General features: G+C 40.3%; 1 protein-coding gene across 1 annotated transcript; it reads left to right on the plus strand.

Moving 5' to 3' along the window:
- Window positions 1–6,644: 6,644 nt before the first annotated feature.
- Window positions 6,645–60,869, plus strand: LOC107978894. Its single transcript, XM_035442457.1, has 7 exons — window positions 6,645–6,697; window positions 12,788–12,881; window positions 27,303–27,391; window positions 35,123–35,187; window positions 36,801–37,020; window positions 42,003–42,096; window positions 59,426–60,869. Exons 2-6 carry the CDS (start codon window positions 12,812–12,814, stop codon window positions 42,090–42,092), a joined length of 534 nt encoding a protein of 177 aa, XP_035298348.1. The 5' UTR covers window positions 6,645–6,697; window positions 12,788–12,811; the 3' UTR covers window positions 42,093–42,096; window positions 59,426–60,869.
- Window positions 60,870–144,179: the final 83,310 nt, after the last annotated feature.

Genomic DNA, 144,179 nt, shown 5'->3' on the forward strand with positions numbered 1-144,179 from the left:
GGGCATGATATGCCATTGCCACATCACTTGCCACACATTTAGGACCTGTGTGAGGACTCTGCACATGTGTAGAACCTCAGTGCACATGCACGGTTTTCCCTTTAAAAGTTCCACCTACCCCCACCTTTCTTCTCTTCCCTCTTCCACTCTTCTCCCACTCATGACCTCTTCTCTGTTCTCTTCTCTCTTACTCTCTGCCCTGCTGTGTTCTCCCCAGCCCCCTCTCTCCTGCCCTATAATAAACTATGGTATCATGTCTCATCTTGTGCCTTCTAATTTAAGCAAAAGAATAACACAAATAACTAGTCTTCATAAGATAAGTGGTATTTTTATTTCTTTTTTTGTTTTTTGTTTTTTTTGGTTTTTTTTGTTTGTTTGTTTTTCGAGACAGGGTTTCTCTGTGTAGCTTTGGAGCCTATACTGGCACTCGCTCTGGAGACCAGGCTGGCCTCGAACTCACAGAGATTTGCCTGCCTCTGCCTCCTGAGTGGTGGGATTAAAGGCATGTGCCATCACTGCCCGGTTTTATTTCTAATAGGGGGTAAAAAGCTAGGATCTCAGATAGAAGGATGACTATACATTTATGAAATTTGTGATTTATATTATCTTATTATAATAGTGGTCAGGAACTTCAGATCAGAAAAATAGAAAAGAATGGGAACTAGAAAGGGAATGAATTCCTGACAGAGAGAGGAAGACAAAAGAGGCAAAATCAAGCATGACTAGAGAAAAGCAGTTTTACCAGAAAAAGTAAAGGATCTGTCATCAGTGTAGCTTTATCATAGTCTGCAGAATACTTTCTGGCCTACAGCACTGTAGTTTATGTCTGGACTTATTCTTTTCCTCAGTAAATTCTAACTGTCACCCATCTTTAGTGGTGATTAACTATAGCCTGTGGAGTGCAGGGGCCATGTCCTACTGACAGTGGACAGCTAGCTACCCAGCCAAGTGACTCTACTGCAAGACTGGCAAAATTGGAAATCCACTAGGTTTTCAGACACTAACTTCAATGCCTACTTCCTCCCATTCATCCTTGGTGCTTGGACCCTCTTTAGACTTAAATAGTGGTATAGTGATCTAAATACTTGAATTTTCTGTAGTGTTAAATTCTTGGACAATATTATTAAAGATAAAAATGACAAGTCCTTTTCTAGATACCACCAGCTCTATCTTCCAAAAAATGCAACCCATTCAGATTTAGCCTTCAGATGAGGCTCCACACTGACTGAAGAGTCACCAGGGTTCCTATATTTAGAGTGACATGAACAGTGGCGGCAGCTGAACAACCAATTTACTTGATTTTGTCCCACAAACTTGACTGGTCGTTGGGCTGACCTGACCAGAAAGCCCTGCCAGGCAAACACAAGTCACCTTTTACTAGATGGGGTAAGCTTGCCTTAGAAACCCTTATTAACTCTTTCAGATCATAAAGGAACTTCTACAGCCAAACTGGCAACATGTGTTAAACCATCTTAAGATGAAGAAGAAAGTCAGTTCAGACATAAATCCCTGGGGAGCTTACTGTCTCCACTGCCCCAGTGTTGGGATTATAGATGTCTGTTACACATGTTTCTGAAATGGATACTGGTGTGAGAAACAATGGTTCTTACTTCGTAATAAGAGGACTGGGGACTCGGAGTAGCAAAAGTGAAGCTCTTTATTTTATCAACCTTGTAAAGTCAGGTGTCAGCCTAGACAAAAGGCAAAGGTGGCTGGTACACTGATACAGCACAAAGCAGCAGTTTTATAGTCCATGAATGCAAAATTTCTTCTCACCCAGCCACCTGCTTTGGAAGCCATGACAGGCTGCAGTAAAGACCCAGCAAGATGTAGGCCACTGACTCAGAGGATGTGCTGAGCCCTGTGACCTTGCCTGAACTAGCTTTCAGGTTAGATGCTTCCATACCACTCTGGGGCTGATAGCAGCAATCCATGCTGACTCATTACATTTGATTGAAAATGTTTCCATTTACAACCAGTTAGTTGCTCAACTCAGAAAAAAGGAGCTTAACCCTAAAATACAGGTCATTTACATTTGAGTGTCTCACTCAAAAGAAATGATGTCAATGAGGGAGGAAGAAAAAGTAGAACTGCTGAAAATAATGTTTTGAGAAGTTTTGAAAAAGTGGCCACAGCCTTGTGAGAACACGGTGAACCGCGGTTGAAGTAAAGAAGTGCAGTCATCTGACCTCAGACTCCAATCAGGCTGCCTTTGTTCTGCAGCTTCTATTTTAATGAGCAGTTCCTCTTCCCATACCTGCGCACATCCTTCTATTCATATGTTAATTGTATCAAAGCTGTTATTCTTTCTTCCCCATAATCTGCTTTCAAAGCACTAATGACATTTATGAAGGATTGTCTAGAGAGCTGAGTGTCTTGGACATTGAAAGTCTCTGGAGGTGTACCGAGGCCCAGAGTGGGCATCATGAAGCAGAAGCTTGTGCCTGCCCTTCCCTCAGGGATCTTCTTGAACATTAAGGGGTTATCACAAGAGCTCTTATGGGCTTTATCCATTTCCAGTGATATGACATTCAGATTTCAATGGCAGTTTTATGACTCTCTTTACAGCTGTGACCAGAGGAGAGATGTGTAGATGATCCCATTGCCCCTCAGGAGAAGGGACCTTGTCTCTCAGTCAGAGGGGGCAAGGAACCACACACCTCTATCTATTTTTGCCTCAGCTAGGCACCTGATAGATGGCATAGAGGAAGTCACATAACATTACATGGGCCTCCCTTTTCCCTGCATACAGATTAATTGCCTATGGCAAATGTTGCATGCAAATTTCAAGGGCAATTGAACCCTGGCAATTGAACCCTGTGTGCTTCCATAGTGCACTTCTTATTTTTTCCTTTTCTCCTCTCTCTCTCTCTCCCTCTCGTTCCCTCTCTCTCCCTCCCTCTCTCTCTATCTATCTAAGGCCAAGACTTGTCAATTTTATGTGCAGTTGAGTTATGCATACACCAAGCCTTAAGTGGGACATCTCAACTACCCTTCAAAACCATCAATTATAAATATATCCTTGATCTTGATATCTGATGTCTCTAGGGAGTAGCCAGACTGCTTTGATGGAGTTCTTTTATGTGATTGTGTTTCCTGTTTTTACAAGAGTACTTTGGTTATTATTTTAACCAAACAAGACATTTCATTCCTATATGCCTTATTCTCTCACCATGTTAAAATTTAAGGAAATCAAGCGTGTTTATGATTATGAGTATCTTAAGTTGCTAAGATTAGAGAGAATTTAGATACAATTTCTAACACATAAATATCGAATATCTCCAGTTTCCTTTTATAATGTTCCCCAAGATGTGTTCACCATTTAGAAATGATAGCTTGTAAATATGTTTATTAAAGAAATCAAGTGTTGGGGCCCTCTACTTCCTCCTCATCCCTCTTCCTACCCCTCTCCTGGGTGAACTTTATGTGGAGAGTGTTGCCTATGATCAAGAAATTGCAGTTTTGAATGCCAGCTTCATTACTAAAAACTGTGATTTTGAGAAAAGCTGTTTGCTCAAGCACACTGTACTTCTGATCTCTGCAAACGAGGATAGAATAAATAAATTTATGTTGTGGGATTGAGGATGGTCAAATGAGACAAGATTGTAAAATACAGCCACCAGTATCTCAACAAACATGGAATACTATGTAATATTACTTAGGACCATTTGGAACCATATAGAGTAGATAGATACTAAAAGGTGTTAAAAGGAAGTCTAGGGTTGTCTAAAATATCACACTGGCCAATCAAAGGGGAGAGACAGTATAATTTACATTTTCAACCCATGATTGAGTATGAACAGACTGGGTTTTTGGTTGCCTCTGCCTGGTGGATCCAGACCCTTTGTTAGCTCAGGGTGGATGGGGGAGTTTCTTCTGTTTCCTTGTCTAACCCATCTCATTCCATCCTCAGGGCTTCCCCTTTAGTGTTCCTTCTATGCTATGAATAGTATACAATTTAACAAGTGATGTCTGAAATGATAAAGCCACCAACTGCAATTTCTGTTTGAAAAGATGGTGATACTGTGCCTTGAAAGCACCTAGCAGACTGCAGTTCAGTCTGCTCAGGAGGGCTTTGCCTTCGCATATTTTACTGTCAGATTCTTGACATTTTTGTCAGCTTAGGACTGGAGGGCATAGGTGCTAGCGGCAGGTCTGACCACATTTTTATTCTCCATTCCATTTTCAGAGACTATGAAAAAAAATAAAATAAAACCAGGGCTGAGGAGTCAGGACTGAGGAAGAATGAGAAAGAGAGGTGATGGTGTAGCCGGGCAGCCTTGTGAGGGTCAAGGTTAGGAAAGTCAGACATACCAGCTTTCCTCAGGCTGCTGGGCCCCTGGAAAGAGCTAGAAGCTGCAACCCTTCCACCAACCTGACTCCCAGTTCCTGGGATACAAAGCTTAGAGACTTCATTCTATACATTTCTTCATTAGGTAAGGCAATTAGAAGGCAAACATTTGGATCTGTGGCTTTCAGAAGTAATCTTACCTTTTCAATGCCCATTCACCTCTAAAGAGCAACTCTGCTAACCCTGAAGCCTGCATCTCTGCACCCAATGTTTTCTCAGCAACTGCTCCTCTGGCTCCACTTCCCTGGTTCGATGTCCTTTAAAGATGAGCACTTTTTTTTTTTAAACCGTGGAAAACATGGACAGAAGGACACCTAACCCATCCTTCCAGAAGCACTGATGTTCGATGCTGTTTTTCTTGCCATTTCCCATCATTCACAAACACAGAAAACAAAACCTGGACACAAGACTGTGGGGATCTAGTCAATTTTGGTTGTGACAATGCTGAACTAGCATAACAACAACAGTGAGAAAAATGACTTGTTAGGTCCAAAGTGGCCCCACAAAAGGCAGTGTTGGTGACAATGACCTAAACAGAAGAACTCTGCCTGCATAAACAGAATTGTTGTTGAGTAAATAGAAGTCTAAAGGCCAGTTTAGAGACCCTCCCTTAATTTTCCTTCCAAGGTCAACTGCCCAGTCTATCCGAATAGCCTGTATCAGTTCTAAGACCACACCCTGCTTACTGTTTTGTAAATTCTGCTTGCTCTTCCGCTATTTTGTTTCTCTCAATGCCACCCCTCCCCAAGTTTGAACGCCAGCAAACTTTTCTTTCTAACCATGGTAGTTTGGTGGTTTCACTGTGCCCTAGATTACACAACCAAGAGAGCACAGACCATCTTCCAGGGAAATCTTGAGCTACTGTTTAATTTTTCTAAGACTGGGTTTCCGTTCCTAAAAGGACACAGGGATTTTGTTAGGAAATACATTGTGGTAATATACAAAGAAACCAGGCCTTTTTCATCAGAAGACACTTGAAGGTAGGACAAGGTGTGGCAGGCATGTCAACAGCACACTTTGTGAATCAGTCCCAGCAACCTTTGTATTTCCATACTGTAATGAAAGCAATTTCAAATGTGAATCTTTTCTATCAAATACTATAACACATGTGTTTAGGACAAGAGGCTAAAGTCTTTTTGTCTCCCCCACCTTGTAAAATTGTTATGCAAATGTTTTGATCTTTCCCACCAATTAAAACCTTAGTTTACACAAAAGCCCTCTGTTCTATTCCAGGAATTTGATGGCCTGGAGCAGTGACCCCTTTCTCTTCTGGACATTGACCCTTTTCCCCTGCCTCCTTCATTTCCTATGTACCAGCTATTTTCAGAATAACTAATTGGATAAAATTGCTAGGTCTGACCCCAGCCAATGGGAAAGGACACAGCCACCACCTGAATGAGAATAAAAACCAAAGGTGCCCTCTTGATGAAGAGTAAACTTTGCTATATCCTGACACTGTACTTGGAGTTGGAGGCAAAGGGAGGTCTCTTTCTTTGCTAAGCATACCTCTAACAGGAAGCATATTAGTGATTCTAATTAACAGGTGTTCACTGTTAGAGGACAGGTTTACTGCAATTGGTCACTTGTTTTCTTTGCAAAGGATTAGAAAGGATTTGACTATGTCAGAAAAGGGAAGAATTATTTCCCCAATGCTTCCCAGAATATTTCAGTGTTCTTGTGAGTGGACAGTAGAAGGAATCATCTGGTACAGGGAGGGCAGGGACCCTAAAGCCACAGTTCTGAGAATTCCCTGGCAGGTGGAAGGAAGAGCCAGAAGAGAGTTCTACCTTATGAGTGCCTTTGTCTAAAGGGTATACAAGATCATGACACTGGAACTAAGAGGAGACACCTAGACCTGTGATTGAGCAAGCTGAACTAGCAGGCTCATCTACCTCCACAGACCTCACCCCAGTTTCTACAATAAGTCCTTTAAGGGCCCTAGAAAAACAGATCAATGGCATGCTATTTTCTTGGACATCTCTTGCTATATAGAAAGCCTTCATTCTCTCTTTTTCTATTCTCTCTCTCTCTCTCTCTCTCTCTCTCTCTCTCTCTCTCTTCTCTCTCCTCTCTTTCCCTGTTGATGGGGAATGTACTACTGTGTGTTTATCTTATTGATTGTTAAATAAAATACTGTTTGGCCAATGAGACAGCAAGTTAGATGGGACTGGAAGTCAAAGAGGATTCTGGGAAATGTAGTAGAGAAGTGATGATCCAGGCAGGAAGTGACATGTCAAGGAGACTCATATCTAAGCAATGAAACAGGAAGTATGCCCCTTTTTCTCCTTCCTCCTCCAGCGGCAGGATGTGATCCACCAGCAAGGAGGGACGCCAATAAGGTGTCCGGTAAGATAAGTCTTATAACATATATAGATTTATGATAGTTAAGACTGAGCTAGCAGACAAGGAATCCTAGTCATTGGCCAAGCTGCTTTGAACCTAATACAAGTTTCTGTGTATTCATTTGGGCCTAACTGGGGCGGGCGGCTGGTGTAAAGCTCACACGTGGCGGTGGGGCTCGGGCGGCTTTTGGCGGAAAGATTTATGGTAACAACCTGTGTCTTTGTCTTCCTCCCCCCTCCCCACTTAAGCTTCCATGTATGAATCTTTAATAAACTTCTCTAAAACTCATCTCTGTGGAGTGAGAATTTCATTCTTAAAGTTCAAAGGATGAAAATCAGAATTCATTGGCCTGGGACAGCTTTAGTTGTTAAGTGGAAGTCTACACAGAGGCTTATATTAATTATAAATTGTTTGGCTGATGGCTAAGGCTTCTTATTGGCTAGCTCTCTCTTAATTATTAACCCATTTCTATTAACCTGTATATCTCCACTTTGTCTGGGCTTACCAGTGATGTCTGGCCCTCTTGTATCCCTCTGCAGCCACATGGCTTCTCTCTGGCCTCTCACTCTCTGCATTCGTCTTCCTTGCCTACTTCTAGTCTGGTAGCCCTGCCTATACTTGTTGCCTGTTGTCCATTGGCCAAAGCAGCTTTATTCATCAACCAATATGAGAAACATATTCACAGCATACAGACAGACCTCCCAATAATTTGGTACCATCAAGTTTTCAGGATAATATAGCTCCCCTAGAAAGGATTCAATGTTCTAAGACATCCCTGTTATGATAAATCTTTCCGCCAAAAGCCACCCGAACCCTACTGTCATGTGGCCAGTTTCTGCCTGCTGCCTAAGTTCTGCCCACCATGTGGATGGACAAAATATTACAGAGACTTACATTAGGTACAAATGCTGCCTGGCCAATGACTAGGATTTCTCATCTGCTAGCTCAGTCTTAATTATCATATATATATATATATATATATATTATATATATATATATATATATAAAGACTTATCTTATTGGACACCTTAAATTGGTGTCCTCCCTTGCTGGTGGATCACATAGAGAATCTGGAGGAAGAGCAGAGGGGAAAAAAGGGACCACTTCCTGCTTGTCCTTCCTTAAATATGAGTCTCCCTGCTATGTCACTTCCTGCCTGGATCGCCACTTCTTACTACATTTCCCAGAATCCACTTTGATTCCTAGTCCTGTCTAACTTGCTGCCTCATTGGCCAAACAGTACTTTATTCAACAATCAATAAGATGAACATGCACAGAAGTACATTCCCCATCACATCCCAATATTTCCATATCAATAGCACATGATAATATCAATGGGAACATAAAAAGCCTTTGATAAAATCAACACTTTCCATAATGAACACAGTATTAAGGCTAAATACAAAAATAGAGTAAACTTATAAGTAAAGACTATATACAACTGAGCAGCAACATTATACTAAAGAGTATGACAGTTTCTACTCAAACCAATCTTATTCAATGTGGTTCTGGCATCTTAGTACATCAAGTAAATAAAATGGACACAAATAGGAAAGAAACAATTCAAATTATCCATGTTCGTAGATAATATCATTGTTAGCATCCAGGCATACCTTGGCTCTGCTCTTTGGGGACCTGTAGAGTGCTTCACCCCTGTGCACATGGCAAGCAGTACTCTCATTCTGTATGCAGTCACAAAAGGTCCCTTAAGAGACAAGCTCCACGCACTCAAGTTCTCTCTTTTCCAATGTTCCTCTGAAAAGGCAGGCAGGTCTTTGCCTGTCTCTCTGTCTCTCTTTGTCTCTACCTTCTCTCCCTTTCTTTCCCCTAATTCCTTCCCTTCCCCCAATAAAACTTCTCACCTAAGCTCTGTCTGCATAGCATATTTGTACCTCCCAGGTTCATTTGTACCATATTATAGCAATCATCATAAAATATGTACTTTAACAAAAGACTCTAAGATATGATACACATTTCAACAAAGTATAAAGATGCAAAACCAACATTAAAAATGGTACATTTTCCATATATCAATACTAAACTCACTGAGGAGTTAGGAAAACAATTCCATTCATAATATATGACACTTTTGTAGGCATAATCTTAACCAAAATTGTTGAAAACCTATACAATGAAAACTATATAGACCTAAAGAATATAGACCTGTGGGAAACACTAAAAATCTCTATGTCCATTAATCAGCTGAATTAATATTGTTACGTGAACATATTACTAAAACCAACCCATCATTTAAATGCAATCACTATCAAGATTCCAAAAACATTCCCAACAGAAGTAGAGAAATACATCTAAAATTATATAAAAATAAAATGACCCTGAACAGCCAAAACAAACTTGAACAAAATGAGCTGTGATAGAAATATAATATTTAACTTTATACTATACCCCAGAGCTATAATAACAAAATACCACAGTTACATGCACATACACACACACACACACACACACACACACACACACACACACACACACACACACACAGAGAGAGAGAGAGAGAGAGAGAGAGAGAGAATACACCATAGAATAGAATATTGGACCCAGAAATAAGCATGGACAGATATAGCCATCAAATTTTTGAAGAATGTGTCAAAAAAACACACTGGAGAAAACACATCCTGTTCAACAAAGGTTTCTGGGGAAACAAATTATGTCTATTGAGAAGATGGAAACTAGATCTCTATCTCTCACTGTGTAAAAATTTAATTTAAAATGATTCAAACACCTTAATGTAAGAATTGAAACTTTATAACTGCTGAAGGAACACAAAAGAAAAACATGTCAAGATATAGGCATAAGCAAGAATTTTCTAAAACAGATATGAATCATTCAAGAAACTATGGCAGGAGTTAGTAACTAAGGTTGCATGAAATTGATAATGACTATGCAGCAAAACAAAGTAATAGTCCCCAGAGTGAAGGGAGTTTATGGCAGAAAATCTGTCATATTTAAGCAATACAAGTTCAATAACCCTAGGGTATTTAAGCTGGACATACTATTGTGGTAGCCGTGAAATTTGTTGCAGCCTTCCAGAATTCCTTTCCAAGAAAACCACAAATGAACAAATGAAATATAGTCAATATCTAGATTATCATGAAGAGAAGCATTGAGTAAAAATTTCCCCAATGCCAAAGAGCTTTCTAGAATCTACTGATGTTACCTATAAAGTCATTTTTCTCATCTGTATCTATTCAAAGCAACTAAAATCAAATTTTAATCAAATACTCTATAGGTTATAGAGTACTACATTTAATCTTGCTTACAAATTATACTTCGAGCTGCACAGCATGAGACATGAGAGGCTGTCTAACTGGGAGAATATCTTAGTTCTCTTGAGGAGTTGCCTTGGATGCCCTACGATAATAAATAGTTATTAGCTATTTATTCTAGTGATATGTAGACTTGAATGAGCATCAGGCTCTCTGAGGAAGCATTGTCCTCTCCCTGCTTTTCCTGGAGCAGGCTGGGGACAGAGGAGAACAGAAATCTACTTATTTAAAGGTGCTCTATGTTGTGGAGTTAAAGATGTGTTACAAGCTTTTATACTGTGGAACATTTGCTACTGATGCAAAGATGTGTTGCATTCTTTTATGTTACATTTGTTTAACTCCATGAAGTTATGTTACTTTTCTAGTCTTAAACACCCTGATAGGTCTACTAAAGGGATGAACAGTCAATAGTTAGGCAGGAGAGGAATTTACCTGGCTGCCAGGCAAAAATAATACATAGAAGGAAAAAAGAGAAGAGGGAGGAGTGAGAAAAGGAGGAGAGGAGAGAGCCAGCCACCCAGCAACACAGCCAGGGAGAAAGAAGTAAAGAAAAGTATATAGACTAGAGAAAGATTAAAGCCCAGAGGCAAAGGGCAGAAGGGATAATTTAGCTAAGAAAAGCTGGCTAGAAACAAGTCAAGCTAAGAGCAGGTATTCAAAACTAAGGCTAAGTCTCTATGTGATTATTTGGGAGCTGGGTGGTGTCCCCCAAAAAAGAAAAGAGTAAAAATAAATAAAACAACAATAGCTTTAAGCTTTTCTAAGGATACTGGCAAGCCTTTAACTCCTTTGTTCTTGTATTCTTTTCTCTTAACACTAGGAATTCGGTCCTCAAAGAACTCAATTTTAACATAGTCATAAGTCTACAACCTCTCCTCCAACTTCCCTTTTGAGCTTTATCTTTTGACCTTGCTAAAATATGCTGTAGTTTTGTTTAAAAAAATAAATGGTGAAATAAACATACAATTTATGGATTGTTTAAACAGGTGGGTAAGATGGAGTTTGCTTAGATGCCACTTTTAAACAACACTGTCGTAAGGAACTCACAAAAACAAACAAAACAAACAAAAAACCCAGGGATTAAGAGAACTTAAACAAACATGAACCAATCTGAAACTGCACAACTCACTGAACATCTATACAGGTAAAATGGCCATTCAGATGCCACAGTCCTTTGCTTACAGTTTTACATTTTAGTATCAATGAAATTTTTGCACCTGCCCACCACATATGCACACACATATACACACGAATAGGAAAGAGTGGAAACTAGAAAAACAATTATCTTTGTAGCTTCTTCTGAGACTCAGATGCTTTTGTTTGTTTGTTTGTTTGTTTTTCTAGACAGGGTTTCTCTGTGGCTTTGGAGGCTGTCCTGGAACTAGCTCTTGTAGACCAGGCTGGTCTCAAACTCACAGAGAACAGCCTGCCTATGCTGGGATTAAAGGCGTGAGCCACCAACACCCAGCGAGACTCAGATCCTTTTGCCTGCATTCCATCCTTCTTCATCACTTAATATTACTCTTCTTTTCTTTCTTACTAAGTAGCTTACACATACTCAGATCTGTTTACATATAAATACATATATATTATAGGTAGGATCTGACATAAGAGAGAATAGGCACTTTTTTCCATTCTGAGTTTGTGTGATCTAGGTTAATATTATATATTGTAAGTTCCTTCATTTTCATGCAAATGTCATGATTTAAATTTCTTTGTAACAGAACAGTATTCCCACTCTGTGCTACTTAGTGAAATGCAAAGAAAAACAGCTCTGTGATGGGCTGAAGCTATTCAGGAAATAGAGACTTAGCCAGAGCTGTTAATAAAAAGATCAGTACCCTCCTGGTGTAGGTGACAAGAAGGCTTCCTTTCCAAGAGCAGTGTTATCTGAGAGTAAGCACAGAAGTAGGAAAAATGGATCCACATGTATGTACCTTGAAAAGGATAAATCCTCTTAAAAATATGGGAGAAGGGCAATATTTTAAGACTGAAAATTTCATTTTAGATGAGGAGAAAGAACACACAGCTAAGTTGGGATGCAGTTCAGTATAGAGTGCTTGCTTAATGCAGGGATAAAATGGTCAAGGTAGGGAGGAGAATCATGTGTTTTCTGTGACACAGAAAATGACATAGCTCTATCATGTCTACTCTTGATACTGTGAACATTTGTGTGTGTGTGTGTGTGTGTGTGTGTGTGTGTGTGTGTGTGTGTGTGTTTATTCTAAGCATTGAAAAATTGCATCACATGAACATCTCACTTCTATGGGCTTTCAGAAGCAAGGTAGCAAACCTTTCTGGAAGTAACTTGGCAGAATTATGCCCACAGAGGCTAGTTCTGTTCTCATGATTTCTTTTTTTTTTCCCCTTAATCTGAAAAAAAAAAAAAGCTCTTTTTATTGCATGTTTACAAGGGGGAACAGAGCTGGCTGTAAACACCTCAGTGTAGGACAGTCTAGTCTACAAGAATCATTTCTAAGATTTTATTTGTGTGTGGGGGGTGTGGGAGGTGGGTGGGTGTATGCTTGTATATCTATATGTGTACATATGCTATTGCTTATGGGTGGAGAGCAGAAGACAACTGCTAGGAGTCAGTTCTTTCCTTCCACTGTGTAGGTCCTTTTGATCATCAAACTTGGTAGCAGTTTCCTTTACCTACCAAATCATCTAACAGGCCCTAAAAGACCATTCTTAATCCTAAAAGCCATTGGAGACAGGAGGCAAGATGGAGGTGGTAGAGACACTTTCAGATGCTAAAAGAGAAGGTGAAGGCAACAGGAATGATGTGCACTTTTCTGCCCTGCAGGATCTTCCACTGGGTATCAGATGTATGCTAACGAAGCTGGAAGACCATGATAACACAAACCTTCTACAGCCCATTTGCTGCGAGACTCCTTCAGGCAAGTGTCTTCTGAAGGGTGAAAAGACAGTCAAGCATCAAAGTCAGTCATATATCTTCTTTATGTTGTAGCTGTAATTGAGACATAGTAAGTTTGTGGTGTCCTTCCCTGTCTTCCCTAATGAGGTCAGGGTTCAGTGTTCAAGGATATAAAGCAAAGGGAAACTTGTCTGGAAACTTTAAGCACTGATGATGGCATGGGGTAGGGGAATGGGGAGATGTGAATTGGTTAACCCTTCATGCATTTCCACAATTTTGCTCTATGTATTTTATGCTTATGTATGCAGTCACTAAAAGAGCATAGAAAGCATGAAAAACATGTACCTTTGGGGGACTTTCATATACCATATCCAGAAATATGGTTTGGAAAAAACAATGTATTTGGCTGCTTTTATGCATAATCAATTAAATATGACACTTTTTAAAAGTGACAATGTCTATAATGGTATTTAAATGACATTTATGTGGTGCTGTCCTTGATATATTTGGGGTTCAGGGCAGGAACCCCTTTCTAAGTTGTATAATTTTTTAAAAAGGTAGAACAAAACTATGTTTGAGAAGTTTAATTATTTAGGAATATTTCTAAGTTTTCAAGATTTTTCAAATCTAGAACCTTACACTTTTCTCTAGAATATGCAAACAGGAAAAAGTAACTGGGAGTATTCTCTGGTGTTTGAAACATGGAGAAGCTGAGAGACTCTAAGAGACCATACAGTGCAAATGTTCTCTTATTTCCTCTTTTAGATCAGTGCTGTTCTAGGCAAGATGTGTGCACTATACATGACAGAGGCTCCATGTCAGGTTACAAACAGCATTCTGGAAGCCAAGCAACCTTACAGGAATATAAGGAAGTGGGTGCCAGGTATATGTGCTCCCCACATCTATGGGCTAAGGCTGCTTTGTACAATGAAAAGTATTGTGATCCCATTGTCTAGATTTGTCTGAACCGGAAACCATCCCCCATAACTCCTCTATGGGAGAAATTTTAGCCACTTGTGGACTTCAATAAATGGCAATTATTCTCCTATTGATTCCCCCCCACACACGCTTCACTTGAAAAACCTAAAGCAGGTGCTAGATCAGAGGCAGGCGTGTCTCTGTGAGTTTGAAACCAGCCTGGTCTACAGAGTGAGTGCCAGGATAGGCTCCAAAGCTACACAGAGAAACCCTGTCTCAATAAAACAAACAAACAACAAAAAAAAAGAAAGGCAAGAAAAAAGAAAAACCTAAAGCTTCTATAGTTGTAGCAATCACACTCTCCCGGGAGAAATTTGTTCTGTTCTGTCTCACCCCCTATTTAACCCATAGAAAAGTTCCTAACTGTCTATGAACTTTATGTGTGGTGACAGACTATTTCAGTTATTTTCTATTATCCTGGGTAGTTAGACTTGTTTCTAAATTTACTAGGCCTTCTAAGAATATTGAGGAGAGGAAAATATCAGCAAGTAAAGCTGATGCTGTCCAGCCTTTCTTCTTCCCACATTCTACAGGAGGAGAAGTCTGGACTCTGTGGTTCACAAGCTTCCATCTCGTGTAGTCCACAGACTGCATTGATGTTTTCAGAAATAACTGATAGACTGTAATTAGATTTTTTAAAAGACAAATTGTAATCTCATCCTTACTAAAAATTCTTTATGTCATAATTATCCATTTAGTTTTATATGCAGCATATGTGTGACCTTTTAGATATTTAAATATTATAAATATAAGTATTTGATGACATATGAAAATGATTTAGTATCTTCCCCTGATTTTTATGTGTTGAAAGAGAAGTCCACTATACACTCTGGTATTCCCATACATCTTTGCTGAGTGCATCAAACCATGAGACCTATTATTTTCTCATTTGAGGTTGAGCAATAGCTAATTTGTCATATAACCAATCTTGATCATTAGTGTTGTCAATTTAAAATAATCTAGAATTACCTAGTTGATGGCCTGTGGGAATACCTGTAGGGATTATCTTGATGGTGTTGAGTGGGATTGGAAGGCCAGGCCACTGTGAGTGGCTCCCTTCCCTAGCTGGGATCCTGAATGATTTGAGAAGAGAAAGGAAGCTGAGCAGCATACTGTATCTTTTTCTTGACTATGGGTATGATGAGAACATCTTCTTCATGATCATGTCCCTTTGCCCTTCCCACTAGGATAGACTCTATTCTGGAATTGTGAGCTGAAATGATCCTTTTCTCCCTTAAGTTGTTTTGTCAGAGTTTTTTCTTACAACTGGCAAAGAAACTAAGACAACACTCCTAGTTAACGAAGGCTCATTCTGGAATGACTTACTGAGGACATGAAGCATTTCCTCAAACTATCTCACATCTGGATGTCCATGGAATCTATGAGAAAAAGATGGAGGAGTCAATTGAAGAAATGGGACAAAACTGTGAACAGTCACCTCCCAGAGATGTTATGATGTTTTCACATAACCCAGTTTGGTGATATGAAAAAAACCCTGAATTACTAGTGCCATACCACCACAGGGTCAATCAAAATGTAGGTAGGGCAATCAACATATAGCAGTGTTCACACGGAGTTAGGGTTTACTATTCTGCAATGCTGAGTTCATTGAGGTGAAATGCAGAACACAGAGGTGCCAATGGGCTTGAAGAGTCATCCCTTTTGACACCAGATACCTAGAATTACAAAGGAGGAAGAACAGAACTGGCCATCAAAAAGTACATTGAAATTCAGGGAAAATAAATAATTTTCTATTTATTAATGACATTTTCAGTCAATTTGATGAAAGAATGCTGTGCTGTCCGGAGCAGGCATATGTTGAAATCATTATCATAAAAGGAAAAGAGAAAAAGAATGTAAGAGAAAGAGACTAGCGTTAGAGTTCTAAAGAGCTAAATGAGGTGGTGATAAACAAGGCAGAAAGAAAACTACCTTTCAACAACTGAATTTCCCCCTCTTCCATCAAGACTTTGATTGTTTATGTCACTTACTGATTTTGCTTTTCTGACAGTAATTATGAATAATAAAGACTGCTGACTTTGGTATCTGGCTAACAAATATGTTTATGACAATGTATACAGACCACAGTTTGAAGAGCATAAAATAAAGTCATTTAGAAGCAAACAAACGAGAAACCCAATCACCAAAACAAACAAACAAACAAAAACCCAGGAACTTGTGGACTTCTGGAACTTCTTTCACACACATTTGTAATAGTGGAGTTAAAAGAAATCTTGTTTCCCACAAAGACAGCCACTCTCCTCACGCCCCTTTCCAATTAAGTTAAGAAACTAAACCCTCTTGGGTAAATTGTTGCAATGCTAATGCAATCCAGACAGGCATCTTGAAACATGAAACAGAAAAAACAAAATTATCCAATGGAAATCCTTCATTAACAATCCCTGGTTCAATGGAACTTAGAAAACGTGGAAGAAACATGACCTCAATGTGTCACGGATGATAATGATCTCATGTCTAGGCTGTGCCTTCTACCCACATGTATCCCAAACACTTTTGCAGGTTTCCTTAGGGGTGGGAAACAGGCAGTCGGACATTATTACAAATTAATAAGTTCTGGAAAATCTAACAGCATAGACCAACAGCTAATGTCCATCAGTACCCCCAAGATATTTAGGAAACTGGACAGCAGGGCTCTCCTTATACATCTGACTCACACCTCTAGAGGAATTCAATAGAAACAAAATGTTCTATCAGCAATCTATGTTTACATCAGACTGCTGCTTCTCTTCAGAATAAAAATATAAATAACTAAGAATCACCATCACTTCTAGTAAGAAGAACGTTTGTTTATTGTTTTTAAAACTCTCCCAAAATTCCACTGGCAAGAATTATGTCTCCCCAGAGTAAATCTTGCTGGTTATATCAATCCATGTTTAAATCCTGGCCCAATTCTATTTCTAACTTGCCACTATACACAGGCTCTTTGTCATAGGATTCAGCTCAGCAAAGGGAGTGACAGCACAAGGACTGTTGCAGGTAAGAAGGAAGCCTGGTGACTCTTTGTTTTGTTTGACTCCTCACTCTGCACCAATCCTAACATCTCTTAGAAATAGATCAATTGTCTTCTGGAAAATAGTGTCTCCACTTCTGATGGACATTAAGCTAGTGAAAGAATGTAATCAGGCTCTCCCTAAGCTAGGTCACTGAATAATTTTTCCTTTGAATTTGAACCATGAATTGGACAAAAAGACCAATAATGTTTTAGGGCATTGATTCTAGTAGTAATAGGTGAGGAGTTCTATTATGTTCCCAGGGCTAATGCCATCTACTACTCTATTATCTTGCTCTTTTGCAAGCATGGTCCTTGAGGGTCCTTGAGATTAATAGAAATAGGTAAATAATTAAGGGAGAGATAGACAATAAAAAGCCTGAGCCATCTCCCAAACAGTTTATAATTAATATAAGCCTCTGTGTGTTTATTTGGGACTAAACGGCTGCTGCAGGACTGGATGGGACAGAAACTTCCATCAACACATTACCACTGCCAGACATAGATTTCTTAGTTATCTTCATTCTGCTTCATTGTTTAGTTTCCTACTGATAAAATGCTTTATTGCATTAGATATATTAACTGGGAATCATCAGGACAAAACATTCTTTGTTGTCTGATATGTAACTAAGTAAGAACCATAAACACTTTGAAAGCTTACAATGCCCCAAACTCCAATTTTAGTATTATATCTTATATAAATAATAAGAACATCCGAACTTCACCAGACCATGGTCCATAAAAGTCCTATTATACTTCTCCCTGTCTTTATAAATATCATTCGTAATCTTAAATATGAAGTAGTAAGAAATGGGGTCATAGTGAAAACAACATGAGCTTTGCTGTCAGGTCACCATTCCTATTCTAGGCCTGCTATTAATAGCTGGATTAATAGACTAGCACTCTCCAGATTTTGAATCTGTATGTCCATCTCTAAATGTGATGCTGATATTACAAGAACATGTGATTAATAATGAAAAGAAAAAAGTTAGAAGAATATTATGTGACCCTATAAACACAGAGTTTGTTGCCACAGGAACCTACTATGCTCAGTACTACTCAAAAGCACCAAGTATTGCCCAGCAGTATAGATCAGGAAAGACAGGTATTCTGAAAGCCACTCAGGAGCTCAGGAGAACATGGAGTGAACTATTTTTAGAAGATCAGGAAGTTAGACCGATGTGAAGGCATTGCTAGAGCCTGGACATTGAAAGTCTGTAGAAGGCCAATTGTTAGGGGTGCTTTCCACAGAGTTATAGTATTGAGGGCTGATGGAAGCTTTAAGAGTTTAGGACAAGTATGTGGTTTTAGGTCAGGAAAGAAGGCCCTTGAAGGAGAATGTGGGACTCCTCCTCTATTTTCCACATACAGAGATCCTAAGGCAACTGGTTTTGCCCCACCACATATTCACACTCTGATGGCTATTGTTGCCCCAGATCCAAAACAATAAGGGAATTGGATTGCAGATCGGACATTTGCGAGCAGAAAAATACCCTCATCTTTATGAACTGGTTTTCTCAGTTATTTGTTGCACAACCAGAAAGCAGATTGTAAAGCCCAAAGTCAGGCCTACAAGTTATCAAAGCCCAAATCAAGATGTGTAACCTGAGTTAGAAGACCACTTGCCAGCTGGCTTTAAATAGAAATGATATGGGCTCCATACCCAGCAGAAATAACATACCTTTTTATACTTGACTTAGAAAGCTAGACCCTCAAAACTAAGGAGCTGCCACAGCCACCAACGAACAAAAGGGAAGACTTGTGGTTATAGAACACAGAAGCTCTGGTACTGGAGAGGTGGCTTCGTGGTTAAGAGCACTGACTGCTTGCTCTTCAGGGTACCTGAGTTCAACTCCCAGCACCCACATGAGAGCTAACAACTGTTTGTAACATCAAGAACTGATATCCTCACACAGACATCCATGCAGGCAAAACACTAATGCCCGTAAAATAAAAATAATAAAAAGCAAAGAATACAGACACTGCCAACTTAAAGTGGCATTCTATTTTGATAAATTCACTGTAAGCTGAACAGAATGTAAATTGTAAACCTTGATCACCATAATTTAGAAACAAAGCACTAGTGTGCTGGTTGCTTTCCCTTGTGTCTATGATGCTGATTGGGATCTTGAAGTCTCTTAGCTTCAAGAGAGAATTGCATGCTAGCCCAAGAAATCACCAAATTCCAAATTTTGAATTATTCTTTTTATTACAGTAATATTAACTTCACTACCTCACAAACAGGAAAAACCAGAAAGAGTGACACTTTTAAGTCAGAACCTAGGTGTACTTCTGTAGTTCTTTTGTTACGAATATTGAGAAACTTAGCATAAACTCTATTTATTCTTCTCCAAGTCAACATTCCTATTTTCTTTAAATTTGATCTTATTGTATGATTTTTCAAGGGACTATGTCAGTCACATTGTTCTGGCTATATTGTAATTCATCCACCATCAGTAAGTAAAAAGGCATGAGCATCACATTCATCTGCATTTTTAAAAAAATATACTTGGTGAAAAACAAAGTTGTTTAGATGCAGGGATAATTTGCATCACAAGGTCTGCCTTGTCATCCACACTGGTGTCTAGCTATCTCTTTGTCTTGCATTTATTAATGGGCTGACTATAACTCCCAATGCTGGACTTTTCTCACATAGTCTGGGATATTTTAAAAGATCTTCCAGTAAAATGGGAGAAATTAGCTCATTTAATATTTCTCGTGTAATCCTTACAATCAAGTTGCCAGATTTCTAACTAGGCTCATTAATTTACTTAATTATTAGATTTTAGAAATAATTGAACCCTCAATTTAAAGAGCCTTGGGGCATAACTCAATAAAAACTTGCATTAAAATATCAATGAGCAGCTGCAATAATAACAAAAATAAAATCTATCTGCATAAAACTGCATGCTTGCCCACTACTTTGTCTGGGCAGTACAATTTATAAGAGCAAGTTTAGCCCCTGCCATAAAATTAATTTGTCAGAGCTCCCTTAGGCCCAGCAATGTGTAGGTCATTATAATAGGCAAGTTTTCTCTTGACATAAGCTGCCTCTAAATTTCTACCTTAAAGCAGAAATTGAGTAAGTTCAGGGACTAGTATGGAAGGTACTGAGTTAGACATTGTGTGCCTTGGGGTTAAACCTGGCATCATCCCAAATCTTTGGGTAGGTCATACAAGTTATTGAGGCCATCAATTTCAAACTTCATTAAACTTATTAGAGCATATATTTCTACCTCAGAAACACTTTAAACCTGTAAGCAAAGTCATCAATGAGTTAAGGACATCACCTAGAATGTTGTCAATATTTTGCATCATGTTTATTATTCACCACTGCCAGCCTTTTGACTTGTTTTCCAAACTTTAGAATCATATCACCATTAGTGGTTCATATTCATTTAGAATCCATGGGCCCAGAGTGATTTATGGAAGTTTATAAAACACAGAGAAGATGTGATCTGTGCCCTTGATGTACTTACAGCAGAATTTCTGTTTTGTATACACTCAATTATAATAGCAAACTCCTTTTCCATATGCAGAAATATCTCTCAGAAATAATTAGCTGCAGACACAAAACAATTAGGTGGCTGCAACCTCATAAAATGTGGTTGTTGGTTAATTGGCTCATATTCACATTGTGATGTTTGCATCTACCACTCAACCACCTGCAAAATTTTAGCTTGCAAGAAAAAAAAAATCGAAGAGAGGTTTCAAAAATATGGCCTAGCCAGTGTAATCTAAATAGTCCATGTGACCTGCATTTTCTATGGGCATAGTTAATAGCACTCAAAAATGCTCAAGCATATGGAAATAAAAATTGCTAATCTCAGGACTGCAAACTCTTTGCAGAAAGAATAATGAATGCCAAGGTCTTGGAGCAACAGTCAGGCCTCGTATCAATTTTCTGTCTAAACCTGTTTTCCCCTGTGAGTTCATCTCTTCATTTGGTTATACTTTATTTTTAGATCTTAAATAAATGGAAACTTTCCTTCATTGATGTGGCTAATACACCAGTAAAGCATATTTGCTTTAGGTTGGCTTTTTTCCCCTCATCATGGTTTCCATCGAATTCCTCATTTACTCTCTATAGCTCTCTCCTGAGTCTGCCACTATCAGACTGAGAAGCACAAACATGGTTTTCCTTTTCACTAAGCTGTAGAGCAAAATTCAAAGCCCAGATCCTAACACTTACTTCTATGTGACTACATAAAGGTGATCAGACTCCCCATGTGTGGATAAATGGCAAAGGGCATGGCTTACGACATCCAGACAGCCAAAATGATGTTTTTGGCAAGACTTGGTTGGGATTGGCATCTATCTCAATCATGTCTGGCTTTAGAATTGCTTAACCGTCCCTCTGGAATCTTTCATGAATCATCATAGAAGAGCCTATAGGTGAGCAAAGAGCAAAATCATAACACTATAAATAATTTGAGAGAGTTTTCAGGTCTAGACTCAAAGTTCACCAAAAGTGGACTTTGTGTCTTCTAAGAAATAGGGAGTCCTAACAATGCTTTCCCAGCTCTTCCTCAGACTCTCCACTATGGAAATGGATTGTGGCATGAGCAGCTAAGGGTAGTAGTGTTTCTAAACTTATTTGTTAAACCAATATTGGATTTCTCTCCATCAACCTTCATGATTCTTGGTATCTTTCATGATTTGGTATCTTCCATGATTCTGTGTTGGGCTGAGAACCAAAGTTGCTTATCAAAATGATGGACAGTTTTGGTAAAGTAGGGATACATGAAAACATTCGCTATGAGGAAAGTGAGGGAAAAGGGGAAGTAAGACAAAAAAAGAGTAAAAGAGGAAGTAGAACAGAAAAGGCATGCAAAGTAAGGAGGAAAAAGAAGAAGGTGAAAGAAAGAGAACAGGAAAATAACATGAGAAAGAAAAACCACATTCAAGTGTGACTGTGGTAGTTAACTATTCTTCGGAAACAAGTCCATCAGTTTCCTCTGTAAATGCCTTATTCATATGTCCTCAAAGCAATGTGTTGAGGAAAGGAGAGAGAAAGAAGAAATGAAATCAGTGGTTCTCAGCCTCCCTAATGCTGCGACCCTTTAATTCCTTGTGTTGTGGTGACCGCCAACTATAAAATTATTTTCATTACTACTTTGTAACTATAATTTTGCTATTGTTAGGAATTGTAATATGAATATCTCATATGCAGGATATTTGATCTGCAACCCCTACGAAGTGGTTGTTCTACCCTTCAAAGGGGTTGAAACCCACACATCAAGAGCTACTGTTCTAAATGCTACAATGAGAAATTTCCTCTAGATCACAACCTCTCCCCAGCGGTCCAATTCTCCTACATATTTCCATCTCTTTAGGTATTGATGTCTCTCACATATATAGGTTCACATGTACACTACATAGTTACTATATATCCAGAAAGCATACTTCACTGATACACAGTGACCTACTTTCAGACATTAGCAGGCAAATTTCATATCCCTTTATCAATGGCTAACTAGCTCAAGGTCCTTTAAATACCTTTTGTGTTAGACTTAAGGCATGTAGATATACAGAGCTTGTAATTAAATATCTTGTGCAGGAAATGAGAAAGTGAGCTAACAGATGTGCTTGTATACCTGAGAGAAACCCCGGGTTATCTGCATTGTGCCCACGGGGGCACAGTGGGAACTTACTGCTCTGCTTGTCTCTCACCTCCTTTCCCTGGAGCTGTTTTGTTCCTCACACTGACTATAATTGCAGGATTTCTCTGTTGCCCCTAACTTTGGCTTCCTTCACACCTATTTCTGGACTGGTTCTTGCCAGTTGGCTTCATAATCCTGAAGTCTCCAAAACCATTTCTGCTTACACAAATGGGGGGGAGGGCGCGTGGGGCAGGGAAAAGAACCTCTGAATTTATCATGACCTAAGTTTTGGAGACTTAAGTCTGTTTTTATTACTTGGTCACATGTATTGGGTATTTGGGGAGTCACAATGATTTTGTTAAGTAATGTGTCCCGGGTTGTTGGGTTTCTCCACTGCCGCAGATGCAATAAGCTAAATCAAACCGAATCAATACATTCAGATTTAATAAGCAGGACAATGCAAGGCAGAGCACTCCTGGGTGACCCTCAAGAAGGCAGGGAACAGAGCATGAAGGCACAATTTGCAGATCTATAGGCGGGGTCTTCAATAACTGGTAGGCATGGTCTTAGGCATCTATCGGGGAGGAGCCACCTGTGGAGGGCTTTCTGAGGGGGAGGGGCTGCTGTTTGGTGGGCTTTCTGAGAGGGGCAGGGTCTGGGGAGAGAGAGAGAGCTGGGGCTTCCAGCAGAACAATTATGCCTGTAACCCCGAAGCAGAGTTAAGCTTTAATTTGGAAAGATTTTACATACTGCTTTGATTATTTGACCATTATCACACTTTTTAGCAAATTTATTCTTCTCTCATATATTATATCCCAATCCGTACTTCCCCCTGTCCTTCCCTCCGGGTCTATCCCCACCACCTCCCCTATAGAATTGCATAGAGATAATCACAACTAGGATGCAAATGAGTTCCTTACCTATCATAATGAAATTTCAATATATAAATTTCTAGTTGCTGAATGAATAACTAGGGGTAGTATTTTAAATAATAATTTTGGGGGGCAGAGCTTCTAGAATTATAACAAACACTATTAAAAGAGATCACCTCTGCAGAGAGTAAGGCATACTGAGTAAATTATGAAGGGCATTAAACTCTACTGTAAATCTGAGTGTTAGATGCCTATTGGTAAATTAGTCACTGTTTATCTGTAATAGTTACTTCACTGTCATTGTGATTAAAAAAATCATTACCAAATCAACTTATGGAATAAAGAGTGTATTTGGGCTTGTGGTTCTTCCTGGGTACAACAGACAGGTTCAGCAACAACCAACACACAGGGCGACAGGAGCAAGAAGCTGCAAACATGAAGCAAAGATGTACCGGAAGTAAGGAAGGGCATAAATTCTTAAAGCTCACGTTCAATGATGTAGTTCTCCCAGTTAGGCTGCATCTTCCTGTAACCTCTCCAAACAGTTCCAAGAGCCAGGGACCAAGTGTTCAAATGCTTGAGTCTATAGGAGGCATTCAATATTCAAAACACTATTTTCTCCTCCGTGTACCTCAGGTCCTCATGGCCGCATTGCAGTATAAAATAGATTTAGTCCAACTTCAAAAGTCCTTATAGTCTTTCAAAAATCTCAACAATGTTTATAAGTCCAAAATATTTCTGGAGACGCAAGACAATCTCTCTTTATTTTTAAATTAATTGATTTCTTTCACAGCTTCCCACTGTTTCCTCTCCCTGTGTCCTCCCATTCCATCCCCCCACCTCCACTCTGCCACCCCCCAATCCACACCTCCTCTGCTTCTGTTCAGAAAGGGGCATATCAACAAAGCATAGCATAGCAAGTTGTGGTGAGTCCAAGAACTTCCCCTTGTATTTAGGCTAGGCAAGGCAATCTCGTATGTGGAATAAGTTCCCAGGAGTCAGCCATAGTATTAGGAACAGCTCTTATTTCGTTGTTAGTAGTCCCACAAGAAGACCAAGCTATACAACTGTCACATATATGTAGAGGGCCTAGGTCAGTCCCACGCAGGCTCCCTGGTTGTTAGTTCAAAGTCTGTGAGTTCTTATGAGTTAGGTTAGTTGTGTCTATGAGTTTTCTTGTGGTGTCCTTGATCCCTCTGGCTCCCACAATCCATCTTCTATCTCTTCAGCAGTATTCCCTCAGCTAATGTTAGATTGTGGATCTCTGCATTTGTTTCCATCAGTTACTAGATGAGGGCTCTGATAACAATTAAGGGAGTCATCAATCTGATCACAGGAGATGGCTAGTTCAGGTTACACATCCCCTATTGCTAGCAGTCTTGATTGGGGCTATCTTTCTCAATTTGTGGGAGTTTCCTTTGCCTCATGTTTCTACCTGATCCCCAAATGTCCCCCTTTCTGGGCATCTCCTTCAGTATTCTTCCCCTCCACCCACTCACCAACCCTATCCCTCAAGTTCCCATCACCACTTGCCCCCAGCCCACACAAGAGATTTCTTCTGTTTCCCCTTCCCAGGGAGATCCATGTGTCACCCATTGGGCCCTCTTTGTTACCTCGCCTCTCTGGGTCTGTGGATTGTAGAATGGTCATTCTTTACTTTGCAGTTTATATTCACTTATGAGTGAGTACATACTATGTTTGTCTTTCTGGGACTGGTGGCAGAGAAATACTTAAAGAGATGTTCAACATCCTTAGCCATCAGAGAAATGCAAATCAAAACAACTCTGAGATTCCATCTTAAACCTATCAGAATGGCTAAGATAAAAAAACATAAATGACAGCTTATGCTGGAGAGGATGTGGAGCAAATGGAACACACTTCCATTGCTGGTGGTAATGAAAACATGTGCAGCCACTTTGGAAATCAATATGGTGGGTTCTCAGAAAATTGGGAATCAATCTTTCTTAAGACCCAGCAATACAACTTTTGGGCATATACCCTAAGGATGCTTAATCACACCTCAAGGACACTTGCTCAGCTATATTCATAGGAGCTTTATTTGTAATATCGAGAACCTGGAAATAACTTAAATGAGCCTCAACCAAAGACTGGATAAAGCAAATGTGGTACATTTATAGATGGTGCATTAACTCAGTTGAAAAAAAAAAAAAACAGGAAAATGGATGGAACTAGAAAAAAAAAAACATCCTGAGTGAGATAATCAAGACAATCTCTTAACTGTAAATCCTGTAAGATAAAAATAGTAAATAACCCAGTTTCAGCATACAATGGCACCAAATATACATTGCAAGTCCAAAAGGGTAGAATGGGGCATGGTGAGGAAATACTAGTACAAAGCAAGACTAGAGCACACTAGGACAGACACCAAATCATGTAGCTCTGTGTCTGATGCCATGCCAAAAATATTTCACGGCTTTACCCCTCCAGTTTTTCTGCTTGTAACATATGTATCTCTCTATTGGCCTGGTTCTGCTCTCTCTCTCTCTGCAGCTCTCCTTGGCAGACCTTTTTATGTTTCTGGCATCTCCAACATTGTAGGGTCTCTACTGCACCTTGTGTTTCATTTTCACATTTTCATGCAATGGTCTCTTAATCAATAAGAAAAAAAGGAATGTAGTAGAAAGACAACAAGTGTATAGGAAAGGCACACTAATGGGAATACTGGTCAATGCTATGTGGGAAAATGTGTCCTGGGGAGTTTATTGCGAGGCTCTGTAATCTGGCATTCCTTCTTTTGTTTAGAAGGTCAGAAGAAAGTAGAACAGAAAAGAAACAGGGCCTAGTGTCCTGGGTTACTTCTGCTTCAGTGATCCTTGTTAGTGGCCTCGAAACACAGATACTGATCACCTAACTACACACTGAAATCAGTTGTGCAAACACCCATGCATTCTTTCAAGTGCTAAGTGTGTTGACCAGTGCATCTGGAAGTGATGAGGGACATAGGAGGATATAGACAAAGAAGACCTAGTAGTCAAAAGGGACCTTTGAGAAGGTAATGATGACACAAAGGGAAAACAGCTGGTGAGAATCGCAGCTCCAATTAACTAGTCACTGACCAGGAGGGGGTGGATAGCCTATTTGGTTGTTTCTTCATGTAGGAAATACTTCTTTTGGAGCAAAAGGAAACAAAATTGAATAGAAAAAGAAATAGAGGCAAGAGAAAAAGGAAGTCTTGTGAAAGAGGAGGGTGTAGAGGATAAGAGGGTAGTCATGAGTTTGAGGCTAGCTTGGGTGGAACAGAAGTTCCAGGCCAGCCTGTGCCAAGAGTGGGACACTATCTCAAGGGGGAAAATATTAAAGAAATTGGAAGGAAGTTGTATTAATTATTTTTCTCTTTGTTGTGGAAAAATACGTGACAAAGGCAACCTAAAGGAAGAGGGAGCTTTTTTGGCTTATGATTTGAGGTGATATAGTCCTTTACGGTAGAGAAGGCAGGATGGTAGGCATGGGCAAAAATAATCACATACATCTGCATCCACAGTCAGGAAGCAGAACAATGAACGCTGGTACTCAGCTGCCATCCCCCTTTCCCCTTTTTATTCAGTATAGTCCATGAAATGGTGTTGCCCACAATCAAAGTGGGTCTTCATCCTCAGTTTAGCTTCTCAGAGAACAACCTTGTTCTCACATTCAGAGGTGTGTCTCCTAGGTGTGTTCAAATCCAGTGAAGGAAACACTGAAAATGAAGTATCACATCACCCACATGGATAGAGTGGATGTTCTTTTTGAAGGTGAAGGTCAATTCTTCTCACATCAGAAGAGGGAGAAGCCAAGAAAGGAACACTAATGGACCACTGCCGGTTAGAAGTGCTATACTGTGTCATTTACTTCCATGGTACATTTAACTATTGTCAACACATTTGCTAAGTATTCATTTTTAAAACATAATTTATTGTTATTTTATGATTATGGACATTTTGCCTGATGTGTCTGTGTATCACATGTGTGCAATTCCACAGGAGCCAGAAGAAGGAGTCAGGTCCCCTGGTCTGGGATCCCCAATGGTTGTAAGCTATCATGGGTGCTGGGAACTGAAGTCCAGTCTTTGGTAAGATCAAATGTTCTTAACTCCTGGCCCCCTCTCCAGTCCCAAGAATCCATTTTTATTCTCCTTTTTATATGAATTTATATCCTTAAGCGCTGACTGACTTGCCTAATTTCACATACATTAAGTGAGTTTACAGTCCAAGCCCAATGTCCCATGTGTTCATTCTACTAAACCTTCTAGGAAGGAGGAGCAAGAGCAAGACACAGCTCTTCCTAGATGTCCTAGTATAAGCTGACTCATTGGAGTTCAAGATGGTTTTGGCCAAATAGGTGTGTTTATCTCAACAACACTGAGGCTGTTCCATTGAGAGTGTATTAATATAGTCCATGATTGGGGTGCAGGATTAAAGAATTTGCTATTAATATTTTTGATAAAGACAATCTTTAGGGCTACAGGTCTAGTTAAGTAGTAGAAGGCTCCAAAGCATGACAAAGTCCCAGAACACCACCATTAACACAACAACAAGACAAGCTGAAAAAACAATGTATGTGTTCATGATGCAAGTATTTTTATTAAAAATGACAAATTTTAACTCTCAGGTAAGAGGCTGTGTGTGTGTGTGTGTGTGTGTGTGTGTGTGTGTGTGTGTGTGTGTGTGTGTGTCCTGAAACTATTTTTATCACTCATGCATAATTAAGACAGTGGTGTGGGGAAGACACTATCATTTCCACTAATGTAATATGGTTAGAGAGGTTTTACATCTCCCTATCTATCCAGTTTTTGATCTGTCAACCCCCCTATGGAACAGGAAACAAACATGGACAAAAATCACTTACTATTGTATTTCAACAGCATGTGTTCAATACACAGGGACTGAAATAGAATAGAAAACCAAATTTGTTTTACCTGTGACTGAGTGGGGGAAGAAGCTAAGAAACAAGGGAGGGCGTAAGAAAATAAAGCAATATTGTAAAGGAAGACTGTGTTTTAGTTGCTCTAAATTATTCCAGTCACTGCCGGTGTTTGTGAGAGTCCCTTGACACCTGACCCTGTTTTGTGACAGAGCAGAACAGTAACCAGAGAGCAGCTGAACAGGATTCTCTCCTTTGCCCTCTTAGACTCCATGGCCTTAAGCAAGTGCCTTAACCTAGTGCACTTCCTCTCCCAACTTAAAAAATCTTAATCTAGGGGAAAGCATGCTGGCATCCCTAAACATGGCAGAATGTGGACATCTGAGAAACACCCAAAACAGTTAAAGGCCTGGACAGGCTGGGGGAAACCTTACAAGAGGCCACATGTTTTCTCAGTCTCTGACCTGCAGGCACACACCTGGACTCGGTCAGGTTACACTCGGCTCCTTCCCGCCTTCAGGTCAAGCCCTGGTGGATGGATGATAGACCCAGGACCCTCCTTAATTAAGCATACCAATCACCTAAAGCAACAAGAGGGTATTAGGGAATATTGAATGTCATTCAGTTTCTCCTTAGACTTCCTTCCCCTTTAATTATTTCAAAAGAGAAATGCTGTTATTTTTTTTTAAGGAAAAAAAAAACAAGAAAAAAAAGCAAAGCCTCTTAAAGGAGATGTCTGTGAAGATAAAGCAACACTCCCTGGATTGTGGACTGCCCTGTATTTGCTACTAAGTACGACTGGATGCAAGTACTGGGTTATCTGTTCCCACTCACCAGTTCCTACTGTTTTCTCCTTTGGAGGACCACAATGATCAGTCACCATTGGTTTTTTGAATGCTGTTTTGGCAAATGATTGACACTTTCTTGCTGAGAATTGTCTTGTTTTTATTACTGTTGCTTCCATTTCATGAGCAATGCTTTCTAAATTCAGGGAGGGAATACTTCAGAAATGTCCTTGAATCACAAAAACAAAGGGGAAGGGGAGATGCAGTAAAGGGATCCCAGGTATGTGGCATGGGCTTCCTCCAGCTACAAATGAGACAAATCATTCACAAAGTTAGGATCTTCATCATGTAAAAATGGGTCCAGAAGACTGAAACATACCTGATATTTTCCACCTGCACTCAAATGATAAACTTGTGCAACTTTATTTCTTTCTCTATGTGTGTATTGTACGTGTGTGTGCATGTGTGTTTAGGTATGCGCACACACATCTTGAACATGTGACCCATAGGTCAATGTATGAAGTCTTCCTCTATTTTTCTCTACCTTATTGTTCACAGATAGGGTCTCATACTAAATCAGTGTAGGCTGTCTCACTAGCAAGTCATAGTGGTCCTCTTGACTATTTCCCCAATGGAGTTACACATGTGCCATCATGCCTAGCTTTTTATGTTGATGGGGAAAGATCCAAACTCAAATTCTTATGCTTTCAAGATAAGCCCCTGATCAATGAGCTGTCTCCACCAAAAATAGGATCTCTTTTAAAGGGCATAATTATTCAGTATTTTCTCTACCTCACCAGCTGAAGCACTTGGGAAAATGGGCCCTGCACCTTGCCTGGGCAGCACAGTAGAGCTGGAACTAATGATGTAGGTGTGGGAAAGCCAACCTTCAGGGCATGAAAGTAGAGAAATTGGACCTACCCCTTGCTTATTGATCATAGGATGAACCAGCCAATCCCAAAGAGCTCACCCTGGTCATGAGGATGGGAGAGAGCTGGTGGGCTGACCAATCCTGCAACTACCCAGGCCCAGAACCAGGTTATGAGTTGGTCCATCTCAACATCTACCCCATCTATGATCTGCTACAACATGTGAAGGGGCACATCCTACAGATCCAAAGCTGCAGGAACTCCATGACACAGAGCATCAACAGGATACCCAAGAGGAGTCCCAGTGAGGGTCCAGTATATATGGTATAGCAGAAACCAGAGGCCTCTAACCCAACCAATGACTCTTGCAAGTGAAGATATATGGACAAACAGATATACTGTGTCACACCACAGTTTCTATGCCAAGACTTTTCTTTTTTCAATTTTTCTTGTCTTAAATTTTATTTCATTTTATTTTGGTAGGGAGGCTGCAAGGGCAGAGGGAGGATACAAAGGAACAGAGAGATGTATGGGATAAATAAAAATAAAGGTAAAACAACAACACAGAGTTCAGTGCTTGGTACATAGTGTGCTTTCAAAAGTGATGGCTTTAGTTGGGCATGGGACATACACCTACAATCAAGTGTGAGGCTAGTTCAAGGAGGATAGAACCAAATGTTAGATGGCAGCTTAGGGTACACAGTGAGATGAAGAAGAAGAACAGGAGAAGAGGATGAGGGGAGGAGGGGAAGATGGGAGGAAGTAAGGAGAAACAGCTTATAATCTTGAAAATGTTGATTTCAAGTTTGCCATGTTCTGTGTCCTCTGTGTAGACAATTAGTTTGAATTAAATATTGAGCATAAGGAAACATTAAGTTTGGCAAGGCAGAGGCCACATGTGTTTTCTAGAAGACAGAGTTTTTCTTTAGGGCAAATCATTTCGTAGGCTGGCAGTGGCAATGAGCTAACCCATCTTCAGAAGAGATACAGGGCTTTTTGTCTCAAAAGTGAACACTGCAAATTCAAATTGAGCTCGCAACACATCAAGCAAACTTGACTTTAAACCTTTTGTAACCCGTGTAATAAAAGTTTCAGATTCAGCGAATGGGTTGTGTCTATTAAACACTAAACTTCATTGGCATAATTGAGACTCATTTAGAGCAGAATTACTCTGACATTCAGCAGGGGAAGCAGAAGCTAATTCCTGTTCTTTATTAACTCATCACCTTGTCTGCACTGGGATCTTGAGGCTGATGAAGGAAGCCCCGTGTTCCCTACCTACTGCCTTACAGCACTTTGTGCCACTGTCACAGACTAACTGAGGCTGGCTAAGTTAATTAACACTAGCTTATTTGGTTCATGGTTCTGAAGGCTAGGATAGTATTATTTATTTTATTTGATTACTTCTTATTACTATAATAGGTCAAATGAGCAAGCTAACTTATGAAGCAAATGGGTTTGTTTTGTCTCATCATTCTGGAAGTAGCAGTAGCCTTCCTCTGGAAGAACTCAGGAAAGCACAAGACTTTACTGCAGGAGAAAAAGAGCAGAAGTGTGGGTCCACCTCTCCACTCTCTCTCTCCTTCTTTATGTAGGGCTACCAGGGTTCATGTATCAGGGCTTCACTCATGACCTCATTTGATCCTAATTGCCTCCCAAAGACCCCATGACTAAATACCATAATCTATAAGTTTCTATACTGCTCATATGTTGTAAAGGGGTTTAGATTTTAGTCAACTAAAATCCTATCAAACCCTAGCATAGACATTATCTGATTTTTTCATACTTAAGTCTCAATTTCATTTAATATTGTTAAGATGAGCTCTTACTGGCTGTATATTATCCAACAGCAGAGGAGTATATCACCTAATTAATTGTTACAATGCAATGGTAAGACTCCACAACAATTGAGAAGAGTTGCCTAACTAACAACAGACAATTGATACAGGTTTTAAGACAGGGGATAGAGTTAGGTCCCTTTCTCCTATGACACAATTAAAAATTATGAAAAATTATTCCCTGACGGTGGTGGCACATGACTTTAACCCAACATTCGGGAAGCAGAGGCAGGCAGATCTCTCTGAGTTCAAGACCATCTTGGTCTACAATAGCTAGTTCCATGACAGTCTCCAAAGCCACAGAGAAATCCTGTCTCAAAACAAAACAAACAAACAAAAAAAGGTTCAGTGTAAAGATTAAAATACAAAAGAATTCTAAAAATTTGTGAATCATTAAACAAAATTCAATTGGATTGTTTTCCCAATACCAATATTTAAAAAATAGTCAATATAAATTTGTGACTATGGTTTTCAATTGTTTATGATGTTTTTTTTTTTTTTTTTTTTTTTTTTTTTTTTTTTTTTTTTTTTTTGAGGGGATATTTGATCGTAGGGCTGTCCCGGAACTCAGAATGTAGTCCAGGCTGGTCTTGAACTCACAGAGATCTGCCTGCCTCAGCATGCCAAGTGCTGGAGATAATGGCATGCTCCACCATCCCCAAAATGTTATATGTAAATATAAGTGACATAGAGAAACAATTACATACACACACACGGAGGATTATTGACCTCAATTCTTCATTCTATCAGAAATAATCAGCTTCAGAGGAAGTCAAAGAAATGTCTCTTATGCATGCCACTATGATTTGTTTTTCTTCATGTCTGATCACTACATAAGAATGCACATGTGTGAGTGTGTGCCTGTATTTGCATTTGTGTGTGTATGGGATTGTGGGTGTGTGTATGTGTGTATGTGATTTGTTACACTTGGTTTCAGTAATGCAGTTTGTTTTTATCCAATGCTGAATATTTTAGGCAAACTGGCCCAAGAGCCTTGAGGATTCTGCTGTCCTCAGCTACCGTCTTAACTTAGTAGCACTAGGATTATGGAAATGTCTGACTCTTACAGGGACTGGGGATTTGAACTTAGGTAGTCATGTGCAGCAATGCACAATGTCTCTTGTCCTGGGCTTAGTTATTGCCAAGAAATGGCCTTTCAAGCCTCAGAGATTTATTTCTATGTCTGCTTATTGAAGTATTGCCCATAATAGAGAGAGACTGAGAGTAATCCAGTCTTATTCTGAGATAGCCCTTTCCTTTCTTCCTTCAAGTATGACAATTTAAGTTTGATAATTAAAATTTTTTTTTTAAAGAATTAAAGGATTTTCTTCTTTCCATTGCATCCTTGTTGGCACACAGGGAAGGGTGTGCTTAAGTCAGTAGAGATTAGAAGTTGTTACAGGTAATGTGTTCCTAAGAATTTGATGACCAGGGGATTTATCTCTTTTTTTCTCCTCTTTTTATTCCCAAAAACCCTGAAAAAAAAATCTACTTTTTTAGTGTACAGCACACTTTTTTTAATCATCTCTCCAGAGCTTTTTGCAAATCATGTCATCAATTTAGGACCCAAGAATCTCTGTCCTAGAAGAAAAGTGTGTGGCTTGTTGCTGGTGGTGGCTTGGACCCACCAGTTTAAAAAAACTCCAAAAGAGTGAGGAGAATGGTCATTTGCAACAATGGAAATGAGGAAAAATGGGAAAACACTGGGCTATCACACACACACACACACACACACACACACACACACACACACAGAGAGAGAGAGAGAGAGAGAAGAGAGAGAGAGAGAGAGAGAGAGAGAGAGAGAAGACATTTTGAAATGCTGACATAATAAGTTGTTTCCATTTCTGTTCTACTTCTGGGGAGGTGCATTTACTCTGTTCAGAACCCTGAGAAATGGGAAGTTACCTTTGTCAAGAGATCCTGAAAGGGTACAGGGACAGATCCCAACTATCTATCTGAAGAGCTATAGTGTTGCAAATTTTCTTCCTATTCTAGCTCTTAGTTCAACACTAAATTTAGCTTCTTGTTTAGAGTCCCAAATAAAGTTCTGTATAGAGGGCAATTTATTCACTTATCAAGAGGATATAGTAATCATAGTCTAATACTTTTCTCTAATTAATATCCAAACTGTGAAGTCATGGAACCCCTATTTTATGACAGGCCACTGTTGATAGCTGGGAGGCTATGCCCAAGGCACTGGGAAACTCACATGCTGTATGTTTTATTCTTTTTGTTGTTGATCCATTTATTAATTTGTTTAGCAAATGTTGCAAGAAATATTGGAAAGTGCAACTCTTTTGGTTGCTTGGCATGGCTTAATCATTGTCAGTATATTTCCTACAATCCAATAATATGGAGCAAATATGCAAAAGATTGTAAGCCATCTTAAAGCCAAGGTACATGAATGCTTATGTGTCAAGTTAGAAGTTTGACACTCAGGTAAAATGGGGTTGTCCTTCCAACTCTCACATGGGGGACTTTCGAGGCCCAATCAGAAATCATAAATATCTGGAATTTTCCTTCTGTCTTAAAATATAGCAACCTACCATTTACTCCCGGTAAAAACAAGCTTTGAACAGTGGTTTTGGGACCCTGATTTGAGCAGTATCAGCAAAAACAGTCTCTCTCCTTTATCTCAAATTAACTACAAATTCAATTAGAATAAAAATCTTCGCTCACCCTGCAGAAGAGATTTTACACAAAGCAAAGCAGATGTTCCCACAACATTGAGAGCACTTTGCCCAGCAGTCGATGGAATTTTCCATCTTGCAAGTCCAATCAGTGGTGAAAGATACACAGAGGCAGCCTCTCCAACTCTCAAAACAGCTTCCATTTCCTGTGTGCCTTTAATTAGATTGACTTCTTCAACCAAAATAATATGAGGCTCAAAGAATTAGGGGAGGGGGACTCTGCTTAATATTGGGTTTGCTCTGTAAAGTGCTTGTGGCAAAGCATCATGACCTGAGTTCAAACCCCAGAACAAAGGTTTAAAAAAAATGCAGGATGTACTAGAGTTGTAAGCATTATAGAGGCAGAGGCAGGAGGAGTCCTGAAGTTTGCTTGTTGGTCTGATTGTGGAGTCCAAGGAGAGATACCTTCTCTGAAAAAGCAATATGCACACCGATAGGAACTATACCTGAGGCTGAAGTCTGGCCTTCACAGGCATAAGCACACATGTGTACAGATTCCCCTCACACACAGAGATACAATACTGAGTCAGCAAAACAGGAAAGGTTAAAAAATTTTTCCTGAGGTGCTTTCATTAATGAAGTTTTCTTATTTGTTGAGGGTTTGTTCAGTTGGACAACCGTAATGAAACAAACCACTTGAGAGATCACAGCTTAATTCAATGTTGAGCTTTGGACAAATAATGGAACATGAATGAAAATTAGAAGAGACCTATGATGAACTTATACAGTATTTTCCTTTTTTTGTATACATGAAGAATGGTCTACGAGTCAAGATGCTCAATGAAGAGACAGGAGGCCACAGGTGGAGACAGAGGCAAAAGTATTGAAGGACATATAATTAATAGTCTGTCATGTTTTTGGCTTCTGGAATTTACTTAACTTTGCTTATGTAAAACCTGTTTTCATCCATTAAATCAGAAAGGGAACTTTGATAACAAAAGTGAGATAGTATTTTCTGTTTCACAAAGAATAGAAACGAATTATTGAAACACACCTCTTGGTAGTTGGTCTCCCTTTATTATTGTGCTTATTGCTAAATAAAGCAAAACATACCCACTTGATGCTGTTCCTATTTCTCCCCACAGGATGGTATTGGAATGTGTCACATCTTTGTTCAGATTCTCCCCACCATGTTCAGAAAAGTATTCTTGCAAATCTTTCTATTCCTAGCCCTCATGGGTCTCTTTCAGGCCAGTTTATTGGTCCCAATTCAGCCAGAGTGGCTTTTCTTTGCACGTGTTTGGTGTTTGAGAGCGTCTCTACTTAAGTGGCCAGGGATCATCCTGCATTTTTTAAAACCTTTGTTCAGGTCATGATGCTTTGCCACAAGCACTTACCCCTTGGATCCTGTTTTTCTGAAGTTCTTCCTTTTTCCTAGGCCTTGCTTACTCCTGCTCTCCGTTCTCTGCCTTTGTAGGGGTTAGATGATCCTTCAATTCACATTGTCCTTGTAGTTTATTTTTAAAAGTACACATGCCAGCCAATGTTATAGACCCTGGGTAAAACCACAAACAATATAAGTCAAGTCTTTTCAGCCTTGGCTGGTACAGGGAGATAGATTATAAATACAGTAAGCCAACAACTGCAGGTACAGATTGTAAAGGGGACCAAGAAGAAAGGGTGACAAGTGAGACAAGGTGAAAGAGTGCTGTTTCCATTGGTAAACCAGGTCTACAGAGGTGCCATTGGATTTAACTGAAGCAAGTGACACTGAGAGAATGTCTACCACCTGGGAACCACCTTGGATCACCAGAAATTTAGACTAGACTAGACTGCATTGATTGAGGAATGGATATTGTTTGGTTAGAACAGTTCTTTGGACATCCCATCATAGCAGTTTGCTCATTCATAGCCTTGCCGGCTCCTGCTGTTGACATCCTCTTACAGGTACCCTGATGGGTCCGCCTTTAAGTGATTCCCTTTCTGTCTTCCTGTTATACTCTCCTGTCTTGAATCAAGGACCATGGTCCCATTATTATTGTGCATGAACCATGGTCCCATTATGATGTTTGTCTCTCTGAATGATAAGATTTTATTCCTCTTCCTATGCCTGGGGACTAGTGTACACCATTGGTGTTAGTAACAGTGGGGCTATTGTTGAATAAGTGATGAGATGAATATATGACTAGGCAAATGAATAAGTAAACAAACAAATGCATTTAATAGAAATGGCTCTACTTGGCAGAAAACAGGAAAAAATAAAATATTCTTTTTACTAACAAAATATTTTCTAATTATTCTTTTTACCATTTATGCTAATTTATTATAGTGATGCAGATTCCTCAATCCCTGGGATCTCTTGTTTTCAGGGAAACAGAGGACCTGCAGAGTAGTAACCCACACATTTTGAGGGATGAATGATGGACAGGTAGCACCGGGGCAGGAGCTCTCCAGCTGTCAGGGAGTACTAAGTGAGGAGCAACCTACTTTCAGGGAGGATCATGTGAAGAGCAACCTGTTGTTATTGAGCACCGTGAGAGGAAGATCCAGGAGGTCAGTGCAAGAGTCAATGAGCACTCTACAGAGCACTGCAGCTATCAGTGAGAACTGTGTGAGGAGCCTGGACATCACTGATGCAACATTCAGAGAACACTGCCGCCTGTCGAGCACCCCTGCAGTCAGTGAGCACCCTCTGTGGAGCACAATTCTCTCAGTGAGTACTGTGTGAGGACAATTTCTCCTGGAAAGCACTGTGTGGGGATCACCTGGTTGTCAGTGAGCATAGTGTGGGGTGCACGAATTCTCAGGGAGCACCATGGGAGGAGCATCAGGCCATCAGTGAGCACTGTGTGAGGAGCATCTCACCATCATAAGCACACATAGGGAACATCCTGTGGTCAGTGAGGAGTTTGAGGAACACCCTGTAGTCATAGAACACCTTGTAGGGAGCATCCCACCATCAGTGAGCACCATCTGAGGGAGGCGCTGGCCTTCATCGCCAGGCATAAGTGTGACCCATTTCTGCTGTTGTTCCTGTCCTTCCTGCACGTGCACACGCCACTGACTACACAAGGGCATTTCGTGGGTCACAGCAAGTTCAGGCCATATGGGGACAATGTAGAGGAGCTGGACTGGATGGCGGGGAAGGTGCTTGCGGCCCTGGACCAGGAGCGCCTGACCAATCAGACCCTGGTTTATTTCACATCAGACAATGGTGGCAGCCTGGAGGCCCAGGAGGATGGGGCCCGCGCTGGTGACTGGAATGGGGTCTACCGGGGAGGCAGCGGCAGTGGCAGCTGGGAGGGCGGAGTGCGCGCACCTGGTATCTTCCGGTGGCCCACCGTGCTGGAGGTAGGACTGGTCATCGAGGAGCCCACCAGCCTCGTGGACCTGCTCCCCATCCTAAATTACGTGTGCCGCGGGAACCTCCCCCAGGACAGAGTGACTGATGGCAGGAATCTGATGCGGCTGCTGGAGGGTTGTGCAGCGCTCAGACCATGAGTTCCTGTTCCACTACTGTGGCCTTTTCCTACACAGCGTCCGGTGGCACTAGAAGGATTGAGACACTATTTTCTAATTATTCTAAACTAATAGAATTTTATTTTCTCAATATATTATTTATTAACGTTTCTTCAGCTATAAAATGGTAGAATTATTGAGATATATTTACATGCTATAAATAAGTTACATGTAAATAAACATATGATATATAAATAATAATGTGTCCTTCGCTATGTCAGAGGAACATTCTTTTGCTTTCTTGAGTTTAGAGGTACAATATCATGGAGATACTAGAAGGAAACAGGAAACCAGAGGAATAGAATGTTTCTTTACTGAAAGGTAGGTAACACAGAGGAAGAGCTGCCCATCAGAAAGGCTAGAAGTGGTGGTAGACACTGATGGACACAGATTCTAATTAGTCACTATTGACTTTGAACTTGGAAACCCCATAGTGGTTTTTCATTTGAATATCACATGTGCTACCATTCAGGCATAGGAACCATGGTTATAGGAAACATTTCACATAAATTATGACCAAATAACAAACAAACAAACAAAAAAAAACAATCTACTTAGTTTAGGTTGGAGCCAGGCAAACAGTGTTTACCTGGTTAGTTCTTGATAGTTTCTCTCGTAGCCCTGAAGGAGATATGCTCATTTATAAACATCATTTCATTTTTGAACTCAGCAATGTAGATCTTGTCATGCCCACTCAACTGCCAAGAAAGTAGGCTCAAAACACTGAACATTTGCCCAATATTGCCTAGGATCCAAAAGATAGTCAAGTTTACTTGATTATAATTTCAGAGTGGTAGAACCTTTAGATTTATTAGGTACTAAATTAAATTGTAATTTTGACGTCATTATAGATATGTAGTTGTAGGACTGTTACCTAGTCCTTTACTTGGTTTCTCCCAGTGCTACGTCTTGCAAAATGCATAGTATATCCATTATTGACATCTATAGAGGCACTAGAAGTAATATTTTTTTCTGTAATATACCCACAGGGCCCTTCCCACTGCCCTCTGATGGCCGCAATTCCTTCCTCTTCAATCCTTGTGCATAGCAATCTTCATAATGTTATTGTCTCAATACTGTTAAATAAATGGATCCATGGAACATGGAACATTGTAAAGTTAGCCTCTATCATTTTCCTAACTCTAGAATTCTTCATGCAGGTGGACACAACCCATCTTTGGCTGTTGTTATTGGTATGTGTGTATTTGGTCTTTAGTTCTTAAAAAAATATCAGTGATATGTTTTGATATGGATTTTTTTGAATTTATTCTGTTAAAAGCCACTCTATGCAATCAAGTGATCTATATATTTTGCCAAATTTAGAAAAATTCACCCATCATTTATTAGGGACCATTTTCAAGCCCTTACCCTTATTTCCCAGTGGGACTTTGATAATGCAAATATCAGGTCTTTTTTATATTCAGAGGACCTTGAAGTTCTGTCTATTTTTTTTTTCAGACTGCTTTCTGAAAAAAGTATCTGTACTTTCTACAGATGAGCAGTTCTTGTGACTTCCAGCTCACCAATATTCCTGTGTCTCTTCCACTCTGATATAGATTCCAAGCACTGTGTTTTGATGCTGACTCTTTGCATTTTTCAGCTCAAACATTTTCCAACTGGCTTCTCATTGTATCTATTATTTTTGTTAAGACCAAAATTTCTCATTTCCTATTTCCTTCCTTACTTCTTTCCTGAATTCCTTCCTTCCTTACACTCTCTTTCATATATATTAATTTCATGAGTACTTACATTGTTTATTGAATCATTTATATGATAGCTGCTTTAAAATTTTTGTCAGATAATTCTAGCATTTATGTCATAGATTAAGTACTATATCTGTTGTTTTGAGTTGATTTTATTCTTGTTCTAGAAATGATTAATTGAAATTGCACATTGAGAAGCTAAGGAGTTCTTTAAACCTTCTTTACCTATTTTCCTTTGAGACCACTCTAGTGGGTGGAGGAATATAAGTTAGGGACAGAAGCTCAGGTCCCTCAGTCACTTCTGTTGACAGAGTGGAGAAAAGGAAGAGAAGATACTGTTTGTTGCTATTAATCTGGGGTGAATCTCCAACAACTCTCCCCCATGTAGGAGGGACAGATGTGTCTCATGGCACAGCATGTGCAACCTTCCACAGGCCCAAGGGTGGGGCTCTTTTATGTGCTGTAGAAATGAATATTCCTGCTCCCCACATAAACTGGAGCATCCTCTGGTTAGTTTCATGGATTTGGCTTGGTATAGCAGTTATTGATTAAATGTTTTCTTTCTTCCTCGGTTTCCTAGTTCTTTGACACTTGTAGTAGAGAGGATGGGAAGGTCAAGAAGTGAGGAGAGGCTATCACAAGAGACTCTGGGGCCCTTGACTTGGAGATCTAGCTCTTACAGGAAAATGAAGGAAAAGGAAAACTCAGAGTCCTCCTTACTGTCCTCAGTCTGATTTCTCTTCTTCACATTTCAAACCTTTTGTGTGTTTCATACAAATTCCCAGCATGGTGTCTGTACACGGAAAAAGAAACAGGAAAAAAAAAAAAGCATTCTATTCCACCCTCCACAGGGCTGTTAATAAGAACACTGACAAAATCAGAGCTATAAATCACAATAATATTTCAGCATTTCAAGCGTCTTTTGTCACAGTTTATTCTTATTCTGGGGAAGAGGTGTCTCCTTCTGTAAGGACTGCATGTTGCCTGGGGGTCCTGGTCCTCTGTGAGTTCTACAATTACAGGCTTGTGGCACTGTCACTAGCTTTGTTACCATTTAATTTCAACAGAAAGTGAATTTTCCTTACTGATTTGTATATGTCAACTTAATCAATATATCATTAAAAAAAACACCTAACATCTCAGTTATGGCAACTAGAGATTTCCACTTCAAATCCCCAAATGTAATTTTTTGAGGCCTCCTTGGTTAGCATTGAAATCCTAATCACAGCCATCGCTTCACAAGGTCTCACTGAAGAGAGAACCCTAGCAGCCATTTTTACCCTTTAATTTCCCTCTTTTGATAACTGCACAGCATTCACATGGGAAGCTGTGGTAATCCTTACTTCACAAACCCCATTCTCTTAACCATAAGAAAGATACTTACTTTAACCACTGAAATAATATCAATAAAGAGATAGGTTGTGTACCTGTTTTAGTTTGGGCTTTTATTACTGTGAAGAGACCCCATGACCATAGCAACTCTTATAAAGGAAGACATTTAATTGAGGGTGGCTAGCTTACGGTTTTAGAGGTCCAGTCCATTTATGATCAATGCCAGGGAGCATGTGACATTCAGGCAGATGTGGTGCTATATCTGGACTCAGAGGTAACAGGAAGTTGACCGACTCACTGGACAGTATCCTGAGTGTATGAAACCTCAAACCCCTCCTCCAGAGTGTCACACTTCCTCCAGAAGGTCTGGCCCAGATTAAAGGTGTTTCCTCCAGCCTCAAGATCTGGATTATAGGCATGTGTCATCCAGTCTCTTCCAACAAGGCCACACCTCCTAATAGTGCCATTCCCTATGAGCTTATGGGGGCCAAATAATTCAAACTACCACAGTACCCAAGATGTTCATTCTAACCATACTATCAAACATCTTTGTTTATTCTATAATTTGTGTTCCCAAAGTTTTAAATTGTCTATGTTTACAGCATAGCAAAAAGATCCACTACAGATTAAATGCTGAATGTTGAAAAGAGTGACAAATACTGACAGTGGAATTTTGTCACTCAGTGGGTTGTTATGTCCTCATGGCATGAACAATTTATTTCAATTTTTTTTCCACACTAAGTCTGTAGTTTAGCCACATTAGTGTTAACGTCCACTAATATACTGGTTAAAGTGGAGCCGGTAAGCTAATGCACAGAGTTTAAGTTTAACCTTTGATTTAGAGTTTTGGCTTTATGAACATACTATGATACCATGAACTCAAATAATAATGCATCAGAAATTAGGCGTGAGTGCTGGCTCAATGGATAAAAGAGCTTACTGAACCTCATGAACTGAATTCAATCCCTAGAGCCCACGTGGTAGTTCTCCTTCAACTTATTCATTCCAAGCTCACCTAGGTGGCACTGAGAGAAAGTCCAGGCATCAGGAGAAAGCAACAAAAAGAGGATCAGAAGCAGTATTCCAGACAGGTTGAATAAGGAGTGCCTCAGGTTTTACAGTCTCGATATTTCTTCTGCAGATCCTGCTGACAGGAAGGTATTACAATTTTGCTGGCATCAGTGACCTGGCATCTTGGAATTATCCCCTGCTTCAGTTTACAGAGGAATAAACCGGTAATTAATTATATATCAGAACATGAGAATCGACCCAGCAATAATGTACAGGCTAAGAGCGCTCTATTTACATATGTTGGTTATTTAAAATATGTCTTGTTAAATAAATATTTAAAATATCTCCTTATTTAGATTATAAAGTGTTCGACCAGAGGCTGCAATTTGACTTTGCAGAGTATTCCAAAGTGAGAGACTTGACATAGACGATGATCCCTGCCCAATCATCATCCTCTCTGTCCTTGGATGGCAGGGCACACAGCAAATGTCCTTCATGAAAAGAGCAACATCAATTATTTATTTTCATCAGCAATGACATGTACAATAATGATAGAAAGTTGGTCTGTGGGAATTCATAAACCACCCCTCCCCCCACACACACACACAGAGACACACTAAGGAGTCTAGGCATTAATTATCCACAGTCACGATGTCTGCCTCAGAGGATGACTCAAAAGTGGATAGGAAGTAAGGAAAACAAGTTGTGTCACAATAAAATGTCACCCACGGTGGGGGTAATTTTCCCCTTGTAAATAAATGTCCAGATTTACTTCTAAAGGGAAATAAAACAAAATAGAGAGCTTAAAGATAGTTTTCCATGCTTGTCAAATCATCACGACACTGGTAATAAGAACAGACAGGGCAGGTGGCAAGGTGGGAAGATAAAGTCTCAGTGATGCGCAGGAGGAATTGACGAAGGCAGAGTGCCCCAAGTTAACTTTTCTTTTCTCCAAAGGGTTTACCTATACCTGCACGTTTGGTCCCTGTAGAATGGTTCCGTGAACGTGGAGGCTGCGGATCCACCAGGGGGAGCAGTTCACCAGCACAAAAACGAACCTTCCCGAAGGAAGTCGCTGAAGGCGCCTCTTCCTCTCAATTTACACAGCTGACAGGATCCGATTTTATCAGTTCTCCTAGATGCAGCGCGCACATACCTGGCGCTGATTCCCTCCAGCCAGCCTTATGCTACTGGGATACGTGTAGCAAAAACTCAGGATCACTGGCAGGCTTTCTGTGCAAGGCAGCCCTTGTAATTTTCTGAAATTCCTCGCTTTATTATAGGAAGCAAATTTGGCTCTGCTACCCCATCAGCTTTTAAGGGCAAAATGAATATATCTATCAAACTAGTTGTTTGGTGTGGCATAGGGCTGTGGGAGAGTCTCCCTCAGGTCTTGAAGGCGGGCATGTACTGGAGTTTACTGATAACTTGGTTTCTTTTCAGCAAATCTTTTTTTTTTTTTTTTTTTTTTTCTTCTTCTTCTTCTTCCTTTAACCAAAGCCCTGGGGCTGGGAAAGAAAACAGCTGTCAGAGAAAGGCTGGTGTCGGTGATAAGCCTTTTGTGTGTAAGCTCAAACTTTGAGACCAGCCTGTCCAAACAAAACAGCTGTGGTCTTCAGTGTGGATGGCAGAGTACACCAAGGCTGTTCATGAAGAGGAGTTGGGGGTAGGGAGGAGCATCTAAAAAATATGCTGGTCCCTGAAGCATTCTGCACACTGTTGCACAATCCACTAAGGAATTCCCAAGGGGAGCCAAGTTTTATTTTTAGTAGAGGTCAGTTCTTTGGTCTCCTTATCCTAATCCTCCATTGTGGCACTTTAGAACATTGCTTTTGCAATAGCCCTTGATGCTGGAGGTGGAGAGCCTGGCTCGGCAGCTCTGGCACCAGGAAAGCATAGGAGCCTCGGGGCTCCTTTCTAGACTTCAGAGTCCTTAGTGAAGCTGTTCATAGGGACCCTCGTCTCTGGATCAGTCTCTTTCTATTAGGCAGCGCCTAGGATGTGCCAAGAGTCTCTAAAACAGGATGTAATGGATGCCAAAGTTACTTTGTAGCCTCTTCGGGCGCGCACTCAGCTCTTAAAACAGCAATGTAGTAATCAAACTCACTCTTTGGAGTAACACAGACGGTTTTTGGAACTTACCTGCTTTCTGTTGCCTCGTTTCTTCCTCACAGGCGTCATTAAACTGTGTGGAAAACCAGCCTGGAGATGACCTTCAGAGACCAGTTGATACCTTCTCCGGGCAGCAGTTAATGTCCCCTCTAAGAATATTAATCAGAAACTCACTTAGGAACATTTTCCTTCCACCTTTCTGATGCTCTACATTCTGATAATTTTTAAATTGACTTCTGACTAAACCATAAAGGAAGAAATCATGATTCTCAAATGACCTTAGATATACCGAATGTGTCAACTGCTGTGTTGAGCAGATTTGAAGAGAAAACAGTCAAAATAGCTAAAAATCATCACCGGCAATTTTTTTAATTTTAAAATTCCAAGAGTTATCTTTAACTGATTCATCAAAGGAATTCAGAGAAACGGGCGTGAAAATGATCCCATTAAGAATGTGGACCTAATTAATGTGGGCCAGGCAGAGTGGCATACAATAGCAAGCCCTGCCCTCAGGAGGCAGAGGCAGGACTGAAACCAACTCCGGAGCTAGCTTTGGGACTTGATGCTATCCCAGGCATCTGTGTGGCAAGAAATACCTTCTGAGGCATAAAATAAAGAGAAGATAGTTACTTGTTGCTCCAGACCCACTTCAAAGGTTCTCATATATGGAACAAAATACAAGCAGCTTGGCTTTTCACTCCTTCCTCCTAAGCCAAACTCACTGTTTCATTCAGCCCCCGTCCTTCCATTACCAATCAGTATATTGTGTGTCATTCCATTTCATTTCATCACACTGAACTTCCAGAATGTCTTGCATGTTTTCCCCACTTTTAATTTACATTACACACTTCTGTGGGGATGCTGAATGACCACCAGAATTTCCAATTGGGTAGAGTTTCATCATGAATAGAATGGAAGAACACGGGCATCAAGGCAGAAGGGAACTCCCATCCTAGTGGAAGCACACTGCTGCTGATACCCCAAAGAGTGAGAGACACAGACCAAGTAAGAGGGACAGGTTACACCCAGGCTGACCCAGATTAGTGTCCAGCAGACATCAGTGAAAGTGAGCGCTCAATAAGCAATGTGCTCCTGATGGTTTAAAGGGACAAACTCTGCAGTCTGCAAACGTCCTCTTTTCCCAAGCACACACTTTCCACTCTCTTGGTGTTTCCTCATTTTATAACCAGAATCAAAGAAGAAAAAGTTCTTCCTCTTGTCAAACACTAATACACAAACTGAATAATTAGCATGAGTTATCACTGCTCTTGATGTAAGCCATGTAGCCACATTCACAAATAGCAAAGTAATTGGCAAGATGAAAACAACCCAGACATGTAGGAGTGAAGTATTGCCAGCATCAATGAGAGAAAATAAAATATCTTTCATTCCTTCTCTGAACTTTTTTTTCTTTTGAGAGAGAGAAAGAGGCTTACTGGAATGGAGTAAAATATGAGCAGTTTGAATAAGATCCATAACTGTCTTTAATTTGTGTCCTTTTTAGCCTTCTTAAGAAAGCATCCAAATATTTAGAAGGCTTCGGGACTAAGCCCTTTCTTCATCTCATTTTTTTGAGCTTCCAATCTTAGTAAGAAAAAGACTAATCAGAAGAGAGAAGGACTCCCAGGGGCTGGGGAGATGGTTCAGAGGCTAAAGTTTTGCTGTGCAGAAGGACAAACATTCAGACTCTAAGACCCCCACATAAAAAGCCAAGGATGGCAGTTCGTGACAGTAATGCTAGAGATGGAAGCCAGGGATAGACAGATTCTGGGGGCTTGCTGGCCAGCCAATGTAGCTGAGCCTATGAGAGAGATTCTCAATGAACAAGTTGGAGAGTGACCAGGGAAGATACCAGACTTAAACTTCTGGTTTACACACACACACACACACACACACACACACACACACACACACACACACACGAGAGAGAGAGACAGAGAGAGAGAGAGAGAGAGAGAGAGAGAGAGAGAGAGACAGAGACAGAGAGAGAGAGACAGAGACAGACTAACCAAGACAGAGACAAAGACAGAAATTCTAAGAAGAGCTTACGGTGAAAACACAGCTTTCTGTGCCTCCATACACCTGATTTCCAACTTGTTGTAAGACAATAGTATGTTTTTTTTTTTTAATAAGTAAACTTTTAGAAAAGCGGGGATCTTTGGGAAAAGCCCAAACATGTGTTCTTGGGAAATTAGAACAGCAGACTTCTCCAGCTCTGGAAGAGGCTCCTATGGCAGTCTTCTGGAATGCTGACTACATAACACAGCAATAGTGAGTGCTCTTGTTGAACTACTATGGACAGATAGTGTAAAATGCAAAATATAGTGTAAAATGTAAAACAACTTAAAACCAAAGGTCCTGGATTCCAGACAGATAGATAGTTCTCCAGCATTTAATAAACACTCTAAAGGAATGATCACTGTACTCTTCTAAATTTCTCACTTTCTAGTCCTTGATTTTCAAGTTTTGTGTTTCTTGATTTTACTTTACTTTGTGTTCTTTAATATGTGTGAGTGTATTTGTTCACATGTGGTCAGGTGTGTATGTGTTCCTGTGTGTGGTCAGGCATGTATATGTTCATGTGTATTCAGGCATATGGAGACTACATGCTGTTATCAGGTGTCCTTCTCTATTGCTTCCACCTTATCTATTTGAGAGGATCTTTCATGCAAGCTTGGTGATTTGGTTAGACTGGCTGGCTAGCAAACTTCAGAAATCCACCTGTCTCTAGTTTCCCAGCACCAGGACTACAGGCAAGTACTGCTATGCTAGGCTTTCTGATTTAGGCACTGGGGTTCAAACTCAGGTGCTCATGATTGCATGACAAGCATTTTGCAAGAGGAGTCATCCTCCAAGGCTATTTACCTGTGTTTCTAGACAAAGCAACCACTGGGGTATACAGATCACCTCACAACTCTTGACACTAGATATTCTTCCTTGTAGCGAGTTATGATGTCCATCGTGAGTTCTTATTGTCATCCCAAACCCTCCCTAGTCCCAGTTTATGATAGTAGAAAATATTTTCAGATAGTGGCACATCCCTCTGTGGGCAAAACTACTTCCCACTGAGAACCACCAGTGTGGCTCATTTTCTTGAAATAAAAGCATTCTATGGCAAAGGGTTATTCTGTGGGCATTTTGGATAACAACTCTTGGCCTCTCAAAGTCCTTCCCTTACTTTTTCACGGTGAGATTAAGTTGGCCATCTCTCAGAAAAAGCTTCCAGCTTTGGACAGGTTCTACAGCTCTGTATCCAGGAGATGTAGGTCAGGTGATTAGCTGGCTTCTTTTACATATTAAGTATAAAGAATTAGTCCACATTGTAGGCTAAATGTTCTGACATAAATAAGCTATAGCAAGCAATACTGTATAGCCCAGCAACTGCAAAGGAATACAAGTTTACAAAAATAATAACTGCTGTTACTAGCATATGCAGTTAATAGTTCTTCTGTAATGAAAGGGTTAAAACACCTCCTTCATCATTTTCAAACTGGGGACACAATTATATGAGACCCATCTTAATATAGGCTTGTGAGCTAGTGTGTACAAAGTTCTCAACTCAGTTTCACAACCAAACTTTGACTCTACATATAAAATGACCTTAGTAAAACATTGGTTAGAAGGGTGTTTTTGGAATTCATCTACCACAGACAATTAAATGTACCCATTTCCTGAGTTCAGAAGTCCTCCAGGGAACAGCGAAGTCAAGTAATAAAGGTGAGACTGGGACAGCAGAGGTTGCTGAACAAGGCTAGCAGAAGCTGCTTGGAAGCAGTTCTGACAACAGCACCCAAGTCGTTCAAGTGTGCCCAGGCACCCCCAAGCCCATACAGGGCGCCCTGAGATGTTTAATGTGTGATAGAGCTAGTAGGGCAGGAGTTGGGAACTGAACACCAACCTTGTGTCTCTGTGTTTATTAAGTTGTATCACATGACATTCACCTCCCTAAACGGTGGCTTGGTGTGACACCGAATACTGTGATGTGTAAAAGAAGGTAACCCAGGCAGATCCAATCACTCCCGGCAACAAAAGCTCCTTTCTTAAGTCCTTTGAAAGGTTCTTTGGACACAATTTCCTTGTGTAACAATCACTAAATCCTATTCTCTCTGAATTGTGCTATGTCCTTGCTCCTGGCTAGCCTTTGGCTGTCATCTCTCCTTACACTTGTGGTAGGTGACCTATTTTACAGGGCTTCACCAAACACCGCCCCAGTTACCTCCCAAATTGTTTCAAACAAAAGCAACCCCATCATTTGAGAACTGAAGAACTTATACCACCTCCCAGGAAGTTTTATACAGAATTGTTCGTACTTAGGACAAATTATGGACCCTGTCACTTTTCACATCCTTTGAAGCAATCCTGTGCTTAAAGAAATACCTTCTGGAGAAAACAAAACCAACCCACCCACTAAACCCTGAAAGAGAAGCTTCTGCCAAGGGGCAAAAATTAATCTCTGAGTAGCCAATGGTTGTCAATCATTGTCCAGTTATTTGCCATGAAAACTGGCTCTGAATTTCTTTTGTTTCATGTTTTTGTTGTGTTTTTATATTTACCTGAAATGTCAACTCGCTGACCCTACATTTGACCTTCTGGAGAAAGATCTGGAATTCTCTCTTGGAGGGTTGTGTCTGTGCTTTTATAGGTTGGTGTCCTAGTTTGGTTTTGTGTCCATATTAACATACAAAACTATAGTAAACTGATGAGGAGAGGGTACATTTGACTTACACTTCAACTCACAGTCCATCATTGAGATAAATCAGGGCAGGAACTCAAAGCAGGAACCTGAAGTAGAAATTATGGAAAAATGCTGGCTCGTCTTTAGCTTGCTAACTCTCATACTTTGCTAGTATTTTTATACATCATAGGGTCAACCTGCCCAGGAAATAGCACCAATGACAGTGGGTTGGGCCTTCCTTATCATCAAATAAGATAATCAGAACTAAACTTTATAGACAAACTGGATTCTTAAGATGATTCTAGGCTATGTCAAGTTGACAGCCAGTGCAGAAGATGAAGTCATTTTATGTCTTCATAAAATCAATCTTTACCAATTAAAGCACACTAGTGTGAGAATTAGAAACATTTGTCATTCAAATTAATACTTGTTTTTATGAATCACTTGTTAGGTTTAATTCAGATTGCAAATCAAATTTGAAAACCAAATACATATTCTGTTATTGATCTGGAAAAGTAACAAATACAGTCAGCAAGGCAACATGTGGTTCCTGTATGTAATAATGGCCATAACACCAACTAGAACTCTGTCACAGTTACATTTTCTTTCCAGCTCTAAGAAAGAGCTGTTTTAGGAAGCTAGCAATTCTGTCTTTGGCCTCTGTCTTGCCTGTGCTTGTCATGGATCAAAAGAGGGGCCAGGTGATAACTCATGGTGAGACAAATCTATCATTTCTCCTGGATAAATCAACGTGAGTGGTTTCTAGAGTGGTAGGGGTAGCCCGTAAGATTGATGCTCCCTTGAAATACCATCTTAAAGAGAGGGAATTTGTTGTTGATACACCAATGAACTTTCTCCTTATTCCAATTGAATCCGTCACCATGGGTGTATTGATTTCACTTTCCTTGCCTCAGCATGCTTTTTCTTTCCTTTTGAAGTAACCCCCATTGAAATTTGTAGTAAAAAATGGAATTCATCTTGTTCCTCCATTGGATCCAATTGTCTTGGAACTAAGCTTTGCTTGAGTGCTGATGTCCTGGGGCATAAGAATTTGAACTTCTGTCCCTGGGCTGGGAACAGTATCCGTCATATTCTAGATTAATACATGACTTGGGGTCTGAGGAATCTTTCCCCTTTCTTTTAAAACTAATCTCAAAACAATACTCAATGGTCAAGTTGTTGTCAGTAGCTGGCTCAATTTGTTCTTTCAGAAAACCTTTCTTTGCCTTTCTTGGCCTGCTGCAGTCTCTGGTCTTGAACATCCCACCATGGATCACCCTTGGAATTCAGTCTGGCCCAGAATTCCAGCGGGCTCTATAATTCAAATATAATTGTCGATACACTTTTTAAAAGCAGCCAGGAAACTGCAAATGCTTATTTTAGCTTCTTACGAGTAGTAGTATTTTATATTTGAAGAATGTGAGCATAGCTGCTAGACAAATTCACATCTATCATTTATAATCTAGGAATCTGTTAGCAGGTTTAGTCTGAAGAGGAAGCCTCAGAAAAGTGCCTTGCCAAAAGTGCCAAACCAGAGTTACATCATGGGTGAAAGGAGGATGCAGAAGTCTTTTATAACCCAGGATTTCTCTCCAACTAATAAAGCAGCCATCATTGCTCTTTGCTTTCTCATCTCCTGGTGGTTATGAGATGTGACAATATGTGAAGGAGGTGAGTACTTTGATTAAAGGAATGGGAAGAAATGTCACTTGGGAGGTGAGATGCAGCTCAAGAAAAGGGCCTAGTCAAGGTTAGGATGGAGTAAGAAGATGGTGATATCACATGCATGTAAAATAATGAGGCAGGAAGAACATGGAGACACCCTCACACAGACATATAGCAGGCCAAACACCAATGCATGTAAAATAAGATTAACACACTATTAAAAAAAAAGCAATCAGCTTGCTAAAAAGGTGATAGCCAGCTTCTAATGAGTCCTAAGAACTACTTTATAAACTCTTGTGATTAGGCCAGCCAAATAAGAGCCCAGTTGGAAACTTCTATTTGTTTTATCATTTATTCTAATTCGTAGTGAAGCCCTATCCCTCTACATACCAAAACCACTGGTGGTGTTACAGAATCAAATGTGCACTTAGCAGGGAAATGTTAAAGAAACTACATTTAAATTGAAGATTTCTTCTGCTCAGCTCAGCTCAGGAAGACTCTGGGCACTCAGTCTTCTGGGTATTACTGTATGGGGTCCTATGTAAATAGATCCAGTTGTACTTTATTTCCAGCTGTTGGTGCTTAACAAAACTAAGATGCTCTTGAGAGCACCAGATGGTCCAATCATGGAAGTTTAAAGAGTGGATCTCCTTTGGGGGTTTTAGTGCCCATTAGAAGTTTACCTAGCCCTCTCTCATATGCTGAATTTTTATCACTATAACATGTTCTAAATGAGATCTGCATTGCTTCTCATGGGTAGACTTCAAGAAAGAGCAATATGTCTCAATGCTTCTTTTTAATGAACTATTATGCCTTTTATGGGGGGCATTTTTACCCTTTGGAAATAGAGTCTTTGCGAAAGTCTTTGAGTTCTCCCATTTAAAACAAAACAAAAAAAGATTGTTGCTTAAGGCATCTTTAGATCGAATGACTTTTTTGATGAATTCATGAGACAACAATTTAGACTATATATTAGAAAAATATTCCAGCTGGGAAACAACACCTCAAGGGAAGAGGGAAATCTCTGGGGACTTGAGACAGACTACATTGGATAAAACTCCATTGAAGGGGGTGGGGATGGGCCAGGAAAATGAAGCCAAAGGGAACCAGGTCACTCTAACAGACCATGGTTTTTCCATATCTAATTTCTCAGTTTGTGACTCTTGTGGGAATTTTTAAACCCATAAAATGTGCCCTTTTTCTGTCCCTGGTAATGGCCTAATGAAATAAACACACATAAATATATGGTGTTCCCAGAGATAAGATCTGAACATCAGATGCCTTTTACCTGTCACTGAATGTTTTATTGGCAGTGTATTGGTCATGTGATCTTTTCCAGTTATGCATCAGGCTACAGCACTGAAGGTCAGTCAGTTCCCTAGTAAATGGGTTCTTTTAAATGTTCTGATGCCCCAGTGCCTAATGTTTAAATGAACTTAAATCCATATACAACCTAAAAGTCTGCAGAAAGATAGTGGGACTTTACCAGTCACTTATGAGTTTCATCTGAATCTCAGAAAGTCTAGTTAGGACAGATAACCCTTTGCATGCAAATTTAGGTGCTCTGACTCAGCAGGCAGATCAAAAAGTACAACCACTTTGCCCATTATATTGGACTCAAGTGAAAGGTTTGCCTGGATGGATGGATAGATAGGAGGATGTATCTCCTGGCAGTGATGACAGCACTAAGATTTGCTTCTATGGGAACAGGTGGCTTGACTTCAGAGTTTCTGGGTTGAGCTCATAGTGTTTCACCAATAGGGAGAGGGTGGCTTCTACCTTCTTGGTCCATCTGTTCCTTTCCACGAAGCAGCCTAGAAATAGGTCAGGCTTCATTTTACATTCTCCTTTCTTGGAGTTTCAGGAGTTATAGAGACACCAGAGACTCATCACACCTGAAGAGAAGCCAGTTTCATGTGATAAGTGAGGCCAGGAACCCTAAACATCCTCTACCATGTTGAGAGTTATAAACTTCCGAAATACAGAGTGAATCAAGACTTCCTTTGCCCACACTCTGTTCCCTCTGTGCAGCTGCCTTTTCCTAAGCCTTTATTCACTTATCATGAAGAATGCTTTTATGTCCTACAGCTCTTATCTTTGTTGCCTCTGCTTGAAGATGAAGCCTTCTCTATTGCCCAAAGACAATGGGAATGCCCAAGGAAATGCGGAGAAACTGGACAGATCTTCAATGAATTTTTGTATTCCAGGCTCTATTCTTTTTTATACTCTAGGACATTCTGGCATCCACATATGTCTACACCTAGAGCAATGCATGCACCCTCAATAATTCAAATATGTAAAAGTATGTTTGGTTACTGGGCACATAAGTGATCCAAGTGCATGGAATCCCTGCCATTGCCTGAGGCAGAGTCATAAGACCTCTGTGTGGCATCCATATACCTGATTCTCTTTTAGCCCCTGCTCATTCTTAGGACTTTTCTTGAAATTCTGAATCTCTTCGGACTCTTTGGTTTTGTATGGAGACTGGAGGCTATGATACCACTGTTAGTGTGGGGGCATTCAATCAGTTCCATGGGATAATGTTAGCTCAATGGTTTCACATATATTTTTATAAATATGATTGCTAATGAAAAATCAGTTTATGGATGGAGTAGAAAGAAGACATCATTCTGCATTTCCAGGCTTGATCATGAAAAGGAAAAAAAAATGATTCCATGTCAGCATTAGCAGAAAGCTGTGTTTAAAGAAGGAAGACTAAGAAGTTTAACCATGAGAAAGGAATATGGTGGGAGTTTCCACTAGATTCAGGCAGTAGGAGCTAAAGACCAACAGCTTGAGCACATCTCTAGGACATCGTTTATTGCACTGGATTTAGACTCTTCAGTCTCATGATCAAAACTAAAATTTGAACTTCTGGGCTTGAGTTTCTTTAATGAGTTTTATGTCCCTAGTGCCTGGTACAGCTCTTGTCGTAGCAGGTCATATATCTTAGGATTCCATGGTCATAAACCGTGCTCAACACATGAGTAACCAAATGACCGGATGTGCTTCTGAGCCTCTCTCTCCCCAGTCTCTCCGGGAGACTTCTGTCAAGCCACATTTCTCTTTCTCTCTCTTGGCATCTCTTTGGACCATGTCCACTCACCATGACCTCCCTTCTCCAATTTCCAATTTTCTGGTCTGTTTCCAGTTGCCATGTGCCTTACTTTGTGGTCAGACACTGATGTGATAGCACTCTGGAGTCCAGGTTTTTCAATTTCGGAGATGACCTGTTAACATGTTTCTTCACCTGGCACTCAAGAGTCTTGCCCATCCTGGTTTGAGGGTGGCTTCACTGCCATTTCTCTTAATACCACATTGAAGTGTTCCTGTTTGTTTCACAGTCCCACAGTGCCAGTGAGTCTCTATACTACTCTACCTCTAGTTCCCTTAGTATAAGAAGGAGACCTCAATGTTATTTATTGGGTTGACACCTACATTTACAACATAATACTGTTTTTCTTTTTCAGTGTCTAACTCTGATGGCCAGTAATAGTCCTTTTAAACCTCATGTATTTATTTTTTACTCAAAGCCCTGCTTCTTATTCTCAAAAACCTCCCTATCTGATGCCTTAATTTAACCTTCAATTCACTTGGACCCATAAACTTTCCCTGCCATCTCCAACATTTCACTATTATCCTCTATCTCCACCAGTTCTGTGCTCCCTAGCAATTCTGCTTTCAAAAGATGTTCCAAGAAATCTGGGTTCCATGGTCACATCTACTTAAGACCTATGACATTCTGAGTCTGTCTCATTTTGACCCATGTAAAAATGGTGAAGAACCTGTTCTTCTTAGCTTTTACTATACTGCACTAAATGTGGCTAAATATAACCCCCTTTCTCCACCCCTGCTGAGTAACACCCATTAGCACTCTACAAAATCTTTGAGATATGCAGTTTATTTTGGAATAGTGCCTAGGCAAAAATTGCATTTAAATCCCTGCTATTAAAACAGTGAAGAAACAAATAAAACTTTTATGGTGTTGATAACCCTCTTCACTTCTTTGGGAACACAGTCAACCATGGTTCATTCTTATAAGAAGTTGTTATCCATATTGGACTCTGTGCAATTCTCCTCACTTCAGCTACTAAGTAGTTGTAGATACCTCATCTGTATCACTAGGCATAAATCTTCCTCTAAGTGCTGTGATTTTGACTATGTGCTGGTCCTCATCAGGTGACTTCTTAAAGGACAGCCTGCACTTGTATATGACCCAATTCATGAGGGCTCTCAGCTCCAATTCCAAACAGCTCTCAGTAGTTGATACCCCAACTTTCATTGTCCAAGTGTCAGTCGTTAGAACTGAATTCAGTGAAGTTAGAATGAACATTTTCTTTCAAGTCAGGTATGCCTGAGTTTTAGTTCCAGCTGTATTGTTTGCTGAATGAGTCTGGGGGCTCTCCTCTATAAAATAATGACAAGACTAGTGCTTACTTTTGTAGATGTTGTGAGCTTACTGGTTACCTCATGTCTATAGTGCTTTTTGGTTTTTGGTTTTTTCATTTGGAGTATCTCTTAACTCCATTTCTTCTCTCATTTTTCTTTCCTCCTATAGTTTAGGCTCTGCTAATGAAATGGCTCTAATGTTTGCTTTTAGAATTCTAATATCAGTCCCCTGTCTAGAATAACGATTTATAGACATGCAATTGTGACCAAATATATTGTGTACATAACAAAATTTCCTAAATTGTTTATATTTTATATGTAACATTTTCATCATGTGGCGACAAAAGTCAGACTTTGTGACTTAACCTATAATGATATTTGGAGCAGTGTGAGTATTTATAATTGGAATTTTGTCTTGGAAAACTAACAAGGCTTAGAAATGTATCTGCAAATAGGGACATATCATCTGGTCTATAGTACTGGCTGATTTACCATTTGGCCCAGTAGAGACATGTCAACACCAAGAACAGAGGAGAGAACAAAGTGACAGTGACTGAAGATTGAAAACTGTTCTCTTTTAGGTTTATCAACATGTTTATGATTTACCAAAATAAACAATGAGGTAATGGGTCCTCTTCAGACAACTTGGACTGGACACAGTGATGGGTCACTCCCAAGTATCTGCACAAGGCCATAGATAAATTAAGTTTTCCAACGCTCTGGAGAAAGGAACTGAATAACCTGCACAGTAATTTTGATATTTTCTTGTTTGGGCAGAAATGAGAAATGAAGTTTAAAGTGAAGCCTCCTGGATTACTAAATTGATAACTATCCAAATATAGAGTTCACATAGAAATAGTCCTTCAATGTGCCTCTTTACAAAGTTGACACCTCCATTGGTAGGGAGTAGTCTTCATTATTGGTGGCAATCTACTTTTTGGCAGTCAATTGTGAATAAATGTGTACTGCTGAACCAGTACTCTTTCTAGTGTTTGTTTGGCCAGTATCTCCATATTATTTTTTTTCCTTTCTCAGTTTTTTTTCCTTTCTCAGTTTAGAAGCAAAGCCACAATTTTCTCAGTCCTTTGGTGTTAACATGCTGGTCCTATCAAGAGGGAAATCACACTTCATTTGGTTCAGGTGCATTAAAGCTTAGTACATACAAGCAGGGGTGAAATGGAGCAAAACTGGAAAATATAGTTAAATTGATTTCTCAGAAAACATAGGTGCGGAATGTCAGGGTAATAGCTGGGATACACTTCTAGGTCCATGCAACTTACTGTGGAAATGAAGAAATGAACTGTAGCAAGAGAAAAATCAACTGGCATTCCTTTTAAATTTGTTAGGCATTAGCTAAGTTTATAAAAACAGACAATGTAATACTTTCTGTCATTTAAATAGCAGGACAATTATTTGATTGACTTCAAAGACAAGAAAGGGTTATTAGTTCCAAAAGGTACTTTGCGATGTTCTTGCTTAGGCTACCTATGAGAAGTTCTAGAATATTTATTATAGCTTTGGGATGTGTTGTTGGTCCAATAAAAGTGAGGTTTTATTAGAGTAGAACAGTTCTGGGGAGAAACCATACCCATGGTTCAATGATCAACATGTGGCCTAACTTACGGTAGTTATCCCTTTAACCTACTAGCCACAGCTACTCCTTGCATTTAGTAGGTAGACCCTTGTAAATGTTCATTGAATTTAATGAATTTCTTTATGTATGTATATCATATTGGCATGTGTATATGTATTCTATTCACATGCACATGGGCAAACATGTAGGAACATGCCTGTGCACATGTTTGAAGATAAGTGTGAAGGCCTGAAGTTGACATTGGGTATCTTCCTCAATGGCTTTCCACATTAGTTATTAAGACAGGGTCTCTCAGGGAATCTAGAGATCATGGATTCCAGCTATTCTAGCTACCCAGCTTGCTCAGGAGATCCTCGGATTTCTATCTATACTGGGATGACAGGCTTCTACACTTGGCTTTTTAAATGGATTCTGGGGGTTCTCATTTGTGTGGTAAGTTCTTTGTCCATTGAGACATACTCCAACCTTGTGTATCTCCTGAGGAGCATAATTCATACCCATAAAGAAGAAGAGAAATAAAAATGCAAATGTGAAATTACATAGTTTAATTATTTTGGTGTTTCTCAATAAAAATACTTATATACAATAGTGGCGCTTTGGAGACCCTAAGACAAGAGAAGGATTCAGTCTGGCAACATTAGAAGCATTACACTGAAGACCCCAGTGGTTCCTAGCTGCCATTTACAGAAACTCTTACGTATACACTTCTTGCTGTAAACAACCTTACAGGCTCTTCAAAGAGACACATGATGGGCAGAGCTTTAGAATTTAGTGAGATAGCAAGAGAGCTCCCAGAAGCCTGGCTAGATATTGTTATATTGGTACTGCCAAGGTATCTGTCTATCATCATGTTGCACTGTCTTCAAATCTACTGTCTTGAGATTTCTGTACAAACTAGAGTCCATGTGGAGTAGGTGGGAGCCAGGGCTGCAGATGTAATGAGAATAGCCTCTCTCCTCTAGACATTCCTTATGTGGGAGAATTGAAGGCATGTAATTCATTGCAGAAGCATGTTAAGATTTTTCATAGGGGTACATCTTTCCAGAGCAGTCAGTATGTGTTTGAAATCTTCCTAGAGAAGCTGGAGAGCAAAATACTCTGGATGTTTATGTGAGGGTCAAGTGGGACAAAGAAAGTGAAACATTTTATAAACCATAACATTGATGTAGCTTTGCACATCAATGCATTTGAGTATGTGTATATGTTTCCTTATATTGTGTGTATCTTATACACAACTAAGAATGTTTTAAGTTTCCATTACTTAAAAGAAGTAAAAACTTATCTCAAATGTTTCAAAAAATAGTGCAAAGCAAAACCATTAGCATTATATTAATATTTATATCATAAGTATAATTATGCTTTCCAAAAACTTCTATTTTTTTTTTACTTGGTTTGTGTGTATGTATTTTTTTTCTCTTTTCCTTATTCCCTTTTGGCAAGTCCTTATTGCTATTGTTTATTCATTTGCTTTGCTCCATGCTATGTGAACAAATTATCACTGGATATGTCTAATAATCAATACTATATATATTAGCATCCATTATATAGAAGTCTCAATTATTTTTTCATGTTATTAATATGTCAGGAAAACATCTCCTAATTTTTTAAACTCCTTAATCTATATTTCATTCAGTTTATTTATGATAATCTGTAATTAGAAATCCATACTGGGAGAGCTTCCTATTCTATGCCATCAGAAGCAGCCTCTGTGTACCCCCAATGAAGGTTCTGACCCACCCTGTTCTCACAGCACAATTTGCAGGATGGTGACAGGAACATAAACATCGGAGTTTTGGACTCTAAATCACTGTCGGGGCCCTCTTGCTCTTGGAATCTGCATTTCGACATTTTCATTCCCAAGTCGATGACTCTTAATGTAAACACAAAAGCTCCTGCAAATACTCTTCTAAGCCTCCCTGCTGGAAGCTTCTTTCTGGCTAGAGAAGGCATCTAGCCGCATCTCTTTCTGGCTCTGTTGTGCTCTCTGAGACTCATCACAGCCTGGCTTCTCACTGCAAACTCTGCACTTTGATATGGAGTGCTAGAAAATGATTTTCTTTGATGGGGTCCTGAATCCAGTGTGTTTCCAGGCAGAGCCTGCTATCCTATCTTCAGGGAACTTTCACAAGTTCATTAGGCAAGACCTTCCCCATAAATCTAGCGGTTGTCTTTCCAAGGTGCTCTTTTGCTAAAGCCTCCTGCAAAATGCCCAGCATTTCCTTCCACACCTGACTTCTTTCCCCAGTCCATGAACTCTGAAACTGGTAAAGCCACACTTGAAAAATAATTTAATGCCACCATTCCCCTGGTTGTCAGTTACAAGGCCTGAGATCCTTCTGTGGTTGTCTGAGGATGCCTTGCTTGGATTTGTTATTAGTAGACATCGCTATTACTGGGACTCCTGAGTTTTGGAGCAAGAGCAGTCTTGGGGCATAATTCTGACATTGTCACTGGAGACATATGGACATATTACTACAGAGTTAGAGTTAGAAGGACTAAAGAGTAGATAGTAAAAGCCTAAACAAATTAAAACCTCCATTAAAGATGTCTTAAACAAGTTTCCCGTCCTATTTGCACAAGCCCACAATCACACACAGTACTATGAAGACCAAGTGCCATGAGTTTGAGGCCAGCAAGGGCTACATAGCATGACACTGGCTTTGCTCTCCACCTCAAAAAAAAAAAAAAAAAGACAAAACAGAAAGCAATTGGATAAGTTGAGACATTTTCTTTTGAAAGTAAGCCTCATCAGTGTTGGTTGTTGTGCTTGTCTAGGCTTAAGGATTCTGGAAATTTCCATAAAGTAGAAAAGAACTCTCCTCTACTCTTAGCAGATAGTCTGAAACAATAAGAGTAATGCCCTGAGAACCAGACAGCCGTATTTTCAGGATGACAATTCTCAACACTCAGAATTGGAGAGGGCTTGACTGACCGGCTACGTGAATCATTTAAAATCCTCCTGTGAAATGTGGACCCTCTGACTCATTCTTATTTGTTTTATTTTAGCCATTTTTTGTCTTCTTTCCAGTAATTTTTGTATTTACTAAAAATAAGCCTACCCTAAACTTAAACTGGACTGGCTTCTGAGTTTTTTTCTTTCTGTTCCTCTGTCTTCTAGCTGCCCGATCTCTGTGCCAGAATGTTATAGAGAAGGCGTTTTGTTTATTTGAACTAAGCCAGTGACCTTTGCCAGCATTCGAATCATGAGCTGCAAATTACATGGAGTACCTTCCCTGCATCATGAAGAAATGGTATCGAGTTCCAGGGCCGTATGGGACGAAACTGCATTTGCTCTCAGCTCCTCAACATTTAATGAGAGATCCTGAACAACAGATAAAGTTGACATGATATGACAAAGATCCATGGTGGCAGGGAGGCTTTTTTGTCATAATGGTGATGTGCAAACTTCAGAAGATTTAGCCTTCAAGTTTGGACACACTGCCAAGAATGCGGATTCCTTTTTTAAGTGGCCAGATGTCTCATGTCTGTAGAACTGTGCTTTCTGAGACATTTTCTTTATTTGTTGGTTTAGATCAGAACAAGAAAGTACATTGCCTTCTTGAATCTAATTCAAGTCACTTCCCGGGTCTGAGAAGCATACCATACCTTCAGACACCTATTTTTATCATTTAATATATTATGTTGGATTTTTACTGACTGTGTCAAAGCTAGATTTATTTTAGAACATATATATTTCATCTTAAGCAAAGTCAAAATGTTAAAAGTCACTGTATGAAAACCAGGGAATGCGATGGAAAACTAGCAGATTATCAGAAAGTAGTTTTTAAAAAAACCCACAAACACCAAAGGGAAATCAGACAGGTCTTTGATAACTTTGCTTCATTGAGCGCCCTGGGACTGTCTTGGTCATCTCTACACAGCAACAAGGCTACCTTCATGCACAGATTATGGTTGTGACTATCAAGGAGAGAAAATTACTGAAGTACAAGTTTTTTACTTCTTAAAAGAAATTTTATATCCTGTTATTGCAAGTGATACAACACCAAGGAGTTAGGTTCTCACATATTACCATGAATCCTTTTACTCACTCACCTCAGTTCTGAAGAGAGTTGACCAGTTCTCCATTAAGCTCAGGCTGAACTCTCTCATGGATTCACTGGAACTTCATGTGTGTTAAGAGCAGAAATAGTTGACAGCTTTGCTCACTGTAGTATCCATAAAGAGTAGGAAAACAAATTAGTGCTGTTTGCTCCTTATGCATACACTGAGTCCATGGCATGGGGCTTCAAACATTACTATTAACAGTTCTCAATTTGAACATTACAAGCTGATTTTAGTGACCTCAATCACAGATTTGATGGCTGTTGATATTTAAGAGGAAGCATTCCCACAATGCTGAGAGCATTCCTCATGGACATGGCATCATTCCACTGAGAATGGTCCTGTACTTTTTTCAAGTTGGTAGTCTGAGTTAGAACAAATCTCTCTGCCTTTCTGGTTGACACCATGAGGTAATAGTCCTTCATACATTGGAATTTGTTCCTGCACCCATAATGAGCTCCATTCAAACATTTTAAACACATGATTTCCATAATCCTAAATCCTGCTCTTCATTGTTGTTATCCAGCATCGAGCATAGAAATTATGTAAACCTTAATGAACCTGTGAACATTCTCTTCCATGCACTTCCAGAAAGCAAAATGACAATGTCTACAGCGTACCGTAAACATCATCTGCTCCCCCAGGACCAGCACTGTGATTAAACTGCTGAGACTGAAGGCTGGAAGGGGAGTGAGAGATCCTGGGACAGGATGATGTGCAGGGCGTAAGTCTAACTTTAAGTTAACTTTTGTTGTTACTTTTCAGCCAGTGATGGTATTAAAAAGTTGTAGACTCCAAGGAAAATGTAATTCCAAAACTTATGAAGTTCTCCTTGGGTAATTGGTAGAGGATCCAAGTAAAGAAATAGTAGAGTTCTTCAGAGGCCTGGGTGATCTGCTGCCTTGTGTAATAGTTATAGCAAAAGAGAGAGAAAAGCAAATGACTAACTGTCTTGTTCAGAAGGATACTATGTAAGCAATAGACAGCACATTCTGGAAGGAGTTCAGGAGATATGTTTGGAGTACTTACATAGTACCTCACTTAGCCGTCGCTTTACTTCTCTCTCTAAACAATGCTCCATAGTGAAGTTCCCTTCTCTTTATCTTTATATGGATGAGTCAGCCGCTCTCCTCACGAAAGATTAAATGAGATAATGCATATAAAAGTGTTACCTAAGCCATAATGTGTCCTGCTAATGTTACACACTGTCAGGGCCCATTAATTTACTTAGAAACCAAAACAAACAAACTCTAGTTCTTAGAGGTGTGCAGATACTGAATAAGCATTGTAGGCACCTGGGCTCCCTCACTGAATGAATGACATCCTCCTTGAGAAAGGAGAAATGAAACAAAGAGGTGGTGATGTCAGTTCTTACAATATTTTAATTCCATCTCTATGCTCATGAACAGCAAATATGTTAGGGACTTCTTACCTTTCTAGGACCTAGAATTCAAGATTCCAGCACAGTAGAATTAAATTCCATAACTTCAAAGAAAGCCAAGTTGCTCCCTTGGTCCCTATGCTGGACATGCTGGAAAGATAATATGAGGATACTAGAGAAAGAAATCATCTCTGAAGCTGGAGGATGAATGAAGACTTCAGCTAAGTCTGCTTACTGAATCTAGAAACAGCCATGGAAGAGCACACCATTTGGGTTCTCAGAAACCAAGCATATAGGGAGACTAGGATGGGAAGATATGATAGGCCCAGATGAAGATAAGCTTCTGTGAACAAGAGACAAAGACTCCAGATTGGATAAATCAAGCAGCTGGTAAGCAAGGGTGAGTTGGACTGCAGAAAAACACCTTTAGCCTTGAAGGCCCACAGATTCGAACTAATGTCTTAGCGCTATAGATCAAGTCCTTAGAGAAAAGTGTGGCTTAGATAAGTAAGACTGTTGTGGTACAGAGAAGTAAGTTTGAGTCACCTTAGCAACATGGACAATTGGGATAGATAATCCTCTCTGATTTCCCATTGCTTAGTAGGACAATGACTGTGCACATACTAAGTTAACTGAAGATGTAGGATGGTGTTCTCTATCTGTGTGCAATATTAATAACCCCTGGATCTCTCAAAGTTAAATTGGCTAGCCTAATCCTGACTCAAGCCAATTCAATTTAAATCTCCAACTGGGGGTACTTGGACTTCTTTGATTGGTTCAGGTTTCCTAAATGATTCTAATGCAAGCTTCGGAACCATTTACTTACAAGTTTTAAGATAAAAAAGAAATGTGTGAGAAGCTTATGCTCAAATCACTTTTTCTATGGTGACTCTATGAGTCAATGATCTCTAATGGCATCTAGAAATGCATCAAAGGGCAATTATTAGCAAGAGTCAAGCAGTGCAAACTGACAGCATCAAGGTGGCCCCAACAAGGTAAGTACTGAATCTGATTCTTCGCAGTCTTTTCCTTACTAAGAGTAAAGATGAAATAAACTAGGAAGCCACTGCAGTCTGCTTCCTAGGGCTCATGCAAACCTCATCTTGGCATCATCCAAAGGAGACTCAAGGAAAAGCCTTCTCTGTAATTCTCCATAGCATCCTCCTCCCACACTCATTACCACAAATAGTTACTGAACTTCTATTATGTTCATTGATTCTTATTTTGTGTACCAACTATAAAGCTTATATGCAGGCTGTCAGTGGAATTATAGCGGAGTGCTGGAGACAAAGATTCTGTGTCTTTGCTCACCCAATGACTACTTCTGCAAAGTGAAGACTGGGGAGTCCAATGAGATCAAAGACTTAAGAGCTGATAGTGCTGAGAACAGGGGATGTGAGCAAGGATGCTCATTGAAGATTCCAATAATCTTGACTCTGGCACTGTTGCTCTTCTCATCTGTCTTTGCATCTTGTGTCATGATCTCTACCTAGTTCAGTCAGATAGAATGGAGCTGGCCAGAACCTGCCTAATGAACAGAGCCAGGAGAAGTTCATTTAAAACTTAGGATTTACCAACGTGTCAGAATAACTGCCTGGCGGATGAGCAATATGAGCAAAATGGCCTCATAGCGACAGGCATGGAAAGGGATACAAGATGTCAGACTAAAAAGCATTTAGTGAATGCCACAGTTGCTATTCGACTTAAATCTTGAGTCCTAGAATGATGGGGTATGTCAGAAACTTGCAGAACATATTATGAGATGCTCACAACTGGCTGCTCCTTATAGAAAAGCAAGACTCAGACATGCATTTGGGCACTGGGACAGGATGAATTATATGGATGTGAGCTAATAGTTCAAGGCCTGTGTCCTGGAACAAACTTGGACTAAGTCTCTGGAAATGGAACCAAGTTTCTCTAGGCGCCAAGGGGACTTCGTGCTTGGCTGGTGAATATCTAATCGCTTGCTCCCTGAATTCCCCAGGCCTGGGGTCAAGAGGGTTTCCAGGCATTTGGGGGCTGGATCTGAGGTTGGAGTTAAGTGATTCCAGCATCTATATAAAGGCAGAAAGCCAAAGAGATCATCACTATGACTGTTTTTAAACTTCAATTCTAGTATCTTTCCCAAACTACCTTTGGTGTGTGGTTGTAGTCCATCTAGTAGAATTCCCAAAGAAAGGATATTAAATAAGCTATTTCAAGTTGAACAAAGTTAGGTGCTACTTCACAATGCCCCAAAATGACATAATATAAAGATCACAAAAGTATTTATCTGAGAGAATGACTATGTGCATTTGATAGTCTAGAAGATCTGATATTATGGGGAATATGTAATATACTTTAAGTATGTATTGGTATACACAAGAAAGGCATAGCTGCAGTATAGGCACATTATTGATAAACATGATTTTCAGGGGCTGGAGACTCAGAAATTCAGATGACTCAGAAATTAAGAACACTGACTGCTCTTCCAGAGGACCTGGGTTCAATTCCCAGTACCCACATGGCAGCCCACAACTATCTGTAACTCTGGTTTCAGGAGATCAGACATGTTCAATAGCAATGCAAATAAAATAAAGTTAAATAAATAATTTGAAAAATAGGATTTTTGAAAGAACAATTCCTATCCCCTTTCAAAGTTAAAATGGGCTTTCTCATATTCAAATATCTGATAAATATTACACTTATTCTCTTGCTTTACAAGAACCAATATTAGCTGTTAGAAGATATCATGCAGCCATATAATATCACACACACACACACACACACACACACATACACACACACACACACACACACACACACACACACACACACACTCAACAATAAAACAATCCCTAAAGGAGCTGAAAGAGTGCTGTGTTACCCAACATATCGCTGAGCTAGCAGCTAAACAACCATCCACACACTCCCTTTTTGTATGATCAAGTGGTGTACATTTGAAACAATAATGGAACTAAATTTGGAGAGAAGGGGCCCCTAAGTTTCAATTTATTTGTTTCACAATCACAGCCTCAAACTGAAGGGAAAATTACGCAGCAGTTTGATAAATAAAGTCCTATACATTCAAGCACAAAATGCAAAATGAAAACTTTTAGAACTTCAAATAATCAAGGACCTTAGATTAATTCCATCAGTGGTTTCAAGTTTTTTTGTTGTTGAGAATTTGCGGGAGAATTCGGTATGAAAGCACTCTAAGTAGGGCCTGATTATATCAGTGTCTCTATTTCCTTTTAGAACACACATCTGTTGTTGTGGAGTGGGGGGGTGGTGGTGGAGGGAGAGTGTGGTTGTGGTTATTATGGAAATACAGCAAAACCAAATATTTTAAAGCAGATGAGAAGAAACCCACAAACAGTTGGCTCGCAAATGGTGTAACGTTTTCCACACACCCCGACACAAAGGCAGCAGCGGCGGCGGCATGGGCTACAGCAGCTTGCATGGTGGCCTCGGGTTTATCTGTTCCAAACACTGGACTGCTCTAGGTAGTTAACGGCCGGGCGGGAGATTGTTTTTCCTCTTTATTCTCCTCTCTCTCTTTAATTGTTGTTACTCTGTTTTGCCTGAAAGCTGCAGTATCTCACTGTTCATTATTCCCTGCTCAGTCAAATCCTGTCCAAAATTAACTCCTTGTGCCCTGCTGTGTTTTTCCACCTTGCATGTTTACAAGATGCACAGCACGGACCTCTCTGTAGCACTTTTTGATATTTCCATGTAGATTATATGGATAATCTCTTTTTTAAAAAAATAAGTCAATGCTGAATTTACTGGTCTGTTTCTTCAACATTTAAATTTCTTAAGAAAAGCATTCGTAGTTATTGATAAATTGTCCTCCAAACCCCCAAGTTTCATGCTCAGGCTTTTTCCCTGTTATATATATACCCTGTTCCTCAGAACCTGTGCTCAATTGCTGAGTTCTTTTACCACTTTTCTACCTGAGGTTATTGAATGAGTATTCTCACACTTCACACTCAAGCTGGGAGAAAGGGGGAGGGGGGGAGCCAACAGTCAACAATACTCCTGGGGAACAGAGGTTTCTCTTCTCAGTCTTCAAGTCCCAGAGTCTTCAGCTTGAATTAAGGGCGAACATCAGACACACCATAGAGACTGGGAAGTCGCTGTTATAAATTAATGACTATTTGCTGTGCAGTGGAGTGCCTGTTTGTACCACATTTTATTGTGATGTGTTATTCGTATTCAGTGCAACAGTAATTGGGTCTTAAACATGATAAAGTATCTTTAAGGCTGCATGGGTAGCCCAGCTGCCTCCAGCAGGTTTTTAACTCTAGTTAAAGAAGGTTAATCAAAGCTAATGAATCTGTTTTATCCATTGCCACAAGTTTGTCAAAAAAAAAAAATGTGCCAGGAGATGACTGAACTAAAATTCTGATTGTTCATCTGTGAAGGCAAATACACTTTTAGCATAATAATTCTGCAAGTGCTTTTGATGGCCTCGGATCTGGGGATAACTACTACCTGCAAGCTCTGTGTTTTCTTATCTTTCTGCAGCCCATTCTTCCGACTTTAAAAAATGAGAAGCCTTTTGCAAACACAAGGAAGGGAATGCAGTCTCCCACTACAGATTTCAGCACGAGAATATCATGAGACTGTTGCATTCATAAGTTCAGAATAGCTCTGCTCGTTCTGAAAGAATATGGGGAGCCCCCTAATAAAGCCAATTCATTAGAACAAGTGTTTGTTACTAAATCCCCCCACGCAAGACCACAGGCAACCAGAGCCAGAACTTGAAGCAATTAAAGTTGCCTCCCTTCTAAGCAAAGCCTGCATCCCAACTGTCACCCACCGGCTCTATTTTGTTTTCTTATTAGCTATTTGTTTGAAGAATTGAAATTCATAATCTGTCAGGCAGCAGAGGTCCAGTCCATGCCTCCACCCTGTTTGGAACACATTAGGAATACAATAAAAAGTAAAAATTGCCTCTGTCCCTGTATGTCCTTTGCCAAAGTTAGGGAGCAAGCATCCGAACTGCCATACACATGAAAGCCTCAAAAACCTTGCCTTGTTGCATCTGAAAAAACAAAAACAACCCCAAACCAAAAACAGACAAAACTGAAAAAACAAAAAAACAAAACAAAACAAAAAAGCCAACCATGTCTCAGCAATAGGTCAGCCTCCAAAATCTAAATTCACAGTGGTGGAGAGCCTTTTGTGCCCAGCCCATCCTTTCCAGAAAACACCCTCACAGGCACATACAAGCAGGCTTGCATCCTGAGGTGACACCTTTCCCGAAAGCCCTCGGTGCTCTGAACAAGGATGGAATTAGTTGCTTAGCATTTCTGCACCATGGCTGGCAAGGGGAGATGATGCCCTAGAGGAGCCCCCATTGTGGCCTTCTCTGCTGTTTCCCTTCCCCTCCCTTTTAAAAATATCCAGCTAATATTTGCAATGGGGGAGAAAGATGTAAAACAGAGAGAGGGATATGAAGCAAGGCAGACTCACAAAAGCAAAGCCGGGGAACACGGAACAAAACAAAACAAACAAACAAACAAACAAACAAACAAACAAAAACCCCAAGGAGTAGGGCTGGCTTTGGTCGGAAGAAGGCCTACATCTTAGGTTTCAAAGCGTCTTTTTCAGATTCACAGGCACAGCCCCCTTGATGAAAACTAGTTGCTAAATTCAGGGCCCTGTTAGGCCTCAGCTAATTAGAAAAAATGGGCTTTTAAATTTTTTTTCTTTTCCTTTCTTTCTTTAGCACCTTTTCTTTCAAGCACTTAGTCTCAGGAGGGGGATCCCGGCTCTTGGCCGGCTGTTTTGAAAACACGCCTTTGAATGCCTCTCCCTAATTCACGCCTTTTGTTTTTCAGCTTTTGTGTTTGCCAGTTTGACCATATAACGTTATACATCTGGTGTATAGCTTGTTGGGGCTTTTTTCTCCCAGGGTTCCTATGCATTCCCTATAGGACCCTCCTGAGCTTCAATTTGAGCGATCGTGTAACATAAAGGGGCGAAGGAGGGCCTAGGAGGCTGGGGGAGGCCGGGAGGTTGGAGGGGGCAGTGGAGGGGAGGAGGCCTGGAGGAGACACAGAGAGAAATGAGTGAAACATAAAAAAAAAAGTTGAAAAGAATTCTTTCGCTGTCTTCTTTTCTTCTCACTGTAGCGACTGGACCCTGAGTCAGCCGGCGACAAGGCCTCGGTGGGAAAATGACGGGGCTCAGAATAGATAACTCATTGGAATTCTGGCAACATATTCGTAAATAAAACAAAAGTGGGGAGGCGGGCTGGGGGAGGCCTGTGTTCCAGGGGAAGCGCAGAACTGCACCAGGGCTAGGAGGACATTACAGAGCCATTCCCTGCCTCCCCTCTTGCAGGCAAAATCAAAAGATGGCCAAATGGGAAGGGATGGTGACTGCTCTGTCCATGCTTGTGTATTCTTGTGAGCCAGGCTGGGCTGCTGGGAACTGGTCCTTCCTGCAGACCTGAGGATGCTTTTGCAGCCACACTTTGCTGCCTGCAGCAAGCTCAAATCGCCTGTGCTGTTTCTTCTTTAGAGTCTGCCTGGTCTGCTCACAAAAGGGTGGCTATCAGATAGACCTAGGAAAACGGGGCTGTATTGTTATTCTTATTCCTAGCTCCAAGATTTAATTTGCCTCTTAACTTTTCCTACCATCGTGTCTTGTGTACCCCGTTGGCAAGACAGCCTGAATTTCGGAGATTGTGGTATTTATGTCTGTTTCCTGATGTTCAAAGCACCCAGCTTTTTAACTGACTTTTCTTTTAACTGGACGATGGCCCTGCTTCTGGAGACAGTCTCATCTCAATTTTCCCATCTGAGAAATGGCCATAGCCTAACCCTGAAATCACAAGGTTTAGTGCTGAGGCGCCTTGAACACAGTGGGTCTGTTTTATATGGACATTGCACACAACACATGCTTGTGCAAGACCCATTCATTACAAACGCATAGTGTATCTGATGGCTCCGATGCTGTGCATTACCTTAGATTCACTCTGCAAGCTTGGAACTGGCTGCAATAAAACTCACAAGACATAGGATGACAGTGTGTTTGTAGCTGTCATTTAGAGCTAATACCAGCTGCTTGCCCTGTCCCCCCTCCCCATTTCTTTTCTTTTCTGCTGAACAATTCGAAATGCAATACTAGGCATGAAAACCAAACAACCTCCTATCAGGCAAAGCTTAGGAGCTATTTCTGCTTCCCAAATTCAAGTTGCAGAGGGCGGGGTATGGAAAGGATATTTGTTTTAAATATAGAAATGGGGAAAATTCAACTCACTTGTTCAGAATGTCTTGGAAGGTTCTGCAGTTTCATGTATACTTTATTAGTGATATAATAAAACCTTATGAAAAAACCTAAAATAGCTTCAGAATCTACTTACTGAGAAATCCTACTAACTGCCTACCCCCACCCCATTCCCACCCTGTGTATTTGTAAATCAGGTTGCTTGCTGATTAATCCTTGATAAATTTCTCCAGGTGGGAACCTATACCCTTGCCTGTCCTTAATCAATCCAGCCACCTGGAAGATAAAGTGACTCCAAGGGTTAACACAATTAAATTACCAAATGTTTGCAAGGAAATGGTAAAATCGGTTCATTTTTAACAAGAGGTTGAACGAAGAGGCCTTGCTGTTCCAATCAGATGCATCACTTTACAATAGACTAATTTTGAAGAATCTTTTCCCCCTCTGAACACTAATCAGAGAAGAAGAAAATGCCTGCTACTCAGCAAGAAGGTGCCTCACGGCTGTCCTGAGAAAGCAGCTCACCTCAGGAAGATGTTAAGTTCTCAGGGAAAACACATTTACTGGAAAGCCCCTTTCTTGGGAGTTTGGTGTCTGATTTCCTTTTTTGTTTGAACTAGTCACAGAACTTGGAAAATTAAGATCACACTGGCTACTGAAACAAACAAACCAAAAACCCATGGACTCAACTTAAAATTCTTAGATGAATGGTTTAGCACCAAAATGTAAAACTTTCCAGCTAGCATGGGGCCGAGCCTCCACCCTGAAAGGAGCCATGTGTCCCAGAAAAGAGTATCTAATGCCCCAACCATACACCAAGGAGGGGTCATGCTCAGTTACTGTTTTTATTATGTGTTCCAGGGAACCTAAGGAGTGCATACTGTTTTCTGTAAGACTGCTCCCTGGCATGGAGAATACCCAAAGCCCCCACCTCTCCTCCCAGGTCACAAGCCTAGGTCCAAAGAAAATTGTTCTCTCTACTTCTGTGCAAACTGGAGTTCTTACTGATTCTAGATGAAGCAAAAAATTGAGATAAACTTGGTTGCAGGCGACAGCAGCAAACTAAAAGAGACCAATGGCAGTTACCCACTTAGGAAAATAATCTGCCGATTGACAAACTACCTTTACATCTCAGCCACTAACAGCTCTTAAACAAACGGGGGGGGGGGCTGCCAATAACAAACTTGATTTCTCAGGCCCCCAAGGTAATAATAATCCACTAATTTGATTGGCTCCCAGCTGGCCTTCTCTAGCAGTTTCTATTTGGTTTTTGGAGCAGGGAGAATTTCTCTTTCTTTGGAAAAAAAGGGGGTGGGGTGGGGGAGGGGGTGGGGTGAGGGAAGAGTGGGCAATAAAGTTAAGAAGTAGTGTGGAGGGAAAACACATGGAAATTTAATGTGAAAGTTTCTTGTTGCAATAGAGCTGTTAGGCTTGGCACGAAGAAGGCTATCAGATGGCTCCTTTGACATTAGTTGAGCCTTCAGTAAGTAAGACAAGCCTGAAGGATTAGGTTGTCAACTTCAGCCTGTCATCTTTGGAGGCAGGGGGGAAAAAGTGCTTTTCTTTCTTTTCTTTGCCTTTCTTTTTTTTTCTTTTTTTCCCTTTCTTTTTGGTTTCTGATTGTATCTTCTCCACCAGTTGTGAGCTTTTCAGCTGGGGCAAAAGAGACAGTTAATAGGCGACAACCTCAGCCCCACACTGATCATGAAAGTGTAGCCTTTAAAGACCAGCGAGTCAAGCAGGCTGTAAGACTAATCGCCCTGCGCGAGTATGAATTTATCTAAAGAGGATTTCATGTGGAACCCCCGGAGCCGGCCGCCAAACGGATGACTGCACAGTCTAAGAAACTTAGTGGGACTCGTCCCAATCAACTGTCAGGCAGCATAAAAGGTTTGGGGCGCGCTGACTTAAGCAAACAATATTTAGCAATCTAAGGATACCAGAAGGCCTGAGATTTTGCTTTGTCGGCGCTGTCAGGAAATATTGATACATATCAAGTAACACTCCTGGTGCAAAAGGAGGTGTGTTCTCTTGCAGACTATCTCTATTTACAAAAGGGGCTTATGCTCCCAAAAGGGTGGGAGCGGGGAACGTGCCATACCGGGCACTTCACGGGGGACTTTTCCTGCTTTCCCTGGAACCACAATCTAGTGAAAAGAAGAAGACAAAATGAACTGAGCTAAAAATTTCCTAGTTCTATATAAAACTTAAATGTTATTTGAGTTTATAACCCCCCCCCCTGTATTCCCAGCCTGTAACCCCCAAACTATCCTCTGTGGATATTTTTTGTACGTATTTCTCATTGTTTAGCATAATCTGAAGTATGTTCAAAGTGTCTGGGTCTCCAGTGTAAAATGCAATCAGGGATACCTACATCAAGCGTACACAGCACACACTCTAAAGAGGTCCCAGGAGCCCAAACTATTTTTGTTAGAAACTATATCTCCACAATTCTAAATGACTCATCCTTTTAGTGCTTTAAGTACATGGGGAAAAAATCAGAATGTCTCCAGTTGGAAAATTGCAGCGGGAACATTGAGCTGTTACTTTAGAATAACAGTTGAGTTGGAGAGTTTAATTTAAAAACAAACAAACAAACAAAAAAACCACACCGCTCTTTATCAGAACCCTCTAAACATTCATTTGTCTTCAGTAACACTGTGCCAGAGGTGAACTCCTTGAAGATGTTGGTGGTGACAGTGTCAATAAAATACCCTTTGGCCTTAAGCAGAATTCCTAGAATCCTGATTATGCCACTGGAAAGGAACGTGAATTCCACAACAGCGCAATAAACCAGAGGAACTGAAGGAAAGAACCTGCTTGTTCTGTGGGGAAGATTGCTCTCAGTTAAACAAAGAAATTTAGGGTCCCTTGCTTTTCATGGAAATCACATACATATGGCCTTTGAAATTTGTCACTGAAGATGGTTTTGCTCTAAGGTAAAATCCACCACTTTATAGCTTTTCAGCTGCAAGTCTCTGGGCTTTTTTTTCTCCCCCTCTCTTGGCCTGCAGCCCAATATGAATGTATGATCACTAGCGTAATAGTTAAACATCTGAGTCTTTTTGAAGTGCCTTCAATGTTACAATAATGTGATGGTTGATTGCCTAGCAGTCAGTTTGGAAAAAGAACTACCTTCTGCCCCCTAGTGGTAGAAATTAATAAGAGCGGCTTCATTATTCCAGCCACCTCAGTTTCCAGTATCAATACTTAATGCTGCCTGGAATTTGTTAATTCGTTCCTTTATAATCAGTAATGTGTGTCTTTTCTTTCTTCCCTCGAGAAAAGGGAACTCACTACGTTCTTGGACTAACCTTGAACTCTTAATCTGATAATCCACCTGTCTCAGCTTCCTGAATGGTGAGGCTTAAGGTGTGTGCTCTTGCCTTGGCCCATTCTGCATTTTAGACAGTGCACGTCAATCCTGAGTGGACTGCTTCCTGTGTTACAGCATCATGTTTTGTACATCCTCCACACTCTGTACTTCCCTGTTAAACAAACAGGCATTGTAGCTAATGTAACATTCTTCCTGGGAACATTCTGGACTGACTTAATGGGGGATATTAACCAAGCAGTGGATGGTGCTGCCAAAATTGTGAACCAAGTGCACTTATATGCAAAGAAAGCATTCCACGCTCTTGGGTATTATGGAAACTTCTTCCCAGATGACAGTTCTGTTCTGTTTTTTTTACACCAGACAATATTAACAATTTGCACTGATTAGCACTTGGGTGTGCCACTGGTCACATCTCTTTGTGTTAATGTCGTCAACTAAGCCACCTACTCTGAGATAGGGAAAGGAACAGTGGTGTGCTGGGAAGAATTTGATGTAGCAGACATTGGCTACATATATTTTTTTCTTACTTGCTGGCAAGCAATGTTTGCGTTTGTTTGGTTGTTGTTGTTGTCTTTTTCCTTTGCTGAGGTTTTATTTTTTTTAATTGTTCATTTGCTTTCATTTTCCCCACAAGAGTCAAATTCCACATGCAGGCAAGCACTGAAAGGCAGGTGGCAATGAGAACCCATATTATAGGTACCCTCCAGTGAGTGTGAGTTTAGCCCTCAAAACTAGAGAATGCCCGGGAGACAAGGAGACTGAGAAGGAGGAGTTGGGGACTCTGGAAAGGGGATGGGACAGCTGGGCCATGTGGAATGTGTCAGTTTGCTTCTGTGCCACTATTGTGTTGCTGCTGTTGGAATGTGGGGAAGGCGTGAGGATATTGAATAAGGAGCCATGTAGATTCCAGCTGTCAACATGTGATCAGCTCCTTTGTACAAAGAGAAGTTTTCTCTGGACTCCAATTTGATTGCTAGTGACAGCTACACATTTCCCCGAGCCCTTTGCTTGCTCCCAGCTTGCATTTGGGTGGCTTTTGGCTCTGTTATCTTTTCAGACTGGCCCTGTAAACTTAGTACCTGGCTTGTGAGGGTATGTTCACTGAGACTGAAATGATGGGGACATCAGGACTACTTCCAGAAAGAGCACTAGGGTTTTGGTGAAAACAAGTAAACAGTGGTCTTTTAGAAGATAAAATGCTTGCTATTTTTTCTATTTATTTAGGTTTTGTGCTTGTGTATATATGTGTATGTACCTACATGTGAGGGGGCCTGTGTGGAAGCCAGAGGTTGAGAACATTTCTCAGTTTTGTTCTCCACTTTATTTTTTTTGAAAAAAGGTTCTGTTCACTGACTCCAGAGCTCACTGTTTCAGCCATTAAGCCCCCTGGATCATTCTGTCTTTGCTCCTATAACTCTAGGGGTTACAGGCTGCTGCTGCCACAGCAGTTTTTACATAGGTACTGGGGATCTGAACTCAGATCTTTGTGTTTGTACAGCAAGCACTTTACCCATTAAGCCATCTCTCCAGGCCTAAGGTCTTTTTTTTTTTTTATTTTGCAAACATTTTACTTCAAAAGAATAGTCCCAGGGGGAAGACATAGCATACTAGATGTCCTTGCTTACCAGAAGTATGTCAACTGGTGTGTAACTTTGTGAATAGAAACCTTTCTGAAAAACTGCACCAGATAACTACAGGAGCCTCACAGGTCAAGCAGACACCCACTACTACCTTTGCTATCTTGCTATCAAGCACCCTTCCTCTTGGCTGCTGGCATCACTGAGATTTCTACTGAGAACTGAAACTATCTCTCTCAAGTGGAATAAAAGGAAGAGGAGGAGGAGGAGGAGGAGGAGGAGGAGGAGGAGGAGGAGGAGGATAAGGGAATAGCCTTCTCTGTGTGAGTCCACTCAAGGCTGCTTGGATTTCTTGAGAGTTCAGAGAAAAAAACTTATGCTTGTTCATGAAGGCAAAAGTTATTCACATCTCAGAGACACCATATGCCTATTATTTTTTTTATCACAGCAGATATAGAATATTTTTGGTGTGGGACAAGATAGTTGTCTTTCCTTCTCATCTCTGTAGGCCTTCCTTATCTGAAAGGAAGTCCATGTGTCACAACCTTGAATCAGTAAGTTTCCTCTCAGCTACCTTTTGCCTGGCCACATGGCTCCCATGGTCATCCTTGTGACTGGACATGACAAACAGCACTTTGGAGATTTTCCTGATTGTTTTTTATACATTGTTATCTGTGGGGTGTATATATATATATATATATATATATATATATATATATATATTATATATATATGTGTGTATGTGTTTATACATACATACATACATGCAATTTCACTTTAAGTTATTCAATGTAAATTTAGGATTTTCATGGGAATATTTTTCTAGAAATATATGGTCAACCATGTAAGTGTAATTGAGAGGTTATCTCTCTTTACTTAAAAAGTCACAATTTTCTTGAAACTCCATAATTTTATAAAACAATTAGCTGTTGTATTTAAATAAGTTATTTTCCTTGTTGCTATGATCCAATATCTGATGAATGCCATTTGAGGGAGGAAAGTTTCATTTTGGCTCAGAGTTCACAGGGCAGAAGAGCAGAGTCCTTCATGATGGGAACTGTGGGTGCAGGAGGCTGCATGCTTGCATCTCAGCCACAGGAATCATATGAGCAAAGAAAAGCTGGCATCTAGTTAGCAGTTTAGGTACCCCTGGTGCTTTCCATTCTCTCAGTGGAGGACTCTAATACAAGGCCTGGCAAGGGAGTATCTTCCCTTAGTTAAAAATTCTCTGAAATAGCTCTCAATGACACCCCAAACATATGCCTGGCTAATGCCATAGGAATTGCTGAAGCCAATCAATTTCACAACCAAAATTAGTCGACACAGCTATATAACTCTCCCTGAGCAGTACCCTTGGGGTATTGGTTACAGGACCCCATACAAAACAGAAGTTTGAAGATCATCAAGTCTGTTACCTAACTTGACATAGTATATGATTTCTATAGAGGCTGTAAATGGTCTCTAGATGGCAATTATGTAAATTATTATGATATCTGGTACAATGTAAATGATGTGTAAAAAGTATTGATACTGTGTTGTACAGGGAATAAGAAGAGAAAGCAAGTACATGTTCATCACATGTAATTTTTAGGAGTATTTTTGGTCTAAAATTGTGGGTTTGGAATTTTCATATATAGGGCCAACTGTGCTGATTTTAGATGATGTAAAGAGAGGTCACCATTTTAAAGCAGTTTCCTTCTTTTAAAACATTTCTGTTGAACATTCTCTCCTCTCATGAGGCAACGTTTTCCTGCTAACTCTCAGATGCTATGGACAACCCAGTGAAAGGCACATCCTGGTCAGTATGCATGCGTCTCTCTCTATAAGTGGATTAACATTGGTGAGCCCTGTTACCATCAGTAAGAAAGAATCTATAAAATGGCTGCCTGGAAACTACCTATGATTCTGGAGCAGAAAAAAAATGTTATATAAGAATTCAGCTTTCATTTAAAATTTGAGTCTCTTGTTCATATACGAGATATCCAGCCCTCATTTGAAGTCCTCTGCCTGATGCATTCAAATGGCATATCTCCGGATGTCTGGACCTCTAAATTTTGCATCCAAGGCAGTACTCACTGTCCATCCCTGCTTACGTGGCCTGAAAAGATGGAGGGTTACTTGTATCATTTCTGTCTACATAGACAACATGCTTTCATGGAGTTCCTAAAATCACACTTAAGCACGGTGCTTGTGAGTATAGCCTCTCTCAGGCGTTCTTTGCAGGCTCCCAACTCACGTGAACATGCACCCTACTTTCTGTGGAGTAACTAGTTTTTCCTAAACTTAAGGGAGAGGAAAAGCTGATTTCCATGCTCCCAGTGTCAGTTCCTTATGTAAACATCCTGAGAGACTTTCCTTGAGTCTGTTCACAGGTGCTAAGTTCCTGATCAGACTTGCTTCTAGGATCAGCTTCTGCAGGTAACACCCCAAGTTCCTCCCTTCCTTCCTCATCAGAAGCACTGCCCTCATCTGCTTTAGGTTCCTGTCATTAGAAATGTGTCTATCCCAATACTGTCCTTGGGGCAGTGACTGTCTGATTCCCTCCTATAGAGCAGCTTAATGCTGTTCAACTTCCGAACCTTGTATTAGACATCCATCCACTGTCAAGAATGCTTGATGCGAGCTGCTTGGGACTATTCCTTGTAAATTCAGCCTGGAGAGGGATTGTGCCCCCACAGAGAACAACTGTATTTCTGTGTTTGCAGGGCATTAAAACCCATTTCTGCACCATTACAAACTCCGGTTGCATTTGATCTGGGGCTTGGGACAGTGATGGAAGGAAGACCATTGAAGCAGTTGGCTCTTTTGAGAAGATTGTACCTTGACTTGGGTGACTATAAAAGACAAAGAGATAAGGAGAGAGAGGGAAGGTGGGAGGGAGAGAGAGAAGGAGGGAGGGAGGAAAGAAGAGAGGAAGGAAGAGAGAGAGAGCAAAAGAGTGAGGGAGAGACATCGAGCGAGTGAGCGAGCGAGGAGCAAGATAACATGGGAGAATATACATCCCTATTTGCACCATTTAGCTACAGAGGAAAAAATGCAGAACCCACCTCTCAAGTCAGGAGAATACTCCAACCAGCCAGGGTGTTATAAATTAGAGCCTGTCAGTATTACAATGTATATTAATAGTCACACCTCTTTTTAATGAGTTTGGCATTGGCAGCTGAGAGGAAATACAAGTCATCATGGCTCTGCTCATGCAAACCCCGACAAAGGAATCCGTAATAAATCTTCCTGGAACAGCACTCACCATAAATATGTATCACAGAAGGCATCTGTTTTACATTCTGCATATAAATCAGCACAGCGCTGAATAGCAATGAATCAGCTTCTCAATGCCTGATTTGATAACAAATCGACTCGGATCTTAGGAGAGAGAATTTACAGCCCTCACCCTCAAGACAGAGAGTCAATACTTAAGACGAGTGCCAAGTTAACTTTTCTTCAGCAGGCAAGTTTACAGAATGAGAGGCTTGGTGCTCAGGGTCAGGGTAAGGGTGAGGCAAGCTCCAGAGGGGTTGCCCTTGTGAGGAGAGGGGATTTGAGGCTTCGGAGTTTTGAACCTGAGGACACCCATGACATTTCATTGTCTCTGAATATCTTTATCTATCTGTATTCTACTTCCCTGGGTCTCTGGGTATACTTTTGTAGGCCTAATGATGACAGATACTGTCTTGGTCATATCACTTGAAGTGGAAGTGCAGTTGAAACACCAGATGCCCATCAGGCTGTGTGGAGCTTTCTTCATGTGCAATCACTTGACCCATTCCAGCTTGGCTTCCATGACCCTTATGGCTGGGGAAGAAGCAAATCTCTGACCCCTTTCTTTAGAGACCATTGATGATAAAGATAAGTGAACAATGTGGCATCATTCCAGGGTTCCAGCGTGGTGGGATCAGATGGTAGATGAGAGTATTGATGGCTCTCCAGTGTCAGGACCATGCCTGATGAAGACATGGCTAGCTACACAGAGATCTATAATGCTCAAAGACAATGTGTGCAAAACAGTTTCAAATCATCTCTTGTCAAGACAGAGCTTCCTACTCTGGCTGCCTCAGGTTGGCAGAACAGGGAATGGGGCCTTCATTTTCAGTCTAGGTAGAGCCCAGGGAGGATAGACTGTCCCTTGTGAAGTCATGCTCTGTTGTGGGCCATCATCCTTCTTCTCTGCCAGCATCCATCCCCCTGTGGCACAAAGCAGTCATTTAGCACACTGTGGAATATGCCATTCTTTGACTAGCTTCCATCATTTTCAAAGGCTGTGATACTTTCACAGGCTCAACTGCCCGGGCCATCATGTCTCATCCTGCCAGTCATGTCTCAACACTAAGGGGAATTCAAAACTCTTCTGAACACTGTTTTACTTGGTGTTTTAAGATTTGACTGCAGGAGAATTGAAAAAGCTCCACCCCCAACCCCCTTCACAGGGATGAAGTGAGAGTGTTTGGAAATCCTAGTCCACTTATGATAATTAGCCAGGAAACTCTTTCTCCCTGATTCTAGCATTCTAGCAGAATTCCATGAAGAGGCATGTAGGACTTCTGACCCAGTGTAAGTTCTTTTCTGTAACAAAGCATGATGCAAAGCATTGTCTCAAAGAATGTTCTAGAAAAAAAAAGAAGTATTTTAGAAGTCTTGCTATGTTCACAGGTCTGACAAGTGGTTAAGATTTTGTCTCAGTTTAAGTTAGTAAATACTAAGGAGAGAGAGTTGGCTCCACTGAAATGAGGGTGGATTTTTGTTCAAGAGACTGGAGAAAATATCTTCACTCCCTCTTTAAAGTTGTTAGCAACGGTTCAGAAGGAATTAGGCATTAAATGGACAGTTAAGTGGAGGCTTACACAGCACACCACAGACCAGAGTCTTCTCCTCATCCCTGAAGCCTCCTGTTGGGGATTGGACCCAGGACCTTCTGAAAGCTGAACAGGAACTCTCCTGCTCACCTATGCCCTCAGCCTTTCTAGTCCAACTCAGAGCTGTATTTCTTAACTTTGTGGCCTTGAATACAGAGTTCTCCTCCCTCCACCTCAGTTATATTCATTGATAAAATGGACCCCACAAATTCATTGATAAAATGGGCTTTTCAAATTCTGCCTCTAAGGTTTGTTCTTAGAATATAAATAATGACACTGAGGATCTGCTTCCTTATAATAATGTAGACCAGATTTCTAGAAGTTCCGGTTGTTTTACTTCGTCAAAAGACAAAATGTGAAAACAAGCAAACAAAGAATGAATACATGTTCATAGTCTCCCACATGGAGAGAGAAAGTTTCTAGAGACACTGTAGGGAAGAGAGATGCTGTGAGGTGGTCACTCTGTTCTTACTAAGTCACCCTGCCTACTTGTAGAAGAACTTCCGTAGAACTACTGATGACCTCTGATAAGTAGCATGTGTTTCCCAAGGAGAGGAGGTAGACATTCCACACACTGATAGAATGCCTGCTGGATAGACAGTGCCAGTTTCTAAAACCATCTACACATCCCTCCACCCCCAGTGACAAGCAGAATCATCCCATTTCTTTTGAAAACATTTGATTTGATTTTTTTCAAATTGTAAATATGCACTCTTTATAATTATTAGAATAAAAATGATGGGGCAATATGAAATAAATCAAAGTGGAAGATTTTAAATGTTTTAAACTTGAATGGTTTGGTCACAAAATTACAGGTGACCATTGATACTAAAGTTATGTCTTAACACGCAAAATGACATGAAACTTAACATGATAATTGTCGAAATGTAGACCCACATTTTACTGGCCTGCACCATCTCTGTAGCAGGGGTGTTTGCAATCATGGCATCCATTTTCTACCTCAGTTGTTTGAGGGAATGATAGTTTAGCAATAGTGCTTTCTTTTCAGGGGTGTTATAAAATGCTTGGCTAGACTTCTCTTATCTCAGGGTGTTTTCTTCAATGAAAATATTTTTCTTTGTTTTTGGACACAAATCTCTTGTATTCCACATTTGCCACAAACTCGCTGTATAGACAAGGGTGGACTTGAACTCCTGATCTTTCCACATCTCCTGTCCTGAGATTTGGTGCTGGGAAGGAAACCTAAGGTTCCACACATGAGGAACAAGCACATGGTACCAACAGAGACATATCCCATAGCATGTTTTTTCCCTTTTTTTTAAAATCAATCAAAAATACTTGGATCTAATTGTGAGAATACTCATCTAGATATCAGTATCCAAATTGCCAATTATTTAATGGCATCACAATGATGAAATATACATGAATACATATTTAAATAACTAAAAAGCCATGAAGCTAGTAGGCAAACTCAATTCTGATACTTGGAGGTATTAAATGTTCTCTTTGAATTTTCTAATGAGTCAGATGAAACGGGTCCTCTACATTGTGTTGCACTATGCTCAATCAGATTCATAAGGGCAAATAGGGGTGAGCCAGCCAGGGACATGACCTCCACTTGCCTCCATAATTAGTTTGCATTGTTGGGTGAGAGGAAAGGAGGTGACTCAATGGGAAACAGACCAGCTATTTAGAAGACTGTCACAAACACTTTCTGTTTTCAAAACTTCCCTCAGATACAAGTCATCAAAGGATGCAGAGGAGGTAACTTTTTTTAAAAAATTTAATTCATTCTTTGTAAATTTCATATATAATGTATCATGCTTATATCAGTCCCTCAATTCTCCACAACTTCCCCAAATCCTCCATCATATCTCCCAACCAACTTCATGTCCTTCTTTTTCAAGTATTTATTTATTTATTTATTTATTTATTTATTTATTTATTTATTCATTTTTGTTTCATTTTTCTTTTTTTATCAAAATAACATTTTTTCATTTATTTTTTAATATCAACCAGTTTCCCAATCTTCCTGTCCTCCCAGTTCCCCCATTCCCATCTATCACCTCTTCATCCACGCCTCCTCCATCTCCATTCCACAAGGGACAGGCCTCCCGTGGGCTTGAACAAAGCATAGTGCATCAAGTTGAGGCAGAACTGAGCTCCTCCAAAGAGGAGGTAATTTTTGAGGTTCTGGTTATACCTCAATATATTAAGGATGTTCTCAATTCCCACTCATGGCTAAGAGGTATAAGAAAAACTGATATGTAATGAATTAATCATAAGCAGATAACGGGTAAGCAGAAACTCCCTTTGACCTCCAGACTAATCTGGAAGGGAAATACAGAATAAAAAAAAAATCAAAGCTGCAACCTTAAATGTCATAGCCACGCACATCACAGGACATGGGCAAACCAGAAAACAATGCTGGGTAAGAGGTAGGGTGGAGTAGACAGTGTACTCTGGTGAGGGTGCCAGGGTGGTTGATAGGAAATACCCAAAAGTAAAGGTGGGGTTTTCACTGGAGCTGTGAACTGGGTGGCCAGCATTTCTGGGGCTTGGAACCCTGAGGCATTTGCCAATGAGTTGCACTCAAAATAGTCACATTGAGATCAAACCATGGCATGAGCTGCTGAGACAAAAACAGAACAGAAGCCCATGGACTACCTATTCCACAAAATGACATCTTTTTTGGTCAATTTAGATGTATTTGATTTCTCAAAAGTCCCCTCTTACTACAAGGTGTCAACCAATTTTCATTCTAGCTCACTTTTATGTAAACCTCTTTATAAAACCTTGGCTTGTTGACTGTTTGCAGAGATCTGCTTTCTACTCCATGGAATTCTGGGTATGAAGAAGATCCTTAACTGTTTCACAGACACACATCGCTGTGACTGCAGCAGCTTGTGCCAGGCCAATATGCAACAGAAGTTTCCAATCCAGACAGTTTCCTCAGACTTTGTTCTGAACTCTCAAAGATAACCTGGATGGCAGTGGGGGATGCAAAGGCTCCTTCCCTCACAGCTACGATTCAGGAGAGGTGTGGGAAAGCGTTGGTTTCCAACTGGGAATACAGTGTACTCAGATCCCTTCCTCTCATTTATGTTTCCTGTTACAGCAGTAACTAGGGGGTGATCACAAAGCAGGAGGATATTTATTTCCTGATTTTAGCTGACTAATGAGCGTGTAACAGATACTTGTGACTCCTGGGGGCTTGCTAACACTGTGGAGTATCTCTCGGTAGCCTGGCTCCTGCGTTCCTCTAAAATCAGTGGAAAGTATGTTCCCTAAAGGTTTCAAACCAAAAGAGAGCACAAAAATGAAATAAAACAAGGGCTTTTCAGGGCATATCACAGCTACTTCATCATTTAGTAGCAAATTTTGAGTGAAGGACTTCTTTATGCAATGTCTTCTGAACACTTCTAAGAAAATTTTAAAGTATATTAGAAAAGGAAGGGAGGGGATGAAAATGAAAATACCAAAAATAGGTATGATATATGAAAATTGGTTGATAAACATAATACCAACTTCAGTGTCTCCATCATAACGATAATGCTAAATGGCATATCTGAAATGATCCCACCAAGTCCCCTCCCTTTCACGACCTCACAGGATATCCCGTCTCTTGCAGAAACAAAACATGGAAATGAATCAGCCGATAAAGGATTTTCTCCCATTGAAGATGTTGGTGATTTTGTCCTGTGTTGGGGAAGTTGAACATAGAGATGGATATTCATAATCTTTGGAGACCACAGTATGCCTCCCTCCTGGAGGATACATTTTTGTGTGTGTGTGTGTGAGAGAGATAAAGAATGGCAGGATAAAGGAAAATGCTTTATCTAAGTATAAGAAATCATGCCTTAGACTGACATAGTATTTAATTTTTTCTAATGTGGGTAATAAATATCTTTTTACAGATTCTCCAAAGAACTGCTTCTCTGTCTCTTAGTAAATGTCCAAATATTAACATAGCATCAAAATCCATTTTAACATTTCTTTGAGGGTACCTGGGTGGACAATAAGCTAATATCTGGGGGTGGGGGAGTGGAGTGATGTCTTAAACAAAAATGACAGTGATGCAGTGATGGTTGTATTGGAGATACATTTTGAGATCGTTCCATTTTTTTTTTTTTTTGGTTTTTTTGAGACAGCGTTTCTCTGTGTAGCTTTGGAGCCTATCCTGGCACTCTCTCTGGAGACCAGGCTGGCCTTGAACTCACAGAGATCCATCTGCATCTGCTTCTGCCTCCCGAGTGCTGGGATTAAAGGCTTGCGCCACCAACACCCAGCCCATTCCAAAATTATAACCACAGTGTTTGTCATTTCCAAAGCCTAAGATGCTCTTAAGCAACAGACATTTTAATAAACTTAAAGCTGAAAATAAATAAGGAAAGAAAGGATTCTTTAACGTTCCTGAGATTGGCATGACCTATAAAAGAATTGTTCTAGAATCAGATTTAGGACATTTCCTCCATACTTTCAAAGAACTCTGGCTTTGAATTTCTCCCAAAGATAAACTTAGTATAACTCCCATTTTTCTCATGTCTGGATCAACATGGCGGCTTCTCTGTGATGAAATATTTAAAAGAGGATGTTCAGGAAAGATGGATGTAAAATGCATTTGAGGTAGCTTTCAAGGTTAACACTTGTCCAGATTTCCATGGCCAGTTTCTTTTACCCAAAGATAACACGATCAATTCTGAATAACTGCTGCTGTCACCAGCCACCCCTATGATGCCTTGGCAATAAAGCTGTAGTGAAGTGTGTGTTCTCTACAGAACATTTGGGAAACCTAGAAGCAGCAGGTTATGGATTTAATAGAAAATGAGAGAGAGAGAGAGAGAGAGAGAGAGAGAGAGAGAGAGAGAGAGAGAGAGAGAGAGAGATATGAGAATATGAGAATATGATTGTAGAACCACTCTACACTAACCCAATGTCCTGCCCAGATTTCCAATGTGGGCATTCAAACAGGCCACCCAAACTGTTGACATCCTTCACTGACCCTTCCCAAACCATTGTAAACCTAATGACTTTCTTTGCAGACTTTGGAGCTGAGCTTTACAGGGATTGATTCCAACCCTGGGTGGTGCTGAGAAAACTCAGCCGTACCAGAACTTGGCTGAGACCACCAGATGTGTCTTGTGTGAGGGCCTTTTCCCATAATCTGACCAACATGGTTTATGAACTTTCTGGGGAGCAACAATCAGGTCCCCAAGGCTGAGAAAGGGCCATGCCCTGCTCAGCTAGAAGACCACACAGCCATCCTCTTTCCCCTCTGAGTATTTATAGTCCAGAAAAAACTCACATCACCTCTCTCCTTCAGATGCTATTGATGAGAGTGGGGTGGGGGTGGAGCGGGGGGACCAGAAAGACCAATTGTGTCCCCTAGCTGAGAAAGCCTCACTCTTAGAAAAGCTAGGAAATAAATAAATAACGGGGGGAATCCAAATGGGATCTCTCTACAAACACTCAAATGATCTTATGCTAACAGTTGGGATTAAACAGCTGTCTAGTGGCTGTGCGATCATAACAGATGCTGCGTGAGTGTTTCCTGCTAGCTTTGTTTTGGTTATTGCTGTTTGTGCAGTTCATTGGGCTGAATTCAGCTTAAGGGATACAGGTTTTTATGATGCTTCTGTGAGACACAAGCAGCTTCATCATCTCTCTAAGAGGAGAGGGGGTGCGTCAGAGGGAAATGTGGAGAGTGGAAGGTGGACTCTTCTGTGTCACCCTGGGAATGATGTCATATTGATGAAATTCTAACACTCTGGTTTATGACCACTTTGCCGTGAAAATGGTCCCTGGCCTTTATTTTTATTTATTTATATTTTCATAGCGGTTGTACTCTATCCTGTTATTCTAGTATAGTGCCTGCAGCTGGAATAGAATCATGGAACATTTGTAGAACATAGAGGTTTTCTGTTTGTTTGTTTGTCTGACTGATGGACTCAACATTGGAATGGTCCCTTCTTAGCTTCTTGTTCTCCTGTCCCTTCAGAAACATGAGGTACTTACCTAAACGTTTCATTCCATTCTAGCCACCTGGGAAGATGGCTCAGTGGACAAAGTATTTGCTCTGTAGGCATGGGTCCACGAGTTCAACACTCAGCATGTACAAAATACACAGATGTGGTGACACTTGTCTGTTATACCAGCACTGGGGAGACAGAGAGACTGGTGGACCCACAGAATTCTCCGTCCAGCCAGTAAAACCAATCGATGTGCTCTAGTTTTAGTGAAAGACACTGTTGTATCAAGTAAGGTAGGAGCCTAGGGAGACAGCTTCATGGGGAATAACATGTTCTATAAAAGCAAGAAGACCTGAGCTTCAGTCTTTTTACTTCATGGAAAAGCTGGCCGTGGCTGCAGGTGTGTGTCATTCCAGTGTCTGAAAAAGGCAGGACAACCCCAGGATTTTAGTAGCCAACCAAGCTAGCTGAAACCACAAACCTAAAGCCCTCTGAGAGAAACTCTGTTTCAAACAGATACAGTTGAAAACTATGGAGGCAGACACCAGACATTGTGTTCTCATTTCTGCATATGTGCATATGAGAACACATACTTACACAGGCACACACACACACACACACACACACACACACACACACACACACACACACACACACACACGGGCATAGAGGAATGACACTCTTTGCCAACTTTTGGCCTCCAATCCACCACACATGCATATGTATGCATGTTCATCTATATACATATGCACTCTGGAAGTTGAGATCACTATCTCCACATCAGTCAAGGGATGAACAATCACCAGTTTGTTCCCAGTCCCCTTTAGAAGTTCAAATGTAAGGCATTTTGGGCTTTATCATACATATTATGTCTTCAAAACAAAATTTCTTCTTGGAAAAAAAGTCTTCAAAAACCCTATGAGGTTCATAATGTGCTTTACTTTAACAACAGAATAAATACTGATACATTTAAAATGTAAATATAAATAGTAGAAGATGTTTAGGACCAAAAAGCACTTGCTACCACTAACAGGCAGCCATGTTTAGCATGCGTGGCCTCAGCACTGACTGCCCCCCCCCCTTCACCACCAGGACAAAGTGCTCAATGGCACTTGTCACTCAAGAATGTGTACTAGATATTGGATGCCCAGAAGCCATGTCTGTGTCTATAAGGGCAGGACTCCTGTAGTGGATGTAAGGTAGAGACAGAGGGATGTGTTGAATCCTACAGGCCAACTCACTTGTTGTACATAGTAGCAAGTCGTAAAAGGGCTGTCTCAAAGAAAGTGGAACATGATAATTGACATTTGAGCTTCTCATATATATAGTCATGAACATCACACCACATCATACACATACAAGAACACACATACATCATACACAGGCACATATGATTAAAAAACAGATAAAAATTGAAGGTTATATGAATGAACATTGAGAACATTATTCTGAAAGAAATAAGCCATTCCCTAAGATAAATAGTCTATAGTTTTGTTTGTAAGGAAGCACCTGGGGTAGTCCAATACATAGATGGAAGGCAGAATGTGGTTTTTGGGGTTTGGGGGAGGAAGCAAATGGAGAGTTAGAGATTAATGCATGTAGAGTGTGGAGGTTTGAATGAGTTGGCCCACATGGACTCATATATTTGTATGATTATTCCCAGTTGGTGGGCTGTTGGGAAGGATGGGGAGGTATGTCACTGGGGGTGGCATATGTTTCAAAAAACCCACCCCAGGCCTAGTCTCTCTCTGCTTTGACTCAGAAAATAAAGCTCAGTTACCACTGCTGCACCATGCCTTCCTTCCTGCCTCATGCTCCCTGCCATGATGGCAATGGACTCACCTCTAAAAGTGTAAGCAAGCCTGTCATTAAATCCCCCCCTTATCAGAGGTGTCTTGTTCATGGTATCTCTTCACAGCCATAGAACACTAAGAGTTTCAAGTAGAGTTGGGTGGACTTTGTCTTAGTCAGTGTGCTGTAGCTGTGAAAAGACACCATGGCCATACCAACACTTATAAAGGAAATACATTTAATTGAGGTGGCTTATATTTTCAGATGTTTAGTCTGTTATCATCATGGTGCGACAGGGTGGAGTACAGGCAGACATGGTGCTGGAGAAGTAGCCAAGAGTCCTACATCCTGGCTCACATGGCTACAAGAAGTGGTCTAAGACACTGGACATGGCTTGAACATATAGGAGACCTCAGAGCATACCTCCACAGTGACACAATTCCTCCAACAATGCCACAGCCCCTAATAGTGTCACTCCTTTTGAGTCATTTTTCTTTCAAACCACCACAGTCTTGATGGTTACACAGCATCGTGAATGAACTCAACCCCGCTCAGTGTTAATGTTGAAGTAGGAAGACAGAGTGGTGTTATGTTCATTTTACCTCAGTGAAAAAAATCATCAGGACAAAACAATGAAGGGCCACGACTGTGATCTGAGATCTGGAATTTCCGCTTGAAAACCAGCTTCTGCCCCTTCTCTCCACAGTGAGTTCGAGTGTAACAGATGCTATACTCTTCAGGTTTATTGGCTATCCAGACACTATATCATGCCCATACTCTACGCCTGTAGGATGAGCACATGTCAGACCACCTCAGACATTTGATAACCCTGCCTCAGTGATTAGAGCTCTCCAGGATCTTCATCTCTTCCTTTTCTGGCTCCATACTAATTAAAATGAAAACCTTTCTACAAGAATACCTTTCAAGTATTTTCATCTTTTGAATTTCAGGTCCTTTAATCTTCTGCCTCTTTTCTAAAATAAAGATTTCTTTTTAATTATAAAGGTAACAGAAAGGAAAAGTTAGTAACTAATGTACATCAAGAGCTTTCCCAGCCTCAGGATGGAGATCAATAGCACAGTAGAAGGAGGAGTCAGCCCCAAAGACCATCCAGATATCCTCTGAAGCAGCAAGAGATGGGAAAAGTCATGGCAGAAAGAAGTAAAGATGTTAAAATGGTGATGGGCAGCTTCACATTCACCACCAGAAAGCTTTAAAAGAATGAACAAACAAGCAAAAACCCTCCACTGTGTGTGTCTGTATTTCCTAGGGCAACAGATATGAAGTGAAGGGATGAATTAGATTGTTGTGTATGGTATGCCCTGGATATTCCAACCATGGTCTCAGCGTGCTGAGGAATGTTAATACAGTAGCTACTCAGTCTGTGGAGCTGGGGACCTCAGCATTCACATCTATGCTGCAAGCCTGGAGGATTCCTTGAAAGCCTGTGCTCTTCAGTTGGAAGGCTGAAGAAACCGGGTGTTGATGTTAGTGAAAGATGGCAGCACCAGTAGCAGAGGCAGCAATAGAATAGATGCACTCACCAGCAAGATTCTAAGACCAGGAAGAAAGAAACAGAGTTTCTGTCCCACCTGGACCCAAAGCAACTTGGTCTCAAATAAACACATAGAGGCTTATATTAATTTTGAACTGTTTGGCAAATGGCTCAGGCTTCTTATTGGCTATCTCTGTCCTAATCATGAACCAATTTCTATTAATCTGTGTGTCTCCATTTGGTTTTGGCTTACCAGAGAATGCCCAGCATCCTATCTTCCTTACATGGTGTCTCTTTGGCATCTTTTCTCTGTGTCCTCTCCCCAAAATTCTACTCATCTGGTAGTTCTGACTATAATTCCTGCCTGGCTACTGGCCAATCAGCATTTTATTCATCAACAAATAAGAGAAACATATTAACAGCATACAGAAGGATATCCTCCATCAAAAGAACAGCACTGTTTTTCTTGCAGACCTTTAACATCTGTGTTGCCACCAAAAGATGCTGAACACCCTGGACAGGGTCTCCACCCTCAGTTAATCCTTCCAGGAAACATGCTCACAGATGCCTCCAGAGGCGTCTTTTTCTTTTTCTTTTTCTTTTTCCAGATGTAAGCAGCTGACAGCAAAGGTCAACACAAACATCCACAAAATGATATAATCTATTATCAGCAGGGATGTTCAAGGAAGGGAACATTCATACATAGTTGATTGAGGTGTTAGGAATCCTTTTCCCTCTTTTGAAAAGCAATCTGATCGCATACTTAATACATAAATCACCTTTCCCTCTGTGGTTTCACTCCTAGGAATCTACCTCAAGGAAGAAAAACAACTCCTTTTCTTTAAGCATTGCAGAAACCTATGTTTAAGTACGTTTGCTGTAGCACTTTTCATATTTAAAATAATAGTCAATTGAACATGGCATGAATACTATGCAACCACTGTCTTTGTTAGGGTTTCTATTGCTGTGAAGAGACTCAGTGAGCACGGCAACTCTTATCAAGGAAAACCTTTAGTTGAGGCTGGCTTACAATTTCAGAGATTCAGACTATTATCATCATGACAAGAAGCCTGGCAGCATGCAGGAGGACATGGTGCTGGAGGGGAGCTGAGAGTCCTACATCTTGATCTGCAGGCAACAGGGAGTGAACTGTGACACTGGGCAGAGATTGAGCATAGAAGACCTCAAAGCCCACCCCCACAGTGACACACTTCCTCCAACAATGTTGTACCTGCTCTAAAAGGCCACACCTCCTAATAGTGACACTCCCTTTGGGGAACATTTTCTTTCAAACCAACAAAACCACTAAAAAATAAACTAAAGCTGTGTCAACTGAGTGATGGAATTCCATAAAGAATCAAGTAGGAGAACCTTATATCTATGTGGGGGCATAGATCATTTTAGAAAGGAAAAACAAAACAGAAGAAGAACAAATAAAAACTCAGGTATGCACCTTCTCTCTCTATCCACCCATAGATGATTATAGGAATATATTTGTGTATGGACATCAACACTTAGTGATGCAGGGAGGCTTATCACTGGGCAGCTCACATCATTTATGAGAATGGGGCTGGCATGAGAGAGGGGAAAGGAAGAAGTGAGCTTATAAGATGTAAGAGAAAGACAACAACAAAAACGTTGCCATCAAAATGAATCACTTTTTATACTGCCTTAAAAATATGTGTGAGAATAACTGTAAAAAATCTATTTTGGAAAATGAACCCCTCTGTTTCTGTCTGTGTGACAAAGTGCCTGAGATAAGCAGTTTATAAGGAAGAGAAGTTGATTTTGGCTCAGGGCTTTGGGCTTGTAGCTGCACATTATATCACAGAAGGAGTGTGCATGTGAAGGAGGAGGCTGCTCATCTCATGGTAGCCAGGAAGCAAAGCGATAGTAGGAGCGGGCAGTAGTCCCAATATCCCCTTTTGTGGCATGCCACAAATGACCTAACTTCTTTCACTAGATCACATCTCTTAAGGTTCCATTACTGCCTAAATGTACAGGCCAGTGGCCATCCTTTAAGCTATAGGTCTTTGGGGAACATGCAAGATCTAAACGATTTCATCCTCCAATCAGTTCGTTTTATAATTAGAAGCCTGGGTAACTGAGGCTTCACAAATCATCCCCTCCTGTCAGTTTTCAGATTATAATGATAACTCTCACACTTAAAATTAATTACTACCCCCCAACTGATTCTTTTGATAGTTGACATTATTCTAGAATATGTACACCAAGTATCAAATTGATAAACATTTAATTCCCAAGGAGTTTTTAATTTAGGTCCAAGCTAGGTCATTGTCAGATCAGGGCGGGTTCCTGAGCCTGGGACAGTGGTATCACCTACAAGAGGAACTGAAGACAATATCGATAGTGTAAGTTTTAAGTCTCACTCCAATCTAGGTAGCCACATCACAGGACAGAACTCATGTCCTACTTCCTGGCACTGATATGAAGGTCGCTAGAAGCAGCAAAGAGCAGTGACACAGAACCAATGCCTGTTTCCCAGTGACAAAAGACTCCTGATTTTGTTTCCTAATTTGAATTTCTTTTTTGGGGGGGAGGGGTGTTCCAAGACAGGTTTCTCTGTGTAGCTTTGGAGCCTATCCTGGCACTCGCTCTGGAGACCAGGCTGGCCTTGAACTCACAGAGATCTGCCTGCCTCTGCCTCCCGAGTGCTGGGATTAAAGGCGTGTGCCACCAATGCCCGGCCTTGAATTTCTAAAATGGGATTGAAAGGGTGGAAGTGAAGAAGCAACTGTTTTATGGATGGGGTCCTGAATTGCTTATTTTTTCTGTTGCTGAGCTAAAATACCACAACCAAGAACAATCTATAGAAGAAGGAGTTTATTTCGGTTCTGATTGCAGAGGGAGAGTTTATAATGGCTGGGGGAGGCATAGTAGCAGGTAGCTGGAGCAGGAAGCTGAGAAACTGCATCTTAAGTGCTCAGAGGAAGTAAAAAGAATGAACTAGAAGTGAGGCCAAGCTCTTAATTATCAAAGTCCACCTGGAGCGATGTTCTTCTCTTTGAAAGGCAGCATGTCCCAAAGGTTCCAAAGTCTCTCCCAAATTGTAGTCCAACTGAGTGCTTAAAAGCTGAGCCTCTAAGGGGTAGTCTCCTTCAAACCACAAGTCCCTACTCCAAATTTCTTGACTTAGATTCATTTCTCTGGGGGTTGACTCACAGGAATCAGGGTACATAGATGATCTTTTTGTGCAACAGGAAACTTTATTGGTGATGATGAAGTCAAACTACATCACGGAAGTGGGCATGGCTTCTCCATTACTGTTGGCATTTTCAGCAAGGAAGTTGGAGGTGAGCCTATTTTGTGTTATTTTTCATGTGGTTTTCCTTTCTGCTATTACCCTTTCGTGTTTACGTGATATTGGCTTTAATAACTTAACAATGTCGCCAACCTTTTTAACCTTTTTCTCCAAATTACTTACATTGCCATGAATTTATGTAATAAATGTATCCAGGTCAGTTTTAGAATTTAATCAGTTTTCTTTAATTGTATCTCTCATTATTTTTTCCTGTTACAACTTTTTTTTTGCCTTCTTTGTACAGACCCTTTTAATTTCTAAACACTTTACATTTTATTATTAATATTCAGATTTCATCTTTCTAAAATGTATTTTTGAGTGGTTTAGTAATTCTCATTTCTCTTAGTATTATAGTGTGGTAGTTTGAATGGAATGATCCCCTATGGGCTCATATATTTGCATGCTTAGTACCCAGCTGATGAAGTGCTTGGAAAGGATTAGGAGGTATGTCCTTGTTGGAGTAGCTGTGTCCTTGTTGGAGGGGGTTTACCACTGGGAGTAGCTTTGAGGTTACAAATGCCCAAGCCAGGATCTCTCTCTCTCTCTCTCTCTCTCTCTCTCTCTCTCTCTCTCTCTCTCTCTCTTTTTCTCTCTCTCTCCCTCTCTCTCCCTCCCGCCGTCCCTCTCTCCTTCCCTCCCTCCCCCTCTCCCCTACTATCCCTCTCTTTGAGTCTGCTGCCTGGGGATCAGGACATTAAACCCTCAGCTATTGCTTCAGCACCATGTCTGCTTCCCACCATAAAACTATAAACAAGCCCCCAAACTAAATGTCTCCTTTCCTAAGAGTTACATTGGTTATAGTGTCTTCTCACAACAATATAATAGTAACTAAGACACATAGCAACTTTTTCTTTTCTTTTTGAATGTAGCTTCTACCTTTTGGCAATCATCAATTATTGCTTTAGTTCTCCCATCATGTTTTAGTTTATGGTGTGATTTATCACTGGTAGGTATTATGTAAAGCTCAAAGGCTCAATATTGGTAATTTCTTTATTATTACAGTTATCTTAATTAGTCTTCATTTTCAAAGAAGCTTAAATACAATGGTTTTCTTTCTGGGAATACTTTTGAAGATATGCAATGATTTCCAACTGCTGCAGTAATAAATTTGGTGGCTTAAAATGCATACATTTATTTCCTGATATTTCTAGAAGTCAGGTGTCTAAAACAGAAGGGCACTTCCATGTTTTCAGAGGTCCTAGAATTGATATTCCTCACTTTCCCCAGTTTCCAAGACTTGCTTATATTCCTTGGCTTACAGCATCGCATCAGTTCAAGGGGTGCTCAGCTGTCATCAGTGATGTCCAGCTCCCCTGCTTCCCTCTCAACAGACCTCTATGATTGCATTAGATGTTTTAAGAAGATCCTATGTTCCGTGTCCAGATCTTTAGTGCTATCCTATTTTCCAGGTTATCTCATGCTATGCACATTTCTGAAGATTAGGACATAGACATCCTGGGGGAAGACACTAGTCATCCTATCAAACATAAACAGATACATGGTTAACTTAGTCCCTGAAATTTTGAAAACACCCATTAAACATCTTGTAACTTCCCTCTCACACTTTAGAATGTTCTTGGAATGATCCCAAAACAGATTGGAAATAAAACAGTGCTGATTTGTGACACAGGTTCTTTCCAGCTATTTCTATCAGGTCCAGCCTTCTACTGTTGCTCTTTGTACTTGTTGTATTTTACTTCGTCTATTCTTACAGCTTGCCTTTCAATGGTTTCTTTCGGTCCTTTCACCACATCTGTCCTCTGCAGTCAGCTCCAACTTCATCAACTCCAGATCACCTAGCATTTTCCTGATGGAGGCAAACCATTCTTTGGTACCTTTTCTTCTGTTTCTGAGAAATGATCAGATGCCTTTATTGCATCTGACAATGGTTTTCATGGTCTTCGTAGTCACAGTTATTCCTACTTCTGTTTAGCCAATGCTCCTCCCTGTACCTCAGATCCTGGGACAGTCACCGTTCACCTCGGTGCTGACCAAAGTCTCCTCAGAATTACAGGTCAAATCCAACGTTCCAGTTTCAAGTGCATAATACCATTGATTCAGATGGGGAAAATGCCTCTTATTCTAGTTTACTATCTGGCTTGGGGTATATCAGATATATTCATTGCAGCCACATCTGTGGGCTTCACCACTTGTGAAGGACTCTTTCTACAGGCATCATACATCCTGTTATAGAGATCACTATGTCATATGTAACATTCACTATATATTCTGATACAATTGTTCTGTGATTTCACATGTTTCTACTTTTCTTCCTACTGAGCCCCATAGAGTTCCAACCAATGTGAAGATTTCAGCATTCATCAAGAAGAAGCCAAAGGCAGAAATTGAAATGTTTTTCTGAAAATTCAAAAAAAAAAAAAAAACTCTCACAAAACCCAAATCTAACTGCATATCACTTTGCTAAAGAGCCTAAATGGGCTTGTGGGCCAGCAGTGGTGGTAATGATAGCCAAAAGGATGTAGGAGAGTCTTCATATTTCAATGTATGTTTTGAAGTCCCCACCTAGAGGACACATTGCTTTCTGTCTTCTGGCCACTTTTTAAGATCTTTCAGTTAGTGGGAATTATTCCCAATTTTGCTACTGGCTGCCAAATCAAAAGCAGTATTTATTTTGATATTAATCTGTGAGGTCACATAAGCAAAGCACTTCAATGACATTTGAAATCAAAGTGTTTTCTCCTGACTCAAAGAGTAAGCCCTGAGAAGGACATGGAACAAGGTGGGGAAGAAATGAATGCCATGTAGAAGCAGCTTACAGACAATTGGGGGTGGGTTGTGGGTTCTGAAGCCTGCTTCAGAGACTGTCCAAACATTTCTCAAGAAGGCAGCCTGCTTCAGGCTCTGCACACTTGAAAATTAATTTATGAATTCGGACAACATCCATCTTCCAGTGAGTGCTTGTGTAGTCTTTCTACCACCTCTTCCCTTCAGAAAAGAACTCATCAGAATTAAAGTTGCCTATGTCTAGAAACTCTTCTTCCCTCCCTTTGGAATCTTTCTTAATCTTCATGAAGCTGATTGTCCTCCACAGGACATCTAAACAGTTGCTCCCTATTTCCCTGTTACTGCTAGCTGTACATCAATTCTCCTGTCCTTAAAGCTCTGCAGACCCCTCTAAGCTCATTCTGCTGTTACCTTTAATTCTATTTAAAACCTTATTATTGAGCCTCATACTTGTTACTATCCCAATTAAATGGAAACCATATTATTAGTCAGTGTTCTACGATGATGACAAAATACCCAAGAGAGTCAACTTATATAAAGGAAAGTTTCATTTGTGTACATATTTTTGAAGTTCAGTCCATAGCAAGCTAGCCCTTTGCATTTGAGTCTGTGGTGAAGTAATGCATAGTAGTGGGAATAATTAGCAGAGACAGACCATCACTTCCTGCAATGCTTCTCAAATGTTCAAAAGGAGAAAACAAGGTGGGCATGGTGCCACACACTTATGACATATGGGGAGGTAGATTTAGGAGAACCAATAGTATATCATCAACTATGGCACTGTAATGAGTGCTAAGAAAGCCTGAGCCATATGAGATTCCCATCTCAAAAGAAAAAAGAGAAGTGAGAAAGAGAGAATCACTGAAAGCTGGGGTCCTTGGATCTCCTTCAAGGGCACACCTCCAATGACCAGCCTAAGCCCCACCTCTTAAAGGTTCTACCACCACCTTCCAAAACCACTGAACTGATGACTAAACCTTTACCACATAGACCTTTGGGGTACATTTCACATCAAAACTATAGGAAGCAACTCTCAGCCAACAATTGTGGTTGGCCCAGCACATCAGTTGTCTCTTTTCAGTGCCATCTCAAAATCCTGAGTGGTCACACTCTTTTGGGACTTCTTTGTTTTGTTTTTCTCCTATAAGTAGAGAATATGCATGAGAAAAGATCATTTGTTTAGTACATTCCTTTCAGATTTTTGCTTAAGTTACTGAGTAAAATTGAACACATCTTAAATACAAGGTAAGGACATTGTCCAACCCTCTCTGAGGCTTTTGTTGGGTGAGACCCTGCCCAGACCCTTCACAATCTCTTCTAGATTGGGCTTGTAGATCCTGAATGGTGGCTTCTTATAAGCACCAGACTCCATATTTTAGCCTTCCTTCTTTAGCTTCTGCTTTTCTTGCATATTATCCCCTAGTAAAGTGAAATACAATTACCGTAGATGGTTTTCGTGGACTTTTCTCTTCCACCAAGTACTTCCTGGAATCTCTGCTTGTTTTCTGATGTCATAAAAAGCAAAAGAGATTACAACTTTTGCAAAGTTGTTTAAAAGTGACACAGCACCAACGCCCTATTAAGAATTAATGATTTCCTTCTGATGAAATCTTTGGCCTAGGGGAATACCTCACATTCTTTATTTTAATTTAAAAATATTCTTTCATTTTACATGTCAACCCCAGTTCCCACTCCTTCCCTTTCTCTCAATGCCTGTCTCTACACTTCTCATCCCCATCTACTCCTTATAGGGGTAAGTCCCTCATTGGGGAGTCTTAATGACCTGGATAAAGGACCACCACTAGGAAGGCTGGTTCCCCTTAAGCCATGATAAAAGGGTAGGTAGAATAATTATCTTTAATGAGATAATGTACTTTATCTTCTCAGAATTCCTAATGCTTAGAACAATAGCTTATTGGGCCATAGCCATGTGATGTCATAACATTGGCCACCCTTCTGAATCACTCAGAAAATTATAACTTTTCCTTTTCCTCTTCTATCTCTGTTTGAAGCATGTCTTGTCTGGTACTTGCTTCTCCTTCCTCCCATGTGGTTCCTTATCCACCATGTAGTTAGCTGAACTCCATGCCATCTTAATTAAAAGGGAATGGATTTTTTCCCTTCTCCATTTTCCTTCTTAGAGCAACTTCTGAGATTTACAGCATGCTTGCTATGGAGTTTTCCTTTTAAATTATAATAATTGTTGCTGGAGTTTCTTTCCACTCTGAAGGACATCCCCTATCAAATAATCGTATTCTAAAGCGTTCACTTGAGTCTGTTCTTAATGTTCTTTTATTACTGAGACTAAAAGTTCCAAAAAGGGAAGTCCTGTTTCCCTAATATCATCTATAAATCACAAATAAACTCCCCCAAATTCCTAGACCTACATTGTGTTAAAACATCCATGTTTCAATAAAGCAAATACAGAACTCAGTCATAGTAGTGTGGTGTTGGTTCTCACCTTGTTCATACTTCTACATGGTCTCTCTCTTTACATGCTGTCTTAGTTAAGGTTTTTATTGCTGTGAAAAGACAACATGACCATGGCAACTCTTATAAAGGAACAATATTTAATAGGGATGACTTACATTTTCAGAGGGTTAGTCCACGATCATCATAGTTGTGTGCAGGCAAACATGGTGTTAGAGAAGTATGCAAGTGTCCTACACCTTGACTTGCATACAACAGGAAGTGATCTTTCTCACTAGATGCGGCTTGAGCCTATACCAGATATCAAAGCCCACCTCTAGAGTGACATACTTCTTCCAACAAGACCATACCTACTCCAATAAGGTGATATCTCCTAATAGCGCCACTCCCTTTGGGGAACATTTTCTTTCAAACCACCACACGTGGTCTCTGAGTCTTAGCCTCTAGAGGCCAAATTTCCTTAGTTTTGTCTGAAGACAGAAACAATAAATGTTAAAGTAAACTACATAGACTAAGGCATAAAGCAATATTTTAGGGCCAAAAAAATAAATGTGAGATAACCAAATGTGAGCCCTTTTCATGGCTCCAAGATTTTTCAGAATTAGAAATGGATATACACCATACTAGACTTGAGGGAATGTTTGCTCCTTTTAACTCAGATTAGTACTTCTCCAGATGTTGCAAGATTAAGTGAGTGGACATTTGCAAAATTATATTCCACAGAGCTGATGTTTTCCTAAGGTAGACAGTCACAGTTCTAATATCTATAATCATTATGTTTGTTCAAGATTCCTTAGGAGGATGTGTTTTGAAATCAATATGGAGTTAAATGTCATCTGCCCATTCCCCCATTGGCATTATATCTGAAGGATTTTCTCCTTAGATGGAATTTGCTGGGTCCTGGGCACATCCTGGTACAGAGAGGCATCTACTATCAGTCTTAGAGGTGTGGAAAGGAAAAGCACTATCAACAAGATCAAAATTGTACAGTTGAAAGTAATAATATCTATAAACACAAAAGATATTGCTCCAAATGGGACAGCCTCAATGACTGTCACCTTGGGCAATACTGAAGCAAGGCATAGTATATCCATATAGTGATATAGCAAATGACCATCCAAATGAATGAAATGGACATGTTAATAATATTTTCTAGTTAAACACACTTACTTGTAACATGTTTCCTATTTTGACAAATAAAAGAAGCCATTTGTAAAGGACCATATATCATTTAATTTCATTTGTGTGTCAAGAAAAAGGTAAATTTACAGAGACAGAGTATAAACTAGTGGATTGTTTGGAGTCAGTATGGGACAGGGAATGACTTTAAATTGTTATGAGAGGAATATTTTAACAGTGACTTGTGATGGTTGTAAATGTGGTAAGTTTGTTTAAAACATACAAGAGTGAAATAATACACTTAAAGCAGATGAACTGTCTGGTAACTAAATAACACCTCAGAACATCGGCTGAGATATTATTTAAACAATTATCCCAATAAACCCCAGGAATTGTGAGTTGAAAAACAAATCCCAGGAAGTGTTAAAGAGGTTTAGTATGCACATATGTATATTTTGCTAAAATATGGACAGTTTTGATGGACCACTATTTCAGGAGGGATATATCACTATTTCATAGGTAAGAGATAACTAGTAAATAAATGGCTTGTTCCAGATTCAGGACTAGGAACTACTGCTATTTTTGAGGAGCTGAGAAGAAAGCTTTGTGAGAAAAAATGGTATTGCATATGCATTATGGTCCATGGTAAGGAGGTTAGTGTTAGTTCACTGTGGGATTAAGAGTTTATTTATTTAGGCTAATCTGTGAATGAGTAAGCAAAGAATGTGATTGGGCAAATCAGACCATATGTCATTCCACAAACCAGGAAAAGGATTATGACATTTAGGACTTAGGGTTAGAAGTAAAGGAGATAGCAATAGATAAAGGCAACACTTATGCTTGAGATGGCTGCAGTACCATCTGCTTTGGGAATTGAGTTCTAAAAAGTGAGGTAGGAATGGAATTAGCCTTGTCTACACATTGCAAATGTTGTGAGTGGGTGAGTGGCTAGAATGAGAAAGTTGAAGTAAAGTAAGCTTGGGAAATGTGCATTTTAAGAGTCCATTATAGTTTGTGTTGTATCTATTAGGTTTAAAATAGTGATGAGGTTGTCACTTGAGATATAGGCCTACTAAAGAGACTGGTAAGTGAACAGAGAGGTTGAAGAAAACTCAGGGTCCATGACATCACAGAAGTATAGAAATATCTGTAGATAGAGAATAGATGAGGTCAATTTTTCTTGTTCTGTCAGGTAAGAGAAGGCCAGGCAAGAGGGTAGCCACAAAGGCCAATGGGGCATAGCTTCTGTGAGCATGAGGCAGAAGCCAACTGGCATAGGCTGAGACCTGCTGATAGGGAGGATTGGAAGGACCTCAAAGGAGAGGAATGAAGTACTTATCTGTGAAGAAAAGTCAAATCGGGTGATGATAGTTTTAAGGAGATGAGTGAGTGAACATATAAGTAAGGATGCAGTTTGCTAGAAAATTGGTGGGAAAAATCACAGCAGCTTAAACTACATGGATCCTTAATAAGGTTAGCAGGTGAGAAACGAAAGACTATTGTAACAGTTTAGATCATGCTGGACCAACAACCACATATGAGGAAGTAATGGGAAGCTAAGATGCAGTCACTGAAGATGCTGTATTCATTCACAAAGCCATGCCCAGCTGCAAGAGAAAAGGCTGGACAAATGGGAAGAACTCATGTTCCACCTAAAAATACAGAATTTTTGTTTGTTTGTTTGTTTGTTTAAATCAAGAGCCTAAGAAACATAGTAATTGGTACTTAAGGTCAATGCCAACCTTTATGAAAATTATCATTAAATTCTTATTTGTTGACTGCTTTTGTTCATATGCTGACCTAATAAACACATTGGATGAGAAGAACAAAGGATCAAAACACACAAAGATCTTGAGGAAGATGAGGCATAAGGTCATTTAATAGGAAAAATGTAGGCTTCAAAAGAGAGGGGTAAAGGCCAATCTAGAATTGTTTTCCTGGGAGTCTAATGTGATAGGAATGTTTTGTGGAGCTGAAGGCAGGGTTTGTAGCCCACTCAAGGCTTAAGATTTTATTATCTAGGATCTGCTAACATTGTTGAGGAGATGCCTGCTTGCATATCGTGGTGAAGGAGCATGGCAGAGTTAACTCAATGTTAGAGTAATATAAGGCAAATACTGAAAGATAGGGTAGTACGGGCTGTTATAGAAACTTGCAAGGAAGTGATCCTAATGACCCTTCACCATTATCATCATCAATCAGTGTCCATAGCACCTGTTTATGTATTGAATGTCTCATTTGCATGTAGCATTTTTAGGTACAAAGGAACAGTGTTTTTATCGCTTCTCTTTGTTGTTCATTACAAGTACTTTTTAGCTTTTATGGTTAATGTAATGTTTTTCTGTACATATAAAATTGCTCCTAATTTGAGTCCATTCCCTCAAGTGTTATTACCTTTACCTCTGGAGAAAATGGTCCTGCAATTTCCTCATAGATCATTTCATAGTCTCATCATCTTTTACTTTACTCTCGGAAGGATAATTTTCTAAACGTGTCTCAAAATTCTGTTGTTTATGTCATTTGAATCTCTCTTCTCTGAACTTTCAACCACATCTCCATCTCCCTTTGTAGTGCAGGACCAAAGCTAAATACAGAAGTTCCATAGAGAATGGATGAAGGGAATTAATCTCTTATTTGATAAATTCTTCAAAGGAGAGTGGTAACATATTCACTCATATACAGTGTCACAATGACTGGGAAAGTATGAAGCAGGTTCCTTAACCTCGCCATTTTGAACCATAGAGGAAGGCATATGGCTTCTAATAAGCTGTTTAAGATGAGAGATGGCTCAGTCAGGAAAGTGTTTTACATACATTCTTGAGGACCAGAATTTGTACCTTGGCTATTCACATGAAAGCAAGTGAAGTGGTATGCATGTGTAATCTCAGCATTGGGGGAACTTAGTTCACTAGTGCTTATAATCCAGTCAGGCTTGCTCAAATGATGAGCTCCATGTCTCTAAAGATAGAGTAATTGAGGAATACATTCAACATCAACCTTTGCCCTCCACTGCATACACACAGAGGTACACCCCCATGTGCACATACCTTCCCCAAAAGGTAACATACAACACACACACACACACACACACACACACACACACACACACACACACACACACACACACACACAAAGTTTGGTGAAGTTAATTTGTATGTCTAGCTCTACTTTATTCTCTTGGAGGGATTTTTCAAGGGAGACTACATTTCCCAGCTAATGTAGCCTAAATTAAAATCAAATAAGATGGTAAAGGGCCTGGGATTCTTGATTTATGCTTTTTGAATATCCTTTTATCATACCATAAGTGTAAAACCCTTTCTGAAACTTGACTATTTTTCCCCTTACAAAAACACTAAAGGTTAGTAATTGCCTCTCAATGTTAATGTAAATTCAACAAACAGCACTCAACTTACATTGGTGACAGTAATAACTTTGGTTTTCATCTAGGTTAAATTAGCCTATTTCTCACAGTCGTGGCTCTCTTTTATGATCTTACCAACAGTGTTCAGGAACATTCCAGTTTCTTCAGATTATTCCCATCCTTGTCAGTTTGTGGATATGTAGGAAACAATATATCTTCTCCCATATTTGATGTGACAACTCATAGTAATTCTTTAAAATTAGTTATTTTATAATTTAAATTCATAATTTATGTGTATATGTGTGTGTGTGTGTGTGATTTTTTTGGGCGTGTATATATGCATGCATGTGTCTGATTGTGTGTGTGTGTATGGGTACATGTTTGCAGGTGTTTATGGAGACCAGAGGAGGGCATTTGATTCCCCTGGGAATGGTAATACAGGTGGGTATGAGCCACCCAATGTAAGTTCTGGGAAACAAAATCATATTTTCTGAAAGAGCATTGAGTATTTTTGACTGCTGAGTCATCTTTCTCATCCCTCATTGTAGGGTTATTCATGATGACTAGTGATAGTGAACATTGTTTCACATACTTGCTGGCCATTTGTATTGTGGCTCCCTCCTCTTACCCCTCCTCCTCCATCTCCCCCTCCTTCTTCAACAAAGGTCTCACTATACAGAGTAGGTTACCTTATAATTTACTACTTAGGTTCCATCTCCTAACTGTTGGGATTATAGGCAGCAACCACTGTGATCAGCTCTATATATTGTCTTTGTAGAAATATCTACCCTAGTTCTTAGCCCGTTTTAAAAATTTGGTTGTCATTTGTTTGCTGCGGAGATGTAGAAGTTCTTCCATATTTTTGAAATTCATGTCTAATCTGCCATATGGTTTATAAATATTTTCTTCCTTTTTCCTCTGGCTTCCTTTGCTGTGCAGAAGCTTTTCATTTTCGTGTAATATCTATCATTTGTCTGATTTTGCTTTCGTTGTCTGGTATTCTGGGCTCATTTCCAAATAAACACACCCAGGCCAATGCCATGACACTGTTTCCACTTTTCTTCTAGAAGTTTCACAGTTTCAGGGTTTGCATTTATGTCTGTAATCCATATTGAATCCATTTTTGTTTTTGTGGATGGTGTAAGATGAAGCTGTAATGCAATTCTCCGATTGTGGGTTTGCAGTTTTCCCAACACCATTTGTTGAAGAGCCTGTCTTTCCCCCATTGTGTATTCCTGGCACCTCACCATGTTGATTGTATATGTATAGGGTAATTTATGTGTTCTCTCTTCTGTGCTTTTTCCTCTTTCTAAGCATTTCTAGATTTATTTGCTTTTTAACTACTACTATGTCCCTCACAAGGAATTTCTATGGCCAATAAGAACAACCTAACCCCTCTGCCATCCTGTCTGGTGGTGAAGTCCATCACTGCCATACAGGTTCCTTTGAAGTATTCCCATAAGAACAGTAACTCAGGATGTCAATATCATTTTGTGCATGATGCCTAAATTTTAAAATCTGAGCCTGATTTTGGTCATCTACAAAAAGTAGAAAGTAAGATCTTGGGTTCTACATCAATTTCCATATCACTACATTGAATAGGAGCGGATAGACTAGGATCCCTATAGCACCACAGGCTCACATACTCTTGCGGGCAATTGTCTTGACTTTGGGATTTAGGGATGACAAAGGTCACATCTGTGTGTCCCTTAAAAGGCAAAGTTGCTTTCCTAGACTTACCAAAAATAGTAATATATGTTTTTGCATATAAAATCTGTACAGACACATGGTTTTATGTAAATATAACGCATAGACACATCTGTATAATTTATGTAAAGGGGTATATGTACATAAATATACATGTACATATGTGTATATATACACACATAAATATGAGGTACTCACTGGTGTTCCTCTTGATTGGCATCTAGAGATCTAGAGGAACTACTGCCATATTTTTGTTGGAAAAAACCTCAAAACATAAAAAAGAGAGATAGCAATAATCGCAGAATTTTTGCGAAGAAAAACCCTTGCTTCCATATCATTTGAAACACTTCATTTGTTCATCAGTGGTGATGGTCTCCATTTCACAACCCTAGGTGAATTCTTTAAAGTACATTATTTCTGGCACTCTTGTAAACTGTAATCAAATCCCAGGTGATGTCACAAAAGATTAGAACACTGTGCTACCTCCTGCTTGGCTAGCAGAGCAAGGTATAGGCAAGATCAGAGGTGGGAAGTGAAATATCTTTATATGCCTTTGTCTTTAAGAACGTGAGTAATTGTCTCTTTTCTTGCCTGTTTCCTCCAAGGAGAATTTACTGGCCCAAATTTTTTAAAAAGTTCCTTCTACACTCCCATTTGCTGTAAGTGCAATTAGTTGCAGGTACAAAATTTGGAGCAAAGAGGCCTCTCGTGGCCTGTTGTGCCTGCAGTTATCCAACTGTGGCTGCAGTTTTTCAGTGCACAACTGATTGCACCCACGAAAAGAAAAGCTAAACTTTGAAAATGGGTCCCTTTAAGACAGTTGGGGGATTGCATGCCTCTGGTTGGCAAATTGCAATCTTTTGTAAGGGCCCAGCCATCACTGAGACTTGAGCTGTAAGAATGAAATCCAGGTTAGGCATCTCTGGTGGGAGATGGAGACTGGTACTTGAACACAGGTGTACAAGACTATTCCTTGTCCTCCCCCAATTTCACCTGGATCGATTTACAGATGGGAGTTTATCATATTCAGTGTTCCTTACTTCATCTCCTGCTTAGTTTACCAGTTGTTCTCCAAAAGCCTTGCAGAGCGAAGCTCTGTCACAGTGTCAATATAACACATTTAACCAACTCTAAATTTGCAGGAAAGAGACAGTTACTGAGATTGACTTCTGCAAAGTGACTCACTCCACCATGCGGCGAAGGCGTCCATTTGCTCCTGACTGTTATTAACTGTGTCACTGAGTACATAAGAAAGGGTTCTGAAGGAATTCCAGTGTGAATCCACTAATTCAATAATCCAATAACATAAATTCAAATAATGGATATTAATACTATGTTCAAAACATGCTCCCAACTTTTATATCTCTCTTTCCCTGACAGACAGAGCATGCGCTGTGAGGGACTCTTGATGCAATAATAAAACCCAATTCTCATCCAGAAAAAAAAAGAATCATTATGGGAGGATGGTAATTTACTTTATACGACCTTCCATTGATTATTCTGTGGCTGCTACACAAATATCACAGGAGCTATTGATCGTAAAACCTACCAAATAGATCTCTAATAGCTTCTACTGGGCAAAAATAATTATGCTTGCACTGTGGTCAAACACACATAAACCAATGTGGAGGTATTAATGTACAGGATTATTACCCATCTGTCGGCAAGGTATGGAGAAGAGCCTTCCCAAGCACACACTATGTCTATGCGCCACAAAAAGCTCAATATCCATGCCAACAATCACAGCCAGTTCTACTGAAAACTTGATTACTGTAACTAAAACCTAGAGCTAGAAAGCAGGGGCTGCAGTTTTCCTTAATAAAAGTAAAATAATAACGAGGGCTCCTAATTGAGCACAGGCTTCGAGGGCACAGAAATTGAATTTCCCTGTAGTGTGTCAGCAGCTGAGTCAAGGGCTTCCTATCCAGTCCTGATCAAGATCAATGATCAACACCCGTAAAAGGTCAAGGTGTCTAATCCAAGAACTGACCATCTATCTCTCAAGGAAAAGTGTATTGCACAATGCAGAAAGATGCCTCTGCTGGCCATGGATGGTGGGAAAGAGCAAGGGGAGAGAAATTCTAGTTTCACTTGGGTCAGCAGGAGGCATGCTCGTACATACAGAATACATAGACAAACTCATGCAGGACACACTTCAGAGATACCCCAAAACCATCACCGCAGGAAGGTTTCCAGTGTACTGGGCTCTCAAACTCTAAGAACGATATTTCAGATTTCATCTGTGACTTCCCTTCCATCCCCCTAAAGGCATTACTATAAACAATACTATAAACAACTTCATCAATATCAGCATTCAAAAAACCCCAAATGCCTTTCAAGTTACTTCAGGGAGACATCTGAGTGAATTACCGATGACAAAAAGAAAATTTATTCATGCAACATTGAATTCCTGTCTCTCCACTTGAATGTGGAGGGATGAATGGCCCAGGACACATAGCAGAGTCATATTCCATGAATCCCAACGATGTAGATATTCCAGTGCTGGTAAGTTTTCCAAGTACTTTTGTCCAGGCCACACCATAGACCAACTTCATTAGGTAATTCTTTAAAAGCATCCAGAGGAGTCACAGGTGAAACGAGGCTTGAGATCTACTTAAAGGGAGACACTTGAACTTGCATAGTGCCATTGCTCTCCTACAGCAACAAAGCTCAAGCCCCACTTCTTTATTTCTACTCCTTCTTAGCCACATTGGTTCTAGTTCTAAAACGGCAGCCAAAGTGTCTCTTGTATCTCTCTCTTTTGATGATTTATAGTATAGAATCAAGACAGGGGCAGAGGTTTTAGCGTGATGTCTACTGTTGTGGATGTTGTCCTTGATGAACTTTCTTAAGAAATATGCTTTTCTAAGACAAATGTTTTCCAAAGCTTTGCACCCATTTTTCTTTTTGGCCATTTTTAATTGAGCTATACATCTGCCTCTACTCTCCTTCCCTCCCCCTTCTCACCTTTCACCCTCCCCCGTCCCTGCCCACGCTCCCAATTTACTCAGGAGATCTTGTCTTTTTTCAACCTGGGACTGGGTCCTTGAGGCTTAGTGTTTCAAAATTTGGGCTGTGCTGGACTGGCTGTGTGTGTGTGTGTGTGTGTGTGTGTGTGTGTGTGTGTGTGTGTGTCCATGCACTTATGACATGAATGCTTGAGGTCAACACTGGTGTCCACCTCAATCTCTGCCTTCCTTATTTTTGGGGCTAGGGTTTTTCATGAACTTGGAGGGTCTCCATTGAGCGATACCATCAGTTCTCAAGGATCCTCTTGTCTTCATCTCCCTGCACTAGGACTGCAGGTTCATTGCCTGTGGCTCCTGGCTTTTTCAATGGTGCTGGGAATCCAAATTTAGGTCTTGCATGCACAGCAAGCAATTTATAGACTGGTTCGTCTCATGAATTGTGTTGAATAGTGTTCACTTTGTCCTTGGAGTAATGTTGCTTTTAATGTGCATGGGCCATTCCAAATTCAAACTAGGCTTGCAAGCTCTCCTGGGTCAGTGACAGAAAGAACAACAGGCCAAAGGCAAACATACCGGATTCCCCAAACTGTTCTCAGTTACTCTCTCCTTCCAAAGGTAAACATAATCTCCAGTGTTTTAGTGAGTAACCCCAGTGAAGGCTTGCCGAAGATCTATGCAAAGCAAGCATACTCCCATGTTCCCGCCTCTTCACCAGCTACAACTTGGGGTTCAGCACAAATTCAAGCCTGTCACCCGAGCGTGCCTACCTTTCTGGTTTTGGCCTTGGAGAACGCAGTGGCTCACAAGGGCATCACCAACCCGCGAGGCGTGGCGAGGAGAGCAGAGGGAAGCTGTGGGCTGTCTTGCAGGTGCTGCCCCACCGGCCATGGGATTGGCGACTGATGCAGTGCTCGGCAGGGAGGAGGATGGATGATGGATGGTCTGTCTGCCCGCCCGGGTCCCACCAGCGGGGAACCTGCGCATGTAAATAGGAACACACTCACAGCACAGTGTGGCTCAGAGCAGGGAGGGCGAGATGCCTGCACAAAAGGACAGGCCCTGGAATGTTTAGATTTTGAAGATTAGTTTCTATTATATCTTGTGGGAGAAAGGAAGATGCAGAATGGGAAAGCACAGGGAACTGAGCCCCGCACGATTTTGGACTGTCTGACAAACCATTTCTCCACAGCATAATCAGCCAGCTCAACCCAAACTGAAGACAGTTTAAAACTCATATTTGCTCTTAATAATAATGATGCCCGGTCTGAGTCTGAGACCCACCATGGTATCAGACATATATATATATATATATATATATATATATATATATATATATAATTTGCTCTTCAACGGAGTACCACGTCGATGCTAAAACCACAGAAAATTGATGGAAGGAGAGTAAGTAGGAGGTTATATTTCAGCTATGCCTTGTAGGATGAAAAAAATACGCCATCGGCTATTCAAAGTCAGTAAGACACATCACAAATACGAAACCCACAGAAATGGAACAGACAATACATATTTTGCATGTTAGGGAGTGTAACATTTTCATCATTTATGTGTTTTAAAGGCATGAGTTATTTGAACATGTTTTGTTCGTCCTTGTAAAAAGTCGGAAGCCATTGGTTTTAGAGCATTCAGTGTAAGGTGTTCTTTTTAAAACTCATTAGGGGTTGAGGCCAATAGATGGATAGCAAGAGAATACCTGCTGGGATCAGTCATTGAAATGGGCCTGATAACAAGTCATTGTATCACCTGGTTTCTTGTTTGGCAACTGAAGGACAGGCCCATTCAAGACAAATATTTCTCCGCCAGCCAGGCTGCTAAAGGGAATACATTTCATGTCAAGGAAAATCCTGTCCAGCCTGTGCATTGATTCCTTTGCCTCTGAGAGTTCTGGAAGGGTTGGATTTTTTCTTGTAGAGAGAATATGTTTTGTCTAAAGGTGCATTTAAATGTCCAACATCTCCCTCTGCTTGCAACACCACCCCCAGCAGGGAAGGGAGAGCTGAGTTTGAAACTCATTGCCAAGGTGTATACTTGCTAACCCTTTTAAGCAGGGAGACTGAAGTATGGATGCATGCATGCATTTCTCATTTAAACATCGTATTTTAGTAACATAATAGTTTTGTTTAGGAAGCCGACAAGTTTAAAGAAACCTAATCATCCTAACCCATCAGGCTCACATAGAACACACAGAAATGTGCTTGCAATTAAATCATGCTTATTTAGCTAATAAACAATAGTTGAATACTGTGGATTTTCAAGGCATATCGTCTCAATTCAGTAGCTGCATGATTTTTTCATGGATTATGTATATAATTTGCTCGACTGCTTCTCCCCTTTCTGATTCCCAGCTTCCCTTTAGGTGTCAGGAAATAAGCCAGTAAGAAACAGTTTAAAGAAAAAGAAATCTGTCCTAAATTATGGATTTTAAAGACTTCTTAAGTATAGTGAAGGATTCAGGCTCTCTGAAACATTTTGAGAGTTAGTGTAATACTTTTCCCAGCTATTACACACACACACACACACACACACACACACACACACACAGAGAGAGAGAGAGAGAGAGAGAGAGAGAGAGAGAGAGCGACCTGGGGAAAGAAAATTATTATATACCCTTTTTTTTGCTTTATTGAGGTAAAATTGACAAATAAATGACAAACAAAATTGACAATTAAGTTTATGCTTAGTATTATTTTGGCTATACATAATAATATTCATTAATAGCCAATGGAAATTGTTATCTGATATTCATTTTCTTTGCTTATTAAAGGTGTTCATTTGTTCTTTTATTTTTCTTCTTATTTGATATTTCTTTATACTTTTGAAATTTCTGGTTCCTTTCTCATTTAATCCAAGAGGCGGCTCAGACTTTTACAGGTAAAGTGGAACACGGCACTTTCACAAATCAGTCTTTCGAGCCATTAATTTTGAACTAAAGTGGAAGCAAGCTATGGTTAAAGTGGTTACAATCAGCGACGCAGGAAATCACAACAAAACTAGGCTAAGTTGCAGGCAGGAATTATCTACTGAACTTAGGTTTCCAGCAAGCGTTTGCTTTCTCTCTAGGGTGGCACATAAAATGATATGCTCATCTGTGAAATTACCCCCAGAAACTTAAGGTGCATTACACACAGATCGTATGCTCTTATTAGGAAAGCCAGAACCGTTCATCCTCGCACTAGCTCCCCTTCCAGTCTGAAAATGTGTGTTGTTTTCTTAAGCTGTGAGGCCGGTCGGTCATTTAAAAATGTCTTCCTGTGTTCCAGCACCTTCTGCAAGTGCACCGGTGCCCAGTAAATAAAGTAGCAGCCCATGTCCCTTTTAGCAAAAGCTATATATCTGTTCAGACTTGTAATTTGCTCCGTTTATATCCTTTGCCCTTGAACTCTGGTTATTAACGCAATGTTTCTCCAAATGATGCCATATAACTCCGCTCGGAGCACATTCTCAGTGTCACCGTGCAAACATGCTAAGGGCCAGGGCCAGCTGAGGAGGGGAGAAATGACTGCTGAAATGTGGGCATTGTAACGTGTGTCTCTAAATGGAACAGCTGTAAAACTGACTGCTGATATTCAAATTGCAAGGCCAGAGTCAGATTCCGATGGCTAATATTGTGAGGTCTGCTCAGAAAGTAAATTTTCACAGTGCCTTTGATTTTTAACAAAAGAAACAGCCAGGGCACTTCTCTTAAATAACAAAAAAACAAAAAAATTCTGGCAGAAGAGGGAGAGCAAGCCTCCCAACTGTACATTTTCAAAACTAATTTAATTATTTAATCCAATAATTATTGATGTCAGGGTTGGGGTATGTTTTCCCTCCATTATAAAATGTGCATTGTATGTGTGATGAACTCCAGACCATATTCCTTTGTGCAAGGCAAGGCAAAGATCAATGTCTGTTTTAAACATGAAGTTTGCCTTGTGTGGTAACATCTTGTATGAGACAGTTTGATTTTGTCTCGATTTTTATAGAAAAATCAAATCTACTAATTAATGTGTGAGATGTTGGACAGAAAGCAGGACCAGTGTCCCTATAGAATACCAAGAAGGCATTGCACTGATTAACCAAATTCATAACTTAGGTAAGAGTGCAGAGGGTCCACACAACCTACATTGCTAAGGAAATGGTTGTTAGACCCTTTGCATTGCAGAGAAATTCACACATTTGCAACATTATGCCTCAAAAGGAGCCTGTGCCTGTTAGTTGAATTCAAAATGTTATATTTGCTTCAAAATAATAGTTTCAAGAAAGCTGAAATCTCAAAAATCTTTATTTTAATAAAAATTTCTCCTTAAAGTGACTAGACAAAGAAAGTCTTTTGTTTACCCCTTCACTTATTCTTGAGTGGCACCTTTAGAAGACTTTGGATTTAATGTGGCAATCTCCTTTACCAATCCCTGGAGCACACATAATACAATGTGTGCCAAAATGTTTATGGAGATGAAGATAATATTCCATCAGTAGTAGAATATCATGATGAATCCAAGCTAATTTAGAATGGGAGACACATAGCTGTGTGATTCATCCTTTGCCTTCAAAAAGAAATAAAGAAACCACTAGCCTCTCCAGTTGACTGCCCTAGTGCTTATTTTTAACCCATATCACCTGATCTGAGTCCTTTTTCATGGCACATACATGTGAGTATTGTCAATAGAAAATAAATAACACATAGATGTCTGAGAACACCAAATATGTCACCCAGTGTTTGCTGACTACTATTTCACAAGGGAGATTAATTCTGGGTTCCAAAGAAGGTATATCAAGAAAATCCTGGAAACATGCTTCTCATGAATATAGGTCTGCCCACTTTTTACAACTCTTTCCTTGGCAACCTATGCCTGAGTCAAAGAGGTACTGCACATTTATTGAGTGTCACCAATCTTGTGACTTTAAATTTGAGCATACCACTTAGCTAAAAATATGAAAATATAGAGAATTAGAACATAAATGTCATTTTCAAAGATTCCAAAGCATCTTAAGCAGGTGCCAGAGACAGACAACTTGACTACATCATTCATCTCAGAAATCCATCCCTAAGAGTACTTGAATGCCCAGCTTATGTATTGAATTCAGTTTATAGATGGATGTTCCTGAATATTTATCATTTTATAGAATTAGATTAAGATGTAATAGAATTGTGAATTCTAATGTTGATTTAAATTAAAATAGATTTTGTGTGTAAATATGTATTTCATTCACAAAAATGATGGTGGTATCATAATAGGAGGACCCAGTTTGATGACCCTGGATTGTTGGTTATCTTCCATTTTCACTCCTATATAATTGCTAAAATGTCCAGGAGACTAATACTGTATATGATATTCGATGTACATTTTTCTATAATTGAGAAGGGGAGTTGTCTTAATTGATAAAGAACATGTGTTTAATTCTTGATAGAATGAGGACAGAGCTTATTAAAAATTCTGAGTGACTTGGACTTTGCTGATGCTGCAGATTAACTTTGGATTGTCAACCATAGCCTACTAATTAAATGCATTTACATACCTACATCCTTCTATCCTTCCCCTTCTTAGTATTGTGTAGTGTTACAAGTTATGTATTGACTTTCTAGTAAAGGAAATGGTCATTTGTTTCTTTTCACTAATTCTGCTCCTCACTTTTTCCAATGCCTTATTTAAGATAGTTATATTGTAAATTGTGTTAAATTTCATGCATAAATCTTCCAGAGGGCTGGTCTTGGGAATAAGTTATTATTGCTTCGGTGTTTCTCATTGGTTTCATGTTTGATAATTGTGTTAAAATGTTTTCTCCTTTTACTTAGCCTCTAGATAGTTATCATCAGGTTGTCACAAAACTTCCAGCTAATCTGGGAATCTAAGGCTCCCGTGATCTTTGTTATTATGTCATTGCTTTCAGGGATTTATTTCCAATTATGGGCATGTGTTTGTGTGTGGTTATGAGCGTCACATTAGTGCAGGTGCCTACATAAGCCAAAGGCTTCAGATCTCATGAAACTGGAGTTATAGGAGGTTTGTGAGATGTTTGATATGGGGGCTAGGAGTCAAATTCAAGTCCTCTGGAAGAGCAGAACATACTTTTCACTGCTGAGCCACATTGTTAACCCACAGTTATTGTATTAAGACCAGAGTCTTTGGTCTACCTCCATTTGCAATAATTACCCTTGACTTTGGGGTATAGCTGCAATTCTGGGCTCTCCCTTAACAACCTTTGTCTTTCTTAGCTAAGTCTCTTGTTCATTCAGGAGCCTATCTTCCATTGGCCCACTTTGAAAATGTCCAAATGGTTTGCGGTGTCATTGTGTGGTGGTTTGGAAGAAGATGCTCCCCCCAATGGAATGGCGCTATTAGGATGTGTGGCCTTTTTGTAGTAGATTGGCCATGTTGGAGAAGCATGTCCCTGAAGGGGCAGGCTTTGAGGTCTCTTTTGCTCAAAATTCTCTCTGTCTGAATCCCAGCCCACTTCCTGTTGCTTTCTGATCAAGTTGTAGCCAGCATTATGTCTGCTACAAATTATTTATTGACTTTATGCACACTCCCATGCTCCCTGCCATGATGATAATGGACTGAACCTCTGAAATTGTAAGTCGACCATCCCAATTAAACCTTTCCTTGTAAGAGTTGCTGTGGTCATGGTGTCACTTCACAGCAATAGAAACCCTAACTAAGGCACTATGCTCCTGTTTTATAAATAGATTACCTAACTGGGGGGTCTCTACAGTCAAATTCCAGGCTCAAACCTCATCTGTATTTTGTAGATTTTCCTTTATGCTGTTGAGAAATCAGAATCTATATGGATTCTGCTACCTTTAGTGCTTTTTCTGTTACATGTTCTTTGCCTAGTGTGTCTTCTGTTGAAAGTTGAGCTTTCTAGTAAAGGAAATGTGTGTGTGTGTGTGTGTGTGTGTGTGTGTGTGTGTGTGTGTGTGTGTGTGAATTTAGAAAGTTCCTTTAATATGGCAATGCAGGCCCTTAAATTCCAGCCCATTTACTTGAATTAATTCTGCAGCAATTACATAACCTATTGACCTATTGTTTTCTGGATAGTTTATTGAATTTTGTGTATTTTACCTTTCCTTTTCGTCTCTCTTTCCTTTCCTTTCCTTCCTTCCCATTCTGTCTCTTCCTCTTCCTTCCTCTCTCTCTCTCTCTCTCTCTCTCTCTCTCTCTCTCTCTCTCTCTCTCTCTCATTTTTACCTATCATTACAACAAACATCCTGTGCAGTCTTATCTTTTCTTCTGAAGATATGAATGGCAATTGGAAATGCTTCTTTTCCTCAGATGGTTTTCTTTTAAGGAGTATTTTTTTACTCCCTGTTTTGATTCTAGTTTTCATTCTTTCAGCTGCAGGTTCAAGGAGGCAAAGACAGGTGGATCTCCATGAGTAAAAGTCTATGTAGCAAGTTTCAGGCCAGCCAAGGCTTAAAATACAAAACAAATAAAACTAATCAGGAAAACTTTAAAAATTATGTGAAGGTGAATGGGGACCCCAGGACTATGGGAGAACATTCTCTTGCTTACAGCTTCAGTGTGGCTATTTCACAGAGTAGCACAGTGTTGTTTATTTATGATAGTTTCCTAAAGAGCAATGGTTCTCAATCTATGGGTCACTACTCCTTTTGGGGAGTTGAATGACTTTTTCACAGGGCTCACATGTCAGATATCTTGCATGTCAGATATTAACATTGCAATTCAAAATGGTAGCAGAATTTCATTTATGAAGGAACAACAAAAATAATTTTATGGCCATGGGTCACTGCTACACGAAGAACGGTATTAAAGGTCATAGCATTAGGAAGGTTGATAACCACTGCTATAGAGTCTGCTAGAGATAAAAGCTCAGTTTCAAGTGCCTGCTTCTCACTCTATCAGTATCCACCAACGGATGGCTGTACCTTCAATGCCTTCTGTTTTAGCTCAGCAAGAAACCAGTTCTTAGAATTCTATTGTGGAGACTCAAGGGCAGATTCTTACAGCTTCAAAGGACAAAAGGAATGTGCAGTTCTAACCTCTCACACAGTTTCAACCCTCACTCCCTGCCCTTCTCTTCCTCCTGTTTCCCCCCTTTGAGATAGACTCTTACTTTATGGTCCTAGCTGGCCTGGGTCTTGCCTTCCTCCTTCCACTGCCTTCCAAGGTCTCCATTACAGACATGGACTATCCCTCTCTGCCCTCTGCCTTGCCTCTTCATTAAGACCTACCTCTAATCTACAAAGATGACACCAGCAGACAATCTAAACAACAAAGGAGAGGCTACCTTAAAAGCCCTCCCCTGATAATGAGATTGATAACTGACTTATATGCCACCCAATAGCCCTCATCCGGTAGCTGGTGGAAGTAAAAGCAGACACCTACAACTAATCACTGAACTGAACTGGAATCCAATTGCAGAGAAGGATGAGTGATAAGCACAGTGGTCCAGACAAGGCTGGTGAAACCCCACAGAAACAGCTGACCTGAACATCGGGGAGCTCCTGTTCCCCAGACTGATAGATGGGATACCAGCATGGGACTGATCCAGACCCCAGGAACATGGGTTTCAGTGAGGAAACCTCAGATATCTACAGGAGCTCCTGTAGTAGTTCAGTACTTATCTCTAGCATAGGTGTGGACTTTGGGAGCCCATTCCACATAGAGGGATACTTCCTGAGCCAAGACACACAGGGGTGGGTCTAGACCCTATCCCAAAGGACACGATAGACTCTGATGACACCCTATGGAAGGCCTTGCTCTCCCTGGGGAGAAGAAAGGATATATGATAGGTAGGGTTTTAGTTGGCAGGCAGTTGTAGAGGAGGAGGGGAGAGGGAACTGGGATTGACATGTAAAATAATCTTGTTTCTAATTCAAATAAAAAAAGAGAAAAATAGTAAAAAAGAAGACCGACCTCTAGTCAATCATACTTTCTGAAGTACTTGGTGCCAATAATGCTTCTAGATATTTCTTTATCTTATGACCCAGCAGTTCACAAAATCATCTACCATTCAGGTTATACTTCAGTTTCAATGTTTTTTTTCCTGGTTTATTTTGTTTTATTCTTCTCTCTGTTATTTCCTGACTCTTGGAAACAGTCTAAACTATATCAAACAAAACACAACCCTTTTAGTCTGCTTTGTCCATTTTCTCATGCCTGTTAAGTTCTGACACATATATTTGAGCCACCATCCTCATCCAGAAGATTATTGTTTTCCTTTTGATTCATTTTATTTTGGTTGCACAAAAATGGTATTGTCATTCAACTAGCCTGTTAAAAAGGGGAAAGTTACTATTCTGAAGTGACCAATTTATTTTACTTTTGAAAAGTGGTGTGTGTGTGTGTGTGTGTGTGTGTGTGTGTGTGTGTGTGTGTGTGCACGCGTGCACGCACATGCAATAGTGCTACAGCACACATGTGGAGGCCAGAAGACAACTTGTGGGAGTCAGTGGTTCTCTCCTTCCACCACATAGGTCCTGGGGGTTATACTGAGGTGATCAGCCTTGGCATCAGTGCTTTATTCACTGAGCCATTTTCCCAAGAGCAGTTTATTTTGTTTTTTTTTGAGATTTAAAGGTACTTTGAAATAGAAACATATAGTTAAGGATACTGAAATATTATTATTTATAATTTCCCAATTTCCATGGAGATGCTAATTTTACACACTGGATGCTTTAGGGCTTTCCAAGGTTACCCCAATATTATATCATGTGAAGTAACATATAATTATGTCAGCAACTGATTAGCCCCAGTGCTAGTAGAGAATGACTGACTGTGAAGTGAAACAGGCAGAATGAGTGATGAAGAATTTTGTTTGGCATTAGCCATGATAGGAAATGCTATTAATTTCTGCTATGGGGTTTTTAAAGACTGCAAGTTGAAATAGGATAAATAGACCACAGAAGAATTATACTCAATGATGCAAGATTTAATGAAAGCAAGTTATTGCTAATTTAACCTGTTCATACAAATTCTAATGAAAGTAAGTATTAAACATTAAACTCACCTACATAAAGCATCCATTCTGCTACTCAGCCTGGAAATATCAAGGAAGATGTCTTCTGGGTGTACAGTTCTTGGCATTTCTTTCGAATCAACTCAGCATCACGGGGATTCCCTGAGTTCATCTCAGTAACTTTCAATGAACAAGAACACTGAGGATGCATCGTCAGATCATTGTTTCCAGGAATGGTACATAGTGGAGCAAAAGCTGATGTAGATATAAAATAAGACTTTAAAAAATTACTGGCTTTACTGTCATTCTTAAAAGCTACACAAGTCCAGGGCAATATATTTCAGGCTTGTGAAGGTCAATACAAAGTGACAGATTGAAACACTGTGCATGACTTGTAAAAGTCATTTTGGGGTAAGCTCTTTCTCAAGATTTAAATTAAATCAAATATAAGTGTGAGCAGGATTTCATTCTTGATTTTTTGAAATACAAGGTTGTGATTTTGTTTTATAAGGAATATCACTTGCATTCCTGTTTGTCGAATAGATATTATCATCACGGCAATACACATAATAGCATGCAGCAAATACTGATTAAGGACTGGCCCTATTTCTTGAAGAAATCATATATATTTTTTAATCATTCAACATTAAATGACAAAGGTTTCTCTTAGACTTTGGATCTTCTTCCTGAAGCTGTAATTGAGAGAAAGTATTTCGCAGTGTTTATTGCCCCCCCCAAAAAGGAAAAGATTGGAGCCAGTTTCATTTAGGTTCACACATATCTGCCATTTGTCAGCAAGCTACCTGATCTGTCTCTAGCAGCTAGTTACCTCCTATGTAAAGGGAGATAATATCTGGAGTTCAACAGGCTCAGTGAGGCAGGTGTCTAGTATCAGATTAAGAAAAAGCACACATAGTTAACAGGTATTGTGTTGTTGATATTTGCTTAAAATTAACCTTATTTATTTCATTGTATGTATATGGGGAGAGGAGAAGAAAGTGGAGGACTCCGTCAGGGCTGGACCATGTTCCCCAAGGCATGTGTATGGAGATCAGAGTACAGCTTTAAAATGTAAGTTGTCTCTTCCGATTGTTTGGGTCCCAGGGACCCATCTAAGGTGGTCGGGCTCAGTGGCAAGTGCCTTTACACACTGAGCCATCTCACCTCACCTTCTCCAAATTTGCTTGAAACAGGGTTTCATGTAGTCCAGGCTAGTCATAAACCCCTGATCTCTCTGCTTCCATCTCCCAAGTGCTGGAGGTTCAGGCTTGTACCACCACTTCCAGATAATCCCTGCTGATGATTTTATCGTTGGCTTTGTGGGTGGGTTATCACGGTTATCAACTTTTCTACACGCTGACATGTTGTGGTATTGATTTTATATGTAACTCTGAGATGAAGATCCTGAAAGGAAATATTGTATAACTAGATTTAACAAGATTTAACATCATTCTTTCACATTTTGCGCCATCTAGGAACCTTTTTGCTTGATGGCAGCAGCTTCTAGAGTAGGGGAATCTATGCTACGAGTTCTCTCTGCACTAACCTGATTGACAGTCAAGATGTCACTTTGCACTTCATTGATAAATTCTGTTCCCCCTCTTCACCTGTGCAGAATCAGGCAGCATTGTGGCCTTCCATCTGGCTCTTGCAGCTGGTCAAGACAGGATCATTAGTACTGGCAACGTACACACAGTATATTTCAATATGCAAGGTGTCATAACAGACTGAGTCAAGTCAATCAGTCTTGTTGTTTCAGCTCTTCTTATTGAGACTAGGTCTACTTATGAATCATAAAGTGATGGGGATTTGGGTAGAATTTTATTAAATTAATTTTTGCGCCAACATTTTTTCCAACTTTTTAAATTTGAATTAGAAACAGGATTGTTTTACATGACAATCCCATTTCCCTTCTCCCACCCATCCTCCCCTACCCCCCCCCCAACTAAAACCTTATCTGTCACATATCTTTTCTGCTCCCCCTGGATGGTGAGGCCTTCCATAGGGTGTCATCAGAGTCTTTCATTTCCTTTGGGGTAGGGCCAAGGCCCACCCCAGTGTGTCTTGGCTCAGGGAGTATTCCTCTAAAAGGACTGGGCTCCCAAAGTCCACACCTATGCTAGGGATAAATACTGGGCTTCTACAGGAGGTCCCATAGATTTCTGAGGTTTCCTCACAGAAACCCATGTTCCTTGGGTCTGGATCCGTCCCATGTTGGTATTCCAGCTATCAGACTGGGGAGCAAGAGTTCCTGGATGTTCATGTCAGCTGTTTCTGTGGGTTTCACCAGCGTGGTCTGGACCTCTGTGCTCTTCACTTGTCCTTCTCTGCATCTGGGTTCCAGTTCAGATTGGTGATTAGTTATGGGTGTCTGCTTCTACTTCCACCAGCTGCTGGACGAAGGCATGTAAGTCAGTCATCAATCTCATAATCAGGGGAGGGCATTTAAGGTAGCCTCTCCTCCGTTGCTGAGATAGTTAGCTGGTGTCATCTTTGTAGATCTCCAGACATTTCCCTAGTGCCTGATTTCTCTGTAAACCAAAAATGTCTCCCTCTATTATGATATCTCCATTCTTGTTATCATGTATTCTTCCCCTGACTCATATTTTCTGCTCCCTCAGGAGAGGAAGAGGGATGCTCCAACATTTTTTAGAAGAAAGAATTGGTTAACTTTAATCTCCAATAGTAGATGGATTCTCTTCTCTTCTCTTCTCTTCTCTTCTCTTCTCTTCTCTTCTCTTCTCTTCTCTTCTCTTCTCTTCTCTTCTCTTCTCTTCTCTTCTCTTCTCTTCTCTTCTCTTCTCTCCTCAGCCTTTACCTGTAGAAGCACATGGAAATGCAAGGAAGTGCTGCACAGTGGAGAAGCATCTCCTTTGCCAGCTCTTGGGCTGGTCGAGCTATCTAATATCCCTGTTGAGAGCATTCTATCCCCACACTTTTCACTATGTCACCTTTGAGCACTAAGACAAACACCGAAGCTTTGAGGCAGTTGTCCTGGGGACGGGGGAGGAGGAGGCATTAATAACCCTTTCAATGCCAGCAACACGCTCCTGGACAGGAACACTTTGAATTCTCCTGTCAATGGCCCTCCCTGAGCTCTGTGCAACAAGATCACCTCTTTGCCTACACACACACACACACACACACACACACACACACACACACACACACACACAATTTTAATGAAAGAAATTTTAGGAAATATACAGGGAGATGATACTTTGAGTACCACAAACTGTTTTGTCCTTGTATTGTGTAGTATGCTCAGCCAGGTGCTAAATTCTCTATCTCTGTCTTGAAGCCTACTTTACATTGCCTGTATGATCTTACTTACATTGCAATTTGGATAAGGTTACTTATACATGGAAAGACTTTTTTTTTTTTATCTAAAACTGATTAGATTTAAACTGCATAGCTAACCTAGGCCTAAAGAAACACATACTTTCATGCATGAAATATGCTTTCTGTCTACCCCACTAAAATCCCCCTTGTGCTTAAAAATGTACTGTGAGAATATATTTATATTGATTTAGGGTCTGGCACTAATATTTTGCTATACAAATGGTACTTATCAATTGATAAGGAAGCCATTAGAGAAATGGACAAAAAGTGAACAGTGAATTCAGAGGAAAACAGACAATAAATGTATGAAACACTAGATACCAAACAAAGCAATTAGAGAAAACCAGCATCAAATATTCCTTTCATAACTGAAATAATTTGTAAAACATTGATTCATGCTGTCAAGGATATATGGCTATGTGTAGCTGGTAAGAGTTGAGAAGAAGTTTAGCATTATCAAATGCAAACTGCCTAACTAAAATAAATGTGTTCAGAACAACTGTGACCACAAGCCCACACAGATATGTATGAGATTTTCAGGATAGATTTATTCATAATTGAAGTACAGGAATTGTCTCAACTCTACCACATGGGAAATGATTCTTAGGCAATGGTGTGCCTGCACCATAGAATTCTAATCTTTCCTTAAAATGCATGGTAGACAAGATATTTAAGACATGTGAAGGGTTAAGTTATAGCAAGCCACACTTACATGTTTGTGCACAAAACAGAACATACACATTAAAGGGGATGCAAATTTATCAAGAGGCACTCAGAGGGTTGGACACAAAATTCCAGAAAGTTTGTCTTTCCTGAGAATATATGGATGGGTGTACATGGACCCCAGAGGAGAGTGGGAGAATGGAATTAAGAAAAATGAACAGGGAGTTAGAGATTTGTTATTCTGACTCTTTAAGCCGTTTTAAAATAGAATACATTTAGGAATTGTATAATTAAGTGACAAAAGAAGAAATCCTTTATTTCATTTTAATGTAATGACTCTTCAAATGGCTATGATATATTGTTAGAGACTTGGAGCAGTTCTTCATATAGTCTGGATATGAGCAAATGCTGCCATATGTTAAATTCTACCAAACTGGCCCTCGCTCTTATCTTCAGTGTCTTCTCTTCCCCAGTACTGTGAGGTTTCATGCCTTCAGCACAGCTGTCTTTATGGTCTAGGCATATACCCATTACCAAAGAGAACACCATATAATTATTGTTTGATGTACCTAACCTATTTGTCTGTGTTCTATAATGCAGGTTTGACTTAATCAGTCAAATCAAAATTCATTACATGTGTTACCTTTTCCCATCAAAGTGCATGGATAAATTATCATAAACAAATAGGTGTGTTTTTAGCATTGTCTTCCTGTAATCTATTATCTATTAATTCTGAGGTACCAGTGAATCTTAGTTAGACATTTGGAGTGTCTAAATCCAGTAAAATAAAGTTCCATTAAGTTTTGCTGTTTTTTTTCTTCTTCTAAACTTCTTGACTATATTTGTATACAGTTTATACTTTAGAATCAAGTTGCCATGTATCATCAATAACCTTTTAGCAATGCTGGTTTAAGTTGTATTTAATTTACAGATATCTTTAGAAAGGCATGTCATTGCAATATTGAATTATTTGATTAAAGTGAAGCTCTTCTATATCCCACAAAAATCGGTACTCTTTATCAGAATCTGGTAAAAATTAACTTTGTTTTGTTCACACAGGCACCTTTCTTTCTAACTGATGTTATTTTTAGGAATGGTGTGATTTCATTATTTTGAATGGCCTTCATTTTCAGTGTATTTTGTAATATATTCTGCTTGTTTTAAGAAAGCATCTATTTTATCAGGGGGCATGCAGATATCATGGCTTGGGGTCATAGGGTCATCTTGGCCCAGGCTGCTGCCATGTAACATGTATGGGTCTATGGTTTTATATAGCGGCCAGGGTCTGGATTGATGCATGTGTCACCTGTTGCCATCAAGGTCCATGAGGATACCTAGGATCAGATCAGCGACCTGAGTCCAGGTTGGTGTCTGAGGGCCAGGATGTATGCAGATCTGAATGGCTTGGTTGCTATCAAATATCATGGTGATATCTGGGCCAGAGCTGCAGCTGAGGGCTGTGTCTGGGTCTGAGGCCTCACTGTAGTCAAGGACTGTGCCGATGTCGAAGGTTCCTGTAACCATCAAAGACCATGCAGAAACCTGAGATTGAGGCCTGTTTTGGTCTCTGAGGGCCATACTGCCTCTGAATCCTGTGCTGATCTGAGTGGCCTGCACTGCTAACTGGGGCAGTGGTGACATCCAGACCCAGCTGCTGCCTAGGACCATGTCTGGGTCTGTGGTTCTACTGTGGCTGGGGTCTATACTGAAGTCAGAGTCCCATATTACCATCAAAGGTCACATAAAAGCCCAGGGTTGGGCCCATAACCTGAGGCCTTGGTGGTATCCAGCAACCAAGTGGCCTCCAGAACTAACCTGAGTGGTCATTGCTTCCACTCAGAGCCAGGATGTCATCTAGGCCCAAGCTGCTACCAAGGGCCATGTCTGGGTCCATGGTCCAGCTGCAGCTGGTGTCTGTGTTGCTGTCTGTGGCCTGTCACCTCATGGGACCTTAGGAACCATGGAAGATGAGATCAGATGGCCTTGCATCTCACTGGACACTATAGCAAGAGAACTGGCTCAACCCTTGTGGGAGAGCTGGCTTCCACACTTGGGAAAGATGCAAGGCCACAGGCAAGGGAGAACTGACCCTGAAAGCATGTGTATAGGGGAGATGGCTCTGACCCCTTGCCTGAGGCAGGCGGCCCCTAATGCCTGAACTGACCCAATCAGTCACCACCTAGGCCCACAGTCCGACCTTGGATTGATTTACCTAACATCTACCAAATCTAGGACCTGCTGGAGATCATGAAGGGACTTGTCTGTGGAACAATACCTGCTGGATCTCCAAGACTCAGGGTTGCAACAGGAAAACCTAGAAGAGTTCCTGTAAGGATCCAATGATGATGGCATACCAGAAATCAGAGGCCTTGAACCAAACTCAAAGCAATGAACATTTTCTAGTAAAGCTGACAGAACAAAAGGGTATACTATACGACGTACTTTGAACCACAATGCCACTAGGATGAATGAAGAGGTGCTGGAGAGGCAGTAAAGAAGGAGAAGCAAAGAGGTTTGTTGTTGTTGTTTTGTTTGATTTGTTTTGGCTTTTGTTTTTGTTTGTTTGCTTGCTTACTTTGATTTGTCTGTTTTTGTGAGAGGATACTACAGGGGTGAGGGGAAGATATGGGGGGACCGGAAGGTAAGCAGAATTGGGGTACATGATCTGAATCTACCAAAGAATCAATAAAGAGTTAAATTAAAAAAAAGAAAGTATGCTATTTTACAATGTGGATCTTGGATCTCAGGATCACCCACTGAACAAAATGACTCACACCAGTCTCTTTTTATTAATTTCTTTAACATCTTTTGCCAAATAATCACGGTCTCTCTAAATTGTGATTCATCTATATTTTTAATTTCAGTACTTATCTGTTTCATTTTTTGCACATGCTACCATATTAATCAGCATCTCTGACTCTGGGCTAAAGTGCCTCATTTTTTGGAAATTTCAGTGGGAATTATTCTAATATTCCATTATGAAATATGTTGTGCACCATTCATTTTTTAGGACTGTGACATTTTCTTGTCTTAGCTTCTATTTTGCTGATGTTGGACTGCTTTTCATTTAAATCATCAATGTCACTTATATTCAGGTGCCACAATCCATAGCCTCAGAGAGTGTCTGGGGTCAGGATGTGGCATGTATCGGTTAGCTGTATCACTTAACACCTGTGTCTCAATTTTTCATTGGGAGAGTGAAAGAATTAATAGAATTTAATCTATTGTATTATTTTATATATTTAAAAGACCTTACTGTTAAAGAGCTTAAATAGCACACAGTATTGCTATCCAAAAAATATTACTCTTACTGCCACTAGTATAGAGATTTTCCTTTAATGACAACCTTTGTTTAATAAAGTAGAACATATGAACAGATTTCCTGGTGTTACATCTTTGGGGCAGTTTAGGGACACACTCTGTTTGTGATCTGTTTGACTCGCTGCTAGATGTGTTAGCTTATGTGATACCTATTTATTATATATATATATATATATATATATATTCTTTGTTTTGATGTTTTCTTAATTTGAGATCAAAGTAGTTCATCCTGTACTCAATTTTGTACCCTCCTTCCCTCCCTCCCTTCTTTCCTTGCTCCACTTTCTCTTTCATTTCTTCCCTCTGTATATGATCTTTGAAGGGACCAGACCCTCACCCAGCACCCTGCTTTAGCAGCCATGACAGGCTGCAGAAAAGACTCAACAAGATGTAGGCTTCTGACTCAGTCACATGTGCTGAGCTTCTTGACCTTGCCTGACCTCCTAGTCACTAGGAAGCACATGGAAGCCAGAGACCTCCATGTAGCCAGGAACCAATCAGAAGTTAGCTGGTGGGCTCTAGATGTGTTTTACAGTAACAGTGACATACAGAGCATAGCAACCACCCTGATGGGGACTATAGGCCATAGCAACCAGTTGAACCAGTTGACCAATCAACTCAGGACATGTTTCCAAGTTTGGAAGTGCACCAATCCTGAGATTGTTGGGGACCACTAGACACTCCCATTGCTTTGCCCCAATAAAATTCCTGCTCCTCGGTCCCTCTGGATCCTTCTCACTCCACTTGCTGTGTTTGATGGAGGGAGGAACCCAGTTAATACAGTTAACTTGTTAAATAATTAAAAAACTCTTTGCTTTTGCATTGGAACAGGTCTCTTGGTGATTTGGGGGTTCAGAATTTGGGCACAACAATCTTACTCATTTTTTGGTGACAGGTGTACAGTAAACATATAATGACCTAAAATATCTGGTTCTTTTTATGTCTTGAGGTTATTCTACAAAACAATTTCTTATATAAAAATTCTATAGACTTTATCCTCTAAAGCATGGAGTCATTTTTAGTGACAGATGTGTGACAGTACCTTATCTGTCTTAGTCATTACTGGTACACTCAGGTTTTACTGTTTCAGACAGAACATTGCTGCTTTTTACTTTCCCGTGGTTTCTATTTTTGTCATCAGGAAGTACACAGTAGTCTCTTAATTATTTAAAAATTATTCTCCAAATTTCTACATTTTCCTTACTTTATATTTTTTTCATACTTTGAAGCTATTTTGCTGTTTTTATTTTGAAAATCCTTTTAAAATTTTGTTGTAGGCGTGCCAGCTATTTTTGTATTTTTCTTGCTCTTTCCTGAGACTAGCAGTTAGATATGTTTCCATTCATATTATTTTTAAAATTCAAACTATTTTGTGATTTTGAATCATGGATTCATCTTGTCTATTTTTATTCATTCTGTGGCCATCATTCATGGGTTTCACATAGTATATTTAGACTGTATTTGTTCAAACTTTTTTATATAGGAGGTTCCATCATTTATTCAGTTTCCTCTTGAGTGAGTGTGGAACATTCAAGCTATGAGCATGTTCTGTGTGTCCAACTAATTACAGTGTGCACATTGTAACTAATTTTCAATAATCATAATAGTAATAAGAAATGCACGTTCCCATCTTCCAGAAGCTCACTGTGTGATGAGGAGGTCACTTTTAGCAAGAAGAACACATGTGAGAACACATGGAGAAAAAAGGGAGAAAGGGAAGGAAGAAAATATAGAGGTGGATGAAAGAACAATGCAAGGAAAAGAAAATGAGAATAAAATAGAGATGACACATTAAACATATGAGCAAAGCTCTATGGAATGACAAATTTGCAACAGGGGTCCATCATGACTGTTCTGCTTAGCTCAAGGGATTTCTACACAAAACAAATGAATTAATAATGCACGAGAGACCATTTTGAAAGCTGTACCAAAGATTAAGCACTCTAGGTCAGGTGCGTGGGATAAATCTTGAATCTCCACATTCAATCAAGAGTGCTGCCATTCTCAATGTCAGCTTCATCTCTAATTGTTTCCCACACTTCAAAAATGCCATCTCGGAAGTTCTTAATTTGCTCTTGGTTCTTCATGTATGTTTGCTCTTGCTACCACTGAAATATGTGTCTCTGTCATAGTTTAATGATTACTTCTGTTTATAGCTCAATTGCTCAGTTCCTATAACCATCAAAGGCCATGCAGAAACCTGAGATTGAGGCCTGTTTTGGTCTCTGAGGGCCATACTGCCTCTGAATCCTGTGCTGATCTGAGTGGCCTGCACTGCTAACTGGGGCAGTGGTGACATCCAGACCCAGCTGCTGCCTAGGACCATGTCTGGGTCTGTGGTTCTACTGTGGCTGGGGTCTATGCTGAAGTCAGAGTCCCATATTGCCATCAAAGGTCACATAGAAGCCCAGGGTTGGGCCCATAACCTGAGGCCTTGGTGGTAACCAGCAACCAAGTGGCCTCCAGAACTAACCTGAGTGGTCATTGCTTCCACTCAGAGCCAGGATGTCATCTAGGCCCAACCTGCTACCAAGGGCCATGTCTGGGTTAGCCTTAGCCATTCTATGGTTGGGCCAAGCAGAGATATCTACTCTACTTTCTCCTTTGCAGGCTTGAACTAAATCCTTTGCTATTTATAGTCAAAACTTTTAGATACGGGGCTTAGGGACTGAAGAGTTGGTTTAATAGTTAAGAGCATACACTGCTCTTGCAGAGATCCTGAGTTTAATTCACAACAACCACACACAAATAGAGAGAGGGGGGGGCAGAGAGGAGAAGAGACAGACAGACAGAGAGAGAGAGAGAGAGAGAGAGAGAGTGAGAGAGAGAGAGAGAGTGAGAGAGAGAGAGATAGAGAGAGAGAATCTTAAAAACAAGAAAAAAACTCAGGGGCTAAACAGTAACACCAGAAACTCCCATCAAGGCCAGAGGAAGGTAGGACATGGCACAACTCATGGTACTTCCAAGCAGACCTTGCTCATTTTTTAAAAGCTAGGTGTATGAGTAATTTACAAATCACACTTTCCATTTTCCTTGACTAAGTCAACTCCTGACTCATAAATAATTCAGCATCTTTTAAAATCATATCTGTATCTGTGAAATTAAACAAGCACAAGGCCATTGGGTTGAAGTTGTCTCTACTTGGGTTCCTGTGTAAAAAACTGTCACCTAACAGTATGTTAATACACCAACATATAATGTAAGAATCCGATTTCTGTAAGATATAACTGGGTCTCAGCCAATTGCAGTCACCAAATCTCCACACTCCAATAGGCTCTTAAAGGACTAGCTTATGTCCCAGGAGGAAACCCTGAGCCATGATCAATCAAGTTGGTTTGAACTTTTCATTCTTTTCCTGTCTCTAAGTACCCTGTGTCCCACCTTGCAGCCTGCAGTTTTCTACTGTTCTGGTTCTGGTGTTTCCTCATCCACAGATCCCATTTTATGCTCAGATACAATGTTAATGTTTGTTTGTTGAAATGTTTCATATACTACATGTGATGGAACATGCGTTTGGTACAGTTGATGGTTGCTTGTAAAAGTCAGAGGAGAGTAGATATATTTATATTAAACTTGTTTCACTTTCTCACTGACTCTTGCTCTCTTCACTTTACAGATCAGAAAGGGACAGACACATGTGTGTAATCTGCTTATTTCAGTTTCACGCTTTATCACATACTCTTTCTTTGGACCAAGCCATCTCATAGAAGAGCTTTGCAGGCTACAGGACAGCCTCCAAAGCCACAGATGAACCCTGTCTTGGAAAAAAAGAAAAAGAAAAAAAGAAGAGCTTTGCAAAGTATGTTTTTAAGACATGTCTCATTCTGAAGAGACATGGACATCTATCTGTCTGTCTGTCTGTCTGTCTGTCTATCTGTCTATCTATCGTCTATACATTCACTTTCCCACCCCGCCTACTCATCATCCATCCATCTGTCACCCGTCTATCAATCTTTATTTCCTCCTTTCTTATTTAATCATTTTAACTAGTTTTTTTTCTATCTTGGGCTGACTGCAAACCCACTGTGTGGTGGAGGATGACCTTGAACTTCTGGATCTCCTGCCTCCATCTCCTGAATATTGAGATAACATATTTGCATCGGCACATTCGAATTATGCCACACTAAGGATGAAACCTAGCCCTCCCCTGTTGTTGTTTCATAATAGGCAAACATTCTAACAACTAAGACATATCTCTAACACTTCATTTCCTTTTTCTGTATTTGGGTCTGCCATATCAGCCACAGGGTTTTTTGTCATGAAGGCCCATGAGGAATTGAAGTTCTGAGTACCCATGGTATCTTGAGCCTCTTGGACTAAGTTTCTGTTTTGGGCTTCTTCCTGTTCATGTGACTGTCAGCATGAAAACCCATTGGTCTTCACTTGTGCCTGGTTTAACCTATGCACTGCCTCCACTGAGTTTGTCAAGGAGCATTGGAGCTCGCTCATTAGTGTAGTCATTTCTTACAGTGCTAACAATCCCCGCTACTTTTACTGTTCCTTGCCTCTAAGTTTGAAGTTTGCTCCCAGTAACTTTGGTGTTTGTTGTTTCTTGGTCCTAATGGATGCTTTGGGAGGCTGGCTATCCCTCACTGAATTACTGTTTGCACAGAGCTCTTAGGGAAATGCATGCATTTCTCCAAACTGGATCCAAGAAGGCTGGAGTAAAGAAAATAGTGGTTTCTTTCTAACTCTCCTCCATTTCAAGTCCACTGTAGTGTAGTATCCTCCAAGATGGCGATTGAGGACCAAAGACTGAGCGTAACAGCAACTTCTCAGTTGTGTTTACTCTTAATTCATCAATGGACATTTTTCTTTGGGCCCAACCTTTGGGACAAGGAAACATTAGAAATCTTCAGTGTCCTTCCCCTCTGACATCTGATCTCTGGCTCATCCTTCCTCCCTGGCTTTATGGCATCAAGAGCTCTTCTTTAACTTCTTTCAGGAAGTTCCTCCTGTATCCTGCTTCTAGCCTCACAGCTGCACTGTAACCTTTCTGTAATGGGAATGGACTTGGGTAGATAGCCATGGGATTTCTTAGGACTACTGTGCCAATGGCTCATTGTTACAAGCTATCCTGGCCTTAACTTGGAGAGGACCTTCTTTCTGTTGTGATACAGACAGGAATGGGGGAAGAGACACATCCTTCTTCAGATAAACAGCCATAAAAGAAGCCACTTAGCATCCCTGTCACAGTTTCTCTTCTTGCAAATGTGTGACCATGGTGCTAGTCATGTGATTATAAGGTAGTCACAACAGGGTAATTAAGACTTTGCTACAGTGGCATTTCCACCAGAGATGCTAATTTCCCTCCTGACTTACAGTGCCATGCAACTGTGGTGATCAGGAACATGAAAGTCCCTTTCCCAAGTATCATCCAAGAATGATGGAGAAAAGAAGGGTCACCGAGTTGGTGGGATTTCAAAAGGGGGTGTTACACAAGTTGAAGAGGAAGAAAATGCACTCTCAGCTCATTGAGTAAGTTGGACAATATGTGGTAGAGCCTGCAAAACTAGGGCTCAGTAATTGATGCATCAACTACTCCAGACTGTGCTGATAAACAAGCTAAGGGAAAGCTAAATAGGAGTGGGAGCCACATGTGCACATGATGTAGGTATACAGAATTCTAGCTTGTTAGCAGTTTTCGTGATAAGACCTGGAGCTTAGGAGGCAGAAACAGTTCAAGCCCTACCTAAAGATGCAGATGAGGAAAAGATGTAAAGGCTGCTCCTGTCCGGTCCCTGCCTGCTCACTTCCCATCTCACCTTCTTCTCCATTTGGCAGATTGTATGTGTAATAGCAACTTTATTTTGAACACAACTCTAGGCAGAGTTTTGATCTTATTATTTATTGTGGGCTGCTTGTAGAGTCAGTCTTGCCAAAACCTACCTGGTAGGAGAAGAGAACAACTCCCATGAGTCGTCAACTTGCCTCCACAAAGGAGCTGTAGAACACACACACACACACACACACACACACACACACACACACACTTTTTTGTAAAACAATTTAGTATCCAGGAAAACATGCATATCATAAAACAAATGTTTTTCACAATAAAAATGTGTTACACAACATTTAGGATTTACTTCTATTTAAAATGTCTGTTGGTTTCTGATATTCAAATTCAGATGGCCAACTTCTATTTCATCTCCATTCCTTTATGTAATAAGGGACTATATCATGCTTGTGACTGCTATTGTAGTGGTGATGGTGAGACTGTAAGGGTTGTAGATATTGAACAGTGCTTAAAAGCTCTGGTGCTCAGGTGGGAGGCTTAGAGTTTAGATCCGCAGAATCCATACAAAGCCAGGCAAGATAGCACCCATCTGTCATCCTAATGCTTCTATGGGAAGCTGGGAGGTGGAGACAGGAGGATGCCTGGAGAATCCTAGCCAACTAGCCTGGTATAGACAATGGTGATAAACCCTAAGCAGGTTGAGGATGAGGACCGAAATCTGAAATTGTCCTCTGAGTGCCGCATGGGTGATGTCATACATGTGCCCACAGTGATGTGATGCACACACACACACACACACACACACACACACACACACACACCACCACCACCACCACCACCACCACCACCACCACCACCACCACCACCACCCCAGACACACAGTGAACACACATGTAAATGTCTGGTGGAGTATGCTGTGACACTCAGTGCTTGGAGAATGCATGGTATTGCTGTTACTGCTGGTACTCAGGCAGGGTGACGAGTGTATAGTGACAGTCAGTGAGATGCTATTCATTATAATCCAGTCATCCTGCTGGCCTGTTGTGTGTATGTGTGTGTGGGGTCAGCTTCTCAGGATGGCTCCCAACCCACTGCTTTGTGTCCCTCGCTTGTATGCTTAGCTGCCTCTGGTAGGTGCTTTTTGAACTTGTAGAGAAGACGGGGAGTGTGAGGAGGCTTGTGAAGGGAACTGCCAACCTTTATACAGGGACAGCTAGTTCCTCTTTAATTAAATTTCCAGACATGCAATTTGCCTTTTCCGAAGTGTTAGGGTTTTCATCAGCTTTTTCCTGGTGTACTGGCAAATCACATAGGGCTTAATACAAGTGCAATCACAGGAGTGGTTGTCTGTGCCCACTCATGCCATAGCAATATTTTAAGCATAAATACTCACCCGAGAGAGTTGTAGAGAAAAGTCAAGGTACAAAGAAAATGGTGGATATTTTAAACTTACATATCCAGGTATACTATGTTCTTGTATTTTCTAATCACAATTTATCAAAGGTCTTTATATTTTCCCATAGCCAGGAACCCAAAGGATTCCAATCTAACTCAGGCAACATTCTGAGATGATATAAAGGAGAGATATTGGGCTAAGGGACGTGATCCAGTTCTCTGCATGTAGAAACTCAGAGGCACCTCTTTTTATGAACACAGATTGAAGATAAGATCTGGTGTTGGAGGTTCTGGCTGCAGCTTGAAACTGGTCTGTCAATGTCAGGCTCCCTTATTTACCCAAAGCTTCCACTTTGCAGTACTTCCAGGGTCAAAGTTCCAGCATGTTCTGTGTTCTCAGTGAGGTTGAGACTCTCACTGGCCATAAATGAAGAAGACAAGACGGAAGTGAGCTTGGAGATAGTCAGACTAATATTTAGATAATGGCAATTTATCTCATTTCCAAGGATCAAGCTGATTGAACCCAAGCCGAGTTCTCACTAGCCTGTTTACTTGGTCTCCTTCCTCCAAGCTGAGTGTCTGTAGTGAGGAGCTAAAGGAGAGCTGAGACTTCCGGCTGACCTTGGAACCAGGAATGACCAATCCCAATAACAAATAATAGCAAGAATAAACAATCATGAACATTGCAAAGGTGCCAGCTTCAGCACTGAGGAGGATTAATTTCCTATTTGAGTTCCATTCACATAAATACTCATAATGACATATTTAAATCCAGATCCTGTTAAACCCTCAATCCTCAGTACCTAAGCCAACAGTGTGGGCCTTGTGTTTAATCGGTTACTGTAATAAACATATAAAAAATTTTTTTTCGTGAGAGGACAGAGCAGTGGCTACATAAAAGGACATCAAATGACACATCCTCCATCTCCCAGCAAATAAAAAAGCCATCAGCGCATAACAAGGCTGTGATAAAAGGTGCTGAGGCCAGTAAGATTAAGACTTTGTAATAAGGTTCGGGCGCCAAAACTGACAGCCATTTTCTTTTATATTTATCATGTCCTCACATTGGGGTGAGAAGCCACGGCTCCGTCCCATTGCTGGCTAGAATTTATAGCAACTCCATTATTAGGAGATTGCACTGAAATGGGGTAGAGGTATGGTTTTCTGAGAACGTTACGATAGCCTCTTACATTATACACTTGACAGGTTTGTCAGCTCCTGGTAACAAGCCTTGTAAAGTACTTTAATATCATTAGCACTATTTTCTTAATGTGTCGGCTCTCCTCGCAGCCTGGAAATACCATCTATCAAAGGCTGGAGGGTTTACACGGACTGCTATCTCCTCTTTCTCTGGCTTCTTAAATGTGATTTTATAGTAACACGTAAGTCTGATATTTTAATCAAAATAATGCAGCCATTTTCCTTTATTGATTAGTAAGTAAATATGTATAAATATGCAGTTAGGGGTGGGAAACCCTTTTAGAGAATATTGAAAAGACATAATGAATGGATTTGGGGGTTAATTTTTGCTGCTTGCCTGCTTCAGTTATCTGCTATGTGCGAGAGGGTTTCTATGAGACCTGCCTTACCCATAGATCCCAGGCAGACATCTGCAGAAGGGAGAGGCCGAGGTCAGAATCAAAACTCTACAGTAATATTGTAGACAGGCAAGGCCTAAATCAGAAGCCTTTGAAATGTCTGCATCTCCATCTTGCTCTTTTTGTAAACTGGCACCAATTACAATCTATGTGGCAGTTCATGGTGCATTTAAACAGGCCTCACATTTATTTTGGGTAAGCCCTGCTAGGCTTTCTCCCTCTTGCAGTGATGAGCACATTGACTAGAAGATGTCTCTCCATACTGCTTAAGCAAACCCAGAGGCAAAAGCTCTGGGTTCCCTCACACTGCAAGAGCTTCCTAAGTGTCTACAATTTCAAAAACAAGCATACTCTGCTTTGTGAATGTTATAATAATATAAACTTGGTTCTGAGGACATAGACCTTACTATCACTATAAATAATTAAATGTCTGACTTTGATTATAAAAATTTAATTATTGCCAAAAGAAAAGCATTATATTTATGCCAGTGGGGAGGATATACATATGCACATGTACACACACACACACACACACACACACACACACACACACACACACACCACCTAAACAGAGAGAAATGCTTTATCTTTCTCTCACAGACACAGTATTATTTAGGGAATAAGAAGTTAATAATGACAGAGGAAGAATTTAGACATTTTTCTTCTTCATCTCCGAATATGATCTTTCAGTTCCTTGGTGATACAAATATCCCAAGATATATTTCACAACATAGAACTGTCAGCTTAGATTTTTCAATTTAATGGTTCTGCTTTGATCTCTTTAGAAATGGCCTAACAAATCCTATATGCTTATTGCATTTGCCCATTTGGGCCAAAAGACAACTCGTGCATGGACCATTTCTCCACCCACCTAAAGTAGAAGATGGGTGGAGAGCAAACTCGTGTTTTTAATCTATTCTTATAGTCAAAACAACTGGCTATGATGGATTAATTATATAGTAACCAATGCTGTTTTTTTCTTTGTAGCATAAATGATTAAGTTGTGTATTTTTCAGTAGGATCTGGCTACCACAGAAGGATTTCAAGCAACCTCCCTTGACTATTTTACACTGCTTCCTGAAGGGATGCAATTAATCTGTGTATTGAGAATCTGCCCTCTGAATGTGTTTACCTCACACAGCCTAGTTAGCATGGGTAGGTTGTACGTATCTCAGGATTCCAGACTATTCTCTACCAGTCTCACAGCAACTCATAAAATCATTCCATCTGTTTATTGCCAGGAAAGCATTATGAATTTGACTCAATGTACTAAATTTATAACGATTTTATGTGAGAAAATATCTCCCAAATCCCAAGATTTTTATTTTATTTTATTGGCATGAGAAACAACTGCCATTGTTTTTGAGGATTTCTGTATTTTCTCTATTCCACTGTATTGACACTTAAAAATATATAGTGCATTACAAACAAATATATATATATATATATACATGTATTTAAGTATATATATAGTATATATAAAATCTTCTGTATATGAAGATGCTTTAATATCTTGAAATACTTTTTCAGAAAATATACAAATGATCAGATCTAATAATGAAAATACTCAGCCATTAGTAACGGACAGCCAATTATAAGTCAGACCGACTAGGAACTAACACCTCATTTCAGAATAATAAGCAAAATAACAAAAAGTAATGACTTGTAGTTATACCCATGGATCAAGGCATCTCTCCATCTTCGATCTGAGAAACACCTGTTTGCAATATATGGTGATTAACACAGAGACTCGTGTCTGGCCATGGTGCAGAGACTGAGATAATAAAGTATGTCATCGATAAATGGGATATCTAACTCACATACCATCTTCCAAAGGTTCAGGGATCATTGCAGAAGAAGAAGAAAAAGTGTAAGTGCCTGAAGTAGTGGATGACTACAAGGGAGCAGTATTTTGTGGACATGGCAGGACAGCTGCAGATAGGAAACCACAGAGGTTGCAATAACATGCACAACAACTGTGCAAACCCAAGTTGGACCAAATCCCAGCATTGTGATAGGAACTGAGCATGACACCCCACCCTTAGCCATGGAGCAGGTGACAATTGTTATCTGGTGGAAGCAGAAGAAACAGCCTAAGGATTAAGCTCCTGGTAAGTTAATGATGCTCTAGGGCAATGTTTATATCTGAAAATATTTGGGCAGTACATTGTTCTTGATGAATAAAACAAGAATACAAAGTTGAATGGGTAGGGAATGGAGTTGGTAATAATGATGATGATGACAAAATAATAATAAACAATAACTTAAAACTGTTGTGTGAAAATGTCAAGAAATGCGAACTCATATGCTGTGGTGATGTTATAAATTATTATAGGTATTATGAAGGAGAACATTGAAGCTCTTCACAAAGGTAAGTATAGGAACACTAACTTTCCCACCATTGGTTATATATACCAAGAGAATTAAGGTAGTGTATGAGAGGCAACTGCACTGAAATATTTATTGCCATTCAGTTTAGCAGCCCAGCAGTGTCCACTGACAATGAGTAGATAAAGTAGACAATGCAAATGCCTGCAACTGATGAGTAGCTGGAATGATGCAATGAAAACCTGCCATTGGCAACAGCATGGATTCATGGAAGGATATTATTAAACAAAATAAGCAGGCACTGAGTGACAAGTACTATATCTTCCTATGTAGAAGCTAAAAAGAGGAACTCAAAGGAGGAGAAAGCAGAAGAGTGGCCTGCAGAGGATGTAGGGGGCATGGAAGGAGGACCCAGGATTGTTGGATAACACAGGCAGAAGACAGTTGCATTGGAAGAAGAAATCCTACAGTGCAGCCCAGTAGATGACTATAGTTTACACGAATGACCAAAACATATCTGGAGAACACTCAATAATCAAATTTACTATTTTGAGAGGGTTTGAAGCAGGGCACTCAGAGATTACCAAGATAAAGAAATGACAGCTGTTTAAGAAAATGAAAATATTAAACTACCCTGTAATGATTACCTCGGTGTACGTCAGATCTTCACACTGTACTATCTACCAGTGAAAAATTGAAAGAGAATTAAAAGCCTACCAGGCTAAAGATTAGAAACCCTGCATTAAGGAATCACAGGCTCTCACTGTTGCTTCTGTTTGGTATCTTAAAAAATAGGAGGGAAGCACCATTTTACCTAGGGAAAGCATGCCCCAGCATGAGTTTGGATCTATAATTTACCCACAAAACACTCACCCCAGTGGGCTGCTTCCTTCTGCATTACTCATCCAAGAGCCAGGAAGCTGATAGCTTGGAACCACTCCTGTCTACTCTGACTGCCCTGCTGTCTACACTCCAGGGCGAGCGTTGTCAGATTCCATTCCCCCAAGACCCAAATGAGCCTTCAGGCAGGAAAGCACTCCTCAGCTTTCAGCTTGCCTCATGTTTGCTTTAATTTACCTCTGCACTTTCACTGGAAGGTTTGAGAGAGCATGAGATTTTCAAAGACAGGTGATTCTGGACAAAATCCAGGCAGTGCATTTTGAAGTTGATTTTCACGCTTCACCAAAAACATGAGTGCTGAGTTGACTGAGAAGAGTCAGAGAGAGACATCTGGGTGTCCTGCTGGGTCACTCTCTGCTCATTACCTTCAGATAGGTATCTCACCTGAAACTAGCAGCCAGCAAGCCCCAGCAGTTGCATGTCTGTACACCTGATTCCCAGAGCACTAGAATTACAAGCATGTGCTTGGCCACACCCTGCTTTTCTATGAGGGTGTTGGGAATCTGAATTCAGGTTCTGATGCTCACACATGTGCTCTTACCCACTGAACCATCTCCTTAGAATCAAAATATCCACTTGATGACTAATTGTCCAGACAGTGGATTGTTCCTTTGTTTTGACTTAGGAAAGATGGAGGACAAGGAGCTTAAAGCTAACGCTGTCTAGAGACTAAATTGATGTAATCATCTTGGGCAATAGTTTAATATTGCCTAATCACTTGTAAATTTGTTTCCCTTCTAATACATCAATTTGACTTCTGTAGAAGTAAACCTGAAAAAATTCATATGTCTTCCCAGGACTATTCAAAAGTGTCTACAGCTGAAAAATCCCACAGGCTCACTCATCTATAGCAGAGTGGAACAGAGTGAAGTGAAATGAGAACTACACACTGGAGGAATGAAGGGGCAGATATGTGTGTAAGCACCTGTAAACACTGTTGGAAGAGGAAGCCAAGGAAGCACACGCATGGCTCCATTTCCATCACATTAAAACCAGCAAATTGAAAGCCTATACAGATGGCAGATCTATATGAAGAAGGAGAAACAAAATGAAAGAAAGAGAGTTGTCAATTACACTGCTGAAGCTAGTGGTAGTGTGAGTGAAGAGAAGGAATGGGAAATTGTCAGTGAGAGAAGGGTTCCTGAATGGATTGGTAGCATGCTTTCCATTAACCTTGCAAAATAAGAATAGCGATGCTTTCAAACCACGGATTATTTAAAATGCTTACCCATAACTCATGCATCTTTTAGATAAATTTTAAATTTAAAATTTAGATAAATAGAAGTAGAGAAGAGGTGGCCATGGTGCCAAAGAAAACATCAGCTCCATCCTGTTGTTATTTCTTCTTAAGAAATTCCTTATTAATAACAACAGAATTCTGACAATGACCAGTTAGCATTTTCTAATATATGCAGAAATGAAACGAGCAGTTCTCTAAATTGTTCATTTTATTTTGCAAATAAAAATGTGTCCCTGTAGCATGAGACTTAAATCAAAGTTATGTGGAGATTATAAAATGAATCTGGAAATTATCATCAATCCTCATGTGTTTTACATATAATATTTCCATACGAGCTTAATAGTTACCAGTATGTATGAAGATTATGATTTTCAATCAATTATTCAGACCTTTAAGTTAGCCAAAAGCAGTCCATTAAAATACCCATTGTTTTATGTCCCTGTCTCCATGTAAGACAATTTTCAGAGTATATGAGTCACATAAAAAGCACCAACGTTCCATTTCTTCCAGGTTTGTTCACTATGTGATTGGAAGGCCACTAGAGATGTCTAATTTCAGTGTATTTAGAGAAATCTTTTTCTTTCTGTGTCTCGGGTTAGTTGATAGAGAGCATCTGTATAGTGTGTGTCTTTGTCTTGTTTCCCAACAAGAAATGCAAGAAGGTGGCAGCACTCACGGAGCTGAGCTAGACATCAAAAACAACGGAAGGCACAAAAAAGCCTAATATCCCATAATTTCCTCTCTCAGCAAAACTAAAGACTCAGATCATAATTATAAGGAGGAGAAAACTGACTTGGACAAACAGAACTTAAAGTGATGGCTGTGGAGAGAACTGTGGCATGCCCTTATGAATCCTCTCTTGTACTTCCTTACTCCACAACACTAAGAATGGGCAAAGGTTGGGTATTGTAATGATGCATATGTCAAACATGTATATGGGTACAAGTCTCTACTCACACTAGTCAGTGTCATTCAAGTACATTATTAAATTATGTTGTAAATGTTCATTTTGGGTACCATTTCTGATGGCAAATGCTGTCCACACATCAACCAAGTCACATATTTGTCTCTTCAAGAGATTAGGGATTTTTAATAGAAACTACAAAGTATTACCTTTGAAACATTTTAAAGTTCCTGATTGCAGATTGTTTGTGACGCTTCTGTAGGGATGATTGTCATGTGCTTATTTCCATTTTCCAGGGTCCTTCCTCATCGAATTGGGCCGGTAATTAGCAAAGCTAAAAACTGCTCTCTGAGAAGGCAACATCTCAGCTGTCATCCTGCTGGAGTGTGGGGAAAAAAAGTTATTTTGTAAAATGAGAGCCCAGCGGTGCAGTCGTATTGACTTTTATGTCATGTTTGTTTCGGTTTCCTAGTCAAAACAAGTTTCACAGCTCCTCCTGGCCCAGAAGGTTCCGTTTGCTTTATGAAAATGAAGCTGTCTTGTTTTCTGGTTCATAAATCATTGTCAAGCTGAGCCAGATAACAGAAACAAGTTCAGATTCCAGGATGATCATCCTTAGAGAGGGTGTATTAAATATACAGAACACAACTTGATTTTCATAAGCCGTGTTGACTTTGCAGAACAAAGGCTGCAGGGGGAAATTATCTCATAAGAGGAGGTGTGAGAGCTTGCTAAATCTGGTCAGGTGGGAATGGGGGGGGGGAGTTGAGGAGGCGGGGCATCCTCATATAGGAGGATGTGTGTGCTTTCTCCACTTCCCTTTCTTTTCACCATCTCCCTGCCCTCAGCCCTCTAAGCATCCCATGCCTCTTGGGTGTTTGTGGGTTTTGAATCATCTAGGAAACCTGTTCAGAAAGGATATCCTTCCTTTTTCCTCTGTGTTCTCCAACTTCCCTTCCATCCTTTTCTCTGACAATTATGCTTTAAGGTCAGAACTCTCCTCTGTTTATTCCAGCTTAATGTTTTTCCCTGGAATGAACCTGGTGTGCCATGTACCTCTGGAGTGCCACAGCTCATGCCTGCAAGGTTTCTCTGTGCCTTGGCAGAGCTGCCTCATGGGCTGTGGAACAGAGTCCAGAGGAAAAAAATCACACTGGAGGACTGCAACACAGGGCTAAGTGACTAAGAGCATCTGATCCTGAAGAGGACCTGGGCCCAGCTCTCATCACCCATATGGTAGCTCACACACATGTAGCTTCCAAGGGCACCAGGCACACCTATGGTGTGCATACATACATCCAGGCAAAACAATTATACACATAAAATAAGTAATGCTTACAAACTGAAAAAATCAGAGTGGAGTCAAGAAAAGGCAAGGGAGGGACCCCTCAAGATCAGAAATGTCCATGTGACAACTCAGGGAACAGATTTATTTTCACTATTTTAAATACTTTTTATTGTATTTGAGACAGGATCTCTCACATAGCTCTGACTGTCCTGGAACTCACTATGTAGACCAGACTGTCCATAAACTCACAGAAATCCACATATATCTGCCTCTTCTGTCCTGGGATTAGAGGCATATGCCACAATGCCCAGATTTCCTTCACTGTCTATAAATTTATTTTATTTTATTTTATTTTATTCTACTTTGTGACAGAGTCACTGTGTTGCCCTCAGTGTCCTGGAACTTTTTGCATAGACAGGGCTGGCCTTCTCTCTCAGAGACATGCCTGTCTCTACTGGGAATAAAGGCCCAAGGAACCAAGATTCTTTTACATTTCTTCATCTTACTGTCTTACTATTCATTGAATGAAAATTTCACACACTTGAACCAATTGCAACGCATGTCACTAACAGACAGAGGGTGATCTGCTGTGTAAGATGCCTTATTCCTGAACAGATTGTTCAGTTCCTACAGAAGCCCCAAAGCCATTTCAGAAATGCCCCCTGGAGAATCCCTTCTCCCTCCCAACTCTTGCCCAGAAACTTGTCTTCTAGGCATCGTTTTAAGATTTATTCTCATCTTTCCCTATTCATGTTTCTTCAAGGTACAGTCAAGAATGAACTACATTTTTTCCTTAAAATATTGATCTTCTCGATAGTATGGAGCCTTGCAAGTGCACAGAGTTTATGTTTGTGCACAGAGTTTATCTAGGGCCACAGCACATAGTAGGTTTTCATTAATTAGTTGGAGAGCAAATACAGGGAAATAAGCCCAAAGCCACCAGAATTTCTGAGTTAAACTCTTTTGTCAGAGTAACTAGTTGGAGGATCCATAATATTATCAAGGTTGATTTCAGTATCAATTACAATTCCTTTCAATGGGAGGGGAAAAAATTCCAAAGGCCCAAATGGCATAAAGCGTAGCCATGGGTTTCTGTAATTATGAAAAGGAATGTTCTGTTTACCAGGAAAACCCTTTCATACCAAGACACAGTTAAAGGTATGCTTTCACGCACAAGATCATATATACTACAAACTTTCATTTTGCACTTCAGAAAGTGAGTGCCCTAGAAAATTACTATCATGTCTTACCTGGCATATTTGACCGATATATCATTAATGGACATACCTGGTATGCCTACACATTTGTTCAGCATGAAGGAAAAATAGAGAAATGGAAAATTGCTAGTTTTTAAAACTATGACAAATATAGATGATAGGTTAGGGCCTTTATCCCCACATGTACTCTTCATGCATGTTCATCATTTATATCATATGAATCTTTGCCTCAAGTCCTCTCCTACATATGCAAAGTAACAAGGTTTCATATTATAAACAATGGGTCAAAATGTCTACTTGAGATTCAGATGTTCTAAAACACATGGAATTTCGGAACAGTAAGCTGTGTGCTTTTTGTACCTTTTATGATATTTAGATTTTGGAAAATGTGACCTGATTTTCTATCCCAATGGTGTTGGAGACCCACGCTTTAAGATGAGCGAGTTTCCATGGGGCAATCGATAGAAAAATCTTGCACAGTTTATTTTCTATTATGTGTACCTTACAGGCTCTTGAGTCAAGTACTGTGGCAGGATTTCTAGAAGGCTGCTGCTTTTGAGGAAAGATCATCAATAACATATGTAGCCAAGCAAGCTAAAATAATTACAATCAAATTTCATGCTCCAGGGCATAAACTGATTCCCAGCAAGGGTCAGGAAGGAATTATGTTGCTTTCACCCGGGTATGCCGTTTCTTGTTTTGTTTCTTTTCAACCCGTTTCCCATCTTAAAATACTGATCAGTGTTCCCAAGAAATCAGGTCAACTGAGCCCACACCTCTCATTGGTCGCCTCACATTGGGTTTACTTTCTTCGTGATGCCCAAGAATTTCATCTCTGGAGCAAACCATGGGTTTAGAAATGTCTGTTGTGAGTCTGGTTTTTCGTGGACTTAGTTCAGAAAGTTGTGAGTCTGAAAGAATGAAGAAAACAAACTAATCAGAGGCCTGTGTTCAACCATCAGACTTAAAAGGTAGATGAATCTCTCTCTCTCTCTCTCTCTCTCTCTCTCTCTCTCTCTCTCTTCTCTCTCTCTGAGGCCCTCTAAACCCACCTTTTTCCGGTCCTAGGTTTTTTCTTTTTTTACTCTCTCTTTTCCTCAGCTAAGAAATGACTGACTCTCTCTTATTCAAAAGTCTATCAAAACATAGGACTGCTCTATTCAGAATAGTTTGGGAATCCACAGACAGTAGGTTTTACTCTTTGTCACCAGTTCTTTGGGGACAGTGGGTAGACAGGAGAGAGAGAATCTTTTGGTCATGTAATGCTTCTAAATACTTAGCATGAAGGCCTTTGAGATAATTATATTCTGTGTATCTGAGCCGACTCAAAGAGTTTCAAGCTGAAACGAGGATACATCTGGGCCTGATAACAATTGCAAATACTCAGGGCACACTTTTACAGAGAGCTTATGTTACCATGTGAAATGGCATGTTTTACAGCACTCAAAACAGTCAGATAAATAAAACAGTCTTGGTGCAAAGCTTGGTGGGGGAAAATGTATTTCGTAACATTTCATTTAGAGCAGAAAAATTCCTCCACGAGAAGGGAACATTTGACCCTGAGAAAATGTTAAGTTCTTTCCACAGCTGCTGGAGGTAATGACAGTGGGATACTCTCGGCTGCCATTAATGGTGTTTTGTGGAAAATGATATTACATCTCATTCAGAGGGACAGTTTTGGAGATTTGGATCTAATTTGAAAGAGTAGAGGACACATTGTATAAAGTTAGTCTGTTTCCACACATCCAAACAGAGAGAGCTAGAACGAAGTGTCTGTACCCTTTTGTTTGCACCCATGCTATATGGGTGATTTTGTTTGTTCAGAAACTGCCTTTGGGGGCAGACTTCTGTGAGAGCACAGCTAAAGGGAATGGCAGGATTATCAGTCATGCTTTACAGCAAAGTCAGGTAGACTAAGGAGAAACAGGAAAACAGCTCACACTCAAGAGTTTGGCCTGAGAATCTCAGAGTTGTCAGGAAAGCCCCAAGCAAGCCCACTTTCTCACCCGTTCAGTCATGACCAGTCCTCATTTCTGTTGTGGAGAACTGCAGAACCAGAAAGGCTAGGAATGCACTGATAGGCATCTACCATTCTCTCCCCTTCTTTCTGTTGGACCTTCTGTAGATGCACTTTGGCATGTGGGTGGTTAATGTTCTTGCTCCTTCATCCTGTGGGCTGTCTTGTAACACTTTGTAATTCTTACACTTCTCCCTCTTCTGAACAGTCTTCTTCCAGACTTGTCTGTCAGGGTCATAACTTTATCATGAAGGGGGAAAAAAGCAACATTCTATTCAATCTGTAAGGAGTCTTGGAGCCTTTTGCTTTTTAGTGAATGTTTCATCTCTAATTTTCAATGTATCAGGAAAAGGAGGGAGGGGTTCCGTCTCTGTTTAGCAGATGTGGCTGACTGAGGTTTAGTTTTAGGGTGATGTTACTTACCGCAGACATCAGTAAGTTGCAGAGCCCAAGCTCAGGCCCATTGTCTCTGATTAAATAAAGACTTTATTGATGAGACTACCTTAAAAGAACAGTGATTTCAATTTCAAAAGTACATTTCTTTCTTTTCTGTATCTCCTAGACAGAGCAAAGTCAACAAGACCCCCAAAACATGATTGACAATTACTCTCAATTCAGATGCATGAAAAAATGATTAAATGAACTGATAAAGAGTAGAGTGGAATAATATGTGTCAGCCTGTATAGACGTCAGTCTTCTACAAAGATGGTTACTGAATATATCTCTAAACATGCGCTATTTTAACAATCACATTGCTGTAGCTTCCAATTTATTCTCAGGAGGAGGGAAATAAACACAGATTTTCTTGACCATAATTAATGTGTTTAGGGACCACACTCCAAGTTTTACTGAGTCCCCTATGCACTGGGCTCCTCTGGTCATCTCTCTTGAAGACAAAATGCACCTTTTTCTTAAGTAGTCCCGAGGTTTGGTTTGCTTGTTTATTTGGGGGGTGGTGAAAGGACATGGTTTTTCTGGAAAGCTAGCTCCTGTGTTCTCAGGGGTTATAAAAATGGGAATCATTTTTATTGGCAATCCCCGGGAATAGTGCTGAGACAAATGGAAAGCCGAAGATAAGGATCCTCTGAGGTGCGAACATACAGCTGTTGGGAATTGCCAGAGAATCGGACCAATAAAGGAAGTCACTATTTTTCCAGGCCTGAAGTGAGTTATAGGGCGAGACGGGTGTTGTATATTTATGTAAGGCAACAGCAGGGAGTTTAAGCGGCTGGATATTGCTGAAAGAGCATCACTCACATTCAGGCTGAGACAAAAGGTGGAAATGAAGCAACATCCGGGCCAAAGAAGGCCTCACGACAGAATAATAACGGTTCAGAGAGGGGGGCTGTGTGCATGGCCGAGGGTCGGCCTCAAAACCAGGAAATGATCAAGATGCCTTGTCAGACCATCAGAAAACAGTCACACACACTCACACGTGCAGGCACACACATATACACTCACACTCAGGATTAAGGCCTGGCCAAGAGTCCTTGGGCAGGGAGCCATTTGTCTTTCACAGAACTGTGTACACAATCACTCGCAACCTTCATCAGTGTAGTCAGCAAATAGGTTTGCCAACAGTGCTGGAAAAAATATGTATGGTTGCACACACATGTCCGTGGGCCTCCTGTTTGGTGGAATCTGTTATCACCCACACTCCAGCCTCAGTAAGCTAGCCCAGATACTAACTCAGGACAATATTTGAAGAACTAAAGCGATTCTGGCTGCCCAAGTCTGAGGAAGGAGATGGGCAGGCAAAAAGACTGACTTATCTCCTTGTTTATTTATTGTCCTTTTGTTTACAGGATGTTGCAAGCTGAAAAGATGGTTCATGAAATCACACACTCCTCTCATCACAAATGCTGAGAGGAAAAGAGAAAAACAGTTTTAAGGGGGAGAACAGTCCCCAAACAGGAAATAAGGGGTTTTAGCTTTCCAAAAATATTCATAGCTAGTATGTGGAAGTCTTGAAAAAAATCTTGTTCTTCACGTCTTTAGAAGAGAAAGGGAAGGAGGGAGAGAGGGAAAGGTGGGGGAGGGAGAAAGTTGGGTGGGTAGAGAGATGGGATGAAGTTGGGGAGAGTCAGGATCAAAATAAATTATATGGAAAAACACTTTTTTTAATAATAAAAAAGAATAGCCTCTAGTCCACCCAAATGCTAAGTGTTATTGAATTTTGAAATGTGGGTTGTGGGTGTCTCTGAAACTACCCTCTCTAATAAAAACAAACAAACAAACAAAGGACAACTAACTTGAACATCTCCTGTCCCACTGGCAACTTTCTTTAACACTAAACTTGAGTGGTTACTGAAAGCACACAGGGCGGGGGTAAAAATAGTAAATCATCCCAAAAGTTTACCAGAAGAGCTGACAAAAGGATCATGGGAAATTCAAGGAACATGGAAATGCTTGTTAACAAGATGAGTATTTTGTGTGCCATAGAGTAAGTATGTGGGTTTTCCTTATTAGGAGTAAGAATGACATGCTCTCACAGTGGCATCTCTTTCAAGGAAATTATCTTTACATCCTGTTGGACATTTTGCTCAAATTTAAAGGGAATAGTGTAATTTAAAAATGAATACAATTGTTTTCATTTTTCTTTCTTTTTTTCCTCTTTGCACTTTAATGGCTGAATAAAACTACCATGAAAAGCAAAACAAAAGAAAAGAGCAACAACAGCAAAAACTAAACTGGATGAAAACAATGAATA

The sequence above is a fragment of the Cricetulus griseus genome, chromosome 3, assembly GCF_003668045.3.
Source record: "Cricetulus griseus strain 17A/GY chromosome 3, alternate assembly CriGri-PICRH-1.0, whole genome shotgun sequence".
Taxonomy (NCBI): Eukaryota; Metazoa; Chordata; class Mammalia; order Rodentia; family Cricetidae; genus Cricetulus; species Cricetulus griseus.

What these genes read in the sequence shown, in the direction of transcription:
- LOC107978894 (XM_035442457.1), top strand. Translation starts at nt 12,812, where the DNA reads ATGCTAACGAAGCTGGAAGACCATGATAACACAAACCTTCTACAGCCC. An exon ending in TTGCTGCGAGACTCCTTCAG is followed by an intron (nt 12,882 to 27,302) that starts GCAAGTGTCTTC and finishes GCAATTCCACAG; the next exon opens with GAGCCAGAAGAAGGAGTCAG. An exon ending in GAACTGAAGTCCAGTCTTTG is followed by an intron (nt 27,392 to 35,122) that starts GTAAGATCAAAT and finishes GTATACATGAAG; the next exon opens with AATGGTCTACGAGTCAAGAT.